Below are 143,321 nucleotides of genomic sequence, written 5' to 3' on the forward strand. Positions count from 1 at the left end.
ACAAAGCTCTTACATTTCTGTTTTTAGATTTTTGGTGCATTATTTTCCTTTCTTTTGAGATGATAATAGATAGAAGCTTATGCCACACATAGATCGTATTGTAACGTTTACTTAAGGATTGTTTTTAAGAAGTGATGGTAGAAATAAGTACTTTACCACTAAGCATTGCATTGAAAAAGTAAATTTATGTAATGGCAAAGTTTTCTTCATATATGAAAAAAAGTAGTGACTATGCAGTTAAATGGTCCAAGTGTTTTACCTTTAAATATATGTGATGTTTTTTGTCCACATTACTGCATCTCTGTATGGTATATTTTACTGCTGTACATGTAAGGTTCTGTTGATTTGACTCTTTAATATTTGTAGAATGTGAAAGTGTATTTTCCAGCTAATCTAAAATGGCTTAAAAAGTTTGTCTAAAATTGGAACGAGCAGAATTCTCTCACTTCATAAAGCAGAGGCTGTCTCACATTTTCAGCTTGAGACTAAAGAGGGAAAACTGATGAAAACGTAACATGAATTTCATCTTAAATACACGTCATCTGATCCTGCAGGGACAAGACTCTTAATCAGGGCTAAATGTCAACAACAAAGTCACCAACTAAAAGCCACATGACACAAATTGTACATGAGTCTCTTCCTTTTGTGCTGTAAAAATTCTCTGAAAGTCTTTTGACTCGTAAATATGATAACATTACAACGGTGAATTACAGTTGGAAAAGAGCATTTTTGGAGCCAAGGAAGGTGTAATTGGGAATTCAGTTAAGAAGTTTTTTTAAAGAGTCTTTTTCTTGTCCATGTCTTCTTTCTTATGTTGGTCATTTTTAGTCATCCTCATTATTTTGCTGTTTGATAATTTTCTTCATTATTTTGCTGATTTTTTTTTATACTTTTCTTGATTATTCCACTCTTTTTACAGTTTGTTGGCTCAATGCTTCTTTTGTTAAATTTATTTGAGTGTAAATCAACAAAATAGCAATACTTCATTCTTACAGCATCTTATGTTTTACATTATTTCACTAATATGCTCTGACGTGGATTCATTGTGATTACAGTAGTCTGACTGACAGAAAAAATTAATGCATAAATACATACATATAGTAGTGGAAAAAGGTTTTGGACACCGTTAAGATTTTACACAATCTCAAATAGACTATTATCATGAAATATTTGCAGAAAAATCTTTTTTGTATTTCACAAATATCAAAACAAAATTCATTACAGTTTCAACATGTCATGCCCTGGATGTGTTTCAAGGGGCATTATCTTGCTGAAACTTCCAGTTTTGACCTCGACGGAACAGAGCACGAGCAGAAGGAAGAATGTGGGTTTGGAGAATGGTGCAATAGTTGGCAGAGTTCAATGACTTAAGAGTGATTCTTAATGCAATGTATCACAAATGCACAGGGTGGCCAGAAAGTTTTTTCCACTGCAGAACATAAATAAAAATAAAAATATTTAAAAAAAAAAATAAAAAAATACAAATATAAAAATACAAATGAAAATACAAATACAAATAAAAAAAAAACAAAATTAAATTACAATTAAAAAAAATTCTTACTTTGAAAACCCGTGACTCGACCGGAAGTGTGTGTGCACGGTCTGTTTACTGACGGACTGTTGTGAGCAGCAGCTTCATCCTCCCACAACACTACGCTGAATCTTTACAACACAATGAGGCTGTAATGTCACAGATTGGAGCATCGTTTCAGCCGTACTGAGCCTGTGTATGGATTTAATGATGATGAAAAAGAAGAAATTTAAGTTCAAGGTGGACTTTGAGCTGGATGAGCTGTCGTCGGTCCCTTTTGTTAACGGTGTCCTCTTTTGTAAAGTACGGCTCTTGGACGGCGGCTTCTCGGAGGAGTCCTCTCGGTCAGTACAATCTGTTGTTAAAACACCAACAAAATCCCTCTTTTTCTTTCCTCAGGTTGGCTTTTAAAGCACGTAACTTTAGCTTTTTTTGAGCTAACGTTAGCTACCGAGCTAGCATCCTCCTGCACTAACGGTCTAAAGTGACTAACGTCTTCCAGTTTAGAGCCACTACAGTGGTGTGTTTTGTGTCTGAATTTAACACATTTAGCTCAGTAATGCGAGAATAAAATGTTACACGTCGGTCTAAAGTGTAAAAGACAATCGTTAGCGTGTGTGACAATGAGTCTTTTCTGTTCAGGGCGACAGCTGGTCGTATTTCACAGGCTAACTTCCTCGCTGAGGTTGTGGTATTGATTATGAGCGGTTCTCTTGTCACAAAGCTGCCACAAAGAAAAATATGATTCCTTTCTCTGTTTCCGATCCATCAATATCACCGGGGATGTCTTGATTTGCCTTAAGGTCATGTTTGGTTGTTTTCACTGAAATAGGTGGAAATTATTGGACTGTCATTGATCAGGCAGATTCATTTTTGATAGAAAACCTCAAAGGAATCATATATCATTGAACAGTTGTCTTAAAAATATACTGGTGTACTTATTGATTAGCCTCATATTCTTAGTTAATCCTTTCATTCTCAAAATAGTATATTATAGAGTAAAATTCACACTAGTTTGAAGAAGATATAATTTATTTATTTTTTTTATTTATTTTTTTTTACATTTAACAGCAGGTCAGAAGCAGGAGCCAGCAAAAATGAGCTTTTTCATCAAATAACAAATGTATTGATCATTTTCTCAGTTTTCTCACTTTATTGGCTTAGCTGGTAAGTGATTTGACAAACTGGATCTCAAACACTGTCAAGATTAGAAGAGTGGAAAATCATGATCATGTAAAGAATATTTTTATGTTCATATTACAGTAGGTGTTGGACAGAGTTGGGCATTTGTGTGAATGTTGTCATTACTGTCAAGTTGTCATAAGTAAAGACAATCCTCTTATGTGTATTTTTGTTTGGCTTCTGTCATAAGTAACATTTAAGCTGGATTTTGTCACTGTATATGGCAAAATGTGTTAGAGGTACAGTGTTTGTAGGTTGATCTCTTTGCAGCAACTGAATGTTATATTCACAATTTAAAAAGAAAAATTGTTGTGTTTTTGTTAACTGAATGAGCCATTCATTTCTAAAGAGGGAGTAGGTCCACCATGTTGCACCGCCATGTTTCCAGAGTAGCAGACCTCAAAACAAACCTCTTTTTCTCCTTTTCCAGTGTTAAGATGAATCGCTTTCTGCTACTGTGTCCCACTGTTATACCCTGAAATTACACATACACAAAAAAAAAACAGACTAGACAAACCAATCACTGGTTATAAGGAGAGCTTCTCATGTTATTGCAGCCACCATAGGAGGATTCAGTTGGTTGCAAATCAGTAATGGCATTTAACTAGTCACATATAAATTAAAAGTCACATTATAGATATCTACAGTCATGGCCAACGTTTTTGGCAGTGGCACAAATTTTGTCTCAGTCTTTGCTGCTTCAGTTTTTTCCCACTTCTCTGAGGTACAGTGAAGAACAATTTTTAAGTATTTTATATGTTACAAAGACTTTCATTGGCAAGAAACTCACATTCATGGAACGTGTCAATGGCTTTTGGAGTCAACTGGGGTGTAATTTGTTTCCAAAAATGTTTTTATAAGTAAGAATCCTATTGCAGATTTTCATAATGGTGATTCTGGATATCAAATGCATGATTCTACACATAAATATCAAAAGCGACCTCATTTTTCCTATAACAGCAGTGTGCATATATGAAATTGTAATTTTGAGCAGAAATAATTGAATTACCTATAGATGTCTGCAGTGTGTGTATATGCATACACGGTCTATCTCTGAATGTTAAAATGCCTTGTCATTCCTTATAGACCAAAACTGAATACATACTGTTTTGGATCAAGACTCCACTGAGGTAGTTTGGTCCTACTTATATAACAAACCTTCTGTTTGCACTACAGTAAATGGTTCTTGTAAAATGGTCTAATAGAAAGGCCCAGTGTGTGTTGAACCTCTTAAATCAGGAGGCTTTTGAGGTCAAGGCTGAGCTTTTGATTCATTTTACTTGAGCCACAACTTCCTTTTCACAGTTCTTTTAAATGTGCAGCTAAGTTATTTTCATATAAGACTTTAAGTGGTTCTTTAATCCCATAACACACAGTGATGTCCATTTGGTTCAGAATGTAATTAAACATCCTGTACAGACTATGTAATCTTTTATTAAACCCAACCTTTTTTTTTTTTACATTGTAACCTAGATACTTCAGTCAGGGGGAATTAAGTGAAGTTTCAGCCTCTAAAGTTGTGATTCATCCTCTGACTTTAAAGGAAGTGTGGATTTTTATTTTATGAGCCTTTCTTTTCCTTTGGTGCAGCTTATTATCAAGGCTGTTTTTTCTGCCAGACATGTTAGACAAGTTTACATCTTTGGAAATATAGTTTCATGGACAAATTCATGCTAGATTTGGAAAACCCCTGCATCATATTCTTATCAAACATGTTTCTGTTCAAGTATAGGTTACTAAAATTGTATCTAAAATGTCTAAATTCTGACAGAAGCTGCTTTCAAAGAGAGAAGCTGTAGCTTAATACAAAATCTAACCCATCTAGAGAGACTGACATCTCTGCTTATGCTTAAAATCAGACTTACTTGCACTTGCTAATAGGATTGTACTGTGCTGAGAAGTGCTGTGAGCTACTTTGCATGTAATCAAAGCAGAATTCCCAGAGCACAAAGTGTCCAGCTGGCTGGGAGTGCCCTCTTTTACGCTGGGAGTTCACTCTCTGATATTTGTCAAGCTCAGGATGAAGTCAGCGTTTGTAAAACATTGGTCACGCATCTGCTGCTTCTTATTAGTAAGACTGGGATGTGCTGCACTACACAGTCCAGTCAAATCACTGAGTCTTAACCTTTTCAGCAGCATTCTGCACACTACGATTTAAGTACAGTACCAGAGCAATAGGAAGAGAAACTAAGATGGAACTGTCTGCAGCCACTGGGGAAAATGATACTCTATCAGACCAATATATAAAAGAATGCATAAAATATGATATTATTGTGTATTGCCTATTTGTAATGAATAAATTAACACAGACTACCACGATTAGGAGATATCACATAAATATTTAAAGTGCATGCAAATATTGTAGTTTATATTGAAAAAGGTTGATTGTGTAAATATGACTGTGTGTGAGGTGACTAAAAAAGTGTACGTGAATGGTTTGTATGGATGTTTTGTGTTATTGCAAAATAAATAAATATATACAGTATATATATAAAAATGTATTTTTGTGTCCTTTGCTATGTTAACAAAGCAAAGGAAGCGGAATTAATTTATTAGATTGTAAAAATGGGGTGGGAGTCTATAAGATATACTTCTTCCCACTCCTTTTCAAGCACCAAAAATTTTGTTTGATGTGTTGTATGGTTCTTTGTTATCTGATTGATTTTATGTGCTCAAAATAAAACTAAACTAACTAGCTAAATATACAATGGTGGATTTTAGAAGTAGGGGGTCTCTGCTACTAAATAATCACTTTCAATTGTTGAAATACCAGTTTTAGACCATGTCCATTTATAGTAAGTCCATTTATTCTTTAGAATCTGTCAGCAAAACAGTCAATGTTTGGCTTGTCCACTGCAACCTGGGGGATCTTGTGTTGCTAGAGTGGAAATAAATATCTGAAACCAAATTGAGATCATCTCCTCAGCAACATTTTTACTACAGAAATGAAGACAAAATCTGTCACACAGCCACTTCTGTTCAGTTCACTCCTTCATCACACATTTGTTGAATGAGTAATCTCATAGTCTTACAGATCTAAAGCAACAGATTAACATTGGCCACTGCCATACATGAATGGTGTTCAACAAGGCCGACTGTAGCTGAGACAGATTTTTGGCCAATATATTAATGCATCTCTAGTGAGAAGTAAATTGTGAGAGAATCACTGCAGTAATTCCCTGAGCTTCTCTGAGATCCATTTATCTCATTTAGTGTAATGCACATTAAAGAAAGTGAACATAACATGCGTTATTGAGGAGATTTCCTTAACATTTATTGTATTGATTGTCTAATTAATGCAATAAAATCTAACTGAAATTACACAAAACATAAGATTTTTAGTCAGATAGCAACCATAAAATGACATGACACTACTTATATCCTACAGAAACATTAGGAAATCCCTGCAGATAATCTACGCATCTCTCTTTTTTTAAATGCAGTTCATGGTTTACTATTATGCATGTGGCGTGTTGTCATTTATTATGTATTACATCACTTTCCATGGCAGTGTATTGGAGAGGAAAACCATCAGCTTCAGTTGTATTTCAATCCAAACATAGTCAATTAAAATAAATGGTGTGTGGGCTGTGTCGGCAGAGTGGAGCGGGTTGGGTGGGTGGGAGACGGGAAGATGCCAGTGAAAGAGAGGCCATCTGGGGTATCGTGATTCTGCCCACGCATACACACTGTTTCTCTTTCACTTCAGCTCATCCTTTCACTGACAGCAGGCTCACTCTCATTTTAACCTCTAGTTGCTGCCATAGGACGTATTTATCACCTCCTCATTACTCTAATACAGACAAAACACACCTGCCAACACAACACAACCCCTGGATTCTACAGTCAGCTCAATCAATATGTGAAAACAAGAGTGTAACAAGAAAAGCGCAGACCTCCGCCAAGACAGATCTGCCCCCCCCCCCCCCCCCCCATCACCACCAAAATTTAATAATTTCTTCCTTATGCCTTCCTTATGTATCAACATTTCGTGAAAATTTCATGAAAATCCGTCCATAACTTTTTGAGTTATCTTGCTAACAAACAAACACGCACGCACGCAAACACAAAAAGCAAAATGATCACAATACCTCCTGGCGGAGGTAATAATTAATTATCTTGTCTGTTGCGTGCACAGAAAAATCTATCGTTACCAGTTCAAGTCAGAGAGCTTCATCTGGTTTTATCGGGGCTTGGGAAAAGCTGGATTATAGCAGAACATATATTATATATACACCACAATCACAATGGGATTTGTGTTTATTTGTTTTGTAGGGAGCCGGTGCAGGCCAACTGTGTTCGATGGAGGAAGAGGTTCTCCTTCCCCTGTAAGATGAGCGCCAATGCAGGGACAGGTGTCTTGGACCCCTGTGTGTGTCGTGTATCTGTACGAAAGGTCAGTATGAGTTTGCTTTGTTCAATTTTAAAGGCAAATTTTATAGAAATGAGATACAATTTAGGTACAAGAAAAAAAAAAAAATCTTGTATAGTTGTCACTGTCAACAGGGTCAAGATTTTTGTGCCAAAGCAAAGTCCACTGATTCTGTAAAGCTGGGCTGGTTTGTGTAGTATTGATGTACTATACTGCATATATACATAAAAACTAGGGTTGTGCAGGAATGATCAATTAGTTGATAAGTCAAAATGGTAAACATAATTGAGTTCTTTTTTTTTAGTTAAGAGATGACTAATTACCCCGCCCCGCCGAATGGGAGGCAAGGGGTATTATTTTTGGTTTGGTTTGTTTGTGTCTTTGTTAACACTGGCAACAAAACTATTAGTTGAATTCATACCAAATTGGATTTAGATTGCCAGTGACCCAGAAGAGATCTGATTACATTTTGGGAAAGGTAGGTCAAAGTTTAAATTTTTTATGAATTAAAAAATTTTTTTTTTTTAATTCCCATTTACTTATAATAGGCACAATTTCAAAGGATTCAAAGGAGTTTTATTTGTCATTCCATCACAAAGAAGAGAACGAAACTGGTTTCTGAGGACCCGTATTTGCCATATGAATAAATAAATAACTAATAAATAAATGAATACATTAAAAACGACTAAAACTAAGGCTAATTTAAAATCAGTTAAATATACGTCTAAAATCAAACTTTAAAATACCTACATAAAAATAATAGCACATATTTACAACCTAACCTAGCCTATACACAGTAGACACTGAAGTACAGTGCAAACAGCAGAGTGAAGTGCAAAGAGGCAGTGCAATAGGGTGCAGTTAGGTATTTTTTTATAACCGTCCCTTGGGTGAGAGGCTACAGAGCAAATGTCTGTAGCAGCAAAACTGTTAGTTGAATTCATACCAAATTAGGTTTATAGATTGCCAGTGACCCAGAATAGATGTAGTTACAGTTTGGGAAAAGTAGGTCAAACCCCAAATTTTTAATGGAATTTTTAGATCTTTTTTTTCTCCCATTTACTTATAATGGGTGAAATTTCAAATGTCTATTAAAACATTCATTTTGTTTCAATTTACTTCAAACTTACATACATAGAGGCAATTGATATGCTGACATCAGCACACGCATAGATCTGATGACATCAGCTGGATCAATGCCAAAATACGCTACAATATGTGCGAGGGGCAGGGTTTGTTGTGCCTTGAGGAGACTTACGTTTTATTCAATGCAGGCATGCAGCTAATATTTATGGCACTTATTTTGGTGCGACTGCGCTGAAAATGTGTTTTAAAAAATGTAAGTATGTAGTCGTGGTTTCCTCCACTCCTGGGTTGGTCAGTTTTTTCACCATTATACAGGGTGGGGAAGCAAAATTTACAATATTTTGAGGCAGGGATTGAAAGACAGTGTATGACCAATTAGTTTATTGAAAGTCATGAGAATTTATTTGCCACAAGAAAATTGACATAATAGAAAATGTTTTTATTCTGTGTCCTCCTTCTTTCTCAATAACTGCCTTCACACGCTTCCTGAAACTTGCGCAAGTGTTCCTCAAATATTCGGGTGACAACTTCTCCCATTCTTCTTTAATAGTATCTTCCAGACTTTCTCGTAATAGTTTTGCTCATAGTCATTCTCTTCTTTCCATTATAAACAGTTTTTATGGACACTCCAACTATTTTTGAAATCTCCTTTGGTGTGACGAGTGCATTCAGCAAATCACACACTCTTTGACGTTTGCTTTCCTGATTACTCATATGGGCAAAAGTTTCAGAAAAGGTATGGATAATAGTGTTAGGTATGATTATGACATCAATATATGTTTGGTTTCAAAACAATTGACGTAGTGCCTGCTGAGAAAAAACAACTAAATGTTCATTGTAAATTTTGCTTCCCCACCCTGTATACAGTATGTTTGGGTCAAGGGCACATATTATAATGATGTTACGACCAATTGACGTATTGACTTAAATTGGTTTGATTATTCAACTTCAGAAAGTAATTGACATGTCCATCCATGATGTATTATACATCACAGCAGGGCGACACTACATATTAGGATGCACTCACAGCTACAGTTGACATTATAGCTCTGTTAGCTTCGCTGTTTTTACACGGAAAACAGCCACAGAAAACAGTTTGTGCTGTCAGTTGCTGCACCTAAGATCTGTTTGGAATCGTCCAAACAAGGTCAGAAGTCTCCCAGTTTAGTCTGAATCTTTTATTTTTGACTCTGAAATTTGTTTCTTTCTAGTTCTCATCCTCATTCCCTCATCCCATCCTCATCATTAGTGACTCACTTATCGCTCTAGTGCTCACACACATTATCAGTAAAACATTGGCCAGTGGTTGTATATTGACAGTTTTGACATAACATCACAACTCTTCTTTCTAAACTCTTTAATGATAGTTTCAGGTCATTTTAGAGTGTTTTAAAGTTGAAGTGTTACATGTAGCACCTTCAAGGTCTGTAAGGCTGATTATGAATGTGATGTGGGAATGATGACTAATCCAGTCCGGCAGTGTATAGAGTTTTTTAGAGCTGGACAGTTAATCACTCTATTCATTAAAATTTCAATATGGCCAAGAACAAAATTACAGGAGCTGCAGGTTTTCATAAAAGTAAAATGGATATGTTGTGTGTACTCAATCATGGTACTTTGTGTTCTGCTATTGTATGCAAACACCAGTAAATAATTAGGTAAAAGTGTTTTTTAAAATATCATCAGTGCCCCTCTGTTTTTTAGCAATTATATATGCTTCACATTTCGTGTGGTTTAATATTGCCTCATGTTTCTTTCAGGAGCTGAAAGGTGGGAAGGCATATGCAAAGGTATGTCCACACACGATATTCAACCCCTCACCCAATAAAAGATCACCCAGATTGACTGTAATGAGCTACACTGATGCAGATATGCTTCATAGTCCGTAGCAAACAGATGGCCGTGACAGCCTGCAGGTTGGCTCATTATGCCATGTCTTCTCACTTTCAGACTTCAGAAAAACCTCCTTTTAACAGGGTTTAGATTCGCTCTGTCCTTTGCACTGTCATGTTACATCCATAGACTGTCACAGTACTGACTGGGCAAAACATCAGCGTCTCAAAAGAGACAGCGATGGCTCACCCTGTGTCATTCTTTTTTCTGCAGCTTGGCTTTGCTGATCTGAATTTAGCAGAGTTTGCTGGCTCAGGGAATACAACCCGCAGATGTCTGCTGGAAGGCTACGATACCAAAAATACCCGTCAGGATAACTCCATTCTCAAGGTAACATTGAAGCTCCATAAAAGCTCTCTGTCTTCTGCCAAATTGACGGCCAGGTTAGAGTAAAGTTTACACACCAGGATAGGATGTTGGTTAAAGCAGCGTATGACTTTTTTTCAAATTTGTAAAACCCAAGTGATATCCTAATTATCACTAATTCATTATTCTTTCTGTGCTTATGCACCTGAATCACTTCCCTCACAGTTCAAGGTTACTTTATTTGTACCCGTAGGTAGATTTGTTTTGCAGTCTAGGTGATTGCTTTGATATTACAACAAGACATACATTGAACATGCAAGACAGGTACTTGATTGAGCTTATAGACAGAACAAAAAGACAGGACAAAAAGTGCTCAGTGTTCCACCATTCATCAGTATAGCAGCATGGATAAGTAAAAGAATAAAATAAATAAAGATCAAATAAATAAAAACAAGATGCAGTAGAACACAATAAAAACCCAGACAAGATAAAAACAGTCTGGGATAAAAACCAGGATAAGAACATAAAATTTTAAAATTTGAAGTTACAATAATAATAAATAATAAATAGAGTAAAGAAATGGAATAAATAACTAAAATAAGTAAGTAAAGTGCAATGTCACTATTTCTTATTGAGCTCAGTGACGGCGACAGGAACAAAGCTGTTTTTATAACGCTGTGTCCTGCACCTTGGGACTAAAAACCTCCGTCCAAGAAGAAAGGAGCTGAAATTCACCTAGTAAAGGATGGGAATCATTATTAAGAATAGTGAACAGTGAACAACTTCGAAGATCACTCCATCATAAACACAGTCCGTATGTTTACATAATCAACTGAAATGTCACTCGGGCCTTTTCAGATATTTTGTCGTGAAGTGCATTGCGGGAGTGGCAATTCCACACAACGACCAAGCAAAAGCAGTTTCTCACACATTTGGCAAGAAAATGTAAAATCATACAGTCCACCAGGGTTGTTTTAAAGAATGAGTCTAGTCGGTGGATGGAGGTAAAAGTGACATTTGGGTTCAGCATTCACCAAGAGACAGAGAAATAACTGGCGCGTGGAATTCCCATTTGGTTTGTTGTGTATACAAGTGGACTGTGTTTTTGGTGGAGTCATCTTCATAGTTGTTCACTGTGACCAAAGTGATTCAGGTGCATAAGCATGGAAAGGCTGTTTGATTAGTGATAATTAGGCTATCACTGGGGTTTTACAAATTTGGGAAAAAAAAAAAAAAATTTGTGATGAAAGTCCTATGCTGCTTTAAGTATTGTAGTTCATCCATTGTCTGGTGTTTCAGTCAGACACTTGTCCTCAGTGTTTCACAGTAACAAGTAGAAATGTGATGAAACACAACATGGTCTCTAATCGTCTTAATCAGATTCAGAACGATATTGATCCTGGAGGAAATTCCTCATGTTACAACTTTGCAAAGTAATAAAAATACTACGGCAAGTCCACTGCCTTATCCACACCTGTGTGACACAAGAGTTTTAGAATAGTTTATGTAATCAGCTTTTATGTTGTCTTGACTCTTCAATTTCATTTTTTATTTTGAAAATGCTTAGTTGTAATTAGTGTCGGTGCAATTTTTTTGTCTTTTTGAAATATGTTGTTTGTCAGGAGTGAGATTCAAAAAAGGTCAGAAAAAGCCTTGGAAAAATTTTTTAGTGGCATGAAAGTGGTACACCTATACAATGTAGTTAGATTTCATCCATCTAAAGCATAAAAGAAATGAAAACTAAACAAATTTTGCCAGTAATTTTATTTTCTTTTGGATAGATTTGCAAACAACTTTACATTTAGTTATTAATTTTTGAAACATTTATCTTGACTAAATCTTTTATTCTACTGCATTTACTGAAGACCCTCAATGTTTATTGTGGAGACTGAATTCATGGAGCCACATCTGTGTGAACTCGCACTAGTCCCTGTTGTACTTAACCTGTGCTCATTCCTCTTAAATTTAGCTAGAGAGAAATACAGCTTATATCTCACTTCACTTTATTTTTCTTGGTGTTTAATAGAACACTCTGAAGTAATGCTGATGCAAGTCAAACCTGAATCAATTAACATGCATGTTTGTGAATGTTTTGACAGGTCATCATCAGTACACAGCTCATGTCAGGGGATCCCTGCTTTAAAACGTAAGTTGGGAGGCTCACTTTGATATCCAGAAATCTGCTAAGGTCATTGATTCATTAGGAAACGTTTTTGCTGAAATGCTTGAATATGCATGTGTTTAAGTTGATTTTAACATTTCACTTAATGGATTAAAAAATATATGCTGCTGAATGTTGTTGAACACTGAACATGCTCATATTTCAATATTTCCAAGCCTAAACTCATAGACTTAACTGCAACTTAAAGCTGCATCCAGTTTGTTCCACTAGAATAACGTAACTTCTAACACGAAGCTCTTATTTACTTGGTTTAACTCTATTTATATAGAGAAAAGAATCATATGTCAAGTGCCAAAGTAATGCTTCTATAATCTGTTTCTGCATTTGTTTAGGATCTATTCCAAGAATGTTAGCTGTAGGTGTGTTGCTGACAGCTGTTAACACAGACCTTCCCCAAACAAAAGACGGTGCCAGCATAAGAATGTTTTCACGGTGCAGAGGCTTTATGTACATCACTGAAGTAATATCCATTAGGCTGTCAGTTCTGTCAAAGTTTGGTAAATCATAGAAACTAGGTTTAGGCATAATGACCAACGTATTCTATCATGGTATATGTATTATCAAGATACAGTAATTGTTCTGTAAATTAAGAAATGGTTTAAAATAACCACACTGTACTTCATCACATTTGATTGTTTTGTTCTTTAATTTTGGAGATCATATTTCTGTATAACTTTGCTAATTTCCTGCTAATTCTGCGAGTTTCCTACCTGCATGTGTGTTGAGGAAGAACACAAAACATCCACATGACAAAACAAGTGGTGCTAGGCACAACAAACCCTGCCCCTCACACATATTGTAGCTTATTTTGGCATCGATCCACTCTTTCATCCATATTCAATATTTAATATAAAAATTATGTATGTGCCAAGTTTGAAGTAAATTGAAACAAAATTGATGTTTTATAGACATTTGAAATTTTGCCCATTATAAGTAAATGGGAAAAGAAAAAGATTAAAAAATTAAACAAAAAATTTCAAAAACAAGCTATCACTTACAAAATTTGCAGAGTGATGTCTAAAATTAATCTCGATATCTCAGAACATTTTAAGTAAATTGAGTAAAAATGTACTTTTTTTAATAGCAATTTGAAATTAGTAAAAGGGGAAAAAAAGATTTTTAAAATGCATAAAAACATGGAACTTTGACCTACTTTTCCCAAAATGTAATCACATCTACTCTGGGTCACTGACAATCTATAAATCCAATTTGATATGAATTCAGGCAATAGTTTTTTTCTGGTAAAATGTTTACAAACAAACAGAACCGAAAACAATACCCCTTGCCTCCCTTTAAATGCTTTAGTCACACCATATACACATTGTCACATCACACAACCTCAATATAAATACATTATAAAATAGACAACTTTTCAGACAAAGCATGTCAGAAAACAGACCCAAGGGCAAAATTTGATCTAAATATTATGTATTAGTCTGTATATTTCCACCTAAAGCTGCATCCTGTTTATTTCACCATGTATTCAACTACCGAGAACCACCGTCACTGAATGGATTTCTGCTGCAGTTTCACTTTACAATGATTCAAGTAATTTATGTCTAAATACCAAACAAGAAATAAGGCCTTGTTTTGTGCGGTTTGTCCTCAGGCCTCCTTCCACAGCCACAGTGATCGGGATCCAGAGTGATGGAGAGAGTCTGCTGGAGGAGAGGAGGGGGGGGGACTCACAGAAAGCCTGTTCTGGTGAGACCATCCACGCCACACTGCACTCGACAGCTCTGCCCAGTCATCTCATTTGCTTTTTCATACATAAACACATCATGCTTGACCTGTGAATGCCCCCTTTGGCCTACTGATGTAGCACTTTAAAGCTACACCATTCCCAGTTAAAGCTCTTCTTGTTTTAGAGTGACACTTCCTGTACCTACAGTGACAAACACATTATTTGTCTCCGAGCTTTGACACTGACATTCAAGTCTTTGTTAAACAATCAAATGTTGTGTAGAGACTTGTATCGATGCAGTATCATTCCATTATGTTTTGTCAGTGTTTCTGTTTGGGCTGATGCTTTCTACAACATTTATCTCTCCAGTTTCACCCCTCTCTATCTTCCTCTGTGTGTTCATTCATGTGTGAACACATTGTAGTGTTTAATGCTGCGTCTCCTGGAAGCTTCAGAGTGTGCCGCTCTTTTATGTATAATTTAAACTAGCTCTCTTTTAGATCAGCCACAATCTGCTCTGACCCTTTAGGCTCTTCGCGAGGCTAAAAATAGAAACCTGTGCAAGTCTCACTAGGGGGGTTGTGTGTTCGTACAAAGTGTGTATTTGTTGTACACGCTCTTTACCACCATGTATGTCAGCAGTATCAGATGAGAGGAAAGTATAAGAGATCTGCTGTGAGTGCTTAGAGATCAGATAGACTCAGAAAATATGGCAGTATTGTGTTATGGTCTCATCCTCTTTAGTGCACATTGTGTCACCTTAGAACTGACGGTCACACATCAGTATGAACAAGGGCTACACAGGCAGATGACAAATTAAAGGAAAATCCGTATGGTAGTAGTGTCACTGGAGAGGATGGGCCATGGAGTTCACTGAATGATGTGATGCATGAAATATTGTAAATCATGTACTATGGCCTTCAGTCACTAGATCTGAGCTCAGCTGAACACATTTTTGGAGCGTTTGACAGTGGACTATCAGTCCAATCAAAGCATCAAATGAAGAAATATGTTTTGGAAGAACCTCAAGTATAGTTCAGAGGATTTCTACAGGTCTCAACAACTTACATTTAGGACTTGTAAACAGCATTACTAATGCATAATTTCTGTTCCTGATCTTATTGAGCACTTACCTATATTAGATTATATAAATGTTGGACTTCTTCCTTTTATAATTGTGAACAGAAGTAGCTGTTTGATGACAGGTGATGCTACATTAGCTCACACTAGCTGGGATATTTTCAGTCTAAGCACATTAGTGTTATGTTTTGTTGACTGTAAAATTATTTTCTTCTTAGTTCATTCTTTAGTGTATATGGGTGTGGTGTTTTATAAGCCTTTTTGGCTTCTACCTCTCCCATGGACATGTTATTATTCTTTTGTCTTTACAAGTATTTTGGTAATTTTTCTTACTTGTTTCGTCTATATTTTAAATCAACATTGTATTAAACTGTTATGGGCTAAAACATAAATAAATAAATTAGTGCTTATAGTTTCATTGTTGGTTTACTTTTATAGTTAAGAATGCCTTCAATTTATATTTCTCCAATGACATATTTAAGAAACTGAAGTTAATGCTACTATAAAAGTAGGGTAAGACCTTTTAAAAGCTAATCTGAGACATCTTCAGAACTAAACTTCAGATTTTAGATCTGCAGAGACCTTGTACAATCCTTGTGAAGGTGCATTGCAGCTGGTCTGGCAGCATACAGTGATTCTACACTTTACTCTGCATTCTGTATCCGTGCAAAGCAGAAAACGACAGGAAACTGACATGCTTCTTTATTCTCTTTTGACCACAAATATGAAACTACAGCACATGTGATCACTTTATTCAACTCTGTCTTTTGTGTATGAATACAATACAAATTGCCATAATGAGCTTGAAATAAGATGGAACATTTAACACATTTCTTAAAGGAGTGATATTTTGCTTTTTTTTTTTTTTAATGGAATTATGCATTTTAAACCATTTCCCTGTGGTCTACATAAACTGTAAATGCTACGCTTGGGTCTGAATTCTTCATTAATTCAACTCCCAAGGTCCATCTTCAGCCCTACTTTTGAGTAATAACGCGAGAAAAGTCATTTTGAGCGCTGGCCCTTTAAATGGACATGAGCCACTTCAGGCCCCCCCCCCACCCCCTCCAGGTTGTTGGCTGTGCTGCTCTGTCACGTTCAACCAACAACTGAACATTTTAGGTAATTTGCTCGAAGTTTGGACGTATTTTCAGTATGGACTACACCCGCTGCTGCTGACAAACAATTAGGGCATACTTGGAGAAATGTTCGTTGGAAGTCTGGAGTTTATAAATGCAAATGTCATGATGAACTAGTTATATACATAACAAATTAAGCAGGAATTAAAACAGGTTGTAGCAATCCACTTGATTTTTGCCAAAATGAATATACAGATAGCTTTGCAGCACCTGGAGGGTTTACATTCAAACTTTTGGAACTATTGGGTCCCCAAATACACAAATAAATGTACAAAAGACTAATAAAAGTAGGTTTAGCAAAATATCACCCCTTTAAAGCCAGTAATGAAAGCTTTCTATGTTTTTACTCATCATTGGTTGGTGTTTTTACAAACTTGAAAATTTCAAGGTTTTTCATGTCTGTCTTTTGTTACTTTTTCTTCTGGCAGAGAGTCGAGAAGGGAAGTGTCCAGTTGTTTCTGATGACCTTGGGGGCTGTGGTCACTCCCGGACATCTAGCTATGCCAGCCAGCAGTCCAAACTCTCAGGTAAGGCCAGTGTCAGCTACGCAACCTTAATGTTCAGCTTTGCTTTAATATTGCTTGTATGTAACATTGAATGTAGCATTTCTATATTTCAGGGACGGTTAAATGTGCATGTGAGGCTGAAATGAGGGAACATTTGACCAAAAGAGGGGAAAGTGATAGTTATTATCCAGTGACACTCCAGCAGAAGAGTTCAGGCCTGAGGCTCACGTTTCCATTACAGGCAGATCAGATGACTGTAATAAAAGATCAGAGGAAGTGGAGAGGTGCACACAGAAGTGCTTTAATAGCCTTCTTGTTCCCAGTTTGAACATTTATTTCCTGCCCTCTCTGACCTGAGTAATTCCTGTTAGATTTATCTGAACCTCACATTAATCTGTGGACGGTTTTCTCCTCTGAGACTGTAGTGCGTGGATGCCATAAGGCAGCTTTTGCATTAGCTTATCATCACAGCTTTTCCTGAACAACTACACCAGAAAGTCTCAAACCTACACAACAATACAGCATAATATCTTGTTAGAGTAGCTTAACGTTTATCAAGTTCATATTAATGCTAAATGGTAAATATGTAACATAAGAGAAGCTGTATGTAATGTCAAATGAATCAATATACATAGAAACTGTGATATTATTAATGTATTATCATGGTAGGTGGACTTTTTTTAGGTAGTGGGGATACTGGTGATGTTGATCATCTGCTGGCCTTTTTCTGTAATTGACTTTGAAAAATATGATTTGAACATCTATGAATCCATGTAAGACAGATGGAAAAATCTGTATTTGGTGGTGGAGTTAACTGACAGACATGTGAAATGTAAGTCTAATGACACTCTGCTTTTTGCAAGATGAACAGGTTGGAATCCACTGATTTAATCTTTAATGTTAGATTTTAAAAGGCTGTTATAATATCCATTGTGTAATTTATCTTTAAATTGACTAAAACTACTCAGACAAATGTATTGAAAGTATACATATAGTTGCCTAAAATGGAAACACTATACAGCAAGTACCTCAAAATGGCACTTAAATACATTTACTCAAGTACTGTACATTATTTTTTTCCTCTATCAGTGAAAACATTAATGCAGGATGTCTCAGGGCATTTGACACCTTGAATTACATTGAGTTTTGAAAAAAGAAATGTAGTTACTTACGTAGTGCATCAGTCTTAAGGTCACTTCCATCCCCTTCAGGCTACAGCACAGGTCACTCCCGCTCCTCCAGCATGTCCGAGTTCAGCCATCGTAGAAACCACTCAGTGGGCAGCGCGTCGACTGGTATCGGCAGCATCCCGGAGCCCAGCGAGGAGAGGGAGTCCAGGCCTTGTCCTGCTCTACCTGAACACCCCGTCCCAACGGCCACAACGAGCAACCCCACAGGAACACCTGTCCGGAGCGCCTCATCCTGTGAACGGCTCAACAGGTGAGATATTTTGATCTTTTTTTATGCAATGGATAGTGAAATAAGTGTTAAAAGTAAAACTAGACTCATGGTGATTTATATTAGAGAAACCATCTGACCTGACTGTCACATTCCATGAAGAAGTAAAATCCATATGGCAGCAGAAAATTGTTTGTGGTTTTATGATGTAACATTAGTGAAGGCCGTTATTACTTTAAAAAATATATCATCTGGGCCTCCTCAATGTTTCACTCGACACACAAAGTTCTTTTTTTGTACCACTGAAGCAATCCTTTTTGGCCAACTGGTAACCAGTACAGAACAAGAAGTGTGCAGTCAGGTGAAGACGATGAGTGAAGTCAAGACTAAGGATAGGAAATGAGAACTGGTTCCACTGGAATCGTATACCTCAGTATTTATCAGTTCTGTTTGTGTATGTGGGCAAGTTTTTCAGACAGTTGAGGATTGTAAAAACAATGCCAAACTCCTAGCGCATCTTTATTGTTGGATACTTTTAACAACATGGAATCATGGCAGGAAGAAAAAGTGCAAAGCATAGCTTCATTTTACAAAGAAAGCTGACCTTTGCTAGCTGTAAATGGCTGTAAAATGATGAATTCAAGACAGTAAATGTGTCTGAACTACCTTCCAATGCAATATCAGCGTCAGTTCCAGGAATGATTTGTAATTGACACCACTTCCCAACAGTGCAACACCTCAGATGCAGAAGCTAAATATCCAAAGGCATAGTAACATTAATACCCCAGAAGCTGACTATAAAAACCTAAGTCTTTCCAGTAGACTCAAATGATACAGAATCAAACCAATCATTAAAATCAATAATGTAATCAATAAAATGTCTTACTGTTTCTAGTCTTCGTGTCTGCCACATCAGCACCATTTTTATCAGTGCAGCTATGCAAATGTAACCACCAAAAGACTGCGATTTTACATTAATAAAGTCTCCAGTTCATGTATTTTCTCAACCCAGGATGAAACCTGAACTGGTTGACTCCTCCCACCTGCAGGGTTTGTATGGGTGTTTGAAATCCTTGAAAATACTTGAATTTCATTGGGTTTTTAAGGTCTGAAAAGTGCTTGAATTTTAGTTTAAGTGCTTGCAATTGTAACACTGTGATGTGATGTATTTATTTTTAATATTAACTCAAGCCAAAGCTACTTAAAGAGGTGATACAGTTAGAACAAGTGGTGCCAGGCACAACAAACCCCGCCCCTCACACGTATTGTAGCTTATTTTGGCATTGATCCAGCTGATGTCATCATGTCTGTGCATGTGCTGATGTCAGCATATCAATTGCCTCTATATATGTGCCAAGTTTGAAGTAAATTGAAACAAAATTGATTTGTTTTTATAGATGTGTGAAATTTTGCCTGTTGGGAAATGGGTAAAAAAAAAAGTTGTGAAAATATTCATTAAAAATTTAAACGCCAATCTACTTTTCCCAAAATGTAATGACATCTACTCTGGGTCACTGGCAATATATAAACCTAATTTGGTATGAATTCACCCAATAGTTTTGGTTATACAGACATTTGAAATTTTGCCCATTATAAGTAAATGAGCAAAAAAAAAAAAAAGTTTTTAAATTCATGAAAAAAAATTTAACTTTGACCTACTTTCCCCAAAATTTAATAAGATCTATTCTGGGTCACAACATATAAACCCAATTTGGTATGAATTCAACCAATATTTTTGCGGCTAGAGTGTTAAACAAAGAAACAAGCCAAAAATTTTACCCCTTGCCTCCCCTTCAGGGAGTGGGGTAAAAATAAATATTTATGTCATATATAAAATTCCCAGGTGTTCTCAGGTTGACTCCAGGTACATTTTTATCTTAATCTTTGTCACGGTGCAAGTGTGTTTGAAGAATGCCAAGTTACTTCCCTTTTTTGGGGGGGGATAAAACTTTGTGTTCTCCTTTAATTTCTAAACTTTTTGCTGTTATGAAACATAATTTTAGATGCTTGTAGCATAATATAATGTATATCATTGCGATAAAAAGTGGAAAAAATAGTATCTGTATTCCTGTAGATATGAATTTGATCCCAGTGATAAGGTGAAAATGTCCCTTAAAAGTGCTTGAATTTGCCCTTGAAAAATGTGTACGAACCCTGCACCTGTTACTTAATTAGAAATAAATTCAGTATTTTCTGCAAGAAGCTGTGCACTCAGGTCTGATATCGTCCTTTCAGACACCCAGTGAAGCAGGACTCCATGGAGTCTCAGCTGAAGAGAATGGACGACACACGGGTGGACGCTGATGATGTTGTGGAAAAAATTCTTCAGAGTCAAGACTTCACACCCAGCCTACTAGACTCCAGCGCTGAGGGTAAGACAAACCCAACCTGAATCTGATCCTTTGGTACAGGTATGTTCTCAGACATAGAGGGGAAAACTGTGCAGCCATATTCTTAAACTATCAGTTGACTAACAGGATATTATTTAGCAATAGTTTTGTTTTTCCTCTTCAGGCAAAAAGGTCTCAAGATTTACATTTTTGCTGATTTATACACTGTGAATATATTATCTGTGGTTGTTGGACTGATGATCCAAACAAACTCAACATGTTATCTCAGACTATAAGAAATTTAATTCAGCATTTGGACTATTTGCCATTTTTTGACTAAGGAAATTAACTGAGAGTATTAAATGGTTTTAGAAAATAATCCTTATTGGGAGCACTGATGAGACTGTCTACTTAGCATAGCACAGTAATAAAAGTGCTAATATTACGTTACCCCATGAGTCACTGTGGTCTTTGAGGACCAGGCATTGTTTTCCTTTCAAGGTCTCATCCAGCTCAAAGCTAGGAAAAGAAAGCCGCTGTCAATACATGATTATTTTTAGATTGCCTAGCAACTGGCTGCTCCATGAAAAGAATTACACAGGAGGATGCACATGCCTCTGTTCTGACTGAATGTCACTATGACTGTGTGTTTTTCAGAGGAAGGCCTGCGTCTGTTTGTTGGCCCTGGGGGAAGTACAGCCCTTGGAAGCCATCACCTTCCCACCAGGTGAGTCTCAGGCCATGTGGACATACAGGAAATCAGAACATGAGTCCAAATTAAATGACTCAACATGTCTCATCATCAAATCACATAGTGACTCTACTATATATGTGTGTGTGTGTGTGTGTGTGTGTGTGTGTATATATATATATATATGGAGCAAGTATATATAAATAACTGTTTACATACCAAATGAGCTTGTATGCAGCTGTGCTTAGTCATAACTTGAGTCAAAACATAAAGAGTAGGGATGTAACGATATAAAAATTTCATATCACGGTTATCATTATTATTGCAGTATTGTTGAAATGTGCTCAAAATGTTCAAAAAGTGCCTATACACACACTGAAATAATATAACCAAGTTGTATTTTGGAAAAAAAAAAAAAACTAATGAAGTAACACACACAATATACTTTCTGTTGCAGAAACATTCAAATAATAACATGTAGACAACAAATATACAAATGTGCATTAAAGCTGGCACCTTATGGACACAAGAGATATCTGAACCAGGGGTGGGAACTGATAGGATTTGATCAATATCAATGCCATTATCAGTTCTGCTTATCAATCCAATTCCTTATCAGTTCTCCTGTTGATTCCTGAGTGGTTTTTGAGTGTGAAAAAAAGTAGCTGGACAGGTCATAGAGGAGTTTGTTTGATCATTTTCCAGATCAAATCATTCAGTGTCACACATGTACACTATTGTACACACAAACAGAAAGTGAAACACAATCATATTTTCCTAAACTATTTAATGAACAAATGTAAATATTCTGAAAGAACGAGGATTTTAAAACATGTTAGGGTGATCTGATCCAGACTGGTCAGTGGTTCACTCCTGGTGAGTGACAGACCAATCCTAACAGTGTCATATGGTCCAGTTCCTCTGGAGGTCAGTCAGTGGATTTACTGTTGAATGTCCTTCAGTTCATGAAGCCTCCTCTCCTTTGGTTTTTACACACATCATGTGTCTTTGTACAGTTGAAGCTCTCTCATTTGGACCAATTTGAACTGGCATGAGTTTGTTCTGAGCATCTATATTGAGACGGTTTCTCTGTTGGGTGAGGGTCTGAAGCAATGGGGGCCGGGGTGGGGTTAATACTAGTGTGGACCGGGTCTGTGCTCTCGCTCGGAAGACCCACACTTGGACAGACCGAGTCTGTGCACTTGCTCGGACGGACGGAACGGGTCTGTGCACACACGTGCTCGGACAGACCAGGACCGTGCGAGAGCCCGCTATCTCTGAATCTCTGGAGCTCTATCAGTGCAGGTGCCTTCCGCCATGTTTTCAGGGGCCAAACATTATAAACTGCGCACACATGCCTGGAGTGCCGCTGCTTCTCCAGGAAATGAATAGTACCGTGAGTTTTCTAAGTGCTCTAATCAAACACGGTTATCCTAATAATTACAATTTAAATGGTAATACTAACCATCAGAAATTTTACCGCGGTTTATCATTATACCGGTAATCGTTACATCTCTAATAAAGAGTAGTAGTCGTATCTGTAATGATCTGATCAAAAGGCAGGGTAGAATCAAAGCTCACACCAAGGTTTGTGGGAGTTGAACTGTGAGTAATTACACAGTTGTCAAGAACAACTGTTAACTGCTCACGCTAGTGTCTGTGACAAGTAAGACCTACAGTCTGTCCATCATCTGCATTCTTTGTACCATCCCCAGCCATAGACTGTAAAAAATTCTGATTTAGAGAAATTCATTTGCAGTACTGGTGAAGCTGATACATTGTTAATCTCACATTTCAGACTCAGCCCTGATTGCTGAAGTTAAATCCCGTTTTTGATTTCTAAAGCCAAATACTGGATTTCTAGCATTAAGAGGTGCTCCAGACTGATGACACGGACACCCACCTCAGTGTGGTCGGCTGTCTGTGGGCAGAATCAGGTTGCTTAGAGCAATGTATATTGATTTCATTGGCTGTCAAGAGGCAGTGCACATTTAGACAAACGAACCTATCAAAACCAACACTAACAATTTGAGCTCATACAGCCAAAAATTGGAGTCTGTCAATTGGAAGACACATTTCCTTGTCTGTGACCCTACCCCTGATGTTAAACTCCAAGGATTTGCTGATCTGTGCTGTCTAGCAATCTGCCAAAAGAAGGCCTCACTGCCCAGCAGAGTGAGACACCAAAATGAAAGGGTTATTGTATGTATGTATGTATATGTGGGTTTTTTACAGAAAAGATTATCAGATTTAACCCAACTGGATTCACCAACATATTGATAAATAATTAATTACTGATTATGTTGTTATAAACTGTAACAGATTACAATCTCATTTATTTTGTTATTCATTTACATAATTCTTCTACATATTACATAATGTTAATTAGTGACTACTTAACAACTCTCCTGACACTGACATTTGTTTGATGGTGTTTTTTCCCCTCAGGGTCGGTGCTGGAGCCTACGAGCAGGTGGTGATGAAGCGTTAGACCTGCAGTCTCATAGAAAAGGTTTGACGTTTGCATCCAAAAAAAAAAAAGGAATAAGGTTGTGTCCATTTCAGTCTTAATTCCTGCAACACATATTCCCTGATCAGCACTGTGCATAACCTGATCACTCCACAAATGGTAGATGTTACAACAGTGCCCTCCTGTGTTCATATCTGCTACATGACATTGTAGCTCCCCTATTACACCCAGAGATGATCAGCTGTGAAAAATTAACACATCATCTGGATTGTTCAAAACATCTACCATGCATGTTTAGACATTTACAGTTGTGGCTCCCTGTGCTGAGACTGTCCACTTCTAAAATTGTATGTGGAGAAAAAAAACAGCCCTAATTCTTCACTCGACATCTCAGCTCAGCCTCTTTTAAAACTTGACAAAACACAAGTTAACATGAGGACAGGAGGAGGGTCTGTGTGCATCATCTGATCAAACAGAAATCTACGCTGAAGAGGACTATGCCATGTTTTTTCAATACATTCCTTTAGTCACTTTGACTATGCATTTGTTTTGGACTTCCTTTTCAAGCAGTGTGTGTTCTACTTAAAGTCTGCATATAAGCTGCTGTTAAGCTTTTGTGGTTAGCACTTGGACAACTGTTTGTATTATGAAAGTGAGAATGTTTTACTACAAAGACCCGTCCGACCTGAGCCTTTTGATGTATTAACATGAAGTGTGTGAGTGTGTATGTGGTTATCTGTCTGCTAAGTGGTAAGACCACTTGTATTAGTAGGAACAATTATCCTGTGGTCTTGAATGAGGGCCTGGAACTGATCTCTTTAAGGAGTGCCATGCTGGCACTTGAACAGAGAAAATTTGAGAACTGAAGTTGCTCACATGTTATCATTAAGGTCCCTGTTGTCATCTGCCCGATACTGCGTGTGTGAGTTATAGAAAACCTGATGTACTAATACCTTATAGACTAGGGGCTTTTATGATGGGTATCACAACAGAAAGGTATAAACAGACGGGTGACAAATTAAAGAAAAACCTGCTCAGAGTGGTCTCTTCCAGAAGGAAAATTCTGATTAAAGTATGAGGACTCGCTGAATGGAATGAGTTTCAAAGTGATGTGAATCACATGTTCTAGCCTTCACTCTCAACAGATCTTAAACCAACTGTACACCTGACAACGCTCGCATGATCAAATCTGATATTTTTTTTAAACTGGGCTGAGAAGCAGCGTAAATATAGTAAAATGGGTTGTGAGCAACATTAACGCTGATAGACTGTCGTGAGTATTTAAGTTGGTTTACGGTGATTCTCTGTCTCAGTGTTTAGTTAGTCAGCTTTGATGCACAGCAGTTTGTATAACATGTTTTTCTGACACTAATGAAAATGAAGTCATGATAACTGAACGTGTTTGCATTAATTTGCTGCGTCATGTGCCTCTGCAGTAGGGCTGGCTTTAAACTAATGCTTTGAAGAAACACAACTTATGAAAACTATAAATGACATTTTCTGTCTGAATCAGTCTTTGTAGTGATATAACAGCAGTTTTACACATTATTTTAACACCACTACAACAGAATCTAAAGTAGAAGTAATAGTATCTTAGATGTAATATTGTGTTTTAATTGTGCAAATAGAGAAATCTGTGAGCTGTCAATGGTCTATGGTACATTTCAAAACTGACAAAATATTGCAGTTGAAATCATCTACCACCTACAAAACGATCCTAAGGTCAGATCACCCATCCCTAGTTCTACATGTGGTGTCCAAATGTCTTACTAAGATACTTTCTGTTGGGTTTTTCCTTTTGTTTGTCACCTGTCTGTATTTAATATTCAGTGTTTCAGATGCGTATCCGTTCTATACTTACGCTTTGCAACTTAATCGTCTCTTTCTGAGCTGAGCAGAAGGCATACATTAACGAACAAATAGAAGAGCCTGTGATCAACAATGAATGCATTAATTTATCAGCACATCTGATGCGTACTGTTGTTAAATCCACTTAATCTTAAGGATTACACAGTGAAAGACTAATTAATTAATCCACTGCCATGAAAATACTCAACAGCACCTGTGTTTAAAAACAGCCAGATTAATAGTTTAGTGTGTTTGTGTATTTTCATATTAACTGAGATCCACCAACAGTCTGTCAAACTGAATCAGTCAGATGCATAAATAGTGAGCCTGTATAATACTGCTACGAGTTGAAAAATCCAATGGCCTTACACGTGTTGATTATTTGCATTCCATGTCCAGGAAATGAAATAAACAATTTATTAGCTTGAAATAATCAATTTACTGTTATTAGCTGGGACCTGGTCAGGGCTAAGTATATTACAAACATTAATGAAAACAGGCTGTAGAGTATTTCTGATCTTCTGTCATAAGCCATAGTAGAGGTAGGATATTTGCCTCTTCATGCTAAACTGTATACACATTCTATAAATATCTGCACAAGACGTCATCAGTGTATGGTGTTTAGACTAAATGTCAGTGTTCTCTGTTCTGCATGATTAAGATGTCCTTTTGTTAGCTGAAAGCGTCTGAATACAGCCATCATTTTTGCAGAACTTCACACGTTTGTGTTTTAAGATGTTTTTTTCCTCTTTTGATACTGTGCCATCTTTAATCTTTCCACATTGAAGGAACAATTTCTCTTGCCAGTCTAGAATGTTAGAAATCATTTTGTTCTATATGGTCAAAACAAACATTGCGCAAAATGTCAGTATTTGATGTAACTGTAGCGCAGTGTAGTCTTTTTTTTTTATGTTCAGCATGGTTTCAGTGGCCTGTGTTGAAAATCACATTGAATATTGCCATCTTTGTTTACCATTTTATGTTACTGTGCCATCTTTTTGCCAAATATGTGATTATGGAGTTAAAATGTATTTTCACTCAGTGTTAAGAATATGCTTTATGTTCAGATATCAGCTTTTGTTTTTTTTTTGTTTTTTTTATTATTATATTTGGGGGGATAAAAATGACTTGTTTTACCTGTGTGAAACAGGTATGGTCCTCTTGGTACCTAACATGTTGTTACAAACATGGTTGCTTCTTCTCTTCTGTGAAGCTGTTGTCAATATTAAAAAAAAAAAACTGTAAAATGTGTACCTCTGTAAAGTGATGTCCTGCGCTGTTCTCACATTGTCAGACTTGTTCTTTTGACCAATATTTGCTTCCTTAACAGAACTGTACTGGATGCTTAAAATGTGTACCTTGCACTGTTGAATAAAAGAGTTTTAGATCTTCACTATTCGTTCATTCTTTTTAAATAGAGAAAAAAAAACCCACAAATCTCACATTTACAATTTATTTCCCAATTTACAGTTGGATTATCTACACTCCCTCTGCTGTACTTTACGATATCTTTCTCATACACAGTGTAGCTTTAGATTTGTTGTAGACTTGTTATTTCCTTTGTTAGATCTCACCTACTTGTCCTCACAACATGACATCTTATCTTTCTCTGTCAGATCAAGTATCTGGCTCCCAGTCTTCCTCTTGCTCGGCGCTGACAGAGCATCGGCTGTCCTCTGCAAACCCGCTGTCCTCCAAGTCGTACCCGTCCCTGTCGTCTTCTTCCTGGTCTATGATCCGACAATCGAAGACAGCGTCAGTGCTCAGATTTATAGCGCAAGCAGAACAGTAGATACTTTATCAAAGACTCCTGTGGTCAAACAAACACACCTTGTTCTGGGAGACTCAGAAGCACGGCTGATCTGTCCTGGTTAAGCCTGATTAAAGGGTCATCTGTCAGTAGATGCCTAAGATTGGCAAGACTTCCACCCAGTGTGCTGATTTTGGGGCTGAAGGACCACAGCACCGACAGGGGTACAGACACACATCTGAGAAAAGAAACACAAACTCAGGAAAAGGGATCCAAACAAAGTCATCTGTACGTGGATAATTATCAAAAGTTGGGTCAACAAGGGCCAAACAAAAACACATGCCAGGGAAAGAACCAACTACATGCTATATAATGTATAAAGCTGATGAGATAATGTTCATTATTACCACTTTCATAGATTAAATAATCTTCTTTGTCCAACATTTTAACACTAAAATATCTGACTTCACTAACTCATTTTGATGAACTTCAAAGACAGAATTAAAGTTTATCTTCATTGTTCTCATTTTTAATCCCGCATTACAAACTTTCAGGAGAATAAAATTTGTATAAGCTGCAAATGATTTTTGTTAAATCTGTAAAACCTGAGTCATTAGCCTAAGTATCACGAATCCGTAAGTCCTTCCATGATTGCGCACCTGAATGTCTTCCCTCACGGTGAACAATTTCGAAGTGTACTCCACCATAAACAATCCATTTATTTACAAACAGAGCCGGTAGGTCCCCCAGGCATTTTCAGAAATTTGTCGTGGCGTGGATTGTGGGAAGCTAAGCTCCACGAAGCTGCATTATGGCTGCAGCGGCAGCAAACATGGAAACGGCTTCATTGCCTCTTGCTACTACGTGGAGCTCCGCTTCCTACAATGCACGTCGTGACAAATTTCCGAAAATGCCCGAGTGATTCGTGATACTTAGGCTATGACTCAAGTTTTACAGATTTGATGAAAAATTGATGACAAAAGTCATACGCAGCTTTAAGAAAGTAGGGGTTGTTGTCAGTTGAAACTCTTTTAATCCGTAACAGTTACATGAAATGTTGGGTTTGTATTGACAACAATGCAGTAACTTTCAAAATGAGGCTTCAACCTAAAATACAACCGATTCTACAAAGAGAATTAGAAATAAAAGCCTGCCTCTAATTCAAGTCAATTTCATATGACGACCTGGTACTTTAAATAAATCAGAAGTGCAGATGCCTCAGAGCTGTTATGGTTTCTGAACCTCTGTTCCACCAACACACATACCTGTGAGACGTGCAAGACTCCTCATTTGTGCTGTTGATACAAAACACCTCTTCACACTGTCCTCCCCTGTTCTCTGCCACACCGCTCTGCCTTGGCTCCCTTGGATGCTTCAGTTCTTCTCCACATGCTGCAGAAAAGAGGTTTAAGATGTAAAAATAGAGATATATTCCTTGTATTTGTCAAACTAAACATTGAGGAGCTAAAACCTGGATACTTACCTGCAGACTCCTCCTCCATATCTGTGTTCCGTACAGCGATACAAACCTCCCATCCTCCTTCCCCCTCAGCATGACTCAGAGGAAGTGCTTCATTTCTTTCATCCATCCTCCTCTCCATCCATCTCTGCTTCAGCTTTTCTGCTGAGTAAAGAACCTCGTTCACCAGGACCCTCCGCAGGATGTTATTGTCACGCAGGCTGGGGTAGTTTATACTATACAGCTACAGAAAAGAAAACAGATCAAAATGTCAGGGTTTAATTATCAAATAAATGTGCACATAAATTAAGATGTGACTAAGGAGTTTAACCTCTCCATAATAAAACACAGTCCAATGTGGGCAGATAGCAGCATTACTTGTTTAACTAGATTTCTCAGTACCAAATATTTGAATATCTTTTCCCAAACATAGTCTACTATGAGCAAGTTTCAAATCACAAATTGTGACAGTTTACAGCAACATCCATCTGTTCAGATGAGTTAGAATATTATAACAAACTTTAAAAGTATTTAAAAGAATTAACCATAGACTTTTCATTCATTTTCTGAACCACTTAGTCCTAAGGAGAGTTGCAGGGGTGCTGGAGCCTGTCCTGGCTACTAAAGGTGGGATACACCCTGGATGTTCATGACAGAGCTGATGTTTACAAATGAACAGCCATTCACTTTCACATCAAATCAAATTTTGTTTATATAGCACCAAATCATAACAAAAGTTATCTCATGGCACTTTGCATATAGAGCCAGTCGAAACCAGACTCTCAAGCCAATTTACAGAAATCCAACACAACCCTCCAGGAGCAAACACTTGCGACTGGTGGCAGTGGAAGGAAATACTTCCTTTTAACAGGCAGAAACCTGGAGCAGACCCAGACTCCTGGAGGATGGCCATCTGCCTTGACCAGTTGGGGTTAAAGAGAGAAGGTAAAGGAGGAGAAGTGGGGGGAGTAGGGGGAGACACATGGATGCAACTAATGCACAGATAACTTGAACTGTTAAAAAGTAGATCAGCTGGTGCTAGTATAATTACCAACAACCAGAGCAAATGTCCATGACTGGTAATACTACTACTACCAATACAAGTATTAACAGTGGGTGCACATTCACACCAATAGATCATTTAGATTAACTGAGTGACCTATTCACGTTCACGTCTTTGGATAGTGGGAGGAACCCAGAGTACCCAGAGAGAATCTGCACAGACACAGAGAAAATAACTAAACTCCACACACAAAGGTCCACTCTAACCCACACTGGAAATGAACCCAGCAACTTTTTGATTTGAGGCGACAGTGTTAACCCCTGCACTATCACAGTCTAAATAAACCAAATGATATGACTAAATTGCTCTTAACCAACAGACTGTAAAATATTTAAACAGAGTGATTTGGTAAGTATGAAAATGATGTGAACCACATGCTATGGCCTTCATAGTTAGCAGATCACTGAACACTGTACTAAGACATTTTATGATTTCTTCTTGAATTTGTCTCATGACTGAATATACAACACTTTAACTTTTATAACCTAAAACACAAGTTGAATCCTTTTTTGAACTGTTGTTGTCTTAGATAGTGAAACTGGAATTAAAGTCCCATATTCACTGGACTGTTCTGTCTCCCATCACTGGGCCATCAGGGTAAACATCTTTTTAACAACCATTACTTTATAAAGATATCTGCTCACCAGTGTGTATGAAAACATGCCTTCGCCATCATCACAACACAGATGGTTGATGCTGTCTCTCCCACCGAGCCTGTGGAACACGCCGATCTGGGAGCAGAATCCTACAGCCTCCTGCAGGTGTGGAGGTGCCCGTCCAACCCCCGTCAACTCCACCTCATAGCCGTAGTCCAGACACACCTTCAGAGCCCTGAAGACGATGGGAGTTTAAAAGATAAATAAACTTTGCAAACATTGAAGAATTGATGTTGCATTGTGGTTAACTGTGGTAGATTCAAGTGATTAGAATTGGTATTTCTACTGCCAAGAAGTATGGATTAATGTTTGAAGAGCCTTTTAATGGTGGAAATATTACCCTGCCCCCCGAAGGGGAGGAAAGGGGTATTGTTTTTGGTTCAGTTTGTTTGTTTCTTTGTTAACACTCTAGCAGAAAAACTACTGGTTGAAGTCGGACCAAATTGGGTTTATAGATTGCCAGTGACCCTGAATAGATCTGTTTACATTTTGGGAAAAGTAGGTCAAACTTCAAATTTTTAATGAATTATCAAAATCTTATTTTTCCCCATTTACTTATAATGGGCAAAATTTCAAATGTCTGTAGCAGCAAAACTATTGGATGAATTTATACCAAACTGAGTTTATAGATTGCCGGTGCCCCAGAAAAGATGTGGTTACATTTTCAGAAAAGGAGATCAAAGTTCTGATTTTTTCAAATTAATTTTTAAAATCTTTTTTTATTCCCCATTTACTTATGAGTGAAATTTGAAATGTCTATAAAAATATCAATTTTTTTTTAAATTTACTTCAATATTGACATATATATATAGAGGCAATTGATATGCTGACATCAGCTGGATCAATGCCAAAATAAGCTACAATACATGCAAGGGTTAGGGTTTGTTGAGCCTGGCACCATTTGTTAAGGATATTTTTCCTGTAATCAAGCTCCAGCGGCTGATATTTAACTTCTATGTTTCAGGAATTTGTATTGAATTTGTTATCCTTAAATGACAGTGCAATGAGGGCCTGAAAGACTCATAATGAAGATTTTTGCTTCCTTGGCACAAAAGGAATAAATAACAACAAAACAAAATGAACAAATAAAAAATAACATTAGTATCTGCATTAGCTATCAGTCAAATTATTCTATTTTAACATTTTCAGGCCACAATTGCATAGTCGGTGACCTCCTAGTGATTCTGTTTGTTGATCTACATTTTTACCATCTTGTACTGGATGGATGGATTCCTACAGAACATACCAAGACCTGAACTCTGCTCTGGTCCACTCAAACTTGTGGTCGCTGTGCCTGAAACCTGTCAGTCCAGGAAAAAGGGGGTTGAACTCAGAGTTTGGGGTGCTGATGATAACTGCCACTGGAGCCATGTAACCAAACACCACCTCTGAAAAAGGCTCCACATCAGCAAGAGAGAGGTGCTCTATGCTGCAGAAACAGAGAGAAAACATGCTGATGAATAACGCTCACATTGATGAGAAAGAAACAGATACAAAGGGGAAGGTAGTCAGGCTGAATATGGAAAACAGGAACTAACAGACAAAATACAGGACAACTCAAAGGCATAAAATGTAAAAACAAACAGGCACTTACAGCTCTATACTGGCCACCAGATCAAACCCTCTGAGGCGAGCGTCTCTTTGTGTGACTGAGCCCTGGTACAGTTCAACACGCAGCTGATCAAAACTTGGCTGCAAATAGTCAGTTGAGATGGGAGCTAATGCATGCCTGGGAAAACATAAAAGCAAATCCTGCACATAATTCTACTTTTCTGCTTTCATGGCAGTACCACAATTAGACAAAAAAAAAAACCAAAAACAAAAACACACACACAAGGCCTTGTGCATGTCAAAGATGTAAAACTGGAAACTAGTGTCCTTTATTTTACAAACAGTTTTTAGAGAACGCGTTACACCACAATCCGAAATCAGATGGGTTTTTTTTGTGACAACAACTAAAGGCAACAACTGGCATGAGCCTACATTTTTAACATCTCAGTGCATGCAATTAAAAACAACAATTTTTAAGCTAGATCTGAAATATGGAATTTATTTTTACAACAGCTTTTGGGGTCAGGTTTGTGTTTATGGTACATTACACCACAAACCAAAACTATTTAATATTTAACTGATGCCTGGATGATATCAGTTGGTAGAATGTACATATGTACAAAGTATTGTTACTCCAATTTAGTACGTAAGTACAAATTTAAAGTATCTGCATGACTATATATATTTGGGATATACTGTGGGATCATGTTCGCCTACAGGTTGACAACATCGCCCTTGTTACACTACATAAATTCTTTAAAACCCTTTAGGATTATTGGGGAATTTAACAGGTACGAAATAAAACAGGCATGTTTTTCTGAGATCATGAAAAGTTTACTTTTTACAGATTAGGGGTTGTCACAATTCTACAAGCATATATGATGATTTTAAAGAATATGATATGTTGTCATACTACTCACTACCAAACAGTATACACCAATCAATGTGTATATTTTGACCATTGGGAAGCCAAGTGGTAATAATGTTGATTATTTAATTACAATGGCACTGATCAATGGTTAGAATCAATTAGGCAGTGAGTGAACATTTAGTCCTTGAGGTTGCAGTTTTGGAAACAGAAACATGGATCTAACTGACTCAGACAGGAACCAAACTGTGATGGTTCAACCAGAGGGCCGGAGCCTCTCCAAAAATGTGGATCTTGTTGGGTGATCCTATTGTGCAGGAATCCAAATATAACAAAAGTGGTCGACGGAAGGACAACCACTAGCGCCAGTGGAACCACAAAATCAATATTATGCCCACTTCACCTGTCAGTCACTATAATGTTATGGATTGATCAGAATAAAAAAGGTTTTTTCCTTTTAAGTAAAAAACATACATGTTTTTGTGGATGTTTCTCTATATACAGAATACTGTCATGAGATAACTTCTGTAATGATTTGGTGGTAGATAAATACAATTTGATTGATTAAATGTGGAAGTTTTATTAGTGAATTATTTTTATGCTATATTGTTTAGTTCAAGAATGAGTCAACCTTTAGTATTGACAATAACAGCTGGGTATGCACGTTATGAGAGATCTGCTAGATTTATAGCCCAAGGTAAGAGACAATGAGCATCCATCTGACAGGGGAATTTCATTTTGTTGGATCTGCTGGTTATTGTTTGACAATGCTGTAAAAACTTGAGTAAAAATCAAATATCAAAAAGTAGCTTACATGCAAAAAGGCGTTACGATACATGGCGCTATACTTACAGAATACAGTACACTCTACAGAGATCCACCTCATATAATTTAATACATACATATTTTTCTTGATTTTGCGTCCGTCGATGTCCACTCCGACCAGCAGTTCAATTACACGGTGAAACTTCAGCCTTTTCAGGAGCGTACATTCACCACAGCCCAAATCCGCCACCTGAGAGATTGGAATAAATGAATTAAGCCTTGGGTAGTTTATACATGTACTTTAAGTAGTCATGTTAGAGAAGTATAATGTTAAAGAGGTGCACGCAAAAACTATGGGAAACAGCTACAACATCTGAAACGTTGAAGAATGATAGCTCGCTAGTTTATTAGCTCTGAAATTAGCTAAAGCTAACTTCGAGCCAACTAGCTAACTTCGAAGCGACAAATTCTGTCTTTACGCCGTTACCTACTTTTTTGGGTTTGTTCTTGTTCACAAAATCTATAACAAACTGATGTCTTTGCCCGTGAAGCGGTGGGGAGAAGGATGGATCCATCTTGTCTAGTTTTGTACTCTATTTTCGTTAGCCCTCAGCAGAATGTAGACGGAGCTGCCGTAAACTTGACCCTTAGTGTCGAGACAAAGATGTATTTGAGGCACGTCGTTTTTTCCAGTTTCCCAGTTGGATTACGTTCACATCGACACCCAAGCCATTGTAGTTAATCAAACACTTTAAGTTAACTTTTAAAGTTTTATATGGAATAAGCACAGTATTTTGAGACTTAAGCCACTAACCTTCACAGTAAAACACCCACTGATTCAACAGTTTTTAGTTTACAATCCCAGACGGCCGACGACACTGGGAATTGCCCATTGACATGAATGCTCTTAAATCATAAACAGGAAAATAACATTTATGGATTTATGCGTCATTAACCCACCGGTGTCCGGGTGCGCCTTTTAGGCACACTTGTCACTTCGTTTTTAAAAACTTCATATTATTTTTCACAATTTAAATAAGGTTAGAACTCAAAAGTTGTTCATTTTTGCATGATCTTTAAAATTCTGGCCACCAACTAAAATTTGCACGTTGTAAACAAAAGAAAATTACAAGCCAAGCATCTGTCTCCCAAGTCTGCCTAAAATGCACTATTTCTTCCATTTGATATGTATGATTAGGGCTGACCTTGATTTACAAAAATAAAATCAAATTAGAGCAGAAAAATAAATCAATATATAATATTTAATAGTTTGATTTATAGGTGTGCATTTTACGCACACTTGGTGACAGATGCTATTATTTTTGAACATTTGACCTAGTGCCAAAAATGATAATGCAGATTAACCACTGTTGGAGTTAATCATTGACATATGCCAGGCTGCAAAAATCAAATAATATGTGATCTACTTTTTATGTCGTATATTGAAAAAAAATAATTTTTTGTGTTTTTTGCATAAAAAAATGGTTTGTTCACATTACAAACACGGCATTTAAAGGGTTAAAAAATGTGACAATTATTGAGTATTTGGTATTTTTATTTACAGCTCAAGTTGATGAAATAGAAAAAAGTGTAAAAGAATTAAAAACAAACTATGATTTTTTTTTTTTTTTTTTTTTTTTACATTATTCCACAAGTGTGCCAAAAGGGCACACTTGGTGCTTAGTAAGGGCCTTACTGGACGGGATACCGGAGGGTTAATCTACCCTCGGATGGCAGTGTTTGTTAGGAGATCTGCCATTACAAATATAAATGATTTCCATTAAAATTCATACAGACTTCCAAGGTCTCCAAGAAATTAAATTGGGAGATTCTGAGTGCAGATAATTCAGTCTTCAGTGATGAATAATTGTGAACTAAACCTGCATAGTTGCAGAGTCATTAAGGTAGTTGAATTACTTATTTGCCATTCTGTGTGCATTAGTTAACTACTGAAGCAATTTTGAGCCATGAAAGGAAGAATTTTTGTGTTTTGTTTTATTTTATATTTGTGTATTTGCCAGTGCTTCTCATTGAACCCTTTTAATATTATTATATATTGACTGTCAATTGGTCATTATTGCTAATTATGATCAAATGTTCATAAAAGTTGATGTATATTATTTTAGATGTTTCCTGGCTGTTATCCAGCATGGAGTTAGTTAAAAACAGGTTTCAAAGCTGACATTCGTGAACTTTCCAATGAGTGAGGTATTTCATTGTTTTGATTTGCAGTGTTAAGATTTGTGGTTGTGTGTGCATGTGTTCTTGTCTTTTGAAAATTTATTTTAGCTGTTTTATCATATTTCCATAATTCCAGCATGTGTCCACGTGTACTGTGTGTAAACTGTATGATGTCTTATACTTGTGCTTTGCATTATTCTGTCAAGATTTATGACGCCGGGGATGCCGGCAGCCTGTTACGTCTTGTGCTGTTACTGTAACAAAGTAATTTCCCCATTGTGTGGATCAATAAAGTCTAATCTAATCTAATCTAATCTAATCTAATCTAATCTTTATTGTAGTGTTTTTATGTGATCCTTAATAGTTTTTTACAGGATGGCTCTTAAATTTTATTGTACATTTTAAGATGACAATAAAAAAAAAATATTCTAATGAAAATTTACATGTAGCTTTGCTGTAATTCAGCTTCATTCAATGTGAAGTCATTGGGAGCTTCCACATTACTTAAGGTCCCACACTCTCTGCATATAGATTATCCAGATACATTTTTTGCAAGATATGACCGGACAAAAAAATATTTTGTCGTGTAACACCTATGTCCACAACTTCATTGTCAACACACTCCCAGGACATTTTATTGATTTTAGCTGTTTTATTAAAGTTTACATTGGCTTTAATAGTACTAAAACATTTTGGTGTAATTGTGACACTTGAACATATTTTGACAGTCTTCCAGATTAAAGTTTACACTACTTTATATAGACATCTCCATTAAATATTTTTTTTACAACCTGTGTTTACATTGTGATACATTCTCAAAGCCAGTGAGATCCGCTATAGCTTCCATCACACTGTCAAAATTAAAAAGAAAATGATAAAGTGATTTATTTTATCTGCAGTGAAAGGGAGCTGCATTTCACAGATACATAGCTGACCTTTTAAAAAGAAATACTGTAAACACTGGTTATTACAGAGAGGTGTTTTAATGTTTCACAGATTTTTTTATTCCTTCATTTGTGGGATTGTTTAAAAAAGATCTGTCAAAGTTTTCACAAAATGAGAAGTCATATAGTACATCAAAAAGACAATATACTGCACGGTTTTAAAAATATTGCTTGATAAATTATCAGTTTATTAGTTTACACTACTTTTAGTTTCACAATCAACCAGAGAATCTTATAACCTATCTCAAAAATAGAACAATTTATGATAAATATAATTTCAGAAATACTTTGTCAGAGAGCTAGAATGCCACATGCTGCTATGATACCAGCCACAATTATGAAAATGTTATAACCTAGTCCTAAAAGTAACTCAGATTCAGAACAGTCAATCTAAAAGGTACTCCTCACGTTTGATCATAATTTACTTGACATATAAGACAAACCCCATACTGAAGAATTTTATTAGAACTTTGTAGCTGTAATTACTTTCTTTTTACAATTTCCCCCTAAAGTTCTCAGAGATTGAACAATCTGTTGTAAATGCTAATGAGTGGAGAAGACAAAGATATAACCCATCATTGGTAATTCTGCTCAGTCCAGTGTATTTGTAAGTGAATCTGTGGTGTTTTTCCATTTGGGGGTGCCAGTGGTTTTGCACACTGTCCTGGTGTAGCAGCGTTGCTTGACGGTGTTTCTGGCTGCAAGTTGGATGCAGTAGGTGGTCCTGGACTTAAGGTCAGTCTCTATGTAACATTGGCCTTTCACATTTCCACATCTCCTCAATGACAAGTTTGCACTCGATCGCATCATCCACTGTCTTCCACTGCACATACAAAGAAACTCTATTTTCGGACACTTTCAGCTTCTCTCCTCAGACCTGAAAGACATGAGAGAAGAAGTCAGCAGGTGTTTACAGCACAAACAAACAAATGAAATTAACATTTCATAGTCTTGATGAAGACACAGGCCTGGAAAAATCTAAGAGACCACTCTAAGTTTGGAGACCTGAACCCCACTCAGAACCTCTGAAATGTGATCAATGCAAAGATTTAACTTCACAAACTATTTAACAAAGATGATCTGCTGAAGTTTTGCTCAAGCTATCGCATAAAGCAGCCATCTGATTTCTTAACTCTCCCTAAATTAAAAAATAATGATAGTATTCAATGTGTTCCATAAATTTTCATATTCCTGTTTGAGCTCCAGTGTGGCAGACATGAATGGGAGGTTTGAGTAATAATGCAACCAAGAAAGATTTTTTATTTTTCAATACAAATACATAATTTCATAATAATTTTGAACAACTATTATTTGTCAACAAAATATTTGGAAAACCTAAGGCAGAGTTAAACACCCAAAATGTTAAGAATAAAATTTGCTTATGTTCACTGGGATATCAACTGCATTCACACTGTTTTGATGCAGTCCCAGCTGATTTTGGTTTAGGTGGTGCCTAAAACATCTTGGACGCTGAATATAAGGCTTAAAATAAGCCTCATAAAAAGGAAAACCCTTATAGTATTGTGTTATTAAAAATAAACATGAACTTCTTTGCAGTATTTAAGGTCTGAAAACATGACATTTTTCCTTAGTTTAGCCAGCTGTCATTTTTCCAAACACATGCTCTAAATAACATTTTTATTTTCAATCTTGGAGAATTATTATCAAAAGTTTCAAGAATTAACAAAATTGTTTATTCTGATCCAACATATACGTATAAATGATAAAAATGGTGATCTCTTAATTTTTAGCCAGTGGTCTAAACAGTTGATGTGGCTGTATTTCCCTGTCAAACTAAACATTTCAGATAAAGTATCCACAAGGCCATTCTTCATATGACAAATGATATATTCATATTTATTGGTCTTTCATTTTCATATACAGTCACAGAAAAAATTATGAGACCACCCTTGTTTTCTTCAATTTCTTGTTCATTTTAATGCCTGGTACAACTAAGGGTACATTTGTTTGGACAAATAATAATAACAAAAATACCTCATAATAGTTTAATTTCAGAGCTGATATCTAGCCATTTTTCATGGTTTTCTTGATAATCAAAATCACTTCAGTTCTTACATCAATATCTATGGCATTGTACTGCCAAAAACAGTGCTTTTAGGCATTCCATATTTTATTTTCTGTCTGATTTAGTCACATGATACACACAGGAGTTAGTACTTGATTACATAACCATTGTTTCTGATGACTTTTGATGGTCTAATAATTTTTTCCATGACTGTATGATGATAACTTAAATGAACATATAATATGAACCATTATCATTTCAAATACACAATCCTACTATCCAGTTCTTTCTAATTATAGCTCTGAATATCCAAAAGATAGTCACAAATACGATATTATGGATCTCCATGTCTGGCATTATAACTAGAAATATTGAAATTTCACCACACATGTATTGATATTACACTGTAGAAACACTGTGGATATCTGGAATGCTTTTTCATTTGATACAATGTCATTAAAATGAAGAACAATGACACTGTAGATATATGAAATGGGAATTATTCTTCATAAGAATTATATTTGCAAATATGTTCATTCTGGAAATCCAAAGTGCACGTGTGGATATCTGAAATTTAATGTCCAATACACACGATTGGAAAAAATACCATCATTTGTCCAAGGAAAACCAAAGGCAAGGAACATGAAAGAAAGATTAAATGGATTTATAACAAATACTACCTCAGTATCTCTGAACTCTGCTCTTATTAATAAATATAATAAAGTTATACAACACCTTCACTTATAATTATTTTCACTGTAATTAGAAATAAAAGTATTTAAGTAGTTATTCAACCGTTTATGGACTGATATATCATTATTACAGAAATAATGTAATTTTGGATAAAAAATTCAATATCTCACCTTGGGCTTTCATGGCCCGCAAATCTCTTCTCTTACGATTTACTCCTAGAACTGAGGAAGAGAGAAAGTTTTAAGAGAGAGCATTTCCAAAGGAGCAACTGAGACAAAAGGAAATAGACACTGTAGCTGTGATTCATCTGATTGTCTCACCAGTAGGGAGGCTTTCTCCCTCGCTGTTGCTGGCAGTCACTTGAATGTTTGACAATGAATCCAAGCTGGAGACACCGCAGGAGAGGTCAGAAGTGATACAAAGCTGTGTTAATGATCCATCTAGCTCCGTAGCGGAAACTGAATAAGATGTGGCTAACACTGAAGCATCCCAGGAAAGTGTACTAGTCTGTGCGTCGTATCTAAAATTTTGTGGAGCACAGGGCACTGAAAAGAAAAGGAGAAAATACTGTTAGAGAAAAAACGAAACATTTTCAATGTCAATGTTACTTTTATTTTATAGTTAAAGACAGATCATCATAAAAATAATCTTATTGAATAAAAACTAGATTCTGACATGGTTTTTACATAAAACAACACACTGAAACAACCTCTCCTCCAGGATCTCGAAATGTAAATGTTCATTTCCACTTTTGCATTTATTTTCTTAAGTTTTACTGTTGAACACAAGATGTTTCCTGTTCTCCAATAAGTTAATTTTCAATGTACACAGCCGGGCCATAACAAAAGTTACACACTCTAATATTTAGCCTCAGTCATGTTTAACCTTTAGCTCAGATTGTGGCATGCATTCACTGTCGTATTGTTAGAAGAATCCTGCAGGACCCGTTTCATGTGTTTTCCGAATATGAATTGCTACCTTCAGGTAAACACTGTAGAGCCATCCGTTTCAAAAGCAACCGCTTTAAATTATTATTGCTCCCCTTCTCTATCTCTCTTCTTAATAAATCTTGACATTTTACTTTGTAACTGGGAAAATCGCTGGTTACTATTGATTTATTTTTATCACATTTTTTCCCCTTTTTATTGAAGGTGGTATCTCATCTTTTATAAATAATATTTTTAATCACATTGGCTTTTAATTCTTGCAATGTTGTTACATATTTTGGTATGGATTTAGGGTTGTGCAATAGTTTTATTTATTTATCTATTGGTGCTGTATACTGTCCCATGCTTCAGTATGCCATGTCATAGTATGGTTGGTGTTATTTACTGCTGTCATGTGTCTGCAGTGTTATTTATTAGTATGTGTCTGCACTGAGATGTTTTCTGTTTGGCATTGCAACCCCCTTGCACTATTACCCACAATGAATTTCCCCCCACGGACAATAAAATATATCTTATCTTATCAAATTAGTGCAGTGTCACAACATTAATTTCTGACATTCTTTGGAAACATAATATTGCTGAACCTAGATCTGACCATCTGAATCCACTGCAGATCACAACACTGCCCCCACAGGCTTGTACTGGAGGCACTAGGCACCATCTACCATCTCTCAAACTGATAGTTGTTTCATAAATGAGAAGCTAATCACTGCATCAATTAGGGTTAAAGACTTATTGCAGTAAAACCATTCAACTAAAATTCACAAATAACTATGTCACAAATGCTTTTATGTGCACACTTTAACATGCAAATTGCGTGAAAATGTGGACAGACATGACTCAAGAGCCCAAAGATTAATATCCACTCGAAAGTTATTGAGTGGAGAAAGAGGACAACGTTTAGTTTAGTTGTTTTCGGAAGCGTAAAAGTTTGAAAATTATTAACTTTGTTCTGATACTGCTCCTAAAAACCTTGTTGAAAAATAAACAAGATGACCATATAGAGTTACCTGACATTGAACTGTGGGTGTCGGAGGGCTCGCTGACCCCTCCTGAGTTTTTGGCACGAACAGTGATGTCATAAGTTGAGCTGCAAGGAATTGGAAACTCGAAGTATGGCCTTGGCAGCCAATAAGATGTGACTTCCATCTGGGTCAGTTCATTGTTGTTGAGGTTGGCAATTACTGATACCAGGTAGACAACATCTGAACAGTTGACAGTGTCCCATGATATCATGGACCAGTGACCTTGACCACTCCTCTGCATCCGTACATATAAAGCAGCTGGAGGACATGGAGCTGAGGAAGAAAAAAAAAGAAGTTTAGGAGTGAAATTAACCAGGTTTTAAACTTTAGATTGTTTTTGTGAATGGGGTTTATTTGCCTACACATTTTTAACCTCCTAAGACCCAGGAAATGTCAGCAAAGTACAAGCTTTTTTTGTTTTTTATTAAATAAGTGCCTACATTGGAAACATCATGATGCAACAGTTTTTTCAGATGCAGTTTTTAAAATTTTTATGGAATGTCCTTTGTGGTAGACAGTTTTCTTTTCTTTTTTTTTGTATAAAGTTGTGAAACTCTCATCCACAAATGTGGACAGAAAACCCATAGCTGGGTCTTAGGAGGTTAAATATGTGATCATTTTTGTAGCATAATAAACTTTTATTTCTTGCATGATTCATGGCAGATACTGAAACAAATCTCAGTAGGTAAAATAACATTAGATATGTTTTAGTCACATGCACAGTACAATGGACAGTGAAATGTATTTTTGTAACTGCAGCCAATTGTAAAATAGAAAAAAAGACGGAAAAACAGCATAAAAATATAACTGCATATATATGAAAATAAGCTCTAGTATGTAGAAACAATATACAATTTACATTATTGCAGACACTGTATTGAAGTATTGCAGTGTAATGAAAAAACTGAAATGCCTAAATCAAAACGACTTTTTAAAATAAATATTTCATTTATGTATTTATCATTTTCTAGCCAGGAGTTTCCCACTGAAATCTTTAATTCCAGAAAGGACAGGTTGATAGAAATATCCAAGCACCACTAACAAGGTTTACAACTATCTATGCATGAAAATGTGTTTGTTTTCTTTTTCTGCTAAATGAACGGTCTCCAGTTTTAATTGAATGTGTGAGCTCTTCTTCTTACCTACTCCCTCTTCCACAGGTGCGGTGAATGAGCTGTTGCAGTACTCGTTAGCAGCTTCAACAGAGAAGTTGTACATGCCTCCACACTCCAGTCCTTCAATGGTGCAGGAGTTTTCTGTAGTGTCACAGTAGAGTGCACTGTCCATAGACTGGGCACAGGCAAAATACTCCACCGCCCCCTCGCTGGCATCCCAGGTCAGGTAGGCAGACTGGGTGTCACAGTCAACATCAACTGCGAGACTGGTGGGGGCACAAGGCACTGAGGGGACGCAGAGAGAAGGACCCCGTCAAACGTGTCACATATTCATTTCAAATAATACTGAATAACATGATGGAGTAAAAGTAAATGATTTGAAATATCATGTTGAACTTATCTGTAAAAAGACAGTGAAGTTGGTTTCTATCTTAAGGATTCTTTCACTTATTAATCATTTCTGTGTCTTGACTTTATCTCACACCTTAATTTATCCTTTTATTATCTATTGTTATATTGTTTGGGCTGCTATTTGTCCCATTTGTCTCAATAACCTTTTCCTAGCTTTGCAAAGAAATGCTATCTGCTCCCTTTTTTCAGACAGCACAAACTTTTATCAGTTAATGTGAATATTTATTAGACCTGTGTCTTCATACTATATATAAAAATCCATTTAACTCATGACTCTCTGAGCACTCTCTGGAAATTAGGTTTTCCTCATATATTAATAACATTGGTCAACAACAAATTTATTGTTTACGTTTTTTGAGCTGATTTAAGATAATTTTGGTGTGCTGAATCCAAAAATCACATTAATTTTGCTCAGTCAGGTCAGCTTTCTGAACTATGCTACATATTGGCTTTTTAACATTTTTGCTTACATGTATGGGCATTTTCACATCATGATACAAAATTCTTTCATATTTCTTGCAATAAATGAGTTCTGAAGATTTTACTTTTGCCAATTTATGATTAATGGTTTTTTTTTAATATTACAGGTGAATGAAATGGCTTCGACTAGAAGATCTTGCAAAAATTAGCCTGACGTATTCTGCTACATCTGCGGTGAATACACCATTGTACCTAACAGGAATCAAGTCACAAGTTTCATAAAGCGTGCTTACCAATCTTAATTTGGTATTAATTATTATGTTTTGTGAGAAGATCAAATTTTTCAAAATCAAATTAGCAAAAAACCCTGACCTGATTGAGAAAAACAGATGTCATTTTTGGATTTAGCGGTGCAAAATGGTCCTAATTCAGTTGTAAAAACCTAGACAACTTGCAAAAAACATTTTTTTGTAACCCAGTGTAATCATTCCACTAGACACTCTAAGGCAGAGGTGTCCAGTCCTGGTCCTCGAGAGCTACTATCCTGCATGTTTTAGATTTTTCCCTTTTCCAGCACACCTGGCGGTCCTTATCAGGCTTCTGCAGAGCTTGATGATAAACATATTATTTGAATCAGGTGTGTTGGAAGAGGGATACAACTAAAAACATGCAGGATAGGAGCGCTCGAGGACCAGGATTGGACACCTCTACTCTAAGGACTTTCATCCTCTGTATCACCACATCTCTGACTGACATCTGATTTGCTGAAATACTGAGGGCCATGTCTTTGGAACAACCTACATCTCCTACTTAAATCAATACCTTTATTATCCTTATGTTAAAAAAAAAAAAAGGAATCTGAGGAGGACTGTGATGGAATGTTTTTAGTTTCTGAAATTCAGTTTAGGATAAAAAAAAAAAATACTTGGAAAAATTTCGATGAGTTGAATTTTTTATATCTTTGTTTTAGGCTTAATAATTTATGTTCATGTTATTTTGTTCATTGTTCTAGCTTGAAGTCTAAGGACAGAAGTGAGTATTTAAAACGTCACTATGTTAAGTTATTTGATGATGAGAGTGGGGGTGGGATTAAATACATTTTCCTTCTTCCCACTCCTTTTTGAGTGTAAATGAATGATTTTGGAATTATGAACTTTCGTATTCCGTAAATGCTTGAAATAAACAAATAAATGAAATGAATTAATTAATATCATCCATTCTGTTAAAAACTAATTATCCAGCTAAAAACAAGTCTAAATTAAAAAAAATATATATAAAAATTTAAATATTCACTAATGACCAGTGAAAAACTACTAAACAGCAACCTTGCATATTACATGTACCAAAAAATGTTGCTGTTATGAAATTAAACATAAATGAAATTCCCCTCAGGAGAAAATAAATGACACAGTGAAATATGTGTAAACATCCTCATTACCTTGAAACCATGTGAGATGTTTGAAGGTATTATTTTTATTCTATTGTTTTTATTTGGTAGTGGTTTATTGTTCTTATTTATCTATTTATTTTATCTATTCATTTATTTTGCTGTTTTTAATTGTATGGCTTTTTATGTTTTTTAATCTATTCTTGTATTTTATTCTTTTATTTGGATTTTATTTATTCTTCTGTACAGCAATGTTTTCTTTTTTTGTACACTTCTATGTCTTTAAATCTATTCTGTACTTTATTCTTCTATTTTGGTTTTAATTATTCTTCTGTACAGCACTTTGGTCCACTGTGGTTGTTTTAAAGTGCTTTACAAATAAAGTTGGATTGGATTGGATTACCTGATTGGAAGGTCATCATCTTGGTGGGACCGGTGCAGGTCTCTCCACTGGCTTTGATACTTAATTCGTATGGCTGTCCACATCGTAGTTCAGGAAGGGTGCAGTTGGTGTTTGTGGATGTGCAGTTTGTTTGGTGTCCATCCCTTCCTACAACTTCCACGCTGTACTGTGTGGCCACATAGGAGGCGGCATACGACACCACGACCCCGTTTTCCTCACAGGTTGGCATCACTGTCACGTTTTCTGGGATGCAGGGTGCTAAAGCAAACAGAATAAACTTCAACATTTCTAGTCGTGTTTCGGCAATATTTTCTTTTGGATTGAGTTTTACACAGTGTTTATATTTGTACACCTCTGTAAAGGTGTCCCCTTTCCCCACTCCCCTCCGGGGGAGTGGCTACTTTTTCAGTTGTAACCGCTTGGGAGCCAATGATGACAGGATCTGCGCTGACCCATCTGTGTCCTGCCCTGTCCTGTGTCCTGACCCCCTCCCCCACCTGTCTGGATGGACGTCCTCGGCCTCACCACTGTGGATGGGCCTCCTCGCTCCTGCCTGTCTCATCCAGCGGGATGGACCCCCCATGTGTCCACCCTACTGCAACCTTGTAGACTAGAACTACATCTGCAAATGGACGTCCATCAGTCCTGGTGCATCTATAGCCTGTCCGTCCATGGGAGTGGATCTCTCCTTCACTGTGGTTCTCCCCGAGGTTTCTCCCTTTTCCCACTGGGTTTTGAGTTTTTCCTTGCCGAGAAGGAGGGTCTAAGGACGGGGGATGCCCTGGACACTACTCATTTTCTTGCTGTTTATTTGACTGTTGTTTACTCCAACTGACTCTGTAAAGCCCTTTGAGATAACCTTGTTGTGATATTGGGCTATACAAATAAAGTTGAATTGAATTGAATTGAAGTATAACTGTCAGACATGGTAAAATGCAGTGTTTTAATTATGCTGATGTTGTACTCATAACAGTCAAAAAATTATGTTGGCAGTAACAGAGGAGACTACAACCCCCAACATCTTCTGCAACAGGGGTCTCAAACATGCGGCCCGGGGGCCAAATGCAGCCCGCCAAAGGTTCCAATCCGGCCCATGGGATGAATTTGCCAAGTGCAAAAATTCCACAGTCAAGGCTGTCGAAGTCATTTTAGTTCAGGTTTCACATACAGACCAATATGATCTCAAGTACAATAGCATAATAACCTACAAAAAATAATGACTCCATATTTTCTTCTTGGTTTGATGTGAAAAAATAATAAAAATAATAATATTATACTATGACTATAGTTAGATAATGAAAACTTAAATTTTTTTCTTTGTTTTAGTACAAACGATAACATTAAATTATAAAAATATTTACATTTACAAACTATCCTGTAACAATAAATTGTGAATAACCTGAACAAATATGAACAACCTGAAATGTCTAAAGAAAATTAAGCACAATTTTAACAATTTTCTGCCTGTTGCCAAGTGTTTAGTGTCTTTGTAGATCTGATCCATAATGCACATGTAGAAATGATAAGTTGAGGCATAATATTGTTAAAATTGCACTTACTTAAGAAATTTCAGTTTTTTAAGGTTATTCACATCTTTTTTGTTTGGATAGTTTATAAAAGTAAGTATTTTCATAATTTAATGTTTTTTTTTTTTTTTAACTAAAACAAAGAAAAATTTGGAGTTGTCCTTATTTATAGAATATTATGCTATTATTTTACAAGTCCGGCCCACTTGAGATCAAATCAGGCTGAATGTGGCCCCTGAAAGAAAATGAGTTTGAGACCCCTGCTCTACAACAAAGATAACTGCCAATAGTATGAAACTGTGCACATTCTGTCTCCAAAAGAGGTCTTAAAAACAAGTGACAATGATATGTTAATGGATGAAAATAGATAAATTAATAACTTAAGTAATAACACAATAATACTATTTTTTTTGCTGGTAACAAGCATAACATTATTATGACTATCATCATTTATTTTATCTCGTTTTCTTGTTTTTGTCGTCTTTGGAGGGCATATTTGTTGCTAGATTTCACAAAATCATATTATTGAGGCAAAGTTAACTGAAAGACATAATTGCTCATAATCTGTGTTCACATTCACTTCTTCTATTGGAATGAATGAATTCTAGTCTCCATAAAGAGGCAGGAGTCTGGGTCTGCTCAAGGTTTCTGCCCGTTAAAGGGAAGTTTTTCCTCGCCACTGTCACCAATCACAAGTGTTTGCTCCTGAAGGATTCTGTTGGGTCTCTGTAAACTTAATTTGATTCTGATTTGAATTGATAAAGCACTTTGTGACTCTGTCTGTGAAAAGTGCTCTATAAATAAAATTTACTTTACTTTACTTTACTTTACAAAAACCATACAACACACACACAGGAAATTGCTTTATAGTGTCATCTCCGAATTATTTTTGATGACAAACTATTTCCACCTCACATGACACGGGACAAACAAGCATATAAAAGCACAAACATTTCTAATAATAATTAAGTAAATTAGCGGTGCACATCTTTTTCACTGTGTGCTGCATGCAAGTGTACTAACAGAAGTATCCCAATGAGACACAGTGTTATAGTAGAAGCACTGCTGAGCTGACACATACCTGTTTTAATCCTCTTCGGTGGACTTCTGAGGCTGCTGCACTTGTCAGATGACGTTGCAACAATGATGCTATACTGCGTGCCGCATTGGACGTCCTGGAGCTCACAGGAACTGGTGGTGCTGTTACAGGTGATGTAGGTCTGGTCATGGCCCTCAGCGGTCACCACATAGATAGGTGAGTTTTCTGACAGCTCCCATTCAACCAGAATTTTGTTGCTATTGCACTGTGTTACTGCACTGATGGATGTCAGAGCACAAGGACCTAAAAGATGGAACACAGAGAATAAGGAAAATATCAGTACAGATTGTTTTTTTTTTTTTAGTATTAGTAATATAATCAGTAATGAAATAATACAGATGCGGAACGGTACACAAGAAAAGAACATGACCAGGCTTACGGTACAAAGGGCTAAAAGGTGGTGATTCTTATATCTAACAACAGGTCACAAATATAAATGATATTTCTTGATTTTAACCCATAACGACCCAAACAGCTGCAGATGACCAAAACTATCTACTGATGTAAAGTGTTTAATACCTGTTGATCCACTAATTCTATCAATACATGTAAATAATTGGTGTAAAATACAGTTTGTTATCTTTTCATGGTCATCAGACGTTCAGAGGCTTCATAAAGTAAGTAAATGTGGAAACACTGTCATCTTCTACAACATTAATTCACCAGTAAAACCCATGGATTTGGACCAATGACAGTAGATGGACACTGGGTTTATGTTTAGTTAATGATACATTTTGCTGAAAAGTGACATTTTCTTCAGTTTTCTCTGTTTTTTGTATAATTACCCACAGCTTTAACTTGAGCTTTTTATGCATATCAATCATGATCAGTAAATTAAATGTAAAAAAAATACCTGATTTTCACTTAAGAATGCAAAATATTGACCATATTATTAGAATACATGGTGATAAATCAGTGAATTAAATATTGTAAGATACTCGATTTTTACTGAAAAACAGCAAAATGCAGAGAATAATATTAGAATAAATGGTGATAAATTGCTTAAGACAGGTTAAAATAGCGAGAAAAATACATTTGGGAACTACCACAAAAGCAGCACTGGGTCTTTATGGGTTAAATCAAGAAAATAATTTGTGACCCCATTGTGTAAAGGTGGGTGAAATTTAGTATATGCTGATTTTACTTACATCATTAGGCAAGAAATGTGACAAAGTAATAAATTGTTATGGAGGAAATGAATGAAGTTTCTGAGCCAATAAAGTCAGTTTGAGCAACATCAGCTTCTCAAGACTCCAATTTAAAAATAAATTCTTACCTGTCTCCAGCTCAAAGGTGGTGCTGGGTTGACTGGGGCAGTGTTTGTTGACTGCAGTGACGTGGAAGGTGTACAGTGTTGCACATTTCAGATCAGGTACATTACAGGGAGAGTGGGTGGAGGTACAGGTGGCGTTATGTCCGCTTGCGTCCTCAGCCAGGACGACGTAGTTCTCAGCTCCCTGTGAGCCATCCCATGACACCCAGGCAGTGTTTGATACACAGTCCAGGCCTCCTCTAATGTTCAAGGGCACACATGGAGCTGAGGAGGGTGAAATAGAAGTACATTTAGTATTGAGACTACATGGAAATCATTTCTTTACTTAACAGAATATACAATTTGAAAGACACATGAATAAAATTATATACATATTTGTGATATTAGCGCTCAGCTTTAGCCACATCTGTGTTTGTTTTGATTTACAATCATTCAAGAAATGTATAGGAAATGAGTAGTTTATTATCCTCCTGAGATCCAGCCATGCATTTTTGTCCTCTGTAGGGGACAGAAGTTTGACAGTTCTACTCTAATCCTGTCCATTGCAAAGGACATTCAATTAAAATACATAGATAAATAGATAAAAAATAATTATTTGAATATTATCTGAAAAAACTGCATTATGCAGATTCCAATCATGATGATTATTTAATGTTAAAAAAGCTAAAACTTTCACTTTCCTGGGTCTCAGGAGAATATGTCGCTTTTATGAAAGTACAGTGATGTTAGTTAGTATAATGTTGAAGACTAACTTAACTAATGGTAAGTTACCTGTTAAATTTAGTTACTGTATACATTAACATGGTGGCTTGTAGCATAGTGGTTGTAATTAGATCATCAATAAGGAAATATATAATAAATATGTTAAATTTGCTCTGTCCTGCATTACTGTTGTATTACAGTTATGACTTGTATATTTAAACATTATTAGATAAATTTGATATAATGTGATTATTCAGGGCAACAAAACATTGTTGTATGTAAGTATAGAGGTGAATGTATAGACTAATGATCCTGTGATCATACTATGTTTATTTGTTTTGATTATGCCTATGTCATTATTATTTGTATTTAAATTTTTTTTAAAATTTATAGCGAACGAGTGATGCACTAAGGTTGGCTGTTTTATGTCTTGTTTCTATCACCTGCCTAGGAACTGCAGATGAACAGTAGTTATTTTTACTAATTCTGGCATATTTACATAGGTGTATTTTTTTAGACAGCAATGTTCATAAATGTGCAAGGTCCCTATTAAATAAACCAATAAAATAAAAAAAATAAAAATAAATAACATAAACATAGAAGCAGTCTGGCTCTTGACAAATGGATAAATGTGAATATGCGAAATATCTGAATTAACCTCCTAACACCCAGGAAATGTCAGCAAAGTACAAGCTTTTTTTTGTTTTTTATTAAATAAGTGCCTATATTGGAAACATCATGATGCAACAGTTTTTTCAGATGCAGTTTTTAAAATTTTTATGGAATGTCCTTTGTGGTGGACAGTATTCTTTTCTTTTTTTTGTATAAAGTTGTGAAACTGTTCCTCTGCACAGTGAATTTTATGATGTGTCTGATTTTCTTTTCCTGAACTTTACCTGAACATGTGTCCACGACAGCACTCCATACGCTCTCACAGTCATCTCTTACAGACAACACACTGACATTGTAGGTCTGTCCACATGGGAGGCTGCTGATGGAGCAGCTGGTGCTGGTTGAGTTACAGTACAGTCTTGCTCCTGTGTTGCTCACGGCGGCCACGTGGAAGTACTGGGCGTCGGGGTTGGGGGACCAGGACACTGTCATGGCACCCTCTGCACACTGCGCATTTACAACCACGTTCTGGGGTGGACACGGAGCTAATGGGGGAAAACAAGAGGGAGAAAATGAATCAAAGGGGCATATTTTCTTTTGATGTAAAAAAGCGCCTTGTCACTGCCACTTTTTTATCAGTGTTAGATTATGGAGATCTACTTTATAGGAATGCATCGTCCAAATGTCTTCAAACGGTTGACACAGTTTATCATGCTTCTCTGAGGTTTATTACTAATTCTAAAGCCGTGACACATCATTATGAGTTGTATTCCAGAGTGGGTTGGCCTGCCCTGTCCACTAGGAGGCTGGGACAGTGGTCCACCTTTATTTACAAGGCCATACTTGGACTACTGCCTTTCTATATATGTAGTCTAATAACAAGAGGAAGTGCTGATTATTGTTTCTGATCGACTGAGCATTTGTTCCTCTTTGTGCCGTTCGTCCGTATAGAGCTGGGTAAAAGGGCATTTGTCTACTCTGCTCCTTGCACAAAGAATATGTTGCTAAAAGAGTGGAAACTGACTGAATTGATCTCCTTGAATGCTTTTAAATTCAAAGTCAAAGTGCTGGAGAATAACTCAATGACTTGCGCTTGTTTTTCATAGGTTGACTTGTTCTGTAAATTATTGTATGTTGCAACTGTGTAGCGTAACTGTATGTTGTAACTATGTGTTGTATTTCATGCTGCCTCTTGGCCAGGACTCCCTTGGAAAAGAGGTTCTTAATCTCAATGGGATCTTTTTTCCTGGTTAAATAAAGGTTACATAAATGTTTTAAAAAATCAAAGGGGCATATATCTGTGTCCTGTTATGATTTTATGTGATTAAGTTTTCCAGAATTGAATCAATAAGTTCCATCTTTTACCTGTGTGCACGTAAGCTGAAGCGCTATGTTCACTGGAACAGGCCTCATCTTCTGCGCAAACAGTCACGTTGTAGATCGTACCACACTGAAGGTTAGTCAGATCACAGTAGGTCATGGTGTTGTTACACTCGGCCCGGTGGCTTCCATCACTCGCGATTCCGACTGCGCGATAGAACTGCGCTCCGCTGGCCCGCTCCCATGTGACTGCAGCTGAGTTTGACTCGCACAGTAGAGACGCCTTGACGTTTGTGGGCTTGCAAGGCACTGGGAGAGAGAAAAAGGATGCAGGTTTTAATCAGTAAATTCATGTATTACAAGAAAATAATAATCATCTAGTGTAGAGGCAACAGGTGTTTTTTTTTTTTTTTTAACTTGTCTTCTCCAGAATCATAACAGCAGAATAGTGGTGTAGCTGCCTTTTTGTGCTGAACAAATTTGCTCTGCCAAGGGAAACTACATAAAGTATATGAGGCTCCCTTTGATATTCTACTGTTATTATTCTGAGTTTCATTGAACCACATTTCGATGCCGGACCTGACATAAACGAACAGGGGGAAGGAGAAGAAAGGGGGAGAAGAGAAGGAGAGAGTGAAGGGGGGAGAAAAAAGGAACACAAAGATGGCAAAGACCCTCACATGAGAAAATCAACAATAACAACCATGGTGGTAATTATAATGGTAACAATAACTAGAACAAGAATTCAGTAAACTAGGCAGAAAAAAGGAAGAAATTACAATGAAATAGAATAAATAAGACCTATTAAATGAGAGATATACGAAAAGAAAATATGAAGAAAATATCATGAATGACAGCACAAATAATACCAGCAACAAATCCACACAACAGCAGTTGTTCACATTAATTTCCTGCGACAGAGTGACTGCATCAGTGGCAACAGGTGTTCGTATGGAAAACAGAGTCATGAAAAAAGTGCATACAGGATATAAATGGCTTATAAATTCGTCCATACACATAAATGTCTCTCTCAGACGGTAACGAGCTCAGGCTTGGTGCTGTTGGCAAACATCATCTGTGTTGTGAACAGTTGGTGACTTGTGGCATCAGCTGTGTCTGTATCCAATTTTACACCTCATCTACACACACTTTGTATTTTTACTTAAGACTGAAGGATAGATTTTGTTTAGAGATGGACTTGTCTCTAGGCAAAGGAATTCAAACACAGATTGTACTTTTTCAGAATTTCAGTAAAAGCTACATAAGGTATGGAAATCCCCCAAACCGCCTTGCACTTTGCTATGGATGAGCGACCTCATGCTCTATCTAAGTCTTGAAAAGGTTAAATACACACTCAGGGGGTCCAAAAACCACTTCGACTCTACCTGGAACCCAGTAATGTCCTTTATTAACACATTAAAAAGTCTCCCTGATAACTCATGAATTCATGAGTTATGAGTACGCAGCCCATTTATGCCTGATGAGTGTCATACCTACTAATATTATTGTTTTTAGTCGTTTATTTATTTACTTAATCATAGATTGGGATGCGTTATCTAGGACTTTGTAGGGTGGGGGGAGGGATGGGTTGGGTATTGTATATATGTTATGTGGAAAATCCAGAAGTGTTGTTTTTTCTTGTATGACTGTCACTTTTTTTTTTTTTTTTACCTTGATTTCAATAAAAAGAATGTTGAAAAAAAAAAGCTGCATAAGGTGGTTTTCAGTAATAAGTCAAACAGAGGTAAATTATGTAGTTACTGAAAATATTTTACAACTCCAAGTTCACACACATCAAGTACAGTAAGTACGAACGTGTCATGCAGCAAAATAATCTGGCTAATTTGTGTGTTTTTAATCGTTTTTTAACATTTACCTGACTGCAGGTTGAGATAGGCGTGGCTGTTGTCACATCGTCCATCATTGGCCGTCACCGTCACATTGTAGAGTTGGCCACAGTGCATGTCGGCGAGTCGGCAAGTATTTTCCTCTGTGTCACACGAGGCCATGTGACCATCAGGCCCATAAATGTGCACAGAGTAGGATGATACTGCCTCTCCTTCTTCCCAGGACACAACACCTGTGTTAGTGGTGCACTCCATCTCTGCTGTAACCTTCTGTGGTATGCAGGGAACTACAGACACAGAAATAAAAGAGATGGTAGTTAGTTTATGGTGGTTTATGGTGGCACCAGCCATTTAACTCCTTATGCTCTATGTTTTATTGTGTCGTAAATCACACTTTTTATGACTGTTATCATTTGACACTTTGTGCTTTTCCACGCAACACAAATTAGCCTGTTTTTTGTTTGTTATATATTATACTGGTATTATTAGTTTCATGTTTTCATTTCTGATTAGATTACTTTAGATTTACTTTATTACTTTAGATTAGATTACTTATGCAATGCCTGTATTCACTCATTCATGTGCTACTACAGAGCAAATAATTCTACTGTAAAAGAGTATGTTTTGCTATTTTTCTCTTTTTTTTTTGCAACAATAGTTTTATACTTTTTACATTAATGTTACATGCATTTTATTGTTTATGTACTTATTATTGTGTTACATGGTTGATAGAAAATATGCACAGCCATCCTGCATTTACTGAAAATTAATCAAACATGAGCAAATATCTCCCATTGGTCACATATATAATTCAAGATGTTTATATATAACCTAATATGATCTTATTAACTTCATTCACAGAAAATGTGCTATATTGTGAAATGTATTGTTACCTGTGTATGAAATAATTTTCTATAGCTATAGGGCAGATTCTGATGTTGCTCGATCTCAGTATCCTGTCAACAAATGCCTGAAATATTTATTATATTTGATCCCAGCTTAATTATCACAGATAGAGTATTTCTACAGATTTCACAGGTATGTTCAGGTCTGACAAAATACTATCCTTTTCTACCCAAAAATTTGTTCGAGGAGAAAATAACATCTTCCAATACATGATATGACAATAGTAGGTCTTTATCCTGACTATAACTTTGCTTTTACCTGTTGTTATCTCCACCATACTGCTTTCAGGGCTGGTGCACATGTCGTCTGAAGCACGGACAGTGATGGAGTAGTTGAGGCCGCATAGCAGGTCTGTGAACTCGCATGTTGTAGTACTGCTGTTACATGTTGACGCATAGCCACCGCTGCCCTGAGCCACTGCATAGTAGGCCGAAGCCCCTCTGCTGGGCTCCCAAGACACGGCTACATTTCCAGAATCGCAATCCACATTGGACTGCACGTATTGTGGTACACAGGGAACTGAAAGCACACACAGAAAGGAACCGAACATAAGTAATAGTTGAGGATCTGTACAGGTTAAATATAGTAGAAGTACTTATGGTAACCCTTATCAGGTGAAGTAAATGTTTGTACATACTGTCAACACAATGTACTTTGAGTAGAAAATGGCCCCTAATAGTGTTTTATCACGAAATTTGATGTTTTTCTGTTTATATTACAACAGCATTAATAAACAAGTTGCATTTTATCGCTGTAAATGTTTATACTGAGCTCATCTAAACCATTTAATGTAATGTTGAGGAGTTTATGCTACAGCAATGCATCAAGTTTTATAAGATTATATGTTTACAGTGTCGCTGTCCTGGAAAATCACATATCTCCAAAATTTCAACTTTCTATGAGCTTAGACACATTGTCACCTGTTTTCAGCTTTGTGACTATGTATATTCCAGCTCATCCAAGAGGGTTTGAAACATGAACATTGAAAGTTAGCATATTTGGAGATATCAGGTTTTCACTGAACAGGAAGGGAATAGAAAGTGTAATCTGAAAAGTAACTTAAAAAGTAATATTTGACTCTGAGATGTAGCAGAGAAGCATGAAGCTGCGGAAAATGAGTGATTTTCTTATTTAAGTACGACACTCACAAGTACAACTCAGTAATATTCTGACTCTACCTAACTGCTTTTACACTACAGCTCAATCATCTTGGCAGTAAAAATAATCTTTACCTGTATGCAGCTGCGTTACTGCGCTGTGTGACACGTTGCACACATCGTTGACTGCAATAACACTGATATTGTAGGTGAAACTACACATGAGGTCTGAGAGGACACAAGAATCAGAGTCGGATTCGCAGCTGGCTTCATCCTCTTGCACACCGATAGCTTGGACGATGTAGGAATCAGCCCCAGTGCTGGTCTGCCACTGTACAAGGGCACTGTTAGTGGAACAGTCGAGTTCTGTTACAACACCCTCAGGAGGACAAGGCACTGGTGGAGGAAAGAGGTGGAGGAAAGTGAGCAGGATGATGCTCAACATGCAAAATGTCATACTGTCAATTCATGGCTGACTAGAATATTAAAATAATCACCCTTTTACACTTCTAAACCCACTGAGTACCAAAGCTGAGGCTCACGATTTCTCCATTTTAATAGTATTCATCAAACAGTTGAGACATTTTCCTTTTCATAGTATGTTTTAAATGGTGCAAAAATGAAAAGTATATTAATTCTAATATTCTTTCACTTATGGAAATCTAATATATGACATATGCCCTGATATCACACCACAGGTCTGCCAGTATATTAGTATCCTGTACATACATACACCCTCTGTTTACATTAAAGTTGTATTTGTACATTAAAAATATAGTTTCAGTGAGCTTGATACATTTATCATTGTGTAAAACTGCTAAAATTTTCAATAAGTTCAATGACATCTACATAAGTTTTCACTTCATATGTGCATATATTGCAGACATGGAAAAGTATTCAATGTACAAATGTCACTAATGACATGTAGCTTGACCTTTGTAGCATTTCAGCACAAGATTTTGTGCTTTTGTTATGTTGTTCTCTAAATCTGACACTGATTGAAGGTGGTTCTTACCTGATTCTATCTGTAGCACACCACTGGGGAGGCTGTTACAATTGTCATTTGATGCCACAACAATGACATTATAAATCTGACCACACTGCAGGTTGGGCAGTTCACAGAAGGTGACGTTTGAGTTGCAGGTGGAAACATGGCCAGTAGAAGCCCGGGCTGTTGCAATGTAGTCCACAGCGCCCTCAGCGAAGGACCAGTCCAGGATGGCCGAGTTGGTGTAGCAGTCGAGGACCACAGAGCCAATGTCAGGTGTGCATGGAACTGAGAAAAGATGGAGAGATTGTGAGTCAGTCATGTCAATAAAACAGTGAGCCAGTCACAAACGCAGATGCTTCATTTACCTGAATTGAAGACTATTATTTGGCTGGGCAAACTTGAGCAGATATCATCCTGTGCCACAACCTGGACCGAGTAGGACTGTCCACAGACCAAGTCATTCAGGGTGCATGACAGATCTGTAGTATCACAGGTGGAGGTGGGTCCCAATGAGCTTTCAGCCACCACTTTGTAGCTCAGGGCCCCTTGGCTAGCACTCCAGGATACCACAGCCTCATTTGTGTCACAGTCCAAATTCACTTCAACATCCATGGGAACACAAGGCACTGGACAGAGGAGAACAGAGTAGGTTTAATGATTATATCATTATCACAATATACTGCAGTGGAGGAGTTAAAGGGTTTAGATAGTCTTGGTCATCATTTTTAGTGGTAGGGAAATGAGACAATTTAGTTTTTTTCAGCATAATTTGCTTATTTTCTCTTCCTAAATAATATAGTATAAACAGTGTTCAACATGTAAAATCCACATTGTCTAAGAATTAACATTGAAAACAGTAACTATATAAGCATGATAATCAAATTTAACAAGTTCTTGAAGTTTATATTCTTCTAAATGTTGTCCTAGTGCTATATTAATACTTGTTAATTTCTGAAACACAATATGAAAAAGAATCAAATATTTGTATATCCTCTTGAGATCAAGCAATGCATTTTTTTTCACAGTTTTATTTAAAAAACAAAACAAAAACACTGTTCACTGCAAAGGACATTCCACTAAAAAAATATCTTAAAAAAACAGTTGCATTATGCTGTTTCCAATATAAAAAAAAAAGCCAAAACCTTTACTTTTCTCAGTCTGAGGAGGATATAACTGCATTAAACTTCATCATCATGTGTACACACTCACCTGACTGGAGTGTGTCGGCCTCGCTGGGATCAGAATTACAAGCTTCGTTGGAGGCAACAACAGTGACTGTGTAGTTTTGTCCACACTGGAGGTTTGGTAAACCACACTGTTCGCTGTCGGACCAGCAGGTTTGTGACTGACCGTCTTCTGGTGTGACTGTAGCGGTGTAAAAGTCGGCCCCAGCTGATGCATTCCACGTTACCACAGCGATATTAGAGAAGCAGTTCATGACACTGGAGACGCCGGTTGGAGTACAAGGCTCTGAGGGATGAATATAAAACAAAAATGATGAAAATGAAAGACAAGACGATGCCTTTGGAAGCATCACATGCCCGTACGGTGAAGACAGTGGTAAGGTAAATGAAAGTACCTGACAACAGCATGTATGGTTCACTGGAGCCACTTGTGCATGTAGAGTCTGCAGACTGAACAGACACGTAATACTTCTCACCACACATGAACTCAGAGATGTAGCTGTGGGTGTTATTGGTGGTGAGCTGCACTTTGTGGCCACTGTCACTCTCTGCTGTCACAATGTAGAACTCTGCTGTTTCACTGGCGTTCCAGCTCACTGACCCCACCTTAAGAATAATATGTCATTTAGTTTTGTCAGTTAAAATCAGCTAATTACAACACATTGTTTGATAGAAGTGCTTCACAGATCATAACTGTTGACAGAATAGTGTAGAATCAAACCTGCAGAAAAGGTCAAATATTTACCTTCATAGAGCAGTTCAGAGATACGTGCAAATTATCTGGTATACATGGAGCTGTAAATAGAAAATGGAAATTATAAATGATATTACTTATGCTCTATTTTTATGTTGTTTCACTGGGTAATTGCAAATGTGGCCCAAATCGGATTTTTTTGCCCATATGTGACCTGTACCCAATCTGTTAAAGACAGTCTGAACAGCACAAATTTGATTTTTTCCAATCCGACCCAGCCCACTTTTATATGTGGTCCTAAATCCAATACATATCTGATATTTAGCAATGCGACTTCAGCCTGAACAGCAAGGTCACATTTATCCAACCTTTACATCATTAAAATGCGACAAATGTCACAATTCTACATCCCTCTATATTTACTTCCATAATCACAGTGCGTGCCTGCGTGGTCACGTATTGCGTCAGGACCTCTTTTGTGCATGCGGGTCACTTCAGGGTCGCATTCAGTTCATACTCAAAACTGATAGAAGTTGCATTTAATGTGTAATATAAACGAGCACACAAAAAAATCGGATTTCACCAAAAGAATCCAAATTGTGCACTAAGACCTGCTGTCTGAACGTAGTCTTAGTTGCTGTTTAGATTTATTGCATAAGCTTCCAGTGTCATGTCAGCAATAAGTTTCATCTGCGTAGAAATCAGAGTTGATATGAGTTCCTATCATGTATTTAAAATTTTTATGTGGTTCCTGGTTTTCTGTTTACAATACTGTCACTTTTTATGTTAATAAAATGTAGTTTAATGTAACATATTGTGTATATTATTTACATATGTACTGAATGTTCATGCATCACTTTGGCTCAGTGCTGCAATGTGTGGTTCAATTAGGGTTGGGCACTTGAATGTTCTGTAACTGTATGCCAGTATGTCATGAATTAATAGATTAATCAGTCCATTTTGTCACTAATTGACACTATTCATGTTCCCTGTTTTATTTCGACAATAGAATTACATTTTCCTGAGTAATAGTGATGCGCAGGTTAGGTTTTTTTTAACCCACGATTCCTGTTTTGTAAGTAAGTAAATTTATTTATAGAGCACTTTTCACAGACAGAGTCACAAAGTGCTTTATCAATTCAAATCAGAATCAAATTAAGTTTACAGAGTTTGTGGAATTATTTTACCCGCTCCAACCCGCCCCACAAATAAAGTGAAATTTTTTTGACCCGCCCTGACCCCAACCCACAAGTAAATAAATTCTGTGCTCTCTAATTGAAGTTCTGTGGTGGTCAATATATTGTCCATCCAGCCTTAAAAGGTATAACATGACACTTTCTGTAAAATTAAATTCAGATTTATAAAGGTGCGCTGCATTCCACTGTGTTATTTCATTTATCCACATAACTCCCTCTGTACATCCCCTCTGGTTTTCTCAGGGAGTTAATTTTATAGCGCATATAGAATGTAAAAACATACCCATTATTATTGTGGTGGTATTACTCTGCATGCTGTCACATGTGTCGTCACTGGCTATAACAGAAACGGTGTAAATCTCGCCACAGTGCAGGTCATCCCAGGTGCAGGTGGTGGTGTTCTCTGAGGTGCACATATGAGTGTGACCGTCCAATCCCACGGCAATGGCCACATAATAGTCTGCTCCATCGCTCTTGGCCCAACTGACAGAACCTATATTGTTCTCGCAGTGTGTGAAACTCTCAACGTGTATCGGCACACACGGACCTGGATGCAGATGAAGAGAAGGTGAGTTGACTCATGATCATTAAACTACTTTCCATGACAAAGTAGAAGAAAATAAAACATACCCAGTTTGAACTGTGCGGGCTGGCTCACAGGGCTGGAACATCGATTATCCCGAGCTTGAACTGTGAAGGTATACTCCTGTCCACACAGCAACTCAGCTTCTAGTGATGTTTCATTAGTTTGGAAGGACGTGACGTATCCCACATCTCCTACAACTTCCACCGTGTAGATTGTTGCCCCTTTAGCCTCTGACCAATTCAACATCACTGTATCATTTTTGCACCACCCGGTTACGACCAGGTCAGTTGGCTGGCAGGGTTCTGGTAAAAGAGGGATATGACACAAATACTTTACTTGGATGAAGATGTGACCTTTGTGGCAGGAATCTGCAATACAGGCTGATATCACCAGTATGACCTTTATTTATAGCATCTAAAATGCTTACTTTGCCATGGGGAAGTTATAAATATTAGTGAAAAGTGCACATGGGCTCAGGTTTTCTTTAAAATGTCACTAAAGATGGTGACACAGTATTTAGTCGAACCAAATATTAATGACAGAGCTACATAATTAATCATTGCTATCTATCTGATGGTAATGCCCATACCTCAGGCGTGTCAAACTCATTTTAGTTCAGGGCCCACGTGCAGCCCAGTATGATCTGAAGTAGGCCGGACCAATAAAATAATTACAATTAAAGAAAAAAAAAGTAAAATTACATTGTGAAAATGTTTATATCAACAAAGCTTTCTTAAAAATGTGACTAACATAAACAACCTGAGATGTCTTAATATAAATAATCGTCTTATTTTTTATTTTATTTTATTTTATTTTTTTAAATATTTTGCCTCAGCTTCTCACTGACACATGCATATTACAAGTTACAGATCACAGTGAAGCTACAAATACACAAGACATTTAATAATAGGCAGAATATTGTTATAATTGCACTCGCTTATTTTAAAACATTTCAGATTGGTCATATTTGTTCAGGTAATTCACATTATTTGTAAAAGGATAGTTTGTAGCTGTAAACATTTTCATGTAATTTTACTTTTTTCCAATAAAACAAAGAGAAAAGTATGGAGTTGGCATTATTTATAGGTTATTATGATGGTGTTTTACTGATCTGACCCACTTTAGATCCTATTGGTCTGAATGTGACCCCTGAACTAAAATGATTGTTAAAATCTTCTGTGTAATTCTGCGTTTCACAAATTCATCCCACAGGCCCGACTGGACCCTTTGGCAGGCCGGTTTGGGCCCACGTACCTGTCTGAATCTCCACAGTGCTGCTGAGTTCGCTGCAGCACATTCCACTGTGAGCCATAACAGTGAATTCATAGGTTTCCCCACAGTTCAAGTTGTGGAAGCAGCAGGTGGAGTTTGTGGAGTTGCAGTACATAGTCATTCCAGAGCTGCAGGTGGCAGTCGCCATGTAGAGCTCCACTCCCTCTTGTTCTTCCCAGACCAATGTGGCTGTACCGGTTCCACACTCAAGGCCCACTCCAACATTCTGTGGCATACAGGGCCCTGCAGAATAAGGAGGATGAGTTAAGCATCGACACAAGAGATAATAATGGAGATTCACGAATAGACATACAGTCAGAACTCAACTCACGTGTACTGAAGGTGACGTTAGTGTTAATCTCAGTTTGGCATTGGTCACTGATGGCATACAGGGTGACGGTGTACATCTGTCCACACTGCAGCTCTGTCAAATCACAGCGGTCCTCCGCAGACTCACATGAGTCGCGGTGGCCGTTAGACCCAACCACATTCACCCTATAGGATGAGGCTCCAGAGGCAGGGGTCCAGGACACCTCTGCTGTGTTGTTGTCACAGTCCAGGTAGGCCATCACATCTCCCGCAGCACAGGGAGCTGGAGATAACACAGAGCATGGGCAGGAAGAGACAGTTACATAAGTGTAACAGCATTAGTTTTATTAATACATACAGCGAAGTGGATAAAAATACAGTAACTTTACTACACTGATATTACACTTCTGGTATTTTCATCTCTTTTGAATAAAACCTGGTAGTTACTAGATGACAAAGATAATTTTTGTGATATGCAGAAACTGGCACAGTTATTGATTTCTGGGATTCGTCTGTGTTTCTTGTTTTTGCTCTTTTCTTCTGAATAAAAAGTAAGTTTTAATTTAAGAGACACAACAACAGCTAAATGTCATATACTGCATCAAATGAAATTATGACGCTCATATATTTTAGAAAAATTTGTGTGATTGGATTGTAAAATTTGTGGGCCACAAATTTCATAAATTACGAACATGAAAGCCCTTGGATGATGTTGAGGGTTTGACAGGATTTCTGAAGTGGCACTGTAGTAAACTGGTACATATGACCTTATTTTTTAGGTCTACTCTTGCCCTTTGATAGTATTTAAGATGCAGTACTTCTGGTAATGACAAAAAAAACAACTTTTAATTTATAATTGAGTGAGATTCATCATTCTACGACAGCTCGTTAGAGCCACATAAGAAAATCAAAACGCTTGTCACTACAAGAATAAAGTCCTAATATAATGAGAATAAAGTCATATTAAAAAAAACAAAACAAAACTCATTATTTAATGAAAATAATGTCATAATTTAATGAGATTAAAGTCATAATATTTTGAAAATAAAATCAACAGAGTTCCTGGTTACAAGCAGCAACTTTCACTTCTGTTGGACTGGATGAACCCCAAATTAAAGTATAACCTCACAAAATGTTCCAAGTTCTCCATTATGCAACAAGCGGGTACAACTTTATTCTTGTAAATTATGATATGTTTCCCACCTGTTTGTATTCTCGTAATATTATGGCTTTCTTCTTCAAATATTACAACTTTAATCTCATAAAACTACAACATTATTTCTGTTAAATAATGAGTTTTTCTTTAAAACTACGACTTTATTCTCATTATATCATGACTTTATTTTCGAAATATTACGACTTTATTCTCGTAGTGACGTGTTTTTGTTTTCTTATGTGGCCCTAACACACCATCGTATCATTCAGAGCAGCTGGATTAGAGAAGATTTAGATGTTTAAGAATGTTGTTTTGGTTCATCTGGAGTCGACATCTTTTCTTTTTGTCTAAGCAGAAGATATAGAGAAAAGTAAGAGACTGTTTATTGTTGTTAAGATCATCTAAATTAAGCTAGTCATCCACATAAGCAGTGAAACTATAACGCCTGAGTCACAGATGCCTTCAGATATTTCAATCTTTGCTTGCTGTTGATGAATAAATTGTGTTTTTACTTTTATGATGTCAGTGTGATGTAAGGAGGGATACTGCATGATGAGTGAAACACACCTGCGATCAGCTGAACTGTAGCGGACAAGCTGCTGTTGAGTGTTTCTCCGACGGCGATGACGTTGGTGTAGTAGACAACGCCACAATGGAGACCCTCTACGTTACAGTAAGTTTCAGTGTTTTCACAGGTCAGGGAGTGACCATCACGTCCTGCCAGGCTGACCGAGTAAGCCACGGCACCGACACTCGCCTCCCAGGTCACAACTCCTACGCCATTCTCACATTCCACAACGGTCTGGACATTGTTGGGCGGGCACGGCTCTGAAGATAAGAATGATACAATTTATTTTTCATTCATTCATTCTTTTAACTTCCTATCCCTGAACTTCTTTTTTTATTAATATCCTTTTTCATTTCTTTTGTTGATGTACTGTATCTCACACTAATTCCCCAATGATCAAACACTGATTCAGAGTAGTAAACATATCACACCTGTCTCAATATCAACCATTTCCGTTGACATGGACCCGTCTGAGCAGACATGGTTATGTGCAGTGACGGTGACGCTGTAAGTCTGACCACACTGCATGTTGTAAATGGGGCAATAGGTGTCATTTGTGGTACAGGAGGCTTGCTGGCCCTGGGCTGTGATCGCTTCAACAGAGTATGAATCAGCTCCATTAGCCATGTCCCACAGCACCTGTCCGATCGACAGGCTGTACTGAGTGGTGATGTGTTCAGGGACGCACGGACCTGCAAGAGTCAGAGAGCGAGAGTGTTATCATTTAGATCCTGTACTTAGGTAAAAGTACTAATACACTGAAAATACTTCACTACTGCATTCCAAATCTTATTTATTTATTAGGGACAGTGCATATTAATGAACATCTACAACAATTGCAGCTGTAAATATGCCAGATTGTAGCAACAGTGCTAATTTCTAACTGTAGTCCCTAAGCAGGTGACAAAAAAGACAATAGACAAAAGACAAAACATAATAAAAACACACAAAACAACACAGTGAGGATGATCTACTGATGGTTACAGACTTGGTTTTCCTTAATCCAGTGTTTACGTAGTGATTTGAAGGAGGCATATGATTGTGAGTATCTTATTTTGAGTGGTAAACTGTTTCAATATTCAGTCTCAGTGACAGAAAGCATAGTCTGTCCAAAAGTAGTGCGTTATCAGTAAAAATGTACTTTATGGAAGAAAGGTACAAGTAAAAAGGGTCTGTCAGTATTTGTTTATAAAGTATATGTTGCATTTTATTGCTGTGTATTGTGTGTTTAAGGTTGAGATAGTTTTAACTATCTTTTTTTTTGTTACTTTATTTTTATTGTTGTTTTGGGATGCATTGACCATAAAAAACCTTTGTGACTAACAATTGGTTTTAATAATGTGGCACTGAAATGAAAATTGTCCATTTTTCCCATTTGTCATGACACTGCTCATCTTGAGTCTTCAATCTGTGGGTCAGAATCTCCATCTCAAATATTCCATCCACAATTTGTAGCCAGTTGTTAATTGTAGGTGGTTCTAATCTGCACCATTTTTTGGTAATAGCCTAGATCATTTTAACTATTTCATGTATAAGATGGTCTTACAAGATTTAAAACATCCATAATCAACATAAAACATGGTTTCACTAGTAAAAGTAAAAAGTACAAAGTACCATTTGTTTCTGAGATGTAGTGAAATAGTTGCATAAAATGCGCAAAATAAAATTTCACTCAAGAGTAAATACACTTATATCAAATTGGTAATTAAACACAGTACTCCAGTAAACATACTTAGTTACATTCTACCACTGTTTTATATGATCAGTAAAGTTTATGACGGTCAAAGAACCCATGCTTTTCCCTTACGGTGAAGTAAAAGTCTGTGTTAATATGTTACATAGTAAAATATGTAAAAATATTTTTACAGACTGTGAAAAAATTATCAATTATCAATGCAACAATAAAATGTCACATGTACAGTCATGGAAAACATTATTAGACCACCCTTGTTTTCTTCAATTTCTTGTTCATTTTAATGCCTGGTACAACTAAAGGTACATTTGTTTGGACAAATACAATGATAACAACAAAAATAGCTCATAAGAGTTTAATTTCAAAGCTGATATCTAGCCTTTTTTCATGTTTTTTTTGATAAACAAAATCACTTCAGTTCTTACATCATTAGTTATGGCATTGTACTGTAAAAACAGTGCTTTTAGGCATTCCATGTTTTCTTTTCTGTCTGTTTTAGTCACATGATACACACAGGAGTTAGTAGTTGACTGTATACCCACTGTTTTTGATTACTTTTGATGGTCTAGTAATTCTTCCATGACTGTATATGAGGATGATGGTAAATTAGTATTAGAATAATTATTTGAAATTCACAGTTTTCTCACCTGTGTCCAGATATCCTTCCATGTCAGCACTGCGGCAACAGCTCTCTCCCACAGCTTTGACAGTGATATGGTAGCTCTGTCCACATTCCAGGCTGTTCATTTCACAGTGGGTCATGGTGGTATCACAAGTGACCTCATGACCTGAACCAGAGGTGGCCGTGACATTATACGACAGAGCTCCATCACTTGGGTACCAGGTAACTATGGCCGTATGTGTGTAACAGTCCATTACTGCCTTGATGTTTCTTGGTTCACATGGGACTGAGAAAAGGAAACAAAACAATGTCATTTTTTGAAACAATAGAAGGGAAAGTTTGAAGACTTTTATTTGAAATAAAATACATACATTTTAAATGGGTTGTTTAACCTTCTGAAACCCAGGAAAGTGAATGTTTTGGCTTTTTTTTTTTTTTTTTTTTTTACATTAAACAATTGTCTGGATTGGACATTGCATAATGCAACAATTTTTTCAGGTACATTTTTAAGTTATTTTAATTTTTTTTATTTATTTTTTAATGGAATGTTCTTAGCAATGGACAGCATTTTTTAAGCAAAACTGTCAAACTTTTGTCCCCTACAGAAAATGAAAATGCATTGCTGGGTCTCAGGAGGATACGTCAAGGGGGTCATACTCATTTCAGTTCCACATACAGCCCAATATGATCTGATGTGGGCAGTACCAATTTAAGTAATAACAGTAAAAAAAAACTCGAATTACATTATGAAAATGTTTATATCTACCATAACATGACCGACCATGAACAGCTTGAAATTTGATTAGAAAAATAAGTGCAATATCAACAATATTATGCCTCAGCTTATCATTTACACATGTGCAGTACAATTTATAGATCACAGTGGATCTACAAATGCACAAAACATTTAAAACATTTGAAAGGACAGTTTGTAGATATAAACATTTTACAATACAACAACGAGAAAAATTTGGAGTTGACATTATTTATAACTTATTGTGATTGTATTGTATTTTACTGGTCCAACCCACTTGAGGCTGAACTGGACTGAATGTGACCCCTGAACTAAAATGATTTTGAGGGTAATTTTTACATTTCATCCCACGGGCTGGATTGGCCAGTTTTGGCTCACAAGCCATACATTTGACTCCACTCTTATGTATTTTCAATTAAAAACACACTTTTACAGACTAATATTTGAGTTCCTTTTTATTTATTTATTCATTCATTCATTCATTCATTCATTTATTTATTTATTATTGTCATCATCTTTTTTATGGTGCAACAGGATGGGAATGTTCATGGGTTTGGGTATGAAAAAAAAAAAGATGACTGTATTATGCTTGTCTGGATGATTCAATGTGTAATAAAACCACTTTAAACAAACAAAAAACAAAAAAACAAGACTTTTACAGACTAGGTTTTTAACACCATTCCAAACCCACACTTGACATTTACAAGCAAATATCACAATACTATGTATAACTTCCTAATACCCAGGAAATGTCAGCAAAGTACAAGCTTTTTTTGCTTTTTTATTAAATAAGTGCCTATATTGGAAACATCATGATGCAACGTTTTTTTCAGATGCAGTTTTTAAAATTTTTATGGAATGTCCTTTGTGGTGGACAGTTTTCTTTTCTTTTTTTGTATAAAGTTGTGAAACTCTTGTCCAGAAATGTGGACAGAAAATCCATAGTTGGGTCTTAGGAGGTTAATTCATTGTTATTTTGGGTGCAAAGTATGTTAGGACAGGAGTTGTGTTGTAGGGTTACATTTAACCCTCTTTTACGTACTTGGAGCTGTGACCTCCTCAGGAGTGGGCGGGCTGTCGCAGTATCCATCAGAGGCGACCACAGAGACATGATAGATCACACCACAGCTCAGCCCTGTCACGTTGCAGGATCCCTCCGTCATGCCCTGACAGGTCGTCATCTGTCCGTTACTGTCTGAGATGGTGGCAATGTACGAGTCTGCTCCTGAACTCTCAGACCAGGACACAGTCAGACAGTTGTCCTTGCATTTCACCACAGGAGAGATGTCTTCAGGAGTGCATGGTACTGGTAGAAGAAACAAAAAAGCACATAGATATTGTAATTAATATCAGTAACAGTAGTATTTTTTTTTCAAGATTTTTTGAGGCTTTTTGACTTTATTAGAGACAGGAAAGATGGGGAGAGAGAGAATAATACATAAAAATAGACACTTCAGAATGCAAACACAAAACTCAGGAACAAAAATGACCAGCAGTGACTTTTACCATAACAAGCCGTAGGAATTTGGTTCCAATCAAGAACTGGTGTTGTACCAAGAACTGACCGCACAGAGCTTTTATGTACATCAAACATAATAAAATATCATGACAGTTGTGGATAAAGAAGTGTTTGCATTTCATAGCTTAAGGAGTCATGACATTTATGTGATTACACAGTACTATAGTATTGTTGGATGTTTCTGTGTTTGGTTTGTCTAATACCTTTGTAAAGACCTACCTTTAAAAACTAGACTGAAATAAAATTTAAATTAATTTGGGTAAGATAAGAATTTATCGCTTTTGTAAGTAGTCTTTATTTTACCTGTGGTATGGTCTAGATCAGTATTGCCAATATTTGCCCCCTTTTTTCCTATTTTAACCCTGTAAAACCTGAACCATTAAATCATTGACAGAAAATTCCAGTTCTTTGACAGTGGAGCCTTTATTGGTCCTTCTGAACCCCCCCAAATTTTTTTTTTCAAAAATCAATTTCCATGTGTGATTTTCAATTTTGTATCATATTTGATACATCGGGTCTCAATGCTCAAATATTATTATTTTTGAACTAACAAAAACATAATATAATACAAACACGTCTAACAAATTGGTAATTACTTTTCAAAATTGGAAAGTTCTGCCTCCTGACAATCTTGTACTGTCACTGGAAAGGCCTTGAATTCCTCCCCCCAGGTGGATTATCTATCTATTGCATGTATTTAATTGTAAATCAGGTTTTTCAAGAACGAAATGTCACACTGATCATGTAGAGGGTTTCAAAACTCATGTATCAAATATGATATGTTTGGCGTTACAGGGTTAACTGTCTCTAAAATGGACAACAGTATGTTTTTAGTGAAGGATTTTGGCACCTCGCTGATTCCAACTTGGTCAGTTCATCAGAAAACACCAGTTACACATCTACATATTCCAAAACCATGATATTAAACTCAGATACAGTTACTTTATGCTGCGTATAGACATTAATATCCGAAATACATAACCATATAGCATCATCATACCGGTCTTAATGGTCACACTGTCGCTGGGTTTGCTCTTGCAGTCACTGTCCTCTGCCACCACTGTAGCGGTGTAGACCTTCCCACACTGCAGTCCAGTCAAATCACACTGGTTCTCAAAGTTGCTGCACTCGTCCTCGTGGCCGTCGGTGCTCACCGCCTTCACCTTGAAAAACTGCCCTCCGCGGCTGTAATTCCAGGACATGGAGGCCACGTTGTTGCTACAGCTCAGACTGGCCTGGAGGTTCTGAGGGATGCACGGCACTGAGGGCAAAAAGGCAACACAGAGAGAATGTGTGATAAATTTAGTTGCTACTTCACTGATATCCAGCTGTGGTTCAGTTGATAGAACAGGTTGTCCACAAAACAGAAAGTTGAAGGTTCAGTTGTGTCTGAGTATGGGTGAATGTAACACAGAGTAAAGCGCAGAAAGACGCTATATAGGTGAGTCCATCCATTGGAATAAAATATTTTTTACTTCTTGTCATGGAATGATTGTTGACAATGTGATGTGTAACTGTGATGGTAACTGAACTGTAATGTGAGTGTAACTAAATCATGGCACAAATTCAAAGGTGATTACTGATGTGTAGAAATAAGAATAAAAAGAGGAATGTGTCTGAAAACAAAATTATTCTAACTTCACGGGCAACAATAAATACATGAAATTTTGACATAATTACTGCATGAATTGGTGACATTGTGCTTTGACTACCAAAATCTATTCATTCATGTGTGCCAAATTAAAATGAACTGAAATGGAACTTGTGAACTTGCATATAATATCACATCCAGACAAGACACCCAAAAGGACAGACCCTTAATGACATAATCAAACCTAATAAAGAATTCAGCGATGAGGAATGAGTTCAGGTTAAATTAATGTAAACTGCGGTGTGCTGAGGTAAGAGACCAGCACTGAGAAGTGGCTGTAACGCTGTTTCTCTTTGAACATGGAACTTTATATCTCTATATCTTATCTACCTCCTTTTTAAGGAGAACCCACCTGTCCTGGCTATGTCTCTGCTCTCAGAGCTGTTGCAGGTCCGTCCCTCAGTTGTGACAAGCAAAATGTACATTTCTCCACAGGGCAGATCTCCAATGTCACAGCCATTTTCTGACGTCGAGCAGCAGGTTGTGTTGCCGTTTAAGTGCTCCAGCGTGGCTGTGTACGACACAGCACCAGGGACGGGGGTCCAGGCGATGGAGATTGTGTTTTCATCACAGTCCACTGAATTACTGATGTTCTGAGGAGAGCAGGGACCTGTGGACAGAGACACAGATTCCATGAGATACGACCTATAGTAACACCGAGAGTGAAAAGGAACAAAAAAAAAAAACCTCTTCCAAGAGTAATGGATGTATTAAAAAGCTAAACCTTTCAGAAATACTTTTTTTTACTCTTAGTGAACAGGTAAACACTTTAATTTTTTGCTTTGTAAGCACAGACCAAGTAGCAGTTTTCCTCATTGAAGGTCCATTTTTGTTGGCAACAACTTATTTCAGATTTCAGTTTATTTCACTACTACTACTACTACTACTACTAATAATAATAATAATAATGATAATGATAATAATAATAATAATAATAATAATAATAATAATAATAATAATAATAATAATACACTGAAACCCAAGCACATGACTAAAATTGAGCAGGAAGCATAAAAGAACTTCTATCAATTAAATTTTTTTTTACATTTCTCTTGTTGTTTGACCACAGACATTCTGAATGAGTAAAAAGAAGAGAATTAAAAATGATGGAAACTTAAAATAGTTACACAGACAATAAAGCATACACTATAAGAATTTTCTGCATTGCACCATGTCTTATTATCTACAACTTTGTACAGCACTTTGGGCCCTTTGCATTGTTTTAAATGTGCAATATATAAAACTTGAGTTTGACTCATTTCTGCAGAAATTACTTTTTTCCTATGCTTAATGTAGATGTTACATTTCTTTGTTTATTCTTTTTATTGTGTGTGTTTATAATTTTAGAATTTTCACTATCTTTCATTCTACTGTTCTTTTTATTAAAATTTTAACTTTTCTTTATAGTTTCCAAACATATGTCTTGCTTTTACTCTAATTACTGTTGTTTCGTGATCTTAAAGATTACAGTCACATCTGCCGTCGTGCATGAACATGACAATAACTGAACTTCGTACCTGTTTCAGCCTTGACAGCGTTACTGGCAGCACTGGAGCACTGCTGGTTACGGGCCTTGAGGGTGAAAGTGAAGTTCATGCTGCACATCAGAGGTGGCAGAGTACACATGTCATCTTCTGTTGAGTTGCATGGGAATTCCTGGACCACACCATTGCTGTCAGTCGCCATAACGACGTAGTCTTCAGCCCCAGCAGATGCATTTCCTAACACCCAGGCTGAGTTGGTCAGACAGTCGATCTCCACGTCATTAAGGGAAGGTACACAGGGAACTGCAAGGAGAAATCAAGTAATTATGTGTACAGTCTGGCAAGAATGGATAAGATGTGAAAGCATTAATACCCTTAAACAGAACTAAAAAAAACACAAATCAGAGTGAGTGAGGTTTGTTATCACACAGGTCAGTGTTTATAGTGTTTAACCCATAAAGACCCAAACACCCACTGGTGACCAAAATCATTCCCTGATATAAAAAGTTAAATAACTGTTGATCCATTAATCCTATCAATACATGTAAATACTTGATGTAAAATGTAATTCATTATCTTTTCATGGTCATCAGATATGACCTATTTGGACATTCAGAGGCTCTGTAGTTACCGTGGAAACACCATCATCTTCTACAACAGGGGTGCCCAACCCTGGTCCTCGAGGGCTACTATCCTGCATGTTTTAGATGTATCCCTCTTCCAACCCACCTGATTCAAATGATAGGCCTATCATCAGGCTCTGCAGAAGCCTGATAATGACCGTCAGGTGTGCTGGGAGAGGGATACATCTAAAACATGCAGGATAGTAGCCCTCGAGGACCAGGGTTGGGCACCCCTGTTCTACAACATTGATTCACCAGTAAAACCCATGGAGTTGGATCAATGACAGTGGATGGAGACATTTGTTTATATGTTCAGTTAATGATATACTTTACTGAAAAAGTCACTTATTCCTTCAATTTCTTTGTTTTTAATATAATAACCCTCAACTTTAATTTGCACTTTTATGGACATCAATCATGATCTGTAAATCAAATACCGGATTTTCACTTAAGAATGCAAAATACTGACCATATTATTAGAATAAATGGTGATAGATCATTTAAGAAAAGTTAAAAATAGAGAAAAAAATCGCAAAAATCACTCAGTTTAAAATTAAAAGTGCATTCAGTCACTTATTTAAGCATTAAACACACTGAGGTTTTTCACCTAAATGTAGCTAAAACCATATGTGTATTAGTGTCACACCTGAGTTTCTCCATGATTTGAATAGAAATTGTTGGGTTGCCACTTCACATTGTTATATTTTTCTCTCCTTTTTTAACTATATTTTGTCTTATTGTTGGATCTTCATCCTTATTCTCTTTAATTTATTAATTTGTTCATATTTTGTCTTTTTTTTGTTTAATCAATTAATTTATTGTTGTACTTTCTACGTCTTCTTATGATTATTGTGTCTTGGAATGTCTAATGTTTTGTATATTCTTGTTATATTCACATTTTTTGTATGTTCTATTGTTGAATAATTAATGCATTTTTCAATAATAATAATAAAAAAAAAAAAAGAAAAGAAATTGTTGGGTCTTATTTTATGCTGTGAAATGTCTAGTGTTAATTATCATTACAGCACATTACTGCCACCTACTGCTGGGGAATGTGAATGGGCGGCACTCAGCTCCATAAAAAATAAAGCACAGGATTGGTTTCTTAACTTAATTTTTGCCCAGGAAAAGGTTTGCGACCCACTGAAAATCAGTTAGCAGTTGAGAATCACTGGTCTAGAGTATATACAGTAGGTTTCTTTAATTCTGGTAAAGCTAAGACATTCTCAGTCCTTGCCTGTCTGGATCTGTTTGGTGGGGCTGTTTCTGCCCACGCATCCATCCCTGGACGGTGTGATAGTGACACTGTACTCTGTTCCACACTTCAGCATATTGAGGTCACAGCCGGTGTCTGTGCTGCTGCAGTTGCATTGGTAACCGTCGGCGTCAACTGCCAGCACGTCGTACAGGATCGCCGTTGCACCGCCGGTCCAAGATACCGATACAACACCGGTGTCACAGTCCACAGAGGTCAGGTAGTCGGTAAGTGGGCAAGGAGCTGAGGAGGGGTAGGAAAGAAGAGTAGAGATATTATATATTACAGCATTCAATCATTCTAAAATTAAAAAACAAAAAGATGTAAACAAAAAAATTCATTTCTGCAGGGTTTTTTTTTTTACTTGATGAAAAATATACCTACATTCATGCAGTTTATGCAGTGGTGGAAGAAGTTTTTAGATAGTTTTTCTGGGTGAAAATACTTATATCTTAATCTGACAATAATACACTACAAGTTAAGTTGTCAATTCCTGACTTATATATTCATATTACCAGCAAAATATAAAAGTAGTCATTGTGCAGAAAAATAGGAGTCTATTTTTCACTAATTCATCTGTTTTTTGAGTATTTTTTTTTGTTTACTGCTGTAGATTTAAGGCTGAAATAATTTATTTACTATTGAGTTAATTAATCTACAGGAAATTATCATGTTTTATAATGCAAATAATTATACATGTGGAAAAACATCACAGGATCAGGAGGGGAAAACAATAGTAACTAAACTGAAAAGTAACTAAAACTTTCAGATACATATGGGGGAGTAAAAAGTACAGTAATTGTGACAATACTTATACCTCAATCTGACAGTAATACACTACAAGATAAGTTGTCAAATCCTGACTTATATTTTCATTTTACCAGCAAAATGTAAAAGTAGTCATTGTGCAGAAAATAGTAGTCTATTTTTCACTAATTCATCAGTTTTTTGTGGGGTTTTTTTTACAGCTGTAGATTTAAGGCTGAGCGTATCTGAAATAATTTATTTTCTGTTGGATTATTTACTCTAAAGTATCATGTTTTATAATGCAAATAATTATACATGTGGAAAAACATCCCAGGATCAGAAGGGGATAACAATAGTAACTAAACTGAAAAGTATTTAAAACTTTCAGATACATATGGGGGAGTAAAAAGTACAGTAATTGTAAAAATACTTACACCTCAATCTGACAGTAATACACTACAAGATAAGTTGTCAAATCCTTACTTATATTTTCATTTTACCAGCAAAATGTAAAAGTAGTCATTGTGCAGAAAAATAGGAGTCTATTTTTCACTAATTCATCTGCTTTTTGTGTGTATTTTTTTGTTTACTGCTGTAGATTTAAGGCTGAAATAATTTATTTTCTGTTGGATTATTTACTCTAAAGTATCATGTTCTATAATGCAAATAATTGTATATGTGGAAAAATATCACAGGATCAGAAGGGGATAACAATAGTAACTAAACTGGAAAAAGTAACTAAAACTTTCTAGCTGCAAAAAAACTATAACAAGGAACTGGGGGAAGGCAATCATTTCATCAAAAGACCAGTGGATATCCATAATTGAAGAAATATTTCTAATGGAAAAATTAACACACAGACTGAGACTGCGAGAACCACAAGTGGATAAAAAGTGGAATACATGGACTATATTTACACAAAATCAATAGACTGACTGTTGCTACCCAGGCACAATGCTTTCTTTTGTACTTATTTGTGCACTCGTTTGTCTGTTCTTTTTTTGTTTGTTTGTTTTTTGGGGTCTCTTTTGTTTGTCTTTTTCTTTTTGGTTACTTGTTACAATTCTATGTAAAACTCAATGAAGATTTAAGTTACAAAAAAGAAAAGTAACTAAAACTTTCAGATAATTATGGGGGCGTAAAAAAGACAGTAATTGTCTCTGAAAGATGTGTTGAAGTTTTAAGTTGCATTAAGTAGAAACGCTCAGTGCTGTCGACTCACCTGTAGTGACTTGCTGTACGGGACTGTAGGAGCTGTTGCACCTCTCGTCTTGGGCCATCACCGAAACGTCAAAGGTTTGGCCGCACTGCATGTCGGGTACCACACAGTAATGCTGGTCTGTCTTGCAAACGGTAGTGTCACCAGAGCTGCTCATCACTGAGGCTCTGAAGTGGGGAGCGTAACCCATCGACTCCCACGTGATGTTAAGGACTCCGGTCGGACAGTCGAGGTAGTTCTGTATGTTCTCTGGCACACAGGGGGCTGGACAGAACCAAGGGAGTTCCACATAGCATTAGAAATCTGTACATCTGCACATAATCACTTAAAAATACAACATATGCTGGTTATGTGGTCTCTACACTGGCTCCCTGTCTCTCAGAGAATAGACTTTAAAATTCTCTTGCTAGCATATAAAGCACTGAATGGTTTAGGCCCAAAATACATCAGACACCTTCTAGTCCAGTATGAACCATCCAGACCACTCAGGTCGTCAGGTGCCGGTCTGCTCTGTGTTCCCAAAGTCAGAACTAAACGTGGAGAATCAGCGTTCAGTTTCTATGCTCCGTATATCTGGAACAAACTACCAGAAAATATCAGGTCTGCTGAGAGTCTGAGTTCTTTTAAGTCAAGGTTAAAGACTCACCTGTTCACTGCTGCCTTCGACTAAAAAGCTTTTGACTTTTTAAATTTTATATTGAAACTCTGCACTGCAATTCTTACTTTAATGTGTGTGTTTTTATTTTTATTATTTATTTATTTATTTATTTTATTCTTTTTTCTTCTTCTTTTTTTTAAATTTTTTTAAAATTTTTTTAAATTTTATGTCTTGTTTTATTACTTGCTGTTTTTAATCACCTTTTACATGTTACTTTTATAATGTTTTAAATGTTTCTTTTTCCCTGTCGTTGTATTTCAATGTCCTGTGTGAAGCACCTTGAATTGCCTTGTTGCTGAAATGTGCTATACAAATAAACTTGCCTTGCCTTGCCTTATGTGTTGACTCCTTTCTGCAGTGTATTTGACTGTGACTACATTAACCCATAAAGACCCAGTGCTACTTTTGTCAGTTCCCAAATAAATTTCTCTCTCCATTTAACCTTTCTTATGTAATTCATCATCATTTATTATAATATTATCTTCTGTATTTTGCAATTTTTTCAGTGTAAATCATGTATTTTCCTATATTTACTTCAGTGATCATGTAGATGTTCATTAAAGCTCAGAGTAAATTCAAATAGTATTATATCAAAACAGAGAAAACTGAAGAAAAAGGGTCTTTTACAGTAAAATCTATCATTAACTAAACATAAACTATATGTATCCATCTACTGTCATTGATCCAACTCCATGGGTTTTACTGGTGAAGCAATGTTCTAGAACAGGGGTGTCAAACTCATGTTAGTTCAGGGGCCACATTCAGCTAAATTTGATCTGCAGTGGGCCGGACCAGTAAAATAATAACATAATAATATATAAATAATGTCAACTCCAAACTTTCCTCTATGTTTAAGAGAGAAAAAAGTAAAATTAAGCGCTAAAAATGTTTATATCTACCAACTAGCCTTTAAAACGATGTGAATAACATGAAAAAACTGAAATTTCTTGACATCATTTACATATATAAATGTACAGATCACAGTGGATCTACAAATACACAAAACATTTAATAACAAACAGAATATTGGTAAACTTGCACTTCAGACATTTCAAAATGTTCATATTTGTTCAAGTTATTCACATTTTTGTGAAATGGTAGTTTGTTTTAGTGTAAATACAGTAAAATGACATGAAAATGTTTATATTTACAAAGAGAAAAATGTGGAGTTTTGAGTATTTATCCTCCTGAGACCCAGTAAGTCAACATTTTTGCCATTTTATATTTAATAATTGCCAGCATGATGCAACAGTTTTTTCAGATACATTTTTTTTAATTTATTTTTTTTTTATATATATAATGTCCTTTTTTGTGGACGTTTTTACATTTTTTATTTTAAAGTAAAGCTGTGAAACTCTTGTCTACTACAGAGGACAAAAATGCATTGCTGGGTCTCAGGAGGATATGAGTGAATCTGATAGTATTTGACTGATATGACCCACGTTAGATTAAATTGTTCTGTATGTGGAACCTGAACTAAAATGATTAAAATCTTCAGTGTAATTTTTGCATTTTACAGATTCATCCCAGGGGCCAGACTGGACCCTTTGGAGGGCCGGATTTGGCCCCCGGGCCGCATGTTTGACACCTGTGTTCTAGAAGATGATGGTGAACCTCTGAACATCCAAAAGGGTCATATCAGATGACCATGAAAAGACAACAAACCACATTTTACAGCAATTATTTACATGTGTTGAAGTATTGACAGGACAAGTGGATCAACAGTTATTAAACAGTAAACAGTTTTGGCCGACGGTTGATGTTTAGGTCTTTATGGGTTAAGGTTCATTCATTCTAAACTCATGACATATGGTTTATTCTGCACTTGCTAACATGAAGTTCATCGACGCAGTTAAAAGTAGGTTTGTTGGATATTTTGTAAGTAATCGACAGAAATTCGGAAACCTGTAGGAATTATCTACATCAACATTTGCACTTGTTTTGCAGCACAAAAGCTGTAATTTGTTACTCTGTTAGACGTTACCTGTGGAAAATCTTATCTATAGCTGAACTTAACCTCAACTTCTAAATCCCTGACACTTTACCACTCACTATTCATTGGACTTCAACTGCTTAAATTTCAATAAAACTAGACAATTTGTGTATCCGAATTCTTTCTGGTAGCAGACAAACGAAATGATTTGAACTGTTAGTTTCCACATATCATGCTTGAGTTTTAATACCCACCTGTGTAAATCATTTCAGTGTTGCTCTTGGCGCCGACACATTTCTCATCAAGACCAGCGACGTAGACTTCGAAATGCTGACCACAAGGCAGATTAGTGATCTGGCAGGAGGTGCCGGTGGTGTTACAGGACCACCGCTGTCCCTCTGCATTCACAGCCACAGCCATGTAGGATACGGAGCCCTTCGAGGTCTCCCACGTCACAGTGATGTCGTTGGAACTACAAGACGAGACGACGTCCAGGAGGGTGGGAGGGCAGGGAGCTGGAGACGAAAAAAAGGGAACATCAGTCACATCCTTTAGGAGCTTTAAATGCTTTTAAAATAAAGTGAGCTGAATTTGACAAGTTAGACATATAAGCGTGTTTAGGCATGACAGGTATGGTTTTATATATGAATCCTGGGACTAAAATTATCATAAAATATGTTTTTTTCTGTATTTCTAATAATATCAAATACAAATTACCAACAAACAAGATAAAAGAATTCAGTAGTTTATAATTATCTAAATAGAAAAGCAAATAAAATCAAAAAAATCTGAGTGAAAAAGAAGACGAGAATCTTTTTACATGCTTTTCAGTTTCAGACTAGATTAGATTAAATTAGATTTTACTGATTCTATAATGGTCAAGGCAGCAACAGACTAAAGTGTGCATGCATCAGATACTACATGTTCACACATTTTCTGCAGTACAACACTTTTAGCTAATATGTATATTTTTCCTTCTTGTCTAATAGACTCTATTGCAGTGTTATTTATGTCGAATAGCAAACAATATAGGAATGATCAAATATTAGTATTTTTGTGCTTGTTTGTTTATATTTATCATAAAAAAATGTGTTAATAGAGTGAAAAATAAAGTTGTGTTTCTTAAAACAAAATGGAAACATTAATGCCAAATGACGTTAATCTTGAATTTGTCATTTTCAACTGTTTTGATGGTGGTAAAATTCCTTCAAGAAATAAAAGTGTAGATAAACTGAAGATGTCCAGGATGTACTCTGGAGTGAACCCCCTTTGCGACTGTTGTGGCCAGAGCTCAGCTTCACTGTCACACAATTTTTGGACATGACCCAACATCACTACCTATTGGACTGAAACTTTAGAGACTTTCTCTAAGATTTTTAAGAAACAGATCCCTCCAGACCCAATAAAAATAATGTTCGGTGTGGAACCAACAGGAGTGGACCTTAGTACTAAACAGAGCGTTGTTTTGAAGTTTGTGACACTACTGGCCAGACGCCTTATTCTGTTAAACTGGAAGAACAAAAATCCTCCAACTCATCAGGCTCTGTTAAAAGGCATTATGCAACACTTACATTTGGAGAAAATCAAATTTTCACTAAAAGATAATGTAAAGATTAGATTTTTTGTAACTCCTGCCCAGAAAAAACATCAGGGTAGTGGAGACACCTGTTGGAAACTCTGTGGGACAAATAACGCCAATCACTCATATTTTCTGGAGTTGTCCAGTGATCAAACCATCTTGGGAACAGCTGTGTGAACATTTAAATGACATTTTTACTGAAAAAATTCCTTGTAAATGTGAAGCCCTGTACTTAGGAGATATTTCATGTGAGGACTGGACTGTGAAAGATAAAAAACTGTTGTTAATGCTTTTGGCAGCAAGTAAAAAGACTATCACTAGAAAATGGTTAAAGCCTGAAGCACCAACAACGGAAGAATGGATGGACATCGTACAGGACATTTACATTCTGGAGAAGTTGACACTTTGTTTTAAGGGTCAAAAGGAATTTTTTTCGCTATTTGGTCAAAATGGACAAACTATGTTAAATTTGTAATGGATGTGAAGTGAATACATCGGTGATGTGAATACATTTATATGATATACATTTCTGTTTAGGTTAATGGAAACATACACACCTTAATGTGTTCTACCTTGTTGATGAAGTAATGGAGCAAGCCCCCTCCTCCAGCCGACTTTTCTTTCTTTATTTATTTTTTTTGTTCTATATTTGACTAAAAATCTTGGATTAGCATCTTCTTTCCATTTGACGTGTGGAAATTGAATTGTACCCATAAGGGAAGTTTTGTATAAATTGCCTTTCCAAATAAACAAAGAATTAAAAAAAAAAAAAAAAAAAAAAAAAGATAATGTAAAATTATTTTATTCAATTTGGCAGCCCTTTATAGATTACTTTAATATTAAGTGAGTAGACAGAGCCCCCCCCCCCCTTTTTTTATGTGTGTGTGTGTGTGTGTGTGTGTGTACATGTGAGTGCAGGTGTAGTGTTCTTGTTCTAACAACACATATACTGGATACTATATATGACTTTTTTATATTGTCATTGTTCTAATTTCAATAAACAGAGTTAAAAAAATAAATAAATAAAAGTGTAGATCATAAAGTAAATATTCGTTACCTGCTTGGACTCTCTGAAATTCCTCAGCAGGACTTGGGCAGCGTCGTCCCTGTCCACTGACGGTCACCCGGTAGCTTTCCCCACAGAGCAGAGACGGCAAATTACAGGAGGTGCCATTGGTGGAGCACGTTTGTTGATGGTCAACATTAAAGCCAGTGGCTGTTGCGTTGTAGTAGAGGATACCGCTACCAGCAGTCCAAGACGCCATAACCATGTTGGTATCACAGTCGAGAACAGCTTCCAGATTACTGTGAGGGCAAGGACCTAGACAAGAAGGACAACAAAAGGAACACAGGTTTGTATGGGTATGAACAGTAGGACCCAATGAAATAATTTCCCAAAAAATGTGAAAATGCTTGGCAATGTAGAGTCAATGTGTATTTAGTGACATCTAGTGGTGAAAGTGAAGACCGCAACCAGTTGACTAAGGTGTAATAAAGTGTCCTGTGTGATTTTATAACATTTATAATAATAATAATAATAATAATAATAGCAATACAGTGGTGTGCAAAAATATTAGAACACTCGTCAAATCTAAAGAAATTGGTGGTTTCTTTGTTCCCAGAGCCTGAATTTCACTTTTATGCCACTGCAAAAGGTAAAGATGATGGTACTGAGAATATTTCACCTACAAATGTATCAGTCCAGTCCTTTTTTTTACATTTTACTCTAATATTTAGCGTGGCCCCCCTTGGCAACAATCAGAGCAGCGCATCTGTCTGGCATCGTGTCGATGTATTTTCTGAGAGTTTCAACCCCAATGTCATTCCACGTTCTCAGAAGCTCATTCCAAAGAGTTTCCTTAGAGTTTCCTTAGATTGTTGCCAAGAGGGGGGTGGGGCACAGTAAATATTAGGGGTGTGTATTGGCAAGAATCTGGCAATACGATACAAATCACAATACTAGGATCACAATATGATATATCACGATATATCATGATACTGTTAAAAAGGCAATTTTTTTTGTTTGTTTCTTTTTTTTAAATGATTATTTCCTTGAAGAATTGAATTACACCAGAAATCTGCATGAATACTAAACACATTTTTATTTGATCAGAACAGGATCTAATGTTATATCACAAAATGCTCCTGCGTTAAAACTTAAATTGTGTTTTACAGACATTTCAGTTTAAGATCCTGTTCAAATGTTCATATTCTATAGTTCAGAACTAACATCATAACATTATTTTGTACAATCCCAACAAAGGAACTAACATTATTTAATAAAAGAGTGTTAAATAGTAATAAATAAAATATAAACAAAAAACAAAAACAAAAAACAAAAATGAACCTCCACAATATCTGCATTTTAATAAATGCCTATTAATATCAATACAGTACTTTTTTAATATTGATACAGTATTGTGAAATGAAATATCGCGATATATTGCAGAACCGATATTTTCTTACACCCCTAATAAATATCAGCATAAAATGTTAAAAAAAGGACTGGACTGATAAATTTGTAGGTGAAATATCCTCAGTGCCTTTGCCTTTACCTTTAGCAATGGCAAAAAAGTGAAATTCAGGCTCTGGGAACAAATAAACCACCAGTATCTTAAGATTTGACAAGTGTTCTAATATTTTTGCACACCACTGTACATCACACTTTTATAGCACTTTTTTGGACACTCAAAGACGCTTTCTGAACGTACTCAGTCGACAGGGCTTTGCTTTATTACCTGTGGTGGCGGTGGTGGTCTCACTGATCAGACTATTGCAGGTGCTGTGTCGAGCCATGACGGTAATGTTGTAGTCCTGCCCACATGCCAGGTTAGGGAAATTACAGTTGGTGTCTGTGCTGTTACATTCAGCGTAGTGGCCGAGGTTTCCATGGGCGAACACGGTGTAAGACGTGGCACCGCGGGCCGGGTCCCAAGTGACCGAGGTGATGCCGGTATCACAGTCAACTCTTGCAATCACATGGGTGGGAACACATGGAGCTGATGGTGGAGAGAGGGAGGGGGGAATAGTCAGAGGTAATTAGTTTGCAGTTTTGGATTAAGACCAAATAAATCATTCCTTTGGAGATTTTAATTGATATATTGATTAAGATTGAATTTAGTTCAGTATACAGTTGTTGACACATTACACTGGTCTGCAAGTCAAATGCCTCCAGAATAAAAGTAGTAAAACACTAATAAAGGAAAATTAAGTCAAAAATGCTTGTTGGCAGACTATTAACGCAACCATTATTCATCAGACTGTAATCTTTATTTAACCCTTTCATGCATGAATTATGAGAACCTTAATCAAGATTTTTTTTTCCTGAGTGTTTTTATTCCTCTTTAGGCATGAAAAAAAGACAATGTGATTGAATTTTTTTTTTTTTTTTTAAATCAACCTGTTTTTCATGGAGTTACAAAAGTGTCCACTCAGCTACACCATGAATTTTATTCTTGAAGCAAAGAAACATGTATTTAAAACCCAATATCATAAAGTGATATGAAAACAATGAAATGAAAGCATGTTTAATGCAGCTAATCTGATGTTTTCTCACATTTTGACATATTCTAATACTAGTTATTACTCACTTCATGGAGATAATATGCAAAAAATAAATATTAACAATTGATTTTCACTCAATAACCAATCAAGAACAGCAAAGTTACAATAATGGTATGAATTGCAGTTTATGAGACGATGCATAAGTGTCCACTGTGTTGGTTGATATGGAACTAAAACAACAAAACCCATGAATATACAAGATTAAAGCTGTAAAGTAACTGTCCACTGTAGTGACCACTACGCATGAAAGGGTTAAATTTCTTTTTTTCATGATAAAAGTCAGTCTAACTGTGTGCCCCCTTTTCTTTTTCTTTTCTTTTATTTTGTTCATTTATTTTTCCTTCTCTCTGAGCCTTTAGGTGAGTGGGGTTTGATGTTTGTGTGTGTTGTTCTATGCTGGACTAGTTCATATGTTCATATGTTCTATGCTGATGTACATGCTTATTAGAAAACTAAAAAAAAAAAGTCTTAAAAAAAAAAAAAAGCTTGTTGGATGTAGTTTCCGAGACACAGTTTAGGGTCGAAAGGAAAATTTGCCTCAGAGCTACAGATCTACTTCAAAACACTGTCTGCACATTACAATACATTGAATTTTCAGGTTCTTTCTAGTGGAAAACTGATAACTCTATTGTATAAATCTACATAAACCAATACATATGTGTAATAACACTTTGTCATATACATCAAAACATCTGATAACCAGCACTTTCGTCATTTGTTTTCAAGTTGATCTTATTAAAGTCTGTAAGATTTAGCACATTCAGTTTCTGAGGGACATCATTTCTAAAAATAAAAAAGACCAGTGTTATTGTATCTTAATCCTGTTGTTTAATATTCTCATGTATTGGGTTTTTTTGGTAGTTGAAGAAGTATTAAGACACTTAAGATGCTTATGTAAAAGTAAAAGTATTCCACTACCTGTGAAAGTTCTGCATTTAAATCTTTGTTTTGGCAACGAGTACTTTTAGAAGGTAAAAGTAAAAGTAGACATACAGTAAAATGGTCCTTGTCACTGTTTTGGATTCATATTACAGCTACATTAATGATGTTACATTCAGTTTCAGTACAGGTTTAATTTGAGTGTGTTTTCAACTTTGTGACAATGTAGTATCCAACTGATCGAAACTGATTTTAAAACATTCAGATCATTCATATTTAGAACATTAGCATATGAGGTAAGTATGTGTAAATGAATGAAAAGGCTGTAAGACAAATACAACAGAATAAAAACACTAATATTTGCTTCCAAGATGTAGTGGAGTATATATAAAGATGCATCAAATATAAATAAAGTACCTGACGTTTGTGCTTAAATGTGTTTTCCACAAGAATGACATGTGTTTTAAAGTAGGTCTCTGTACATTATCTGTACCTGTGTTGAGAACATCAGCAGAGGCGGGGTCACTTGTGCATGTTTCCGCCTCGCCGACCACACTAATAGTGTAGCTCTCCCCACAGGTCAGCTGTTCGAAGGTGCAGTTGGAGGTGGTGGAGCTGCATTCATGGGTCGTTCCTCTGCTGTCCACCGCTGATACCATGTCCATCTGGTCCGGGCCTGAATTTTGCCAAGTCACCGATGCCATGTGTGTGCTACATACCAAGGCCACTGACACTGCTTCTGGTTTACAGGGAGCTGACGGGGAAATAAGAGAGTTAATGTGAGGATTATTTAGAAAAAGATTACATTTAATGGCAAAATGCAGCCAGGATCTACAGCTTTCACTAGTGACCATTAGGGGTGCAGAAAAAAATCGATTCTTTGATGCATCATGATGTGGACGTGCCCGATTATGGATTGATGCAAACTTGAAGCTTGTGTTTTTTTCCTTTTTTTTTTTTTTTGGAGTATTGAATTTGATGTTGATGTGTGTGTTTGTGCGGTCATGTGGAAACAAATCTGGGACGAATAAAGTCTAAGTCTAAAAAAAAAAAAAACAGTCTAAATGTAGAAATTTCAAAAATCGATGTTCAATGTTATTTTAATAATATTGAGCGTAACTAAAAAGGTGGAACTAAAGTGCAACTGCCCTACATAGTTTACGACGACACACACACACACAAAACAGAAAGATGGCACAAAAATCAATGCATGAAGCGTCTACAACTCGGTTTAAAGCAAATATATGGAAAAATTTTGGTTTCTATGAAGTCGAGGGGAAAGGGAAACTGGACAAAAGCCACAGTATTTGTAGGGTGTGTCGAGCGCCAGTGAAATATTCTGGGAACATGACGAACATGATTAAGCATGTTCATCTCCCTGTTGGTTCTTTGCAATCCAATATGTTGCCAGGTACGTGTATAACCTTCCAGTTGACACATACTCATAAAAGATAATAAAACAAATTCATCAGCTTGTTTTCATTATGGATCATTAGAAATTCACTTAGTTTTAAAAGTAGTAAGTATCTATCATACAGTGAGAAAAATATTAATTATTGCGGGGTGCATCCATAATCATTTATAATCGCAACCCTCTGAACCTACTGATGTGCACCCCTAGTGGCCATACAGACAAACAACAAAAAAAAAACCTACACATATTTCCTTGAGCTTTTGTTACCTGACTGGATTTGGTAGTCTGAGCCATCAATGGTGCCACAATCAATTGATGCCGCAGTGACAGCAATGCTGTAAGACATGCCACAGCGCAGGTCCGCGATGGTACATTGAGTGTTTTGGGTGTCACAGGTTGCACGGGTGTTGTCACTGCCAATGGCGATCGCAGTGTAAGTGCCCACACTGTCGGCGCTTCCCGTCCACTGCACATCGAAAGTGTTGGCCTGGCAGTCCAGAGTTGCTCCCACACCCTCGGGCAGGCAAGGAGCTGTGGTTGGTCGAAAGAAGGAAAAAAACAAACCACATAGTTGTGAATTTGTTCACTGGATTCACTGTTCACTGGACTTGACTTTTCTCCCATGCCCTCTGAGCAGAGCTACTACGCACCCCCAAAAACAAACAGATACTCCAACTCATTTATTCCCTCAGCTATCAGGCTGCTTAACACTGGGAAGTGACTGAAGGTGATTTGATTTGCTATTTATTGTGTTTTTATTCTTTTTTTTAGCATCTTAGTCATTTCATTTCATTTCACTGTTGAATTTACTGCCCGGTTGCGGTTCTATGGGTACTGACGGGTGAAAGTGTATGCATGTGGCTGTCATATGCTGCTATGAATGTTTTACATTTGTTTGTTTGTCCCTAATTGTTTGGACATCCAATAAGACAGGGTAACTGTGAACTGAATTGCCCTTCGAGGATTAATAAATTAGTAAAATGGTCTGAATCTGAATTTGAATCTTGAGTGAGGTTTAAAAACTCATCTTTAGTTGTGTTTCCAATGCAGGAACTTTGTACTCTTTTCATTTCCATTTCAGGATCCTGGTTCTAAATTTAGCTCAGAGGATTTCTGATTTTAATTGCTCTTTGCATTTTCTTTCACTCACTTTTTAATTGTTAAAAGTCACACTTTTTTTCAGAGAAGCCAAATAAACCCTTGATCCCCCTTGTTTTCCAAAAAAAGAAAGTCCTTCTCTTTTTCTTTTGTTGAAGAGAAAGAAGCTGCTTTTCTTCTATATTACTTCTGACTATTTAAATAGACTTTTTACACAAAATACAGCATTTTAAATATAAACACCATGAAGTTATGAGCATGCAAATCAGAATGTGAAATTATCTACAAGGTGGTTTTTAGGCCACTGTGAAAATCCACACATCAGGTACAGTATAAGGGGTATGATGAGACTCCAACGATCAATGAAATGTAATTATACCTTACCTGAATCGAAAACCAGACTGTCTCCCACACTGCTGTTGCACGTTGCACTGGAAGCAACCACAACCGCTGAGTACTGATGTCCACATTCCAGCTTCACTGAGCAGGTTGTTGTATTCGAGGTACATGAAACCACATGATCGTGGTTTGTCCCTGTGACTGTAGCTGTGTAGGAAATTGCATGTGTACTTGCTTCCCAGGTCAGAGTTCCCAAGTTGGTGCCGCAGTCGGCTACTGCGCTCAGGCCTGTCGGAGGGCATGGGGCTGAGAAGACAGAGATATGTGAAGGTAGATGTGTTATTTAAATGCAGGATTAACCAAATCTGAGGCAAGAAACTAAAAAAGGCAGTGGAATAAAAAAACAAACCAAAAAAAGCACATGATTTTCAAATTTGAGGCTAAAAACAAAAGCAAAAAAAGCTGTGGATTAAAAAAAATCAACACAAAATTAACCAAATCTGAGGTTAAAAACTAAAAAAGGCAGTGGAATTAAAAAAATAATAATATCAACACAAGAGTAATCAAATCTGAGGCTAGAAACTAAAAAAAAAGCAGCGGAATAAAAAAAAAAGTCGATACATCATTAACCAAATCTGAGGCTAAAACCTAAAAAAAAAGCAGTGGAATAAAAAAAAAAAAATCAACACTTGATTAACCAAATCTGAGGATAAAAACTAAAAAAAGACATGGAATTAAAAAAAAAAAAAAATTAACACAAGATTAACCAAATCTGAGGCTAAAAACAAAAAAAGCAGTGGAATAAAAAAATAATAATATCAGCACAAGATTAATCAAATCTGAGGCTAGAAACTAAAAAAAAAAGCAGCGGAATAAAAAAAAAAGTCGATACATCATTAACCAAATCTGAGGTTACAACCTAAAAAAAGCAGTGGAATAAAAAAAAAAAATCAACACATGATTAACCAAATCTGAGGATAAAAACTAAAAAAAGCAGTGGAATAAAAAAATCAACACATGGTTAACCAAATCTGAGGCTAGAAACTAAAAAAAAACAGTGGGATAAAAATAAAATGTACACAAGATTAACAAAATCTGAGGCTAAAAACTAAAAAAAGCAGTAGAATAAAAAAAAAAAAAAAAAATTGAGACAAGATTTACCAAATCTGAGGCTAGAAACTAAAAGTAGCAGGAAAATTTGATAAATAAAATAAACTATATTTAAAAATGCAGCACCAACTAAATCATAATAGAATAGCAGGTAAAAATCACCTTAGTTTCCCTCCTTTAATGACAGTGATTTTGTCAATTTTACCTTAAAATGTAAAAAATACATTAAAAAAAACATATATATTAGCAGCATTGTTCCACTGAAATTATGGACGACCACCTGCTCTGATAATGCTGGCTTTTTCGGCTCTGTGTTTGAGTGTTTCGGTGTAAACATTAACCTGTTTCAGTCATGGTGGAGTTGCTGAGGACACTGGTGCATCCATTGTACTCGACAGAGACCTGGTACGTGTACAGCTGACCACACTGCAGCCCACTGATCACATGGGACGTTTCTGTTGTGGTGAAGGTATTGGTGGCTCCGCCCGCTTCTTCAGAGTGGATGAAATAGGTAACGCCGCTTCTCGGACTGGGGTCCCAGCTGACGGTGATGTCATTGTTGGAGCAAGTCGTCACTCCGGTCACAGTGGATGGTGGACAAACGACTGGAAACGAGAGCAGAAAAAACAATTAATGTAAAGGAAAGGCAAAACATTCTAGTGAACCCCCAAATGAAGAGTCAAAAACATCATCTTCAGCTTCATTTTAGCACTTTTAGTCATTTCACAAGCATTTTTATTCAACCTATTAACACAGTGTATTAGAGTTTTCCTTGACGGCTTTCTCACTTTAAGACATTTTTTATTATAGAGTAAATATTTTGGTTTTATTTGTTTTTAAAGTAAACACAAATTTATACAAAATATGTCACTGAACACTATAATACAAGTAACTGTGATGCAAATGTCTAAATAGAAACCAATAAACTGATGAATTATTAATTAAAGTGATTCATTTACTGAATGTTAATACTACAAAAAAGGTCAAATATATAGATAAGAATGAAAAACAAAATACGTAGAGCTACTTTTGCAAATATAAAGAAGATTAACATGAAGTTTATTATTAATATTTAATCATTTTAAATGTTTTCTGTACACTGACAAATGAATAGTAGAATCTGAGTGCATAAATGGTTTTACATGAATCATAGGACACTAGAAACAAAGACTTAATGCTACAAGACAATAAATGCAGGTAATAAAAAACAACTGCAATATTTCAAAGCAGAGGTTGACTTTTTTCTTTTTTTTATGAATGGGACTAAATTGTAGTCAGGAATTTTATCTACCAGAGATAAGAACAATATTTATGAGTACAAAACAACAGAAGTGTGGTTCCGGTCATTTCTTAATATCTACTGTTTATCCACCGACCTGATTCAAAGGTGACAGACTCGCTTGGCTCACTCCAGCAGCCCCGGTCCCTGGTGACCACTGAGACGAATGCTACCTCGTTGCAGTGGAGGTCCGTGAAGGAACATCCGTCTCCAGTGGAGGTGCAGGTGTGGTTGTGGCTGTCGTGAGGATGTGTAGCTGTGGCCAAGTACAGATCTCCTTGCGGGGCAACAGTCCATGTGACATGGCCCACGTTACCAACGCACTGCAGGGACACCGCAACATCGGTGGGAGGGCAGGGGCCTGAAAAAATATCAGATTATAGTTTGCACAGTTCATTGAAGTGCATGGATGCAGGTGTTTTGCTCCAGAAATGTGGAAAAAAATCAAATACTTTCTTTTCAGAACAACACCATGAACCTTTGATTTTTTTTTTTGCCAATTATTTTCATTTTATGTCAATTTCTAAGCCAGAGATGCAACCATTTATTAAGAGAAGTAATCAAATCATTACTTAATAAAACATGAAAAAGTGTCAAGGAAGGAGTCCAATAGATAAAAAGGTCAAAATATGATTCATAAAATCATTTTAGTTCGTAATAAAAACATAGGCTTGAGAGTCTGGTTTCAACCAGTTCTATATGTAAAGTGTCATGAGATAAGTTTTGTTATGATTTGGTGCTATGTGAATAAAATTTGATTGATTGATTGACTGATTGATTAGTTACACATTTTAATCTCTCTATAAAGTGCATCATTAAATCTATTAAATCTAGACTAATATATATATATATATATATATATATATATATATATATATATATATATATATATATATATATATATTAAAAGCCAAGTGGCCTCTGTGTGTATATGTGTATGTGTGTCTGGGGATTCACACAAAATCCAGAAAGAGCTGACTACTGCAGTTTGACATACTTATGGCTTTCTGGTTAAGGAACAGACTAGTGAAAACAGCAAAGTGACAGGACCAGGGTTTTGGGAGAAATTAGTAATTTTGGAATACAATAGCCTTACAATCACATTGCTATACCCAGAACGCTTTGGCGGTGACTGCTGGACAAATGCGGTACAGCATGCACAAATACACAACAGCATAAAAACTACCACATCTGGAACCTGTGGATTCCCACAGGTCAACACACTATATATATAACAAACCCAACAACCCAGACAAGGGACAGTTTCATGTGATAAAAGCATGCTAATGGGCTTTATGCTCAGCCACACTACTTCCTGAACTTCAGGTGGCTCCTTTATTTCCTGTTTTTCATTATTGGACACACTGATTAATCCAGGTGTGCCTAATTAATCAGTAGTCACAATAAGAAGTAGCAGACACACCTGGATTAATCAGTGTGTCCAATAATGAAAAACAGGAAATAAAGAAGCCACCTGAAGTTCAGGAAGTAGTGGAGCTGTGCATAGAGTCCATTAGGTAATAATATAAGAGTCATATTCATTGAAACAGCTGAAGTAAGTATTTGATATAAAAATACATATATAAAAGAATCAATATAAAATATTAGTAATAAATAATAATTATTATTAACTGTTGTCATTGTCAAAATCACCATAATTCCATTATTCAGCCACTGATGTCCAACATTAATGTGTTTCTTGGACCATCTAGTGGCAGCTAAAGGAACTGCACCAATATTCATTACATTTTCTACACAGTAACAGTGCATTTCTCCTGCTCTATTCCTCCTTACCCGCTACATAGTTGACTGGGTAGCTCTCAAAGCCCTTGCAGGAATCAGAGTAGGGGGTGACCACGATCACATAGGTCTGTGCACAGTGCATGTGAGGTATGTAACAGTCTGTGGTGTTTGTCTGGCACTTTTTGACGTCGCCGTCTCTTGCGGTTGCGATCACTTCATAGGAAACTGCACCAGGACTGTGTTGCCAGCTCACTGCCCCTGTGTTATTCTCACACATCAGGGAGGCGCTGATATTATGGGGAGAACAGGGGGCTGATGGGAAAAACAAGGAAGAAACACCCAAGATGATTATCTTGTGACATACTGTTGTTGGAAATATTAACTGTTTCTATATTGATTTTTGTCGTCATTAATGAAATACAGCTTATTTCATGTGCATTTTTGCAAGATTTTTGTCAGATGCTTATATACAAGAACATTGCTATTTATGGCAAATATTAACTTTTCACTACTTTGACACAGTGGGTCAATGATTATTTCCAAAGTTGAAAGCAGAAATTGCAGTACACATGATATGTATATGTATATGTATATGTATATGTATATGTATATGTATATGTAGATGTATATGTAGATGTATATGTAGATGTAGATGAAGTGAACTATCAGCACTACTCATACTATTTCATTTAATATTAAAACTAGAAATTTAAATAAACCGTATTGCCCTGCATTTACCTTTGGATAAACATTTAAATGCAAAATATTTAAACAGCATTTTCCACTTTAAAATATAATAGTTTGGCCTCTATTATACAGGTTTTTGACTTGTGTACTTGCATTATATCAATATTCAAGTTCAGAGAAATACATTTAATCACTGTGTCAGTCTGTTCAGTCAAAATCATCAATGGCCTTTACTGATTAATATAAATTTTTAACATTACTCGCAGCTATTTCACTGGAATGAAAGGACATTACATATATATGTTACTAAACTTCATGTAATTAAAACGTATTGCTATAGTGCTGACTGGTAGTCGTAACCACAAAAAATATCCACATTTAAGTTTCATTCATAACTACCCTGTGACGTCCCATCATCCTTTTCTCTCACCTGTCTGTATCTGTACAAAACCAGGCTGGCTGCTGTTGCAGTGGTCCGCCACAGCCGTCACTTTCACATCATACAACCGACCACAGAGCAGTGAGGACAGGGAGCAGTCAGTCTGGCCGGTGCTGCAGTACTGCATGTGATCTCCGGATTCAGCAGTGACATAGAAAGTCTTCCTTCCCAAACTGTCATCCCAGTTCACAAAGGAAATGCCGGTCTCGCAGTCATATGTGTAGCCCACGTTGGCAGGAGTACAGGGCGCTAAAAAATAGAGATACAATTATTTTACCTCAGTCCGAACCATCTTAGGAAGAAGTTTGGCTTTCAGGGACTTGAAAGCACTAATAATTTAATTCTTATTATAATTTCTTTCAATAAAAATATCACTAATAAGAATGAGAAAACAAATGAAAAGTGAAGGGCGTCTTTCTGCAGACACAAAGCAGCAGCAGAAAAAGTGTTTATTTAAGTTAAATGTCAGGATTTCAGTATTATTGCATGGACAAAAAGAAACTTAAGTCATTTATAAAGGTATTACTTACTGTTTTTGACTAGAAAAGAAAAATGCAGTTCTGTCTATGAATCAAATCACTTATCTACTTTCCTGTTTTTAATTTCTATTTCTTACAACATGTAAGAAACAACATATGCAGTTGTAAAATACTTGATTTAGCTTTAACCCATAAAGACAAAAACATTCACATTTAACCAAAACCATCTACTGATCTGAACTGTTTAACATCTGCTGATCCACTAAACCTATCAATACATGTAAATTATTGGTGTAAAATGCAGTTTGTCATCTTTTCATGGTCATCAGATATGACCCATTTGGACGTTCAGAGGCTCTGTAGTGAACGTGGAAACACCGTCATCTTCTGTAACATTGATTCACCGCTAAAACCCATGGAGTTGGATCAATGACAGTGGATGGAGATAATTGGTTTATGTTAATTTATCAATATCTTTGCTGAAAAAGTCACTTTTTCTTCAGTTTTCCCTGTTTCTAATATAATAACTCTCAATTTTAATCTGAGCCTTCATGAATATCTACATGACTAGTGAAGTAAATATTGGAAAATTCATGATTTACACTGGAAAAAAATGCAAAATATAGAGGATAATATTATAACAAAGGGTGATAAACCACTTAAAAAAGCTTATATAGAGAGAAAAATTCATTTGGGAACTGCCACAAAAGTAGCACTGGGTCTTTATAGGTTAATTTTTCATCATTCATATGAGTAGGAACCTAATAAATAAAAAAAATAGGGGGGTGGGAATGAATGTTCAAACTGAAGCAGACAAATACCTAATGAGAATATTACTGGTCGGAGGGAAGAGGGCCCTGACCAGGAAATGGTTAAAACCAGATGCTCCAACACTGGATGATTGGTATAAAATTATATATGATGTTTATTTTATGGAAAGACTAACATTCTCATTAAAAATGCAAATGGAAAAGTTTTTGAGACTGTGGGCTAAATGGATTAGATACATTAGACCCAGGAGACCAGATTTGCTATAACTTAGTGAAATATCATGTGGATTGTATTGTATGTGGATCTTTAAGGATGGATGAGTGGAAATGACAGCAATTGTTCAACTGTTCAGTAGTATATAAACCTGTTTAAAATATGGTGGAAAATGTAAGGGAGAGCAGGGGTTAGAAGATCGCTGTTGAAACATGTCTTGTGTTTTTTCTTTCTAGTGTGTATCACAGAGATCTTGTAAAATGCTGGACTATGTATGACCTCCCTGATAAAAATAAAATTATTTAAAAAAAAAAAAAAAATAGAAAAAAAAAAAATAGCAGAAACAGGTTTTTGACAGAACTAAATATTTCAAGCCAAGCTCCCTCTGGCTTCCCCGCCTTATATCATCTCCTTAATTGCTAATATAAATGTACCTGTGATGATCTCAAAGGTGGAGCTGGGGTCACTCAAACACTGTTGTCCTTCTGCTACAGCCTGGACAGTGTAAGTGCTTCCACACTGCAGGTCATCCAGGACACAGCTGCTGTTGGTGGAGGCGCTGCAGGACGTCTCATGTCCTTGGCTGGTAGCACTGACCGTGACCACAACTGCATCATCATCCTTAATCCAGGAAACCAGTGCATGGTTGGAGGCGCAGTCCAGTGAGTAGTCATCGATCACAGGTGCACATGGAGCTGGAAGTAGAATTGTACTGGGATAAATTATTAAGCATAAAGCAAAAAAAAAAACTTTATGAGGCAAGAAAAACTAATATTAAATTAGATTAATCACACTTTTCTCATTTTACTGCTTATTATTTCTATAAATTTACAAAATATCAGTTACACTGCACAGTTATAATGCTTCTAATTTGTTGGTATACCATAGGGCTAATGGTATAACATGGAATAAATAACTAACACTCACAGTTTTAGTATTATCACAGTGACATATTTACAGTACTTAAAAAAAATAAAAGCTGAAAAATCATAGTATCGTTTCTTAGCTTCATTCAGTCTTCACTGTAAATTAAATAACATTTCAAGCATTTAGGGTTTAAGTTTTATACAGTAGTCAAAATGTCTGACGGAACCTACTTATTAAATTATTTCAGCACATTCAGTAGATTATTTAATGGAACACAATTTAGTATTAATTATGATTAATGGCAATGATTAATAATCAGAATTATGGCTATTTGATCAAGCTTGTTTTCAGAGAATTACAATTTATAGACTTGTTTTTGTTGCATGACGGTACAAAATGATCCTGAGACACTAAGACCTTTGAAACTACAATGTCAAAAATATAAAGTTACCATTTAAATGTCCTCATACAAGCAAAGTTTTTGTAACTAACATCCTGTGCGACCTACAGTGACATCTTGTGGAAAATTTTGGAATAACATCTAATCTGGCTCGATCAGATTAAGTTCTTTACATTTTTCAATAATAGTGACTGCTGAGGAGTAATCCATGTACAGTTTTACATATACTTACTTACTTCTGGGAGTCATGACTGATTGCTTTGTCCACAGTGATGCAAGTATTTAAATAACTTTCTTGATATTTTTGTGTAGATAATTACAGAATCTACTAACATCAGTTTCTTTAGTGTGGGCATGAATATTTTCAATGCAAAAAAAAAAAAAGACCCACCCTTAGATATGAACAGCACCAAACTATTTAAATATAAAGGAAACTGTCAATTCTGAACAAAAATAAATATATAAACAGTGATTAGACTCGTATTCAAGCCGTTCATTCTACCTACTTTAAAAGTTTTTAATGCATTGAACTCAGTTGACTGTTTTGTTATAACCTGATATTGCATATACACTGACAATTTGTCTATTTTTTTAAAAAGAAGTTTCCTTTTTCCAAGTTTTCATTAACCAAACAAAATGTATTCCTATTCCTATGGTATCTTTGCTGTAATTCAATTTCATATAGTGTGAAGCAATTGGTAGATTGTAAAGCTATACTGATAGTTTCTTTCCTTTATACTAATATTTCTATTTAATTTCAAACCACACCAAACGCAAATACTACATTCACAGTAAAACTAAGAAATTTATATACTCATGTGATATGGGGCAGCATGTAAACCAGGGGTCTCAAGCTCATTTTCTTTTAGGGGCCACATTCAGTCCGATTTGATCTCAAGTGGGCCGGACCAGTAAAATAATAATATAATAACCTATAAATAATCACAACTCCAAAATTTTGTCTTTGTTTTAGTGCAAAAAAAACCCCCATTAAATTATGAAAATACTTACAAAAAAGATGTGAGTAACCTGAAAAAACACAAATTTCTTAAGTAAAATAAATACAATTTTAACAATATTATGCCTCAACTTATTATTTATACATGTGCATTATGGATCGGATCTACAACGACACTAAACACTGAGTAACAGGCAGAATATTGTTAAAATTGTGCTTAATTTTCTTTAGACATTTCAGGTTATTCACATGTTATTGTTAATGGATAATTTGTAAATGTAAATATTTTCATAATGTTATTTTTTGCACTAAAACAAAGACAAAAATTTGAAGTTGTCATTATTTATAGGCATAATGTAATATTTTTTTCACATCAAACCAAGAGGAAAATATGGTGTCATTTTTTTTTTTTTTTTACTTTGCAAATTCATCGCACAGGCCAGATTGGAACCTTTGTTGGGCCGCATTTGTTCCCCAGGCCAAATGTATGAGATCCCTGATGTAAACAGTGTCTATTGTGCTCTTATTTATCCTAAGACCCAGGAAATGTCAGCAAAGTACAAGGTTTTTTTTGGTTTTTATTAAATAAGTGCCTATATTGGAAACATCATGATGCAACAGTTTTTTTCAGATGCAGTTTTTAAAATTTTTATGGTGGTCTTTGTGGTGGACAGTTTTCTTTCCTTTTTTTTTTTGTTTAAAGTTGTGAAACTCTTGTCTGTAAATGTGGACAGAAAACCCATAGTTGGGTCTTAGGAGGCTAAACATAAAAAACGATGTACAGTGAAGAGGCACCGTTTACTTGTTATAATCTTTAAATGATGCACTAAACCTACCTGTTGTTACACTGGTTGTGGCGAGTAAGGTGCTGTTGCAGGTCCCGTCTCCTGCCAGGACAGTCACAGAGTACGTTTCCCCACACATCAGCTGGCTGAGCTCACAGGACGTACTGGTGGATCTACAGCTGTCAGTGTAATCGCTGGCCTGAGCCACAACAGTGTAATAATCGGCTCCATCGCTGGCCTCCCAGCTCACCGTTGCCACACGAGTCCCGCAATCCAGAACGGCAGCCACATTTGTAGGGTCGCAGGGTGCTGAAGACAGGAGGGAGATGTTATTCAGTGAGACTTCAGCTCTGCTTTGGCTTATGTTCCAATTTGCACTATTACTGATATGATAAAAGCTGATGAAATAATGAAAACTGGGAGTGAAATTACATTTTTAAAATAAAATAAAACGTAAACAAAAAAAAAATCTGTATTATGTTGAAAGTGTATTGTAGGTTCATGAATAATAAGCAAAAATATGTCTTTCATCCTTGACAATTTATTTAATATTTAAATCTAGTATTTTCTATTTTCTGGTTTCTTTCGTTTAGTTTTTGTGGTGTGACTCTTGTACACCACCAGAGGGCAACACATTTTCATTGACATTAGGAAAATGTTGCTAATCCACATTGGGAAAATGCAGAAGAGTTACAAATAGCATCAGTCTGAATATTACACAATACCTTTTTGCATGCTACACCAAATACACACAAATACATTACACTACCAAGAACAATACCAAAATATAATAAAATAAGACTAAAACTCAGTGTTTTGAAAAAAAGGTAAATTTGCTTTAATTAAAACTAAACTATGAGTGAAACTGGTATTTCAAAATAAAATACTAATCAAATTTCAAGTAAAATCTAATGAAAAACTATTAGAAATGTGACCTAGATGGACAATTTACACAATCATGAAACCCCCTTTCACATCACTAAACCTTCTAAGAATCAATTCACAGCAAAGTAATCTGAAAACTAAAAATGTAAACTAAAATATAAGTTTACCAGTTTCAATGGAGATGGTCTCAGAGCTCTGACACCTGTCATTTACAGCCTCCACCTCCACAGAATATGTCTGAGCACACTGCAAATCTGGGAAGGAGCAGCTTAGGTCAGTTGTGGGACAGGAAGCGGAATCTCCTGCTCCAGTCACCGTGGAGACGTAGGACGATGCTCCGGCGGTTACATCCCAGGACACCTGCAGTGTGTTAGACGAACACTCCACAACTCCTCTGATGTTATCAGGAACACAAGGAACTGAGTAGAAAAAACATAAAAAAGCATTTTAGTCTGACTTGAGACCAAGTACTTTGTGTATGTCCATGCAACACCCTGCTCTGCTGGGTTAAGAGTGGAAAACTCACCGGTGTTGACGACCTCTGGCTCACTGCTTTGGCCTTCACATGTGCTGCTGACTGGTGTGACTGTCACAGTGTACTGTTGTCCACACGGTAAATTGGAGAATGTACAACTGGAGTCCTCTGTGAAGCAGTCGAGTGGCATGCCATTTTCATTCATGGCGGTGACGCTGTAGTTCACAGGTATGTCTCCAGGGGTCCAGCTGGTGGTCAGTGTGTTGGTGTTACAGTCTAGGGTGTTGTCGACGCTCTGGACCATACATGGGGCTGAACAGAAGACGAACACTCAGAATCAATGATCATACGTTTACAATGCAAGAAAAGGACTGTACCACGGTTGTATTTAAACTGTATTAAGAGATACAGTTTTTGGCAGATGAAGACACATTAACAGATGCACAAATAAATTAATAAATTAATAAATAAACAGTAGCTATCTATTTATGAGTTGAATAAAAGAGGTAAAATATTTTACATTGAGATAAATTTAAAAAAAAACATTTTGGTTTAGTTTCACTTCTTTATATTTTTGCTTGTTTGTTTGGTTGTTTGCATTTTTGTTTTTTCTTTTCCTATATTGAACGCTGGGTAGCTTAATTTATTATGTAGGACAGGCATTAATATAAGCATTCTGCTTCTGACTGCCTTTTCAGTCACTAACCTGTTGGTAATGTTTGTAGTGTTGACAGTGGTTGTATTATGTGATGACTGAATAAAGAATTTCATCATCATCATAAATAATGATTGATACAAACCCAATGAACTTTCAAAAGTTGTATTTAGGACATTTTAATTTAATTCAAGCTAAGCTTAACCTAAGAGTCCTTGAATGCTAAAATCTGTAATTCCATGACACATAAGAAAGCTGCAGCTCAAAAAAAGCTGCTTTATTCATCTTTTTCTAATGCTCTGCATCAGCTTTTCCTTTTTTCCTGATTTGTACATTGGAGAAACATAAATATCTTTCAGATTCTTGGGAAAAAACATACAAGGAGAAGCAAGAGGATATTCTATTTCTATGATAAAATTAGAAACAAAAGAAAAAGAGTGACAATTGTGACAAAGAAATGGCAGAGGAATTAAACAGGTAATTGGTGAAAAATGTTCTTCTCACCTGTTGTATAGCTGACTGGCTCGCTGTCAGGAGTTTCGCAGACTCCATCCGAGGCTTTCACAGTAAATTCGTACGTTGTACCACAGTTTAAACCGCTCAACTGGCAACTGAGGTCTCCTCCTGCGTCACAGGTCACAGTATGTCCATCATCGCTCATTGCTTTGCCAGTGTAAGACACCGCATTGGGGCTGGTGCTCCAGGTTAACGTGGCAGAGTTATCAGCACAGTTCAGTGAAGCGTCCACATGAGATGGAGGACATGGAGCTGCAGACAAACGACACAGAACAGGTCAATAATGAGTGAAACACAAGAGACACAAGCAGTGGAGTGACACTAACCTGTACTTTACCTGAGTATTTCCATTTCATTAAAGTTTATAACTCTATTTCACTACATCTCAGAGGTAAATACTACTCATTTTATTCCCCAACATTTTCAGATTAAAAGTTCTCATTCCCTTCTTGTACAGTGAAAACTACTGAAATAATATTATTGATGATCTTTGTGTGTTGAGAAAATGATAATGCTACAAACTATACAACAGTAAAATGAATGAAATATACACATTAATGCAGCGGTAACAAATTCAAAAACATTATTTATAATAGTAAAACTCAGACAGAAACAGTTTTACAGCACAATGATTATTTTTGCTTTTACTTTTTTATTATTATATTATTATTTGATCATTAACTTACTTATGAATACTACCTCACCTGTCAGTACTGGATCTGCGAGGGTGGGACGGCTGGTGCAGTAGCTATCTGCAGCTGACACCCCAATAGTGTACATCTGGCTGCACATCAGGCCCTCCAGGCGGCATGACGTCCCATTGGACATGCAGTGTAAATCATGTCCATCTTTATCTTCTGCAGCTGCCTTGTAGTACTCAGCACCATGGCTCGCTTCCCATGTCACCTCTACATAACTCTGGCCACACACTCTCTGTGCCATCACATTAGTTGGTAAACATGGTGCTAAGATGGAAAAAATGAGAACAGCTCAGTGTGTTTCCTCACATTGAACTTCTTTCATGCAATATTACAAAAAAAGACAGATTTTATTATTTGATTGTTACTTGCTCATTATGCACAAATTCAACACCTTCAAAATCTTACAACTTTATTATCTGATGTTTTCATTCATTCTTGTAAATCTTATATTGCATTGTTGCATAGTTGTGTTGTTCCAATCTTTTTTGTAAATGCAGCTAAATTAATCCTAATTTTAGATCATATTTGCTGCTAAAAGTGAACAAAAACACAGAGGGCTCTTACATTGTGAAAAATGTGCTACTGTGGGATGACTGATGCAGCCGTCGGTGGACGATGTCACCTCTAGTGTGTACTTTTTCCCACACTCCAGCGTGTCGACACTTAACATATGCTCTGTAATGTTAAATGTCATTTCTGTATCGCTGCCTGAGATCACAGCCGCGTAGCTGTCTGCGTTATACGTCTCATTCCAACTGACGGTCAGTACTTGTGTGTCACAGTCTACGTCTACGTTCACCTCGGGTCCACATGGAACTGTACAGAGAGAAACATGAACAGTGAGGCAAGGCTGGGTCTGAGAAATGTATGAAAAAAACAAATACACGATCATATTGCTTATTATTTAAGAGCATTAGAAATTGAAAGGCATCAAGTTTACATGCAGAAATTCAGACAGTTTTGCACCCCAGAAACAACAAAACAATTGTTGATATTCTTATATCTATAACCTACTGGGTCAATGCACTGACTCCTTCAAACTACAATATTAAGCCATTAGTCTTTCCTGGTCCGTTAAAAAGACATGGATAAATTCATCTGTATAATAATTTTAATTAGCTTTTTTTCCTGGTTAAATAAAGGTTATAATAATAATAATAATAATAATAATAATAATAACTAGAAAAGCACTCAGAGAACGCAGACTTCCGCCAAGGCAGATCAGCCCCCCCCCAGATCACCACCAAAATTTTAAAATTTAATCATTCGTCCCTTGTGCCAGTATTAACATTTGCTGAAAATTTCATCAAAATCCATCAATAACTTTTTGAGTTATTTTGCTAAAAGACAGACAAACAAACAAAAAAACTAACAGAAAAACCCCAATGAAATCATAACCTCCTTGGTGGAGGTAATAATAATCTGTTCTTAAGTATTCTACTGATATACATCACATGAAAGGGTCTGAACATCATCCTACCAGAGTCCATGTAGACAGGCTCAGATGGTATCCAGGGGCAGACACCATCATGGTTTCCAACAGTGACAGCATACCGTTGGCCACATTTTAAGTTGGATATAACACAGCTGTTTCCAGTGGTGCTGCAGCTGAGAAGACCTCCTTCCTCATCCTCAATTGTGGCAGTGAAGGATGGAATTTTAGGCAGGCCACGCCAGGAGACCAGAGCCTCATTGCTTGCACAATCCAGAGATGTAGCAATGTTATCAGGGGGGCAGGCAACTGTAATGAGACAGTTTAACGAGATGAGTTTGACATGCTACTTTTGAGAAAAACGCAGCAAAATACCACAAAGGAAGAGAATCTTTGACTAGCCTTACATTACCTGTTTCTATGGTAATCGAGTCACTCAATGTACTGTTGCACATGAAATTGGAAGCGAGGACGTTGACGGTGTAGTTAGTGCCGCATCTCATCCCCACAATCGTACAGGTAAGAGCCATTGAATTACAGCTGTGAACAACACCATGTTCATCTGTTGCCATGGCGATGAAGAAAAGGGCACTGCCGGTAATTTGCCAGGTCACAGTGACGGAGTTTGCTGCACAGTCTGTACTCGCTTCTACACTGTGAGGAACACATGGAACTACAGAAGAGGGGAAATAATAATTAGAGCAGGGTTATTTACAGGGGAATACAAATTGAGTTAAAACAAAAAAAACAAGGTAAATAACCTACAGTGAACAAATCAACACAGATGACAAGAAACTAGAATTGCAGGTAGAATCAGATTTGTTTTCATCTACGTTTGGATTTTGTTCTAACTCTGGGTTCTACTTACTGAGCTCTGCTTTGCATCGAGCTATGACGTACAAAAATAAAATGGCTCTGAAGAATCTTTACTAAATCATTTTTGGTTCCATGCATTCAATCATTCTACTTTTTCAGCTTCTGTCATATACCACCTTTGGCTTTGTTGTTTTTGCAGGGTTTTAATGAGCATACATATTAATATCTCTGTTTTTTTTCATCAGATAGAACTAGAAAATACAGGAAATATGAGCATAATCTTAAAAACACAGAAAATCCGAACTAGGTGGTTTCTAGTCAGTCTAAGTAAGCATTTACTTTGGTCTCAATAACAAAACGCAGCTCAAACTATAACACATTTCTGTAAAACAACAGAAAACTGATACTGTGAATCTCATATTATCTGAATAAAAGTGTTAAAGCCAAATTAAGTGCAAAGTGATGTCACAATGTAGAAACTGTAGAAGTGGAAACTGTTGTTTGTAATCTTCTCCTTATTTCCCATGTATCCTGGTTGTATCTTTATATCAAAACTGAGAAATACACGTGTGTGTCGTTGTAACTTAACTGCAAAAACAGTAAAGCTGACGATGCCCTGAAATTTTTGTCCCCCACTGTATAAAATTAGTCTTTACTCATATAAACTGAAAAACTACAATGAAACCAAACTAAAACTAGCAAAATCCTCCAAATAAAAATCAAAAATATTTATGTGCTCGAGAAACAAGGCAGGTTACATTGATCACACCAACACATTATTTTTATAAAGTTACTAAAACTCAAAGACATCATAGAGCTGCAAACAACACAAATTATATTCAAAGAAAAAATAATCTACTACCAGGAAATATTCAGAAATTATTCACTGAAAAGGAAGGGAGTTGTAATTTAAGGGGTAGATTTTATTTCAAAATTCTGCGCTACTAGAAAAAGTTTTAGTATATGTGTGTGTGGTGTTAAAGTATGGAATAGATTTAGGGAGGAGCACAAAGAATGCTCAAACGTAAACCAATTCAAAAACACTTATAAGATAATGCTTTTCACAAGATATAGGGATAAGGGTTATAAATTGTCACCATATATTCACTGTTGTTTATGCAGAATATGGAATATAGAATGTCTTTATTGTCACTATACGTATGTACAATGAGATTTAAGAGCAGCTCCTTCAGTGCAAACATATACATAGAATAAAAAGCATAAAAACGATAGATTTCAATAATAAATAAATGTGGGTCCTAAGATACAATAAGTTATACATTTACAGTACAGTACGAAATTTTAAAAAATGCACAGGAGTTGTGGTCAGAATGATATTGCACTGAAAGCAGTAGTATTAATTGTTTTATATTAATGGATGTATTTCTTTCTTTGAGTTATTTATTATTTATTTATATTTGGCCAGCACAATTTAGAAACACATAGGTAAAAGATTATATGTATATTTGTATGTGTGTATGTGTACTTGTATGTTGTGTGTATACGGATAAACATATGCATGTGTATACGGATAAATGAGTGCGTGTGTGTGTAAATAGATATATAAATGTAAAAGAGTAATGTAAAAGGAAGGAAGAGGGAGATGAATATATATTATTAATAATACTTTATCTAGAGGGGGTGGGATTAAATAAATTGCACTTCTTACCACCCCTTTTGAGGGCATGTAAATGAAACTATAGTGTTGTTCTTCTGTCTAAGATTGTCTTGATTGTTGATTTTTGTATTATTATTTAGGTTTTGCGTGTTCATATATATTGTTTAATTTCATTGTATGTTCGGAAAAAAATCATTAAATCAAAGGTTGAAATAAAAACTCATCTCACCCTTACACATACTCTTTTTCTTTTATTCTCTGTTTATATTTTTGTTGTACTTTGTGTGTGTGTGTGTGTGTGTGTGTGTGTGTGTGTATATATATATATATATATATATATATTTTTTTTTTTTTTTTTTTTTTTTTCCTATTGTCTTTCTTTAAGCTAATGCTGTAATGAAGTGAGATTAATTTTATAAGACCCACGGGATTTTCTGATCTAACCTGCACAATTTGTTTCTTTGTTTGTTATGTGCATAAATAAATAAATAAATACCAAAAGTATAATAACTCATCTCCACCGTCCTTACCTGTCTCAGCCACAGGCGCTAACACCTTTGGACTGGAACAATAGTCGTCATGAGATTGGATGAAGATGGTCAGGTGTTCTCCACAGTGCAGCCCCTCCATAGCGCAGCTGTTGGACTGAGTGTTACAGCTGTAGTAGCTGTGGTTCACTCTGTTGCCAAAAGCTTCCACAGTGTAATTTACCGCCCCGTCTGCGTTGTCCCACTTGCTGATTAAAACATCAGAGCTGCAATCGGCTGAAGTTTGAACATTCCTTGGAATACATGGCGCTGGAGGCAGAGGAATCACAAAGATGTTCTATTAGTAATTGTAAAAGAGAATATAAACCATTCAAAAGGCTATACAGTACATCATACGCAATATTTGGCTTATGTAAGAATTACTTTGAATGTTTTATCCTACATGTTACAATACTTGGAAGGCAGTTTCATCAACTTTCATTCAGCATAAAAACCCAAAATATAAGCTTTTGTAATGTTAGCATTTGAGACCATATCACCCAGTCCTAAATTAGTATGCTATGATATAAGATGAAAGATATATTGGATGTATTGTAAATTCATACCTGTGCTAATGTCCACAGTGGCGCTTGATTCACTTCTGCAGTTCCCAGTGAGGGAGTAGACTGAGAAGCGGTAGTGTCGACCACATACTGTATGTGTGAAATAACAGGAGTTTTCTTCAGTCAGACACTCCTGGACATTACCCTGTGTTCAGAGAAATCAGAAAAAAAAATATATGTGCATCGAATGTTAGACTTGTGATCCTTTAAATGAGTAATTTGACATTTTGAGAAATTCGGAAACTGATGCACGTATAGGCAGAGATTTCAGATCAAGGGGCTAAATCTGGTTTTCAGTGTCCTTATGTACTGTAGTTCTAAATCATCCCACTGAAAATATAGAGTTTTAAACACAACCAAAAAACCTGCTGGAAAACATATTAATGTCTGATTATTCTGTCAAATAAATAAAGCTAGTTAGCGTTAGCTTATGTATTTAGTGTATAAATCTGTGAATCTGTGTACAATCCTTTTTTCCTTTTTTTTTTTTTTTTTTTTTTTTGACGAGTCAGCAAAATAATGCAAATGGTTTATGGAAATGTCACAATCTGACATCCACTCACAAGAATCTTCTTAAAAATGTGTGTTTGCTTAGCGCATACTTAACCTCCTGAGACCCAGGAAGTAAACATTTTCACCTTTTTCCATTAAATAATTGCCTTAATTGGAAACAATATGATGCAACAGTTCTGTCAAGTATATAGATATATATATATTTTTTTAAATATATAATGTCCTTTTCAGTGAACTTTTTTTAAGTAAAGCTGTGAAACTGTTGTCCACTACAGAGGACAAAAATGCATTACTGGGTCTCAGGAGGATATGTGGGTACAGCCTGTGTGTATTATGATAGGTAAAATGCAGAGACCGAATTTCCGAGTTTATAAAGCAAGTTAACCATTAACTTTTAACCTCATTGACAGACTTCTGAATAGAGATTATGAAAGTACCTTGTGGTCAATTGCTGTTGCCTTATACAGTTCTGTACTGTTTGTTGGGTCCCAGGAAAACACAATGACTTCATTTTCACAGGTTCGTAACAAGTGGAGATTCTCTGGAGGACAGGGCACTAGATAGACAGATGGACAGATGGACAGATAGACAGATAGATAGATAGATAGATAGATAGATAGATAGATAGATAGATAGATAGATAGATAGATAGATAGATAGATAGATAGATAGATAGATAGATAGATAGATAGATAGATAGATAGAATAAACAGAGTTAAATGGGTTTAAATAGGTTACCGACATCAAAGGGTGGCGTCTCAAATCCCTTTTGAGGTTAAAACGCCCTGATACTGAAGATTATTCTCCTGTGTCATTTTTCACTGTAAAAAGGTTTCAGGTTTACCACAAACACAAGCTTATTCTTAGCAGACTGAACACAGCACAATATGATATAGACAGTGGAGCTCAATAGGAGACCCAGTTTTCAAAGAAGACTCTTAGTTATCCACACAAATAAACATGTGAACTTACCAAACCGCAAAAAAAAAAAAAAAAAAAAGTTGTAAACAGCTATTCCCAGATGATCTGAGACTGTTATGACCTCAGTAAAACTAAGCCTCAGGAAAAAAAAGTATGTAGTTTAATTATATGTAACATTAAATTTATATTTTTCAAGTTTTTTTATGATGTGTTAAACCTGTTGAAAACATGTTTTAATGTTACAGTAATACTGTTACTGTTACTCTGTGTAGGTCAGAACCTAAATATCTTCAGATGATTTGCTTTTTCTTATTTCAGTTTAAGGCTTTAGTAAAAATCTCCGTTTTTTTCTCTGTTCCCTAGTGTATTAAATGGCTACTGTATTCCTGTCACATAACAATTGCTTGACATAAAACCATATTCAGCATCATCCAAGTCACGAAAGCTAAGCTGTACACAATGTGGTCCCATGGGTGGGGTTTGGTGGAAAATCTTGATCAGCCTCTCAAAGAGAATAGAGTGATATGTGAGATGAAAGGCTTACCAACTTCAACAAAATAGGTCTCAGGGTGGAGCAGTTCGAGAGTTTGTCAGCCAAAATATTAATGGAGTCTGTGAGATATTTAGTTTACTGGCATTAATAGGCTGGATGACCTGGAAAATCTTACCAAATCTGATCCATTGGTGGCGTTGTCTCATTTTTTAGTAGGTATAACGTTAGGCAAAACCTCCGCCCATAACAAAAATCGAAACTCAATCTGATAGAGACTGTGAATTTAAACATTACGTAAATCAAACAAATGGACAGAATAGAACAGATTTTTGTCACATTTTTTAACTTTAGCAACATAATTACAAAAATTTAAATTGTTATTGTCATAATTCATGGAGTGTAAAGCAATGTAAAATAGATTCAGATTGCTAAAAAATTAGGTTGGCATGGCCTGTAAGACAAACAAGCCATAAACACTTTTTAAAAAATAGCAGTTTTGCCAAGAATGGTGGCAAAAAAAAAATCAACTGTACATTATATATTTATTTGGTTTTTGTTTGTTTGTTTGATGTCCTTTTTTCCTATACTGTATGTGTTTTAAAACAACCTTTTCCGGTGTGCCTTAAAACAACACTAATATTCCACTTTACAGTTACACGGTCTTCATTACAAACATTTTACAAAGTGCTGTGTTCATACTGTGAGAGTAACAGGTAGAACAGCTAAAAAAAAAAAAAAAACATAGTAATATATCACATCACTAGTCATATAAATGGACAAATCCATTCATTACAAAGGTGATTATTCAGTACTGACATTGCACAAACCAGAATGTGCTTATCTTACCTGTGTAAAACATGACAGAGGTCGTGTTAACCGTGTTCTTGCAGTTCTCTGACATGGGTATAACATGCACCTCGTAGTGTTGACCACAGCCCAGCCCGGAGATCTCGCAGTTGATGGATTGGCTGGTGCATGTCAGCTCTGTGCCGTTTTCACCGATGGCTGAGGCTCTGTAGGAGTCTGCGCCGAACACGGGTGACCAGCGCACCAAGACGCTGTGAGAGCTGCAACTGTATTCCGCTACGACTGATGTGACTGGTGTGAGCTCTGCAAGTAACACAGCACAACAAAAGTTATGAAACTGATCATAAATGATTGTAAAATATGCCAAAGAAGGTAGTTAGTAGATGTGGAAACAAACACAAATATAAAGGCAACACAAAGGATAATGCTGTATGTTATTTACTGTCTCCTGTGAGTATCTTTTATGACATTGTTCTATGTCTGTCCCTGTGTTCTGCCTAGAAAACGCAACTGTTTTCTTGATTTAAGGTGAAATAGTCTGTGTTGAGGAGTAACTACTGATATGTAACAGTATTACAAATATCATCTTGGTGATTACTAAGGCTTTCCATCCCCATTATTTGTGGAATATATGGGCAGTGAATGCCTTTTAATGGAAATTCAATTATACTGAGTTCAAAAGTGGTTCTAACATTACTGTACAATATTGGATTAACGTCATGGCTTTAAGGCTTTTCAACTTTACTGTCCAAACATTTGTTAGTAATTTTTTTTAAAAAAATGAAAACGACATTACTTAGGTAAATTAATTCAAGCAGTTACTTGACTTTGAGTTCCATGTCAAATTCAGCAGGATAACTAGAACGAATACATTTCAAAAGCAATTTCCCCAACACTTTAAATACACCTGATATGATGACAAGAAGAAGAACAGAGAAGATATACTGTAACAGATATTATATTAACAGTGAGCAATAATTAGAATTGAGTCATTTTTTTTCCCTTTTCCCTCTGGTTAATGTTTTCGTGACAGTCTCAACAACAAGTAGGTTGTCAGGGCATCCAACTCTTTCACCCTGAGGATCATATTCTGCATGTCTGAAAAGAACGCCTCAGAGAGAATAGCTGACCTAGATTCTAATCACCAAGTTATTGATATTGGTTTGGCTCTGTCGACTCACTGTTAGTGGTGTATACGTGGTCTGTTGGCTCGCTAGGAATCAGGAACGTGTTGTATGAGCACACAGATATCAGATAAACGGAACATGGGAGGATGCCATCTAGATCCAGTTTGAGATCTGTGACGTTGTACACGGTCGGTGGCTCGTTGGGTTCGTCGACTTCCTGGATTGAGACTTTGTACATCACGACACTGTGAACTCCCGTCCAGGTCACTCTCGCTGTGTTTCGGCCTGTCTGCTCTGCCGTGACGACCTCTGGAGGCATCACCACTGCAGACAAACATAGAAATTAGTTGAAAAATAACTTAAAAATGTGATCTAAATAATCATCCAGGACAATAATTTGGTTGATGAATGAATATTCCCCCCCTTACAACCAATGATAACATAAATTAACTTAATAACCTTACTAATAATCTCAACAATACATATATTTTTGGTTGTATTTAGCCATGTTGAATAGTGTGGGGTGTTGTGGGTCCTCTGATTTTTCCAGCGAAATTAAGAAATCCTTACTGGAAACTGTAGACATATTTAACACATTGCCTTTGCATTCAAGTGTTGTTTTGAGCACATCAGAGTGAGCAAAAAATCTCAGCGACAGATACCGAATGGGCACAAAACTGCACAGTTACAAACCACAGGGATCAGGAAAGAACCCTTTTAAAAACATGAATAAAAATAAAGAACAAAGACTAACATTTTACACCCAAAGATACTTGATAATTAAAAAAAAAGCAAAACAAAACAATCAAGCATTCCAGTACAGTTACAATATTTATCAAAGGGGATCAGCTGTAGGCAAAATAATGCTCATGCTGAATATGTAGGCCTACTTGATGTTTTTTTTTTTTTATGTATCTATCAATCCTTTATCAAACTTCCTCCCAGTTAGTCAGTACACCAAAATATCCTGAAGCAACTTTAGAATGCACTAGTTTTTACATTTAGAGGATAGCATTCATACCCAGTTTACAGACACCCTGACAGATCTGGGTTAATATCCAACCATGTCTTTGTAATCACTCACATGTGGTGATGGTCCTCACTTTACTGCTGATTCCTGTGCCGACGTGATTTGCTGTGTAGATGTAGCAGTGGTAGTTGGTTGCGGGCTGTAGATTTGTCACTACAGCTGAGTTGTTGGTGTACGTCATGTTGAGGATTTGTCCAGTGGCCTCAGATACAACCACCAGGAAGTAGTATTCCGCAGAAGGTACCTCAGTCCAGGTTACCATAATAGAAGTACTTGTAAGTGACGTGCCATCGGTTATATGCGATGTATCAGGTACTAGGAGGAAAAGTAATGGAGAAAGGGTCGTTTAGGATGCTGCAGATCCGCGCTGCATCATCTGGCATTTGACTATTTTCGTGCGTAATGGTGCGTTTCCGCGCGTAATGACGCAAAGACTAGTTCAAAACAGCTCAGATTATGAAAACTTTGTGGCTGAAATAACTCTTTTAGCAACATAATTTGCATGCATTGCATTAAAAAAAAATTGGTATATGTGACTAAAACATGTCTTTAAAACACAGCTTAAATGCAGACCCAAACCAATAACATATTATCAATATCACTCTTTGGTTTTCTGGAGATAAAGTGGTAAACACTGTGGGAACTTTACCTGTGCTGGCATGTACCGTGGAGTTACACCTCACATTATAGAACTGAAAGACTTTTAGGGTCACAGTATAATTCGATCCTGGTTGAAGACCCTGTACTTTCTTCTCCGTCTGGGTCGATGGCAGGCTCACCACAACCGGTGCAATATGTCGCTTATTTTTTACCCGGGCGTCTATAAAATAGTTTGTTGCACCTTCATATGCTTCCCATTTTACCATAATGGATGAAGGGCCTGTAGAGTATGCTGACAAGATTTGGCATCCTGAAAAAAACGTGGAAAACAGAATTAAATACTTGGCATAGAAACACATAAGAAAATGTAAAGATGGAAACATTTCAAATAATAACCAACAAATACTAGAATTACTTAACAGTGAGCTACAATTAGCAATGTCTACTTAGTGACATCTTAGAAATATGAATAATGATAAAAAATAATAATAATAATGTAACATATAAGTTTGATAAAAGCAAAATAACATTGCAGAGACACTGACCTCTGTTTTGATTTTAAATGTTATTTAAAGTTAGTTTCATGTTTACTTACCTGCTGCTTCACTATAAGGTATCTGTAAATGACAAATATATTTTAATCAGTGACATACTGTGAACAATTCAAAACTCAAATATACAATTAAATTTGGTTGGTTTTACTTTTTCCTTTTAACATAAAACAAAGATTTACCTGAGTTAGAGATACCAATGCTAAAGAAAAGCTAATTGCTCCCAACAATCCCATCTTTGACTTTGAGTGCGGAATTACAATTTGTTTAGTATACAAGGGAGTCAAATACAAAAGCTGATCTGGATTCTTATGAGTAGCAGCCCAGCATGCGTGGGAACCAATCAGTATTCCCCAAATGGGGGCAGGCTGTCCCACCAACTGCCGTAGGCTGTCAGAGCTGCCCTGAGAAAAAAGCAGGAGGGAGGGATGGAGGGCGGGATGGAAGGATGAGACTTCAGTGAGTCCACCTGAAGTAACTCATGGGAAGCGTTCCTCTGTCCTCCTCACGCATCAAGCATCCATTTGAATGACCTCCATCAGGATTATTTATTGGTGTCTTATGGGTAAATGTCTTCAAGTAGTTAGTTCTCTGTTTTTATTCTGGGGGTTTTGGAAGTTTAGACTCTCTTAACACCTCAAAAAACACCTGAAAAATGTAGTTGCTGAGATGTATTTGTGTCGACAGTTCCTTTGGATTTGCAGTGGTGGCATGTAACTAAGTACTTGTACTTTACTTCAGTATTTCCAACTTGTACAACTTTGTACTTCTACTCTACTACACCTCAGAGGCAAATATTGTACTTTTTACTCCATTTGTCTGACAGCTTTAGTTACTTTACAAGTCACAGTTTTTCATCACCTCCAGGTCCTGTGAAAACCACTTATCTCCTTATGTGTTCTTTTATGATTTGAGATGATTTGAGAAAGTTTCCCCATTCTTAAACTGAATAAATTCCCTAAAACCCTCTTGGATGAGCTGGAAAATGTATAGTCACATAGCTGAAAACAGGCTGGTTCTTTAGAACTTATGAAAAGTTGACTTTAATGAGACACATGGATGTCACAGGAGGATGAGGCCACAAATATATTAAAATTTTATATAATATAATACATTGCTGTAGATTAAACCAACCATTAATATATGAGGTAGTCTTAATGAGCTCAACTTTTGACATATACAGCAGTAAAATGTAAGATACGCATTAACGTAGCTGCAAAATGAATCCTAAAACATCAAATAAAATGGAAAAACATGGACTGGAACCATTTTATTGCACAGTGATGACTTCGACTTTAAATAATTAAAGTCCATTTTAGCAGGTAAGACTTAAATACTTCCAGATAAGTGAAAAAAATTCCATTTCATTTCCATGCAGTGGAGTATAATATTCATACTTTTACTCCATTAAAGGATTGGAATCCTTCTTCCAGCACTAATAAGGATTTGATATGACATCCAACTCCCTGATAGGCTGACAAATAACATGCATATAAGGGACTATTTGAAACATAATAAATAAAATATGAAATATGTCCTCAACTGTTTAATATGCAAGTCCAGTTAGTGAAAGTGAACGTTATTTATTGTGCAACATTCCTAAACATTAGAATTTAAGGTCAAAAGAAAAATAAATATCACACATAGTTACATCTGTGGAGTCTCGGCACACCTGACAAACTCAAATTCAAGTAAATACCAGAGTTAAAACATGCTTCTGTAAGTATTCACTGGACTAAACATTAACTCAAGGTCAAGCTTTAGCTTTCTCTAAAGCTTTTAACCACCTTTCATGTCATTGGCTTTACATTAAGATTTCTATCAACAAGTCATGAAAATGAGTCTGAATGTTGTACAGTACATGTCCAATGGTCTCCTATGGGGCCTGATGTACAGTGAGTACTCTCTCTGGGACTATAATGTGGTTTTTGCTGTTTTAAACCTACACGTCAACAATAAAGGTTGCATTAGTGTTCTCTTTCCTGTACTGCTTTTGGTTTAATTTTAGTGGGAAAACTACACTGTTGGCCTTAACCCATAAAGACCCAAAAAGCCACCGGTGACACAAACCATCTACTGATCTAAACTGTTTAATACCTGTTGATCCACCAATCCTATCAATACATGTAAATAATTGGTGTAAAATACAGTTTGTCATCTTTTCATGGTCATCAGATATGACCCATTTGGACGTTCAGAGGCTGTGTAGTGAACGTGGAAACACCGTCATCTTCTACAACATTGATTCATCAGTAAAACCCATGGAGTTGGATCAGTGACAATGGATGGAAACACCTGGTTTATGTTTTCTCTGTTTTTGATATAATAACCCTTAACTTTACTCTGCGCTTTTATGAACATCCACACGATCAGTCAATTAAATACAGGAAAACACATGATTATCACAAAAAAAAGCACAAATACAGAGCATAATATTATAATAAATGGTGATAAATCACTTAAGAAAGGTTAAAATAAAGAGAAAAAATCATTTGGGAACTGACACAAAAGTAGCACTGGGTCTTTATGGGTTGAAGTTGGAATAAAATACTGACCTTTTACTTCTTCTCATGAAATGACTGTGACAATGTGATTTATTTTTGATAGATAAAGTGTAACTGGGACTCTTAAAGGTGATTACTGATGTGTATAAATAGGAATAAAAAGAGGAATGTGTCTGAAAACAACATTATTCCAACTTTATCGTTAAGAGTGTATCACAAGAAAAGTATAAATTCCTTTGAAGAATGTTCACTAGTGGTTATGAGATATAAACTGAACTGAACTGATCACAATTTGTTATACCAGTGTCATAAACGTGTTATGACCCAGACCCTAAAAGGAAAACATATCTGATGATCCACTTGTCATTCAGTTTAAATTGATGCCTGACCAACTTTGATCATATCACAGCGTCGATCTTATCATGTCAATGTCATAACCTATGCTTTCGTGGCTACAGTTTACAGACTGCATTTCTGACCTACTAACACGACAACCCCCCTTGCTGTCAACTCAAAAAAAAGACCACTAATTGTAGCTTAAAAAAAAAAAAAGTTACGACAGGATAGCTTCCTGATATTTATATCTTAATTTATGTCATTGCCCTCTTTATTGTCAGAAATTCACACCTGTTTCTCACTTTCTTTCATTTTTAATCCTTCCTCCATCTTGATAACTGCAAATATCAAGAAACCACAGGCATGCAAGAAACTTACATATGTCCCTGTGTTTTTTTTCTGTCACAGTGACAATACAAAAGAACACAGAGAATGACCTGAACTGAAGACACAAAGACATGGGAGGGGCCACCTAAGCAAAAGAGACAAGTGTCACTGAAACAGAAGTCAAGAATGTAAGTTTGGGAATTGGGACTTCATCTAAATGGGGATGTATTTATAAAAGACATCACGGACAGGGCTGTTGGACCCTCGTGGAAATGTGTTTCCGTAATAACTTCAATGTGCTGCGTCAGAAATTTTCTTTAAAAAAAATAAAGCTTATTTCCCGGTAAAGCGATAAATCTCTGACAAGGCTTTATGTAGGCTACTTGCTGGGCTGAAAGGGATCTTTTATCACGGGAGAATAAAGGGCTATCACCTCCTAGTTCCTCGTCATGTATTAGAAAAAAGGAAGTCAATATGAAAGTGGATACGGGCCATAAACCTGCCAGGAAACTTAAGCTGCCCCTTTTAAACAATGAAGCAATTTTCAAGCACAGTGAATAAGGACAAGTGATGTGAACAGCTTGATATTTCATTGTATTTTGATGCGGGTGTGATATTGTCTTGTTGTAGACACTGTTACAGGTCACAGGTATAAAGCGCCTTATGATGCAACGTCCCACAAATCACAGTCATTTACAGGTGCTCAGAGCTCTTTCTGTTGCCATTCCTTAAAAAAACCCCTAACTATTATTACCACAAGATAATAAAGCTTCATTGCTGACTAAAGTGTTGTCACACTAGGAGTGGACGTTAAGGATTATCTCACATGTGAAGAAGTACAGACGCCACATGACTTCTTTTTCAGAGTCAAATTTAGCTGTTGATCCACCAGCATGTTAATGAGATTGTTCCAAACTGCTTCACAGCCAAACAGTCATTGAAGACTTGGTGCAAAATGTCATGAAGGATGATGCTGTAGAGGTTTCAGTTTTTAATCACTTTTGACCTTTTCACTACGTTCACTACTACATTTTATCTGCTCATCTGTTTTATCTGTTAACTTGTTTTATCTGTTTATCTGATTTTGTTTTGTTTTTCTCATGCCTATACTTTTTATTGCTTCTGCTGAAATGCTTTTAATGTTTTATGTAAAGTACTTTGAATTGTCTTGTACATAAAATATGCTATATAAATAAACCTGCCTTGCCTTACTACTCGAATGTGTTTGTGCAAGCGCAATATGTTTTATGCTAAGTTCACTGTTAATGATGGACTGTTAGAGAGTCAACCTCATGTGGGTTTTTTATTATATTTTTTGGGAATGTTACGTGTTTATTTGATTGGATTACAGGAAACCAGAGACAAGGGATGACAAACACAGGCACAGCAAATTGATGTGTCCTTATGGGGATATTATCTTTAAACCGTTGCGTAACTGGTCCAAGATGCTCCATATCTGTATGGTGCATTTTACACTGTCGTGTCTGGCTCTAATAGATAATATCATCAGTGGTTTTCAACACAAATGGTTATGCTGTAGATCAAAAAAGGGTGGGAAGAGTTATCCTACTCTTCTCCTCTTTGTCCACAGCTATGGATTTCATTCTATGCTATTGGAGTGAACTTCTGCAGGATGATATTAATTTTGCAGCATTAAGTGATATGTCAGTGTACTACTTACAACATGGAGGTTTTTATTTCTGTTCATGAGATATTTATTCACTCCATGAAACTGATAGAGAAGAGGTGTGATTCATTTATGTCAGTATCAGGGTGTGAGGCTTAAATATGCAAATTTAAAAAAAATCGAAACTGTATTTGTGTAGATGTGTCAGTGTTTATTAGAAGAAGTCTTTGGTAGAGGTACAGACAGACAGAAATGGGAAGAAAAGAAATACAAATACTTCACTGCTGGACAGGTACGTGTGCTTTACCTGCGTATTTATTTTTCCGAAGAGTTTTTACCCCCAAAATTTTAACCCAAATACTTGTACTCCTTAACCCATAAGCACCCAGTGCTACTTTTGAGTCAGTTCCCACAGTATTTTTTCTCTCAATTTAACCTTTCTTAAGGGATTTATCACCATTTATTACATTATTCTCTGTATTTTGCACTTTTTCAATGAAAATCTGGTATTTTCTCATATTTAATTCACTGACCATGTAGATGTTCATAAAAACTCAAATTAAAGTTAATTGTTTTAACCACCTGAGACCCAGGAAATGTCAGCAAAGTACAAGCTTTTTTTTGTTTTTTATTAAATAAGTGCTTATATTGGACACATCATGATGCAACAGTTTTTTCAGATGCAGTTTTTAAAATTTTTATGGAATGCCCTTTGTGGTGGACAGTTTTCTTTTCTTTTTTTGTATTAAGTTGTGAAACTCTTGTCCACAAATGTGGACAGAAAACCCATAGCTGGGTTTTAGGAGGTAATATCAGTAACAGAGAAAAATGAAGAAAAAGGGACTTTTTCAACAAATTATCATTAACTAAAGATAAACCCAGTGTCTCCATCCACTGTCATTGATCCAGCTCCATGGGCTTTACTGGTGAATCAATGTTGTAGAAGATGACAATGTTTCCACGTTCACTACGGAGCCTCTGAACTTCCAAATGGGTCATGTGATGACCATGAAAAGATGATAAATTGTATTTTACATCAATTATTTACATGTATTAATTAGGATTAGTGGATCAACAGGTATTAAACAGTTTAGATCAGTAGATGGTTTTGGTCGTCAGTGGCTGTTTGGGTCTTTATGGGTTAATCCATCATCAAAAGGCTTTTATTTAATAAAGATACACATATGTGAAGTTAAGTAGTTTTGCACATAAACAGCTAGTGGAAAGGTAGAAATACTTGAGAGCTTGTACTTTTGTATTTTTGCTCAAATAAAGCAGTTCAATCAGTACTTCTACATTCAAATCAAATAATCTTTATTTATAAAGCCTTTTAAAAACAACACAGTTGGCCAAAGTGCTGTAAACAGATAAAAAAACAAACACATATATGAATTAACCCATAAAGACCCAAATATCCACCATCGACCAAAACCATCTATTAATATAAATGTTCAATACCTGTTGATCCACTAACCCTAACAATACATGTAAATAATTGGTGTAAAATACAGTTTGTCATCTTTTCATAGTCATCAGATATGACCCATTTGGATGTTCAGAGGCTCCGTGGTTACCGTGGTAACACCATCATCTTCTACTACATCAGTTCACCAGTAAAACCCGTGGAGTTTGAGTGGATGGAGACAAGAAATATTTTACTGAAAAAGTCACTTTTTCTTCAGTTTTCTCTGTTTCTAATATAACCCTCAACTTTAATCTGAGTTTTAATGAACATGATAAGTAAACTGAATATAGGAAAATACCTGATTTAAAATACAAAAAATAATATTACAATAAATGGTGATAAATCACTTAAGGAAGGTTAAATATAGAGAAAAATGCATTTGTGAACTGACACAAAAGTAACACTGGGTTCTTATGGGTTAAAAACAAACTTAATTATACATGATAACAATAAAAGCCAACTTCTCACACAGAGTTAAAAGCTGAAGAGAAAAAACACGTTTCAAGAGAGGATTTAAAAATTGAGTTGGCCTGTCTGATGTACAAAGGTTGTTCATTCCGTAGTTTGAGGGCAGCGACTGAAAAAGCCCCGTCACCTCTGTTTCCTTTGTCTTTGGGATGACTCACAGTGAGTGATCTGCTGGTCTGAGTGTACGGCTGTAGAAGGTCAGACAGATACTGCAGGGCAAGGCCATTGAGGCATTTTACCCTTTGTACGGTATTTGGGTCTGTGGGACCCGTTTTAATTTTCTATTGAACGAAAAATGAGTAATTTTTTTTTGTTAATTAATTTTCTCCTCTCATATCTTGATTACATTACATTTTATTTAAAAAAGCAAACTAAAAACCAGTAACACTTTAATTCATAAATATGATCTAGCAAAGGCAAATATTAAACATATATGCTTTTTATATTGCTTGTAATTGGGATGAAGTAAACATCTGTTGAGTATTTTATCATAAAATTGTTTGATTTTGAATTAAAAACCCACAAATGCAGCGGGTCCATGAGACCCACAAACACTGGATGAATAATAATCTGAACACCTCACAAAGGTTAAAAACAAATACAAAAATTTTAAAATCAATTCAGAAACAAACTTTGACCAGAGTATGCTTTTACAGATATTTTTTTCTTGCAATATCTGTATCACTACTGGAATAAAGAATTAGTGTACTTTTGTCACCTCTGTATGGAGATAAATTAAAGGCATTTCCATGCCACTCTTTTCTGAGCAATTTCCAATATTTAAAGTTTGGTTCACATTCCAAGAAATATTAAGACCCTTAAAAATTGATAAAACAAGGCACATTGGTCAGAGATTATTAGAACTCAATTGATAATTTCAAATCAAGCATCTGATTCTTAACCCATAAAGGCCCAGTGCTACTTTTGTGGCAATTCCAAAATAGTTTTTTCTTTATATTTAACTTTTAAGTGATTTATTACATTTTCCTGTATTTAATTTAGTGATCATGTAGATGTCCATAAAAAGCTCAAATTAAAGTTGAGGGTTGTTATATGAAAGACACATTAAACTGAAAAAAAAATTTGACTTTTTCAGCAAAATATATCATAAATTGAATATAAACCAAGTGTGTCCATCCACTGTCAATAATCAAACTCCATGGGTTTTACTGGTGAATCAATGTTTTAGAAGATGATGGTGTTTCCATGGTAACTATGAAGCCTCTAAATGTCCAAATGGGTCATATCTGATGACCATGAAAAGATGACAAACTGTTTTTTACACCAGTCATTTACATTTATTGATAGGATTAGTGGATCAGAGGTTATTAAACATTTTAGATCAGTGGATGCTGTTGGTCGCAAGTACATGTTTGGGTCTTTATGGGCTAACATTCAAGACTTCTCTTAAACACTCTACTGGGATCAGAATATTTGCAGATAAAACTCTAATACGATGAGTGAGGAAACAACGAAAAACTTTAGACTTAGACAAACTTTATTGATCCACAAAGGAAATTACTTTGTCACAGTAGCTCAGTTACATATGAAAACACTCTTGAAAAAACATTAGCAAAATAGGAAAGTCAGTGTGAAGAGATAAAAGCAATAAATAATATAAATTGAATACACTAATAAAGCAGAAAAAAAAAAAAAAGATTTGCATATGTACAAACAGGAAAATGGAAAAAAAAACATACACTATATACATACACCACTTCTACTTCTAGGTACAAAACTTGAGTGTCATTATACTGTAATAAATCATTCTTTTGCAGCTCATCGTGATGGAATGAGATCGGATCAGGACAGATACAGCGACAGCGATTGTCTAAAGAAGCATCTAAACGTGAAGAAATGTTAACAATTGCTTTGCGTCCATTCACTCACACTTTTTATTTGGTTTCAGTTTGTCACTTCCTTGTACAAAGCTATTGTGTGGTGTGTTGTTTTCAGAGAAAAGACTGATAGTCCAACAAAAGAAAGTAAAGAAGTCATGTGTCCTGTCATGTGCAGTGGTACCTTATGTCAGCAGATGCATACAGAGGACTTGTATAAACAATCTTATAGTTGTAGTTTATCTTCACACTGTTATGTAAGCTGCTAAAAGATCTCTAGGTTTTGAAGGGCAGGTATCCAAGATCTTAAGTATCTCTAATAAAAGACACTTTAGTGGCTGAGTCATGTTCCATGTTTAAGCTGTGAATAGCCACTATTCCCAACAGAGGGCCAGCTCAGTATCATTATTGATAACCTATACTGTTTACTGTTCACTGGAGATAATATCAGGACGTCGCCTTTTGTACTGAATGGAATGAAGTCAACTGAAACCCGTGTTGTGATAAAGGGGCAAGACAGCACATGTTTCTGGGATGGGTGCCCTGTGAAGCCAGTGGCTGGGTGTGTTCTAAAGGGAAAAAATGCAGTAAAATATTTCAGATTTCAACTCTCACGGGTGCAATAATCTCACAAGTCTGAAGGTAATCATATTTGGATGGTTATTATTTCCTTTCACAGAGACAACTTATACAGACGAGACAAATTGAAGGGGAAAAAAAAAGAATAAATCAGTGGAAGAAAATAACATTAGTAGACGTTTCCACGAAGATGTCAAATATGGTACAAGCAGCAATTATTCATTCTTTCATTCAAACCATTATTTAAGCAAAAAAAAAAAAAAAACATTCAATCAATCACATTTTAACTAATATTCACTGATGCCATGAAACAGAGACACAGCAAAGTTAAGCAGATTCAAATAAGAAAAGACAAATACTCAGGGAAAACGGTTTAATACTGAGGTAAACTGTTTTGAAATGATCATCTTGAAATTATCAAAGGTTCTAAGTGCGTTGATTCAGATTTGATAAAGCCCAAATTACTACAAAAAAAAAAAAAAAAAAGTATTCTGTGTAAAATGTGAAAATTAGCAAATTTCATGAACCCATACGTCAGTCATGATAGAACATAGAATATGTATTGAATATTAAAACTTAGGAAATGTACCATTTTCAGAAAAAAAGGTAATTTTGAATTTAACGGCATTAACACATGCCCAGTAAAGTTGGGCCGGAACAACAAAAGACTAGAAAAGTAAATGATACAAATAAGATGCAGCCGGAGGAACATTTTGTGACTAATTTTGAGTGTTAGTGACATGACTGAGTATGAAAAGACTACACTAATGTAAATATTTGACAGAACAGATATTTTTCTCTACATTTTGGCCTCTCATCTACAGGTAAACAGCATTTTAGGACACAAAAAGTGAGCTTCTAAAAGCTCTAGTGTATCCATATTGAAGGGGAAAATGGAGAGATTGGAAAAGTGGCGTCACACCCCATTTTACTGCTTTATTGCTATATATGTGGGGCTTCAGAAAGTTCATGGAAAAAGGACAGTTGGAAAAAAAGTTATGACATTTATTTTTCAAGCTCCTTCAAAGTCAAAACACTTTTACCAGCTTTGATACTGTGCATCTATGTAAAACTGAGGGCCATGTGATTTAAACCATGTCATAGTTACATTCTTTTTCCACCAACATTTTGAAACCCCCCTTGTATAATTACATTATGTCAATAACCTGCACCTGAAAAACTGAATACAGGCAAAAAAATCATTAATGACCTGCTATAAATCAAGGTCAGCATAGATATCATTGGGAGATGGATGGGACAATTACGGCCAAATCCACAAAATGTAAAGCTACACCTGAACAATCCGAACCAGCATATAAAGGAAACTTAAGTTTATACAGTCCCTCCAGGATTTCGTGGGATTTTTTTTTGATTGTTGCGGCCTAAAATGCCTGACTTTGCGGCAGCTTTTCCAAAAAATTGCGGTGAAAGTTGCAATGATTTGAGGCTTCTTTTATTAAAGTTACAGGAACATGGGAATTTGCAAATTACCTAGAACAGTCTTTTTTTTTTAGTTTTTAGCCTTAAAAAGCACCAGGAAGCCATGATTTTAAAGAAAACAGGGTTTTTTTCATTGATTCATTTATTTGTTTTGAGCAGCCAATGAGAACGGAGCGTTACAGAATGTCAGCCAATGAGAGCGCAGTGTCACAGAACATCAACCAATCAGAGCGTAGCGTCAAAGAACGCCAGCCAATGAGAGCACAGTGTCACAGAACGCCAGCCAATGAGAGCGGAGTGTCACAGAACGTCAGCCACTGAGAGCGCAGCGTCATGGAACGCCAGCCAATGAGAGCCAAGCGTCACAGAACGCCAGCCAATCACAGCGCAGCATCACAGAACATCAGCCAATCAGAGCGTAGCATCACAGAATGCCAGCCAATGAGAGTGCAGCATCACAGAACGCCAGCCAATGAGAGCGCAGCATCACAGAACATCAACCAATCAGAGCACAGCGTCACAGAACGTAAGCCAATGAGAGCGGAGTGTCACAGAATGTCAGCCAATGAGAGCGCAGCATCACAGAACGCCAGCCAATGAGAGCGCAGTGTCACAGAACATTAACCAATCAGAGCGCAGCATCACGGAACGCCAGCCAATGAGAACGCAGCGTCATGGAACGCCAGCCAATGAGAGCACAGTTATTAAAACTTATTAAATTCCACCCCCATCTCACATTTATACAACACATGACTTTTGCTTCCTTAATGATATAATAGTATACTTAGGGTTAGGGTTAAATGGGTTACATGCACATGCACACACACACACACACACACACACACACACACAAAGACAGACAGTCACACAGAGCAGTCAAACTTGGGTTGCTTTCTTTCTAACACATAAGGGTAAACATTAACATTAACACCAAGTTTAATGACTCTTTTCATTTGTGAGCTCGTTTTTTAACTCCACACACAGACTTGCACTCGCACTCCCTCACACACACACACACACACACGCGCGCACGCACACACACACAGAAAGGAAAGTATGCCTCCACAGGTTCTTTATTCTTCTTTTATACTGCCTTATAGAGTATATCTGCGCTAACCTTGACCCTTTCAGCTCCTGCTATTGTTCTGGATCCAACAGCCTACGACAGCAGACCCAGGACTGTTGAGCAGAAGAATCCTATATGGGACAATATTCCTCTCACAAAACTCCAGCAGCTGGTCTCACTGGTCCCCAGAGGTTTGAGGACTGTTGTTAAACAGGGGATGGTACACACTGGTACCCCCATGTTACCTGTCATGTTACCCCCATCAATTCAAAATTACCCTTGTTTAGGCACAAACATTTAGTATGTTTTCTATGTTTTGTTTCTATTATTAATATTTTATATGCCGCCCCACGTTTTTTTGGAATTGGGCTTTTACTGAATGTGTTTGGTGCCCAAAAACTAAAAGCATGCTTTCCTTGTTTAGAATAAACACCTGAGGCAAACAGTCAGTATAACACTACTCAGGAGGTTCAGGTGATTCTTATTTTCGATAAAGATGGCATCAAGAAGACCTAAGGCTACTGTCACACTGCAAGCCTTGGTGCTCAATTCCGATTTATTGCTCAGATGTTTTTGTTTTTCAAAATGTGGTTAATATCGGATTCCAGAACGAACCGTTCCTAGTCCTGATTTGACCTGCATGCACAAAAGAACAATAACAATGATGTCAAACAAAGCACACTGTTGTACTGAAGTAAACATGATAAACATGGTAAAAACAAATGAGAATGAGGACGAGGATAAAGTGAGAAACATCCTAATTGTTTTTTTTTTTTTCCACTGACACCAGCCAGTATAGAATTGTGATGAATATCAGACTAAAGTGAGAAGGCTGCATTCAACCTACATGAAAATGTGGCCCAAGTCTGATTGTTTGGCTCCTATATGATTCAGGTGTTCTTGTCATAACTGTGAGAACAGCAAAAATCACAAGAAATCTGGTCTTTCCAGTTCTTTCCACTTCTTTATGTGGCCTTCCATCATCTGAGTCAGATTAATTACACTACAAATTTCAGTTTAGGTTTATTGTTCAGAGGCAACTTTTTGTTTGGGTTACATTATTTGGTTATATAAACTATTAGGGCTCAACTGTCAGGAGTTGTAGTCACAAAAACCACTCAGTTGGTTAGTTTTCCAAAAGTGAGCCTGTTTACATGTCCATAAAAATGACCAAAAAAAATCCAATAACAGGAACTAATCAGACAACTGTAATAACTGAGAACTGCAATTATCAAAACCCCTGGTTTAGAGATTTCAGTCCATTATCAGATTTTAAAGTATCTTTCCAAGTATGTATGCTGCGGTTGCGTTCGTGTGTTGTGTTATGCTACATTCCAGGCAGGTTTTTGAGCCCGTAAGTCAGAACTCCAAACCACGACTCACGACTTTGTAACATTCCAGGCAAGTCACGCCAAACTGCCTGAGTGCAAGGAATTGTGGTATCTAGATGTAAACAAACCAGCATGGTGGACCGTATGCTCATTTATAATCATTTCTATCCCAGAGGTGCTTGTTCCTTGCTTATCTGAGCGAAACAGAGGAGTAAAAACAGCGCATAATGTAAGAGAAGTTGTTATACCTTTTATGTTACGTTATTTGTATATTTGGATAAGTATTTGATGTTAATTTATTCTTGTCCTCAGTGGACTGAAAACTAGCTAACACTAGTGTAGCTGCTGATTATGCATACCATTTGTGGATTAGAGCAATACCTAAACAACTTGGCATAAACACCGCATCCATGGGGGCTGCCATTGTTGTTTCACAGGTCACATGACATCAGAGCTCAGAGGTGGGAGTACATCGATCTAGTGCAGTTGGAAAATTTCATATACACAAAAATAAATATACCAAAACACACCCAAATTTTAAAGTCTTTCTGATGGAATTTGAAAAATATATTAAATCATTGGAATGTACCTTTAACAAAAAAAGCAGTAACACTCTGGGAATTTATAAATTCTTTAAAATGGACTGAACTTACTCTGATGTATTTATTTCTCATTGAACTATATAGTTTAAGTTTTTATTATTGTTATTTGTCTATTCTTCTTTTGTGTCTCTCTCTTTGCATTATTTTAATTTATTTGTTCAGATGCTTTTTCCTTTTGACATCTTGATTTTTGTTCAAAATTTATATGTCTTGTATACCAATATATTTTCAATAAAGTTGAAAAAAAAAAAAAAAGATCTAGTATGAGTTCATGTACTATACACTGGCTGTTTATTCCTAGCAGAAGAGTATACAGTGGTCAGTGTCATCAGTCGGCCTGATACATGAACGTGTTCTCACACTGTTCAGCAGGTAAACAGCACAGCAAAACTGTTCCATTAAGTTTCTAAATAAACATAAAGTAGACACAACGCATACCTGGCAGAAGAGTACACACAGTCTCATCAGTAATACCCGAACGTCTTCTCACACAGTTAAGCTAAAATAAAAAAAATAAATAAAAAAGTAAGCTAGCGGACACACCACCTGTCAATCATGCTATAACAATTAAGTAAAAACATCATCATTTTCACACAAGAATATGCTCAACCGATAGGGAGCTAAGCGTTACACAAACATAATAGTGTAAAACAACCACTTTAACATGAAATTAAGATAAATAATGTAAAATAATGAGGGGACTTACAATGTGTGTACTCAAAACGCAGACAGCATAGCTAAACTATTGCTATCATTCTGGGGTGCACAACCCTAGTCAGCAGGGGTGCAGCGTTCAATGACCATAAAATAAAATTGTAATAAATACAGCAACAGTGTGAGAGATGTAAAGTAGGGCTGAACGATATGGACAAAATTTCATATCTCGATATTCATGGCAGATATCTCGATATCGATACGATATGACTACGGGTTCGGTGAAAACCAAGCATTTTTCAGAAAAATACAAACATCATAATACAAAAGAATGTGCAAAGTGCAGTTTTATTTATAAGAACTCACTGCCAGCCATCAACATTAACATAAAGTACGAATAAATTAAATTTGTTGTGACTTCCAGAGCTGTATATGCAGGGCGAGTGCGGGGGAAATCTATATTGTTTATATCATTGCTTTTTCGATATTAATATCTTGAATGTTCATATCTAGATATCGATACGATAAAGATATATCTTTCAGCCCTAATGGAAAGTGGAATCACACATTCTATACATTAACTCTGTTACATGTACGTACGTAGTGATGGTAGAAACAAACTTCCTCTTATTGTCTTCCCCTAAGTCACTTCAATTTTCTACGATTTTTTTTTTTTTTTTTTTTTTTTAACACATGCACAGATGTAAAACAATGAAATAAATCAGATTAATAGGTATACATACATGAAGACATCAGAGTATTGGGCAGAAATCCATGTGTGTTAATCCAATTTCTCATCTTCAGATAACTGCTGTTATCTGATAAAGTACATCAGATTATGCTGTTTACAGCTCCAGAAATCAGATAATGATCTGAGTTTTAGTGTGTATGTAAACAGACTCACTGACTAAACAGAATGTATTCTCTTTACTGCTCTCTCTGCTACATTTCAATAGCAAAGAGGTCAGTAAATAGGTTCAGGAACCGTTTGAAAGCATAAATTTAATTAATATGATCCTTGTGTATTAGTGTGGTTCTGTTAGTTCCATAAGTATTTGAACAGTGATTCTGCCTCTGTACACCACCACAGTGGGATTTAATGACACAATCAAAATATGATTAAAGTATGGCCTTTCAGCTTTAATTCAAAAATATTCCATTAAGAAACTAGAAAAGCACTCGGAGAGCGCAGACCTCCACCAAGGCAGATCAGTCCCCCCCACCCCCATCAACACCAAAAATTTAATCATTTGTTCCTTGTGCCAGTATCAACATTTCCTGAAATTTTCATCCAAATCCATCCATAACTTTTTGAGTTATCTTGCACACGGACAGACAGACAGACAGACAGACAAACAAACCGACGCCAGCAAAAACATAACCTCCTTGGCGGAGGTAATTAAGAATTGCAACCAGCTTCATGGCCAGATGTGTCTTGTTCCCTTGTCTTTTGCAAAATTTAACAATTACAGAACAATGAGCTTGAGCCTTTACCTTTAGTTACCAAAGTATTGTGAGTTAATTTTTGCTTCTACATGATTTTCTATGACAATATGTGTTCCTGAGATATTTTGCTCATTAGGATACACAGATATCAGATAGAACCTTTGACCTTTGACTACCAAAGTCATTTTAGTTCATCTTTGAGTCCCAGTACATGTAAATGTAGTAAATGTTATAGCTAATTTTTTTTTTTTTTGCAACATTTTGTCTAACCATTTATGAGCTGTTGGGCCTCGTGGAGCAACATTCTCTTAAATTTCTCATATTTTCTTATATTTTTTGTAAAGAGAAAAAATATGAGGAATCAACTCCAGATGCAATAAACATTCTTGCTCTCCAGATCTGCTCTTACACAGGTGTGCCGTATGTTCAGTCTCATTTTTTCATATATCAGACAGGTGTGGACAGTTGTTTCCAATTAGCATATGTGACGCCCACTCAACACCATATAAGGGCAGGTGTTGTGTCACGTGCAAAAAGCTGACTTTCAAACAGAGGAAACGTGAGCTTTCAGAGTGTCAACACTGGTGTCACAGGAACAGCAAAAACACAGCAGTGGAAACACATGTGTGATGGTGTGTCAGCAGAGGCACACACACACACACACACGCACAGACCAAAAGAAAGAGCTGTAAGATGGGCTGATAAGGGACTGTTTTTAGCATTTCTGTATTGTAACTCCCACACTACTTTTGCTACGGTAATAGTTTTGCTGTTAAATGTTGGCCCGTGACGACTTCTTTACTTTTCATTAGTGACCTTTTACCTAAATGTTCAGTTTAACCTTTTTTTTTTTTTTTTAAACTGCCTGTCCCTTATTACCCCATTGGAAATTGTGCCCAGACTTACTTACATAAGGGTTATTACAGACACTCAGGATATATATATATTTTTTTTTTGTTGTTTTTTTTTTAAAGGAACGACCTCCAAAACAAAAAACCCAGTCTAATACATCTCTTACTTATATTTAGCAATAACAGAAATTGGCCACTTTTCAAATATCTGGCGAGTACACTTTGTGGAATACCATACTTCTCTTCTGCTTTTCTGTATGACATGCCTTGTTTTATTGCATGTACTACTTTCTGTACTGATGAAGTCTTTGAACTCCAGGTTTGTGTTTATATGTGTGTGACATGTTGTGACTGTCCCTAACTACCCCACTAGTTACCAGTTTTTTACCTGTCAATGACAAAAAATGGTTTTTAGATAACCCTAATACCGTGGAAGTTTTTCTAAACCAGGGATGTCTCCCCAGTAGGTTCCCAGAGGCTCTGCTGGAAAAACCATTTCTATACTCGCAGCCAGTTGTTTCTCTACACACACAAAGTTTTGACCACCTTTGAATTATAGTTCCCAAACCACATGTCAGTATTCACGAAATATCTCTTGTCAGTTTAGATACTACGATTCTTTTACTACAGGAAATTAAAGGAAACATAATCACCTTTCACCATAACAAGTATCATTTTTCTCTCTTGATCATAACCCCTCCTTTTGCTAGCAAAGAAACTTTCCAGAATTTTGTCCCTAATTACCCCTGTATCCCTTGTCACCTCATGTCACTGTAGTTTGATATAAAAACTCATTTCTGAGAGGTGATGTAGTTTTGCAGGTAAAAGTACTAAAAGAGGGGAATCCAGTAAGTCCTGTTAGATTCTGTTGAAGAAAAACTATACTACTACAACTTACACTGAAAAAATAGACTATATTATGAGTGTTGATTGTTGGCAAACAGCCAGACAAATGTGAATGGATGACGTCTCCATCAGGGTTTGAATTCAAACTGTTTGACTGCCTATTATGCTCAGAATTAAAAAAAAAAAAAAAAAAATCACTGTAAGACAGAGAGCCATAGTTTTCTTCTCCTTTCCAAGAAAATCTGAAAGGACTTATTGCAGGGGTGGCCAACCCTGGTCCTGGAGAGCCAGTATCTTGCATGTTTCCCTCTTCCAGCACACCTGACGGTCGTTATCAGGCTTCTGCAGAGCTTGATGATAGGCTTATCATTTGAATCAGGTGTGTTGGAAGAGGGATACATCTAAAACATGCAGGATAGTGGGTCTCCAGGACCAGGGTTGGCCACCCCTGACTTATTGGATCTCTCTGTTTTTTATTTATTCGCGGGCTACTGTGACAAAATCAGATCACAGAGATGGCAAGTTAAAGTGAAAAATACCGCCGCAATTTCCACTGTGCCCCAAAGATGTCATTTGATTTAATTATTTGTTTTTTGTATTTATTATTTCTGATACCAAGGCATCCAGTCAATATTTTTCAACGACAAATTTAATAATAAACCATAGGAATTCCTCTTAAACATAAAGTTATCTGACTTTGATTGTCTTATGTTTTCTGTGTTCCTAAAATTTTAAACTTGGGTTTCCAGCCATTGAACAAATACTTCCTGAGCTGTGATGTTTTTCTTACATTGAGTGAATCTGGTGAAGTGTACAAATCTATGGGTACTAACTAAGACAAGACAAGACAAGACAAGATAAGATAAGATTTTATTGATCCCGCCATAGGGAAATTTTCACAGTTGACAGCAGCAAAGTAAGAGAATACAAACAGTTTTAAGAGAACATTTGTTTGTATATGGTTTCTTGCATGAAGCCCATTGTGTTTTGAAGTCCTCTGGGACCGAGCAACTGGCACATCTCAAAGAGATACTCAGAGGATCTAGTGACGCTGTTCAGCATTTTACTGACAATTATAGGTGGACTTGTTTCCATGGAAGGGAAGGGTCATTCCAAATCAGTGTTGTCAAATCAGTTACTTTGATCCAGTGATGAGGTATTTCCTGATGGATACAGAATGACATGAGGTCTCACTGAATGATTTGATTAACACATAAAGACTCAGTGCTATTTTTGTGGCAGTTCTCACATAATTTTTCTCTTTTTTGAACTTTTGTTGAGTGATTTATCACCATTTACTCTAATATTATCCTCAGTATTTTGCATTCTTAAGTGAAAAACTGGTATTTTCCTATATTTAATTGACTGATCTTGTAGATTTTCATTAAATCTCAAATTAAAGTTAAGGGTTATTATATAAAAAACAGAGAAAATGGAAGAAAAAATGGAAGAAAAAGTGAAAAGTGTCTCCATCCACTGACATTGATCCAACTCAATGGGTTTTACTGGTGAATCAATGTTGTAGAAGATGATGGTGTTTCCATGGTAACTACAGAGCCTCTGAACGTCCAAATGGGTCATATGCGATGACCATGAAAAGGTGACAAACTGTATTTTAGACCAATTATCTACACATATGGATAGGATCAGTGGATCAACAGTTATTTAAGTATTTATATCAGCAAATGACTTTGGTCAACAGTGGATGTTTGGGTCTTTATGAATTAAAAGGACCTGAATGATTTGATTGATTACAGCCTTCACACTTCACAGATCTCAACCTAACTGATGCCAGGACTAATATGTCAGATAGAATGTTCACCACCAACATGTAAACACCAAACAAGGAAGTGTCTTTTGGAAGAATGGTCTTCATTCCTCCAGTGAATTTCACATAAGTTTTTCCGGTGGCACATCAGTCTGTTCAACCCATTACACTGAAACTGTATATTAGTTGTTCTTGTATTTTCTCAACAGTAGCCAGAGTTGTAGAATCTACTGATAGCAGTTTAATCCGTAGAGACCTAGAACTGTTTTTGTGTTGATTTACATCAGGGGTCTCAAACTCGCGGCCCGGGGGCCAATTGCAGCCCGTGGGATGATATTTTGTGGCCCCCTACTTGACATCAAAGTTTAGTGTTAGTGCGGCCCGCATGTCATCCTCAAACGCACCTTTTTGCTGAGTCTTGCCACGCTTTTATTTTATTTAGTTTTATCATTTATGGGCTACCATATATAGTCTTGTGACAGCTTCCGGCAGCATTTGTCATCAATGTTGTCAAGCTAGCCAACTGTGAAATAGCTGGGGAAGTATGAACGTTAGTCACTTAGTTAAAACATATTCCTCAGTAGGGGTGTGTATTGGCAAAAATCTGGTGATACGATACAAATCACAATACTAGGATCACAATACAATATATCACGATGTATCACGATACTGTTAACTGGGCAATTTTTTTATTTATGTATTTATTTTGTTTCTTTTTATATAAAAACAAATCCTGGAAGAATTGAATTACACCAGAAATATGCACAATTTTTTTTTTTACACATTTTTATTTGATCACAACAGGATCTAATGCTATATCTCAAAATTTTCCTCTGTAAAAACTTGAAGTTAAATTATGCTTTACAGGCATTACAGTTTAAGATCCTGCTCAAATATTCATATTCTATTTGTTCATAATTAATATCTTGACATTATTTTTGTACAATCCCAACAAAGGAACTAATATCTGCCTCTTTCAGACAGTAAAAAGTGCTTTTAGATGCTTCGAAAAAACGATTATTTAATTGAATAGCGTTAAACAATAATAAATAAAATATTGTGGCATGTTTGCTGGAGTGCATTATGGGTAGTGGGTACTATGTTGTAAATGTGTTATTTTTATGCTCAAAAATTCAGCAGGGTTATTGTGTTAGTGCTAGTTTTGACTTAATATGTGTATGGCAATGCTTATTGGACTTTTTGTTTATTTTTTCTGTATTTTTGTAATTTGTAAAGTTGCACCCTGAGTGAGAGCCATTGGTAGACTAATGGCTATCCTGTTATGATTGTGTCTGTTTGATTTAAAGCACAATTTGTATTCATTCTTGAGACTGAGCTAACTTTCTGCCAAACTTCCACCTATGCTACAATATAAACAAAAAAGAAAGCGTTAAACAAAAATGAATCTTTGCCAGGTCTGCATTTGAATAAATACCTAAAAATGTCAATGAAGTATTGTGAAATTTAACATTGTGATGTATTGCGGAACCGATATTTTCTTACACCCCTATTCCTGAGTGACATCAAGTGGACAAAAAATATATGCCATAATAATAATAATAATAATAATAATAATAATGGATTGGATTTATATAGGGCCTTTCTAGACACCCAAAGCGCTTTACATTATTGACCCATTATTCATTCGCGCTCACATTCACATCACCCAGTTTCAGTCATGTCTCTCTCAAAATGTGCCATGAAGAGAAAGGTTAGCAACGAGCACAGGCAATTTCAGGAAAAGTGGGAGACGGAATATTTTTGAGTCGAACACGGGAACACCCCTGCATGTCTCATTTGCACAGAGAAAGTTGTGGTGTATAAGGAATACAACATTTGACGTCATTACTCAACTAGACATGCTGAGGAGTATACAAAATACCAGGGAGATGAGAGAAAAAACCAGGCCGCCAATCTTAAAAAATGTCTATTGAGGCAACAAGATTTATTCAAGAAAGCAAGGAAAGAGAATGAAGCAGCAGTGGAAGCTAGCTACATGGTGAGTGAGATGACTGCTGGGGCCGGAAAGACATTCAAAGAAGGCAAGTTCATCGAAAAGTGCATGTTAGTAGCTGCGAGTAAAGAAACCCTTTTTTTGTGGAATGGTTAATGGGGCCCAGCCTGACCCAGACTCTACCTCCAGCAGCCCCCAGGTAAGTTGAGTTTGAGACCCCTGACTTGCATAAACTTTTTTTTTTTTTCACATCGAATCTTTCCTTAGTGATTTATCACCATTTAATATTTTAGCCTCTGCATTTTTCAGGGGGCAGCAGGTATTTTTCCATATCCAATTTACTTGCTATGTTGATGTTCCTAAAAGCTCAAAGTAAATTCAAAGGTGATTATATCAGAACAGAGACAACTGACGGAATTTTTTTTTTCCAGCAAAATATATCATTAACTGTACTGAAAAACAAGCATTGACAACCGCTCTTATTTATAAAACTACATCAGATTTTTGGGTGAAGCAGTGTTTAGGAGAATAAGAGCATTTCCACGGTTACCACGGAACCTCTGAACATCTAAATGGGTCATATCAGATATTGCTGAAAAGTTAGAACTGCATTGTTTTCTGATTTTTTTTTTTTTTTTAAGTGTAGTTGGCGGTTGAATATTTTAGATCAGTACATGCTTTTGGAGGTTGTTTAGGTTTTTGAGGGTTAATGTGTGCCTAAGCATTACCACCTCTTTGTGCAGTCTCATTGTTTACTTTATAAACAAGGCAGAAAAAAAAAATTGGTGCAGAGTCAGCATCAATAACAGTGACATGGCAGGTCAGGGTGGCAGTGTGCCGCGATAATGAAAGGAAACATGAGTTTAAAGAATTTAATATAACACCACAGTAAACTTTCAACCTTTATTAAAGGCATAGAAAGCCGAATCTCCTCCTCCATTAGGGTTTTTAATATCTGAAATCACAAACCGTTCTGATCTATTATTAATCCTGCTCTAAAATAACGCCTCTCCCTTCATCATGGGTAAATGATATGAGAATAGTGCTGGAGGAAGTATTCAGATCTTTTATTTCACTAAAAGAATAAATAATACTACACTGTGAAAGTATGCCACAACAAGTTAAAGTACAGCACTGAAAATTAGTATTGTATTTTCACACTATATTGCCAGAAGTATTGGGACGTCTGCCTTTACACGTGCATGATTTTGAACAACATCCCATTCTTAATTCAAAGACTTTAACCCATAAAGACCCAGCGCTACTTTTATGTCAGTTCCCAAATGAAATTCTCTCTATATCTAATCTTTCTTAAGTGATTTATTTATGATATTATCGTCTGTATTTGGTATTTTATCAGTATAAATCAGATATTTTCCTGTATTTAATTCACTGATCAAGAAGATGTTCATAAAAGCTCAGATTAAAGTTGAGGGTTATTAAATCAGAAACAGAGAAAACTGAAGAAAAAGTGACTTTTTCAGCAAATATATCAATAAGTGAACATAAATCAAGAGTGTCCATCCACTGTTATTGATCCAACTCCATGGGTTTTACAGGTGTATCAATGTTGTAGAAGATGACGGTGTTTCTATGTTCACTACGGAGTCTCTGAACATCCAAATAGGTCATATCTGATGACCATGAAAAGATGAAAAATGGCATTTTACACCAATTATTTACATGTATTAATAGGATTAGTGGATCAGCATGTGTTAAACAGTTTGAATCAGACGGTTTTGGTCGTCTGCGGCGGTTTGGGTCCTTATGGTAATGGGCTAATATGGAGTTGGCCCATTGTTTGCAGCTTCAAGTGTTCTGAGAATTATTCTTCCATATCTTTATGGGCCTTGCTTTATGCACTGATGCACAGTCAGGTTGGAACAGGAAGGGGCCATGGACTTAATGCACAGGTGGCATCCTATCACATTACCACCCTTGAATTCACTGCGCCCCCAACCATTCTTCCACAAATATTTGTAGAATCAGTCTGCAAGCCTAAGTGCTTGATTTTATATACCTGTGGCCATGAAAGTGATCAGAACTCCTTTATTCTATGATCACAGAGGTGTCCCAATGACATAGTGTTTATGATGTCTTTGATTCATTTTACTGCTGTATTTGTTTTACCCTTTATCGGGCAAGTGACTATTTTTGGTCATATCCACATACATTACAAGACAATGACAGCGACAGTTACAGTGAGGACAGTGAGTCAACAATCTCAGGTCCAATGTGGTCTACAGGGTCTGTAAGGTCCACCTCTGCATGAACAGTGAGTGTACCTGCTTTGTTAGGTACCATGAAGTAATGGTACTAATGTAAGGAATGATGTTCAAAGGGATAATGTGGATGTGGACAGGTGTCTGGATCAGCACTTATGTTGGTCTAATGTTCTATAAGTGATGTTCTAATGTTCTAAAATACATGTTCCTTTCACCTTACATGTGTTTTTCTTGTATATTTTATATATACTTCTTGGATTTGTTGTTGTTGGGTTTTTTTCCACTTACAGGTAAGGAACCAAATATGGCAACTTCACTGACCTGGATTTTTTACATAACAATAAAAAACATTAGAAAAATTTTACAAAAGTAATAAAGTCTTGTTATGTCCTCCAATAACACACTATGGTTGAAATTTTGAATTTCAGAGTATTTCTATGAGTGTCCTATAAAGGGTTAAGGCTGAGCTCATTTTAAAAGCATTTTATACTGTCATGTAGTTGGAGTTTCTGTGCTTAATGGCCAGACAGGTTTCTTCTTCTTCTTCTTTTTTCTTCTTCTTCTTCTTCTTCTTCTTCTTCTTCTTCTTCTTCTCTTCGTCAAACTTAGCATTTATTATAAAACATGCTGCAGCTTACAGAACATTAACAGGTAACGAGGATGGCACACAACATTGTTCATGTAAAACCCCTTTTTTTTTCACGTGAACACAAACAAAGGGCACCTCCTAGTTCAACAAACTTCAAAATAAAAGCACTTTCAGAAATTACTTGAGTTAAAGCATTTACTCTGAAAAATTATCAGCTTTGTCATGACTCTCTTTTACTGTTAACAATCAACTGAAACATTTGAAATAAAGAAAATAATTTATACTTTTGATACAAATTGCCTGTTTTTCTCGCAACTCAAATAAATTAGTCACAACATATACTGAGCATAGGTTAATCTACAGCTATGCAACCTTTTCTACAAGATGATAATTGCACATTGCTGTTCTGTGAGCAGGGGGGCCATCACCAAGTTGGAGCCCCATGAAAAAAACAGTCACTTTGGGTTTCAATCATTTTAAAACAGCAAACTGTGCAACCCCAAAAAATAGAACAGGAATGGATCAATATTTTGCTTACAACAGACTTTATGATCCCATGCATGATTTAAAGAAAGGTCCGAGCCATCTTTTACATTGTATTGTGGTGTACAGGATATGGCGTTTCTCTCACCCAGAGGATGTAGTGGCTTGTGGGGCGGGTTTTAGCACCCACAAGGAGTGTTGAAGTTTCCATGATTGTTTTCTGGTGGCTGGAGAGCAATAAAGTTGGCTCGCTAGCAACTGGCTGGTTTCTCCTTTTTCCTCGCCACATTGGTGACCCCGATTCGAACATGTCTGATCCAGCTGAAGAGAGTGTTTCCTCTTCAACTTCGGCCGCGGACTCGGCCTCCTCTCCTCTCCAGCTCCCACAGCCGGCTTCTTTCTCCGCCGCCCCGACCGCCATCAAGCTTCCAGAATTCTGGCACAGCGACCCGGCGTCGTGGTTCCAACACGTCGAAGCCCTTTTCCATCTACGGGGTGTAGACGCGGATGTTTCCCGGTACTATTTGGTGGTCGCGGCCCTGGACCAGCAGTCCACCCGCAGGGTTATGCCGCTGCTGCGTAACCCCCCTCAGAGCGGGATGTACGCCGCTCTGAAGAAGCTTCTGCTGCGGAGGTTCAGCCTGTCCTCCGCCGAAAGAGCGGATAAAATCCTCAGCCTGCCTGGTTTGGGGGACGGTACGGCCGTGGACCTTATGGACGATATGCTATCCCTCCTTGGTTCAGATGACGGCGGTTTTCTTTTCCCGCACATTTTCCTGCGTCAGCTCCCGCCGCAAGTTCGAGCGGCTTTGGCTAACTCTCCTCGTCTGATCGCTGGCGATTACCGTGGTTTGGCGGAAGAAGCTGACCGGATCCTGCTGGCTACCAGACGCTTCATGGTGCAGAGTACTGCGGCGGAGCCCCAGCAGAGGACGGCGGAGGACCCGGCGGTGGTGTCTGCAGTCGGCGCGGGGACTCGTCGTCGTGGGAGCCCCCTGTGTTTCTACCACCGGAGATTTGGCAACAAAGCTAAGCGCTGTGTCCCCCCATGCACGTTTGAGGTGTCTGGAAACGCAGTGGCTGCCGTGGGCGCCGACGGACGAGGTGAGCTGCTCTTTATTAAAGACTCCCTGTCGGGACAGCGTTTTTTGGTTGACTCTGGCTCTCAGAAGAGTTTGGTGCACCCCACCGGTCCAGGGATGTCAGACCGTGGGGGTGGCCCACTGCTAAGTGCGGCTAACGGTTCACCTATTGAGACTTTTGGCACAAAACGGACAACTGTTTGTTTCCACGGACGTGAGTTTGAGTGGGACTTTGTAGTTTCCTCTGTGACTGTTCCGATCATTGGTGCTGATTTTTTGTGTGCTCACAGTTTACTAGTTGATGTTGCTAACCGCAGGCTTATTGATGCTGTAACTTTCGCCACTGTTCCATGTGAGGCTGGGGGAGTTGGGCCGGTGACGCACGGGAATTTTTCAGCGTCTGGAGATATCTTTCAGTGTCTGCTGGCTGAGTTCCCATCCTTGACTACTCCTGCCTTTTCCTCCACAGTCACTAAACATGGGGTGGAACATTTTATCCCCACTAGTGGTCCGCCGGTTTTTGCGCGCGCGCGGCGTCTTGACACAGGAAAACTAGCTTGCGCTAAGGAGGAGTTTACTACCATGGAGAGGCTGGGGATCGTGAGACGCTCTAACAGCCCCTGGGCGTCGCCCCTCCACATGGTGCCTAAAGCAGACGGGTCTTGGCGCCCGTGCGGTGACTTCCGCCGTTTAAACAACGTGACGACACCAGACCGTTATCCTATTCCTCACATTCAGGATTTCTCCGTTCGGTTGTCTGCGGCCTCTGTTTTCTCTAAGGTGGACCTGGTGCGCGGGTATCATCAGGTTCCAGTGCGGGCAGAGGATGTGCCTAAGACGGCAGTAATCACCCCTTTCGGGCTTTTTGAGTTTCTCCGTATGCCATTTGGCCTCAAGGGGGCAGCCCAGACTTTTCAGAGACTTATGGACTCGGTGTTGCGCGGCCTTGAGTTCGTGTTCGTCTATCTTGACGACATTTTGGTGGCCAGCTCGTCCCCCGAAGAGCACCACGCGCACCTCAGGGAGGTTTTCCGGCGCTTGGATGCTCATGGCCTGATTGTCAACCCAGCCAAATGCCAGTTTGGGTTGCCGGTGATCGATTTTTTAGGTCATCGCATTTCGGCGTGTGGCGCCGTTCCGTTGCCTGTTAAGGTTCAGGCTGTAGCGGATTTCCCCCGCCCGGTTGTAGTCAAGTCGTTACAGGAGTTTTTGGGCATGGTGAACTTCTACAATAGGTTCATTCCCCATGCCGCCCATCTCCTGCAACCGCTTTATGACGCCTTGCGTTCCAAGAAGGCTGCTGACACTGTTGTCTGGACTCCGGACCGGATTGTTGCTTTTGAAGGAGCTAAGTCTGCCTTAGCTAATGCAGCTCTCCTGGCTCATCCTGACCCTGATGCTCCTATCGCCCTCACGACCGATGCTTCTGATTTAGCTGTGGGGGCTGTTGTGGAGCAGCGGGTGGCAGACGCATGGCAGCCTCTCGCATTTTTTAGCCGCAAGTTGCGGGACTCTGAACGTAAATACAGTGTTTTTGACCGTGAGTTGTTGGCCCTGTTTTTGGCTACACGGCATTTTCGGTTTTTACTGGAGGGTCGTTCTTTTACAGCTTATGTGGACCATAAGCCTCTGACGTTTGCCATGTCTAAAGTATCAGAACCCTGGTCGGCACGTCAACAGCGTCACTTGGCGGCCATTTCTGAGTTCACTACTGACATACGTCATGTCGCCGGGAAGTCCAATTCAGTTGCGGATTGTCTTTCACGCGTGCTGGTTTGCCCCGTGCTCCTCGGGACGGATTTTTCGGCTATGGCCGCCGAGCAGCCTGCTGATCCGGATATCCTTGCTCTTCGCTCCGGCGGTACAGGTTTGAAGTTGGAGACGGTTGTGTTGCAAGAGGGAGGTCCCTCACTCCTGTGTGACATGTCCACAGGACGGCCTCGCCCCGTGGTTCCGGCAGGTTGGCGGCACCGCGTTTTTGACTCTATTCACTCACTTTCACATCCGGGTGTGCGCGCGTCGGTTAAGCTGGTCGGTTCCCGTTTTGTGTGGCCCGGTTTTCGTAAGGATGTTAAGGGGTGGGCAGCTGCTTGTGTTGCTTGCCAGCGGGCCAAGGTGCACCGGCATACCAAAGCCCCTCTTGAACCTTTTCCAATTCCTGCCAGGCGTTTTGACCATGTGCACGTGGATCTGGTTGGGCCCCTGCCACCTTCGAAGGGTTTCACTCATCTGCTCACTATGGTGGATCGGACCACCAGGTGGCCCGAGGTGGTTCCCCTGTCCTCCACTGCGTCCACCGATGTGGTTGGTGCCTTTCTCTCTGCTTGGGTGGCCCGTTTTGGTGTACCGTCAGACGTTACTTCTGACAGGGGCCCTCAGTTTATTTCAGAGCTCTGGTCTGGGATGGCGCATTCCTTGGGGGTACAGGTGCATCGTACTACGGCTTACCACCCTCAGGCTAACGGGTTGTGTGAACGTTTCCATCGTTCGCTCAAGGCAGCTCTGCGCGCTACGCTCGTGGGTGATGGTTGGGTGGATCGTTTGCCGTGGGTCCTGCTTGGGTTGCGCTCGGCTCCCAAGGAGGATCTTGACGCGTCCCCCGCGGAATTGGTATTTGGTCAGTCGCTCCGTGTCCCAGGTGAATTTTTGCTGGAGTCGGCCGCACCGAGTCCCCGTTCTTCAGTGGACCCCTTTTCGTCCGGTGGCGCTTTAGCCCCGGGCCCTATGCACCACTGTTTCCCAGGGTCTTTCGTTCCTACAGCTCTCCTATCTGCACGTTTTGTTTTTGTACGTCACGATGCCCACCGCTCGCCCCTCCAGCCTCCTTATGATGGTCCGTTCCGTGTGCTTGAACGGGATACCAAGGGTTTTGTTTTGGATATGGGTGGGCGCAGAGAGCTTGTATCTGTTGATCGCCTGAAGCCGGCCTATGTTGTGGCGGGCGAACCTGTGTTGCTAGGCCAGGTTCCTCGTCGCGGCCGTCCGCCTTCCAGGCCTCCAGTTTTGCCTCCTAGTACTGATTGTGTTCCTCATCCTGTACTGGACAATGATGTTCCTGCCCATTGTTCTAATGAGCACCTTGTTTTGCAGGTTCCTCACACTGACTTGACGGTGGTTCGGCGCAGTCGCTATGGGAGGCCAATTAAGCCCCCGTTGAGACACTGAGTTGCTGGTTGTGTTCCCTTCTGGGTGTTCGGGGGGGGGCTGTGTGGTGTACAGGATATGGCGTTTCTCTCACCCAGAGGATGTAGTGGCTTGTGGGGCGGGTTTTAGCACCCACAAGGAGTGTTGAAGTTTCCATGATTGTTTTCTGGTGGCTGGAGAGCAATAAAGTTGGCTCGCTAGCAACTGGCTGGTTTCTCCTTTTTCCTCGCCACAGTATTATATTTCTTCATGAAAGCAGTTTTACATTTTTATACTGATATACAAATACAAGTAATATACAGTTTTACTTTTCAGTTTTACTGCCAGTGATGCTACACAGGAAAAATTACAGAGCATTTTTCAAGAGTCAAAAGTATTTTCCTCAAAAAGAGTAAATTTGGCTCTATATTGAATAAATTGGGCTCTATTATGAGTTTGGAGAGCTCTACCCAAAGAGTAACATTTACTCTTTTTAGAGAGGGACCAAATATTATCTGAGTAGTGTAAAATTTTCTTCAATTTGAGTCAATTTTACTCAGGCAAATTTCCTGTGTATCCCTCAATTCTCCCTGCACTTCCACACTTCTCCCTGGTATAACACTGTCACCTACACATGGTCCTGACTCTGTAGAATGCAGTGGTACACTTGATTGATTGATTGATTGATTGATTGATTGATTGATTGATTGATTGATTGATGTATTTATTTCCAACATGAATGTCAAACAGAAGAAAAGAAATAAACAAAACACTTAAACATAAGACATATATTCGAAAAGGAGTGAGAAGAAGTAAAACTTATAAACTCCCACCCCTTCTCCTTATATAATTAATAACAATAATAACCTTCCTAGTCTAATCATATCTATACACTATGCCCTTGATAAAATTTCACTCATAGTGCTTAAAATAAAATCATGACTAACACTGACCAGCATTCATTGAGTAACGTAGGTTGTTTTTGTTTTTATCTGTGGATCACTATGTGGCATACAGAGTGTCCACAGTCTCTTTCCAGTAAAAAAATGCATTACATGCTTTTTTATGGAATATTTGACCTGTTTACTTCATTCCTCAAGGGGACAGTTTATGAGAATTTGGACTCCATACCTTCATTTCACTAACTCATCAGTCACTTCTATGCTTTCAAACCTCATCAGTGACCGAAAATCTTTGGTGCCTGTTCACAGTAACATCACTATTGATCTCACCTGACACTACTTGATTGTGTGATCTTTGTTTTATCCTCACTACAAGTCCAAACTGCATACTATTTGCTTTATCTTGGATTAGTCTACTCTTTTTTTCTTACTCTGCTTATCTTCCAACAGCTTTATATTTTTATTTTCATATAGACCAGGTGTTGTGCTGAGCCATTTGTTGTTGTAAAAATGTAATAAAATCTAATAAAGATAATTGTAAAAAAATAAAATAAAATAAAATAAATAAAAATAAAACTAAAACTGAGATGTGTTAATCAGATTGGGCATATACAGTCAGTGGTTATCAAAGTTTTTAATCACATTGTGGGATCATGTGCAATCCAATCATTGATCCATTTTTCTTCAACGAGAGATCAGTCGCTGCAAATGTTCACCTTGACCTTTTGACTGAATATGTGGCAACACAACTGGATGAGCTTCAAACACCCATCATATTCCAGGTAGAAGGTGTACCACCACACTGGGGACTGCATGTTGGTGGGTTCCTAAATCAAACATTTCCAGACCGGTGGATTGAAAGGGATGACCCAATTCCCTGCAGACCTCGTTCATCAGATATCATTCCCCTGGATTTCCTTCTATGGGGTTAGGTTAAAAATATCATGTATCAAACAGCGACCTGAAGCAAAAGATCATTGATTCCATTGGCACTAGGCCTGTAACGGTACACGTACCGAACCGAACCGTTTCGGTACACACCTGTTCGGTTCGGTACACAGCTGTACCGAAACGGCACAGTATGTTGAGAAAGAGAAAAAGGAACGAAAGACGTTGTTCGATGCGGAACCTTAAATCCGCGCAAGTTTCACACGGACATATGGAAGGACGCACATATTGACCCGAAATATGAAATAGCAGCTGATATAAGCTTAAAAAAAACAACAAATATGATGTGAACCTAGAAGGAAGAGACTGAAGACCCTCCACCATCATTACAGTCCAGTTTGGATCAGTTCAGGTTCAGGTGAAAGACAACAACAACGAAAGAGACGTTAATAAGACGGACGTTGTTTGGCCCCTAGGAACTACGGTAGTTCTAAAACACTTACACTAGCTCTGTCTGTCTGTCTATCACGCACGCTGTAAAATAGAGGAATAAATACAACGTTTAAAGTATGTAAAGTTTCACTTTCGTTTCACGACAGCGTTCGTTACATTAGTTATGGACCGCACCCCCAGGTATATAACTGTGCGCCCCCCCTACCCCCCGCCTCTGACAAAAAAAATAAAATAAATAAAAATAAAAAAAAATAATCCCCCGTGCACACAGGCACATACAAATACACACAGTGTCCTTAACAGTTTGTTCTCTGTCCTAAAATAAATAATTTGGTTCATTGTGTTGACAAAGTTTCTCTTCAGTTTGTTTAAACAGAATACCAGTTTTCCATCTTCTTAATGTTGCACTTCATGTGGAATTTTTATTTTGTATTGTTTATTTATTTATTTATTTATTATTTATTTATTTATTTGTATTATTTATTATGCATTTGTTATTTTTATGCAGAATGTGTACTGACAGAACTGTGATTAGATTTTTCTTGTTTGTTCGAAACTACCTTTCAGGGAAAAGTGCAATACTAATGTTTAAAATACATTTAGTAATATTAATAATTTATTTTATTTTCTATTTGATTTGTAGCAGCAGAATTATATTTTTCCAGTTTTTCTATATTCTGTTGTCTCCAAAAATTGGGGAAAAAATGTTTAAAAAATTCATAAATGCATTAATAGACATTTTTGAGGGGTTTTCTTTCTTCCTGTACCAAACTGAAAAAAAAACGAACCGTGGCTTTGAAAACCGATTACGTACCGAACCGAAAATTTTGTGTACCGTTACAGGTCTAATTGGCACCATTGATGAGGCTATGGGGGGTGGAGATTGAGGGGGAATGTGGGTGAGGATGTTGTTGGTTTCTTGGGTCCCCTATTTATAAGCACTCTTGCTTCTTTGGGGTTCTCCTTCATATACATCTGTTGTAAACTGCTCATGTATGATATGTTTTTCTTTCTCAGTGCCCGAATAAAATATTTGCATATGTATTTATGCTGCAGCAAACATGGCAAGAAATCCAGTACCGTCTGGAAGTGCTTCGAGCAACTAATGGTGCCCATGTAGAGGTGTATTAAACGAGGTAAAAAACAAAACAAAACACAAAACTTTAATATCTACTTTTCATTTTGTAATAATTTCCACAGACTTGTCTATTCATTTGTTTTTGTAATAAATGTGTTAAATTGTAAAGAAACTTTATGGACACCCTGTATAATAATAATGTTTTATTGTATAACAAATTGTGTGTATACATACAAGAAGTCACCTCTCTCAGATATCAGGAGGCTGATTTCAGTGTCAGGGGTGTGGGTATGGAGAGATGGGACTGGATTTTGTTATTTCTTTCCACAGATCAAAACTAATGCAAATAAATACTTTTATCAGTACCATATGAAGCAAACATTCTTTTATGGTGATAGGTTAAACATTTTTGTTAAAAAACAAAATATATAAAACTGACTGATATTTTATTATTTTCTAGGGCTCCTATCAGCTATTGGCCCTCAGAATCATCATCACTTTTCTCCCCCTTGTGGCGCCACCACCTGTGAGAAACACATACTGTATCTAAAAAGTTGACTTTTTGTGAACTCAGAACAACAGGCCTGTTTTCAGCTTTGTAGCAATTTACATTTAATCCAAGTGGGTTTTTAAGCAGTTTATTGTGCTTCAGAAAGAGGAGAATTTTAAACTAATTTCATATAAGTTTCCACATTCAAAATAAG

At 36.9% G+C, this 143,321-nt stretch overlaps 4 protein-coding genes across 4 annotated transcripts; 1 reads left to right on the plus strand and 3 right to left on the minus strand.

Moving 5' to 3' along the window:
- The first annotated feature begins 1,601 nt into the window (after positions 1 to 1,601).
- Positions 1,602 to 27,091, plus strand: fam102bb (family with sequence similarity 102 member Bb). The gene is made up of 11 exons (XM_030132374.1): positions 1,602 to 1,875; positions 6,989 to 7,109; positions 9,932 to 9,961; positions 10,278 to 10,394; positions 12,470 to 12,516; positions 14,162 to 14,256; positions 16,884 to 16,982; positions 18,173 to 18,401; positions 20,595 to 20,731; positions 21,347 to 21,416; positions 23,829 to 27,091. The coding sequence occupies exons 1-11, from the start codon at positions 1,730 to 1,732 to the stop codon at positions 23,869 to 23,871; spliced, it is 1,134 nt and encodes a 377-aa protein (XP_029988234.1). The 5' UTR covers positions 1,602 to 1,729; the 3' UTR covers positions 23,872 to 27,091.
- A 224-nt stretch (positions 27,092 to 27,315) lies between these two features.
- Positions 27,316 to 34,385, minus strand: henmt1 (HEN methyltransferase 1). Its single transcript, XM_030132716.1, has 9 exons — positions 34,302 to 34,385; positions 33,948 to 34,060; positions 32,221 to 32,355; positions 31,873 to 32,055; positions 30,615 to 30,801; positions 28,932 to 29,151; positions 28,714 to 28,840; positions 27,529 to 27,686; positions 27,316 to 27,428 (listed from the first exon to the last, which is right to left on the minus strand). Exons 1-9 carry the CDS (start codon positions 34,383 to 34,385, stop codon positions 27,316 to 27,318), a joined length of 1,320 nt encoding a protein of 439 aa, XP_029988576.1.
- Positions 34,386 to 37,566: 3,181 nt separating this feature from the next.
- Positions 37,567 to 62,303, minus strand: LOC115417405 (fibronectin-like). Its single transcript, XM_030131307.1, has 20 exons — positions 61,999 to 62,303; positions 61,650 to 61,910; positions 58,665 to 58,714; positions 58,315 to 58,525; positions 57,945 to 58,205; positions 57,101 to 57,361; positions 56,760 to 57,020; positions 55,880 to 56,140; positions 54,906 to 55,166; positions 53,771 to 54,028; positions 51,940 to 52,203; positions 50,859 to 51,119; positions 49,264 to 49,524; positions 47,970 to 48,230; positions 45,363 to 45,620; positions 42,769 to 43,026; positions 41,612 to 41,899; positions 39,975 to 40,199; positions 39,825 to 39,875; positions 37,567 to 37,812 (listed from the first exon to the last, which is right to left on the minus strand). The coding sequence occupies exons 1-20, from the start codon at positions 62,234 to 62,236 to the stop codon at positions 37,778 to 37,780; spliced, it is 4,485 nt and encodes a 1,494-aa protein (XP_029987167.1). The 5' UTR covers positions 62,237 to 62,303; the 3' UTR covers positions 37,567 to 37,777.
- Positions 62,304 to 63,646: 1,343 nt separating this feature from the next.
- On the minus strand, positions 63,647 to 99,935 carry LOC115418300 (fibronectin-like). Its single transcript, XM_030132717.1, has 25 exons — positions 99,698 to 99,935; positions 98,982 to 99,245; positions 97,874 to 98,134; positions 97,515 to 97,766; positions 96,514 to 96,771; positions 93,887 to 94,147; positions 91,981 to 92,238; positions 90,915 to 91,175; positions 89,218 to 89,481; positions 88,183 to 88,446; positions 86,777 to 87,037; positions 85,562 to 85,825; positions 84,374 to 84,634; positions 82,176 to 82,436; positions 80,495 to 80,758; positions 78,113 to 78,373; positions 75,271 to 75,531; positions 73,284 to 73,544; positions 71,457 to 71,726; positions 70,292 to 70,549; positions 69,289 to 69,549; positions 67,812 to 68,075; positions 66,041 to 66,301; positions 64,132 to 64,392; positions 63,647 to 63,960 (listed from the first exon to the last, which is right to left on the minus strand). The coding sequence occupies exons 1-25, from the start codon at positions 99,933 to 99,935 to the stop codon at positions 63,647 to 63,649; spliced, it is 6,564 nt and encodes a 2,187-aa protein (XP_029988577.1).
- Between the last annotated feature and the right edge of the window lie 43,386 nt (positions 99,936 to 143,321).

This window comes from Sphaeramia orbicularis, chromosome 4, assembly GCF_902148855.1.
Source record: "Sphaeramia orbicularis chromosome 4, fSphaOr1.1, whole genome shotgun sequence".
In the NCBI taxonomy this organism is placed as follows: domain Eukaryota; kingdom Metazoa; phylum Chordata; class Actinopteri; order Kurtiformes; family Apogonidae; genus Sphaeramia; species Sphaeramia orbicularis.

Bases quoted from the DNA above. Each gene is read 5' to 3' on its own strand.
- fam102bb (XM_030132374.1), top strand. From the start codon at position 1,730: ATGGATTTAATGATGATGAAAAAGAAGAAATTTAAGTTCAAGGTGGAC. The intron at 18,402-20,594 runs GTGAGATATTTT...TCGTCCTTTCAG, and splicing joins TCCTGTGAACGGCTCAACAG to ACACCCAGTGAAGCAGGACT. The intron at 21,417-23,828 runs GTGAGTCTCAGG...TTTTCCCCTCAG, and splicing joins AGCCATCACCTTCCCACCAG to GGTCGGTGCTGGAGCCTACG.
- henmt1 (XM_030132716.1), bottom strand. From the start codon at position 34,385: ATGGATCCATCCTTCTCCCCACCGCTTCACGGGCAAAGACATCAGTTT. The intron at 34,061-34,301 runs GTAGGTAACGGC...CCAATCTCTCAG, and splicing joins ACAAGAACAAACCCAAAAAA to GTGGCGGATTTGGGCTGTGG. The intron at 27,429-27,528 runs GTGTGTTTGTTT...GTCGGATCATAG, and splicing joins TCTGAGTCTCCCAGAACAAG to ACCAGGAAGAAGACGACAGG.
- LOC115418300 (XM_030132717.1), bottom strand. From the start codon at position 99,935: ATGGCACAGAGAGTGTGTGGCCAGAGTTATGTAGAGGTGACATGGGAA. The intron at 92,239-93,886 runs GTACATTTATAT...TCTATTTTTTAG, and splicing joins CACCTTTGAGATCATCACAG to CGCCCTGTACTCCTGCCAAC. The intron at 71,727-73,283 runs GCAAGGACTGAG...TTCTCCTTGCAG, and splicing joins CACCAAACAGATCCAGACAG to TTCCCTGTGTACCTTCCCTT.
- LOC115417405 (XM_030131307.1), bottom strand. From the start codon at position 62,236: ATGGCCTACCTGGACTGTGACAACAACACAGCAGAGGTGTCCTGGACC. The intron at 54,029-54,905 runs GTAAAAGCAAAG...CTGTGTCTGTAG, and splicing joins TATGGTGGAGATAACAACAG to TTCCCTGCATACCACAGAAG. The intron at 45,621-47,969 runs GTATGTGTCAGC...TGTTTGCTTTAG, and splicing joins ACCGAAGAGGATTAAAACAG to CACCCTGCATCCCAGAAAAC.